Source organism: Olea europaea, unplaced genomic scaffold (genome assembly GCF_002742605.1).
Source record: "Olea europaea var. sylvestris unplaced genomic scaffold, O_europaea_v1 scaffold264, whole genome shotgun sequence".
NCBI lineage: Eukaryota > Viridiplantae > Streptophyta > Magnoliopsida > Lamiales > Oleaceae > Olea > Olea europaea.
This window is the reverse complement of record NW_019244748.1, coordinates 18,223-162,401: the sequence shown is the minus strand read 5'-3', so window position 1 is coordinate 162,401 and position 144,179 is coordinate 18,223. Positions and strand designations below refer to the sequence as shown.

The 144,179-nt window shown below is 38.9% G+C and overlaps 1 protein-coding gene across 1 annotated transcript; it reads right to left on the bottom strand.

Annotated features, from left to right (window-relative positions):
- Positions 1–43,357: 43,357 nt before the first annotated feature.
- On the bottom strand, positions 43,358–44,943 carry LOC111383245. Its single transcript, XM_023007325.1, has 2 exons — positions 44,562–44,943; positions 43,358–43,473 (listed from the first exon to the last, which is right to left on the bottom strand). The coding sequence occupies exons 1-2, from the start codon at positions 44,941–44,943 to the stop codon at positions 43,358–43,360; spliced, it is 498 nt and encodes a 165-aa protein (XP_022863093.1).
- Between the last annotated feature and the right edge of the window lie 99,236 nt (positions 44,944–144,179).

The following is a 144,179-nucleotide window of genomic DNA, read 5'->3' as shown; positions in this document are numbered from 1 at the left end:
TTTTGCTAATCATTTTTACCTCTAGGTGCAGCCCCGTTTTTGTTGTTGTCATCCCACTTTGATTTCCATGTTGGATTAGGAGTTGAAGTACCTAATGGTTGCCTAGACGTCCCCTTCATCTTCAATTGCCTCTCGACCTTCATTGCCACATGTAACATATCCTCGATTTCCACATAGTGTTGCAACTCTATAACATTTGCAATATCCCGATTTAACCCATTCAAGAATCGTGCCATGATAGCTTCCCGATCCTCCTCCACATTAGCCCGAATCATAAGAATTTCCGTTTCCTTATGATAATCCTCTACGCTTTTCGATCCTTGGTACAAAACCTTGCAATTTTTTATGGATTTTCCTATAATAGTGACTCAGAACAAACCTCCTCCTCATCTACACCTTCAATTCATTCCAAGTGCTAATTGGTCTTTCCCGACCCCTACGTCGTGATGTAAGTACTTGATCCCACCAAGATATCACGTAATCCACAAATTCAAGCACCGGCAATTTTACCTTTTTCTCCTCCGAATAATTATAGTACTCAAAAATCATCTCAACCTTCCTTTCCCACTCTAAATATGCTTCCGGATCGATTCTCTCCTTAAATTGCAGAATAGTCATTTTAATACTCCCCAAATTTCCATCTACTTCATCTCCCAAGTTATTTCTACCCTGTCTTTCCATCCTATCGCCCCTATGCCTCGTTCGACCCATATCAAAGTGATTTTCATCACTATGATACTCATCTCGTCTTCCTCTCCTAGATTCACGCCTACCCCACCCCCTAGCATTAGACATCTCCACTTGTCCGTGGCTAAGATTAGCAATTGTAGTACCTATTTGTAACATCCATTCCCCTTGCCTATCCACCTTCTCCCTAATATCACCAAGTACCCTTTCAAACCTCCTTATCATGTCCTCCGATGTATTGTTGTCATTATTGTTTCGACTTGAGTTGGAACCTTCTCTTTTCGACATCATATCACACAATTTTTTTATGCCACACAAAGATTTCACTCGAAAAACACTCACTATGGTTTTTTCCCTCTATTAAACTCACCACTCGACCTTTTACCACTCAATGTCTCCCTCCAAGCACTTCAAAGAACCGAGTGAACTAAATCAATTGTTTTTATCGAGAATTCAAACAAACCGAATATTAATCGAAGACCACGAGACTCAAAGAACTTGAATAAATGGAATAGATGAATGTTTTGACAAGAATATGTGAATAAACTCAATAGAAGATTGAAAAAAAAATCGAACCCAATTGAATATCCCAAAGTCAAACACAATGTAGAAAGTGCTATTGGTAGAAAAATAAAATCAAACAATAATACTATAAAAAAAATTATACTTTTTTTTTACTCCTTGACGAAAGACGATGATTAAACTACAACAACTCAACAAAATAACGAAAAGAAAAAAAAAGAACGAAGAAGAACTAAGAAAACAAAATTAACGACTTAAACAAATAAAGAAAAGATATAACCTTCAATTAATTTGGATCCAAAGCTCTAATACCAACTAATGCAAACCCCTTAGCAATTTTGACTACAAAACCCACAGCGGATTGACGAACCCAAGAAAGCCAAATTAATCCAAGAGTTTAGGATTAACCTAAAAGAAAGTCAAACCAAAAAATCTAACAAGAACGACGCTTAAAAGACCCCTTGATCAAGCAATCCAAGAATTAAATCTGGATGTTTGAACGCCACAAGTTAACACTTGATAAGTTCAAAGTTGTTCAATGAAGAACGACAAAGAGAAGACAATACGCCTCACTTTTTTCAATATCAATAATGTCAAAAGTTTTTAACAATTGAATGGAAACTCCTATTTATACTAAACCTAAAAACTAGGTAAAAATCATGCAAAAGTCGATCTAATCCCCAAAATATGGAAAAGAATCAAAAACTAAAAAAAATGGAAAATTGCCAAAATTAGGAGTTTCGCCAAAAAAAATGGTCTATGCGATCACATAGTGTATTTCCATGCAGTCGCATGGTTCAGTCCAATTGGCTCCTTTGAGTTTCGGTAAGCACCTATGTGATCGCATGATGTTTTACCCTATGCAGTAGCATAGGCTTATTTTTAGTCTCCGATTTCGTCGCTTGATAACAAATTGATCCAAGTTGATTCGGCCTTCAACCCGAACATAAAAGTTGCTCCATTTTGAGTCCCGAATATGGTTCCATCAACGGTTTCTTGAATGACCAATCCCATCTCTTGTTTCACTTGCTTTGCCCTTGATCGCATCATTGGTCCGCCATTGACTATCAACGGGTCTCGTCTCACACTTACCTTCATCAGGCTCGACTCCCGAGTCATATCAGAGGTTTTCATGGAAGAATAGGCACTTGTGTATACCGAATGCTGGGATTGTCAGTCTTCGAAAAAATTGGCATAACTTTCACATACGATGTCCGTTTTGGGCCCATAACCCCATTTTGGAAAGCTCGTAACGATTCAGAACAAGGTTCACGTGGAAGAATAGGCACTTGCATACATGGAATGCTTAGATTGTCAATTTTCAAAAAAATTGGCATGACTTTTGGATACGATGTTCGTTTTGGGCGCATAACCATATTTCGGGAAGCTCGAGAAAATTCGGAGCAAAATTTCAGGGAAAGAACAGGCGTTTGCATTCACTGAATGCGAGGATTGTCAGTTTTTGAAAAAAATGATGTAACTTTTGCATACGATGTCCGTTTTGGTCCGTTAACCACATTTCGAAAAGCGCGCGATGGTTTGGAATGAGGTTTGCATGGAAGAACAGGCACTTGCGTACACGGAATGCTCGATTGTCAAGTTTTAAAAAAATTGGCATAACTTTTGCATACAGTGTCTATTTTGAGCTAATAACTACATTTTGGAAAGCTTGTGACAATTCGGTACGAGATTCGCAAGGAGGAACAGGCACTTGCATACACGGAATGCTTAGATTTTCAATTTTTTAAAAAATTGGCATAACTTTCGCATACGGTGTCTGTTTGGTCCCATAACCACATTTCGGAAAGCTTGTGACAAAACATTGGCATAACTTTTACATACAGTGTCCGTTTTTGGTCCATAACCACATTTCAAAAAGCTCGCGATGATTTAGAACGAGGTTCCTAGGGAAGAATGGGCACTTGTGTACACCGAACATATGATTGTCAGTTTTCAAAAAAATTGGCATAACTTTTGCATACGGTGTCCATTTAGGTCCATAACCACATTTTGGAAAGCTCACGACGATTCGAAATAAAGTTTACGTGGATGAATAGGCACTTACATACACGAAATGCTGGGATTGTCAATTTTTGAAAAAATTAGCATAACTTTTGCATACAATGTCCATTTTGGACCCATGACCACATTTCAAAAAGCTCACATCAATTCAGAACGAGATTCTTGTGGAAGAACAGGCACTTGAGTACACGGAACAGTTGGATTGTCAGTTTTTGAAAAAATTGGTATAACTTTCGTATACAGTGTCAGTTTTGGGTGCATAACCACATTTCGAAAAGATCGCGACGATTCGGAATGACGTTCCTGGGAAAGAACAGGCGCTTGCGTATACAAAATTATTAGATTTTCAGTTTTGGAAAAAATTGGCATAACTTTCACATACGGTGTCCATTTGGGGCCATAACAACATTTCAAAAAGCTCGCGACGATTAGGATGAGATTCCAGGGGAAGAACAGAATTCGCGTACACGAAACAGGTGGATTGTCGATTTTCAAAAAAATTGGCATAACTTTTGCATAAGGTGTCCATTTTGGGCCCATAACCAAATTTCGAAAAGCGAGCGACGATTCAGAACAAGCTTTGTGTGGAAGAACAGGCACTTGCGTACACGGAACATTTGGATTGTCAGTTTTTGAAAAAATTGGTATAACTTTTGCATACGGTGTCAATTTTGGGCCCATAACCACATTTCGAAAAGCTCGTGATGATTCGAAACTATGTTTTCATGGAAGAATAGGCACTTACATACACGGAATGGTTGGATTGTTAGTTTTCGAAAAAATTAGCATAACTTGTGCATACGGTGTCCGTTTTGGGCCTATAAGGACATTTCGAAAAGCTCGCGATGATTCGAAGCTAGATTTTGGGGGAAGAATAGACACTTGCATACACAGAATGCTTGGATTGTCAATTTTCAAAAAAATTAGCGTAACTTTCACATACAGTATCCGTTTTGGTCCCATAACCACATTTTCTAAAGCTCGCGACGATTTGGATTGACGTTCGCATGAAAGAACAGGCACTTGCGTACACGGAATGCTTGGATTGTCAGTTTTTAAAAAGTTGGATAACTTTCACATACGGTGTTCGTTTTGGGCCCATAACCACATCTCAAAAATCTCGCGATGATTTGGAACCAGGTTCCTAGGGAAGAACAGGCACTTGCGTACATAGAACGCATGGATTGTTATTTTCAAAAAAATTGGCTTAACTTTCACATACGGTGTCCGATTTGGGCTAACAACCGCATTTGCGTACAAGGAACGTTGGGATTGTCAATTTTTGAAAATATTAGCATAACTTTTGCATACGGTGTCCGTTTCGGACCCAAAACCACATTTTGGAAAGCTCGCGACTATTCGAAATGAGGTTCGTGTGGAAGAATAGGCACTTGTGTACATGGGATGCTTGGATTGTTAGTTTTGAAAAAAATTGGCATAACTTTCACATACGTTGTCTGTTTTGGGCCCATAACCACAATTCAGAAAGCTCAGGACGATTCAAAACAAAGTTCGCATAGAAGAATAGGCATTTGCGTACATGGAATGCTTAGATTGTCGATTTTTGAAAAAATTGGCATAAATTTAGCAAACGGTGTCCATTTTAGGCCCAAAACCACATTTTCCAAAGCACAAGACAATTCAGAACGAGGTTTGCATGGAAAAATAGGCACTTGCATACACGAAATGCTTGGATTATTAGTTTTCAAAAATATTTGCATAAATTTTGCATACGGTGTCCGTTTTGGACCCACAACCACATTTCGAAATTCTCGCGACGATTTGGAACGAGGTTCCTAGGGAAGAACAGGTACTTACGAATACGAAACATAAGGATTGTCAGTTTTTAAAAAAATTGGCATAACTTTCGCATACGATGTCCGTTTTGGGCCCACAAACATATTTCAAAAAGCTAGCATTGATTCAAAATGAGGCTTGCATGGAAAAATAGGCACTGGCGCACACGAAATGCTGGGATTGTCAGTTTTCAAAGTTATTAGCATAACTTTTGCATACTGTGTCCGTTTTGGACCTATAACCACATTTCAAAAAGCTCGCGTTGATTCGAAATGACGTTCATGTGGAAGAATAGGTACTTGCGTACACAGGATGCTTAGATTGTCAGTTTTAAAAAAAAAATTAGCATAACTTTCGCATACGGTGTCCGTTTTGGGCCCATAACCACATTTCAGAAAGCTCGCGACAATGTAGAACGAAGTTCGCATAGTAGAATAGGCACTTGCATACACGGAACATTTGGATGGTCAGTTTTCAAAAAAATAGGCATAACTTTCACATACGATATCCGTTTTGGGCCCATAACTAAATTTTGTAAAGCACGAGAGGTATCAGAATGAGGTTTGCATGGAAAAACTGGCACTTGCATACACGAAATGCTTGGATTGTCAGTTTTCAAAAAAATTGGCGTAACTTCCGCATACTGTGTTTATTTTAGGCCCATAACCACATTTCGAAAAGTTTGAAATTGATTTGGAACTAGGTTCCTAGGGAAGAATAGGCACTTACGTACACAGAAAGCAAGGATTGTCAATTTTCAAAAAAATTGGCATAACTTTCATATACGGTGTTCATTTTGTGCCCATAACCACATTTCGGAAAGCTCGCGACAATTCGGAACCACACATATGGTGTCTGTTTTGATCACATAACCACATTTTGGAAAGCACGCGATGATTTGGAACAGGGATTGCATGGAAGAATAAGCACTTGCATACGCGGAACGTTTAGATTGTTTGTTTTTAAAAAAATTGGTGTAACTTTTGTATAGGGTGTCCATTTTGGTGCCATAACCACATTTTGGAGAGCTCGCGACGATTCAAAATGAAGTTCACGTGGAAAAATAGGCACTTACTTTCATGAGAATGCTTGGATTGTCCGTTTTCGAAAAAATTGGTGTAGCGTTCACATAGTGTGTTTGTGTTTATCCCATAACCACATTTCAAAAAGGTCGCGATGATTCAGAACGAGGTTCGCATGGAAACATAGGGACTTGTGTACAGAGAATGCTTGGAATGTCAATTTTCGAAAAAATTGGTGTAACTTTCGCATACGGTGTCCATTTTAGTCCATAATCACATTTCACAAAGCTCGCGACGATTGGGAACAAGGGTTGCATGGAAGAATCAGCACTTGTGTACACGGAATGCTTGGTTTATTAGTTTTCAAAAAAATTGGCATAAGTTTTACGTACGGTGTCCATTTTTGGCCCATAACAACATTTCGAAAACCTGGCAATGATTTGGAGTGAGATTTCTGGGGAAGAATAGGCATTTGCGTACACAGAACACTTGGATTGTTAGTTTTCGAAAAAAATTGGCATAACTTTCGCATACCGTGTCCGTTTTGATCCCATAACCACATTTAGGAAAGCTCGCGGTGATTTGGAATGAGGTTCGCATGGAAGAATAGGCACTTGCATACATAGAATGCTTGGATTGTCAGTTTCTCAAAAAAATTGGAATAACTTTCACAAAGGGTGTCCGTTTTAGGCCCATGACCACATTTCGAAAAGCTCGCGACAATTCAGAATGAGGTTCCTAGAAAGAATAGGCACTTGCATACACAGAATGCTTGGATTGTCAATTTTCGAAAAAAATTGGTGTAACTTTCTCATACGGTATCCATTTTGGGTCCATAATCACATTTCGGAAAGCTCGCGACGATTCAGAATGAGGTTTGCATAGAAGAACAGGCACTTGCGTATACGAAATGCTTGGATTGTCAATTTAAAAAAAATGGGCATAACTTTTGCATCCGATGTTCGTTTTGGGCACATGACCACATTTCGAAAAGCGCGCGATGATTCGAAACATGCTTCGCATGGAAGAACGTGCACTTGCGTACACAGAATGCTTGGATTGTCAGTTTTAAAAAAGAATTGGCATAACTTTTGTATACGGTGTCTGTTTTGGGCTCATAACCACATTTCGAAAAGCTCGCGATGATTCGAAACTAGGTTCACATGGAAGAACAGGCACTTGCGTACACAGAATGCTTGGATTGTCAATTTTCTAAAAAATTGGCGTAATTTTTGCATACGGTGCCCGTTTTGGGCCCATACCCACATTTCGAAGAGTAAGTGACAATTTGGAGCTAGATTTCAGGGGAAGAATCGACACTTGAGTACACAGAACGCTTGGATTGTTAGTTTTCAAAAAAATTGGTGTAACTTTCACATACGGTGTCCGTTTTGGTCCCATAACCATATTTCTAAAAGCTCGCGATGATTTGGAACGAGGTTTGCATGGAAGAATAGGCACTTGCGTACATGGAATGCATGGATTTTCAATTTTCAAAAAAATTAGTATAACTTTTGCATACGGTGTCCATTTTAGGCTCATAACCACATTTTGAAAAGCTCGCGACGATTTGGAACGAGGTTCCTAGGGAAGAATAGGCACTTACGTACACGGAACATATAGATTGTCAATTTTCGAAAACATTTGGTATAACTTTCGCATACGGTGTCCATTTTGAGCCCATAACCACATTTCGAAAAGGTCGCGACGATTTGGGACAAAGATCGCTTGGATGAACGGGTACTTACGTACACGAAATGTTGGGATTGTCAATTTTCAAAAAAATTAGCATAACTTTTGTATACGGTGTCCGTTTTGGATCCATAACCACATTTTGGAAAGCTCGCATCGATTTGAAATTAGATTCATGTGAAAGAATCGGCACTTACGTACACGAAATGGTTGGATTGTTAGTTTTCAAAAAAATTGGCATAGCTTTCGCACACGGTGTCCGTTTTGGGCACATAACCACATTTTGAAAAGCTCGTGACTATTCGAAATGAGGTTTGCATGGAAGAACCGGCACTTGCGTATAAGGAATTCTCGGATTGTCAGTTTTCAAAAAAATTGGCATAACTTTCACATACGTTGTCCGTTTTGGGCACATAACAACATTTGAAAAAGCTCACGACGATTCGAAAAGAGTTTCCTAGGAAAGAGTGGGCACTTGCGTGCACGGAACGCATGGATTGTCAGTTTTCAAGAAAATTGGCATAACTTTCGTATACGGTGTTTGTTTGGGACCCATAACCACATTTCGGAAAGCTCATGACAATTTGGTACAAGGTTCGCATGGATGAATAGACACTTGTGGACACGGAATGCTGGGATTGACAGTTTTCAAAAAAATTAGCATAACTTTTGCATACGGTGACCATTTTTGACCCACAACATCATTTCGGAAAGCTTGAGATGATTTGGAGCTAGATTTCAAAGGGAGAATAGCCATTTACGTATATGGAATGCTTGAATTGTCAATTTTCAAAAAAATTGGTGTAACTTTCGCATACGATGTTTGTTTTGGTCCCATAACCACATTTCGGAAAGCTCGCGACGATTTGGAAAGAGGTTCCCATGGAAGAACAGGCACTTGCGTATGCGGAATGCTTGGATTGTCAGTTTTTAAAAAAATTGGCATAACTTTCGCATACAGTGTTCGTTTTGAGCCCATAATCACATTTCGAAAAGCTCGCGATGATTTTGAATGAGGTTCCTAGGAAAGAACAGGCACTTGCGTACACGGAACACATGGATTGTCAGTTTTCAAAAAAATTGGCATAACTTTCGTATACGGTGTCCGTTTTGGGCCCACAACCACATTTCAAAAAGCCCGTGACAATTTGAAACTAGGTTCATGAGGAAGAACAGGTACTTGTGTACAAAAATGGCGTAACTTTTGCATGCGATGTCCATTTTGGATCCATAACCACATTTCAGAAATCTTGCAATGATTCGGAACTAAGTTCGTGTGGAAAAATAGGCACTTGCGTACACAGAATGCTTGGGTTGTCAGTTTTCAAAAAAATTTGCATAACTTTCGCATGCCATTTCCATTTTGGGCACATAACCACATTTTAGAAAGCTTGTGACGATTCGAAACAATGTTCACGTAAAAAAAGGGGCACCTGCGTACACAAAATGCTTGGATTGTCAGTTTTCAAAAAAATTGGCATAACGTTTGCATACGATGTCCGTTTTGGACCCATAACCATATTTCATAAAGTACCCGGCAATTCGAAATGAGGTTCGCGTGGAAGAGTAGACACTTGCATACATGAAATGCTTGGATTGTCAGTTTTTGAAAAAATTGGCGTGATATTCACATATGGTGTCTATTTTGATCATATAACCACATTTCAAAAAGTACGCAACGATTCAAAACAAGGTTCACGTGGAAGAATAGGCACTTACGTACACAGAATGCTTTGATTATCAGTTTTTGAAAAAATTGGCGTAGCTTTCGCATACGGTGTCCATTTTGGTGCCATAACAATATTTCGGAAAGCTCGCAATGATTTGAAACGAAGTTCGAGTGGAAAAACAAGCAGTTACTTTCACAGAAATGCTTAGATTGTCAATTTTTGAAAACATTGGCTTAACATTCGGATATGGTGTCCATTTTGGTCCCATAACCACATTTTGGAAAGCTCGCGACGATTTGGAATAAGGTTCGCATTAAAGAATAGGCACTTGCGTACATAGAACGCTTGGATTGTCAGTTTTCCAAAAAATTGGCACAACTTTTGCATATGGTGTTCGTTTTGGTCCCATAACCACATTTCAAAAAGCTCGCGATGATTTGAAATGGAGTTCACTTGGAAAAATAGGCACTTACGTTCACGAGAATGCTTAGATTGTCAGTTTTTGGAAAAATTGGCATAACTTTCGCATACGGTGTCCGTTTTGGTCCCATAACCACATTTTGGAAAGCTCGTGACGATTCGGAACTAGGTTCGCGTGGAAAAACAAGTACTTGTATACACGGGAAAGCTTGGATAGTCAGTTTTTAATAAAATTAGTATAACTTTCACATACGACGTCCATTTTAGGCCCATAACAACATTTTAGAAAGTTCTCGACGATTGGGAACAAGGGTCACGTAGAAGAATAGGTACTTGCGTACACGGAATGCTTCGATTGTTAGTTTTCAAAAAAGTTGGCATAACTTTTGCATACGGTGTTTGTTTTGGGTCCATAACAACATTTCAGAATGTTGGCGATGATTCAGAGTGAGATTTCTCGGGAAGAACAGGCATTTACGTATACAGAATGCTTGGATTGTCAGTTTTCAAAAAAAATTGGCGTAACTTACGCATACGGTGTCCGTTTTGATCCCATAATGACATTTTAGAAAGTTCGCGACAATTTGGAGTGAGGTTCTCATGGAAGAACAGGCACTTGCATACACGGAATGCTTGGATTGTCAGTTTTTCGAAAATATTTGTATAACTTTCGCATACGATGTCCGTTTTAGGCCTATAACCACATTTTGAAAAACTCACGACGATTCGGAATGAGGTTCCAGTGAAAGAACAGGCACTTGCATATTGTCAATTTTCGAAAAAATTGGTGTAACTTTCTCATACGGTACCATTTTGGGTCCATAATCACATTTTGGAAGGCTCACGATGATTCAGAATGAGGTTTGCATGGAAGAATAGGCACTTGCGTACTTGGAACGATTGGATTGTCAATTTAAAAAAAAATTGGCATAACTTTTGCATACGGTGTTCATTTTGGGCACATAACCACATTACGGAAAGCGCGCGACGATTCGAAACAAGCTTCGCATGGAAGAATAGATACTTGCTTAAACAGAATGCTTTGATTGTTAGTTTTCAAAAAAATTGGCATAACTTTCGCATGGGGTGTCCGTTTTGGGCCCATAACAACATTTCAAAAAGCTCACGACGATTTGGAATGAGGTTCCTAGGGAAGAACAGGCACTTACATACACGAAATGCATGGATTGTCAGTCTTCCAAAAAATTGGCATAACTTTCGCATACGATGTCTGTTTTGAGCCTACAACCACATTTTAGAAAGCTTGTGATGATTCGAAACAAGGTTCATGTGGAAGAATAGGCACTTGCATACACGAAATGTTGGGATTGTTAGTTTTTGAAAATATTAGCATAACTTTTGCGTACAATGTCCGTTTTGGACCCATAACCACATTTCAAAAAGCTCGCTACGATTCGAAATGAGGTTTGTGTGGAAGAACAAGCACTTGTGCACACAGGATGATTGAATTGTCTATTTTCAAAAAAATTGGCATAACTTTTGCATACGGTGTCCGTTTTGGGCCTCTAACCAATTTCAGAAAATTTACGACAATTCAAAATGAAATTCGGGTAGAAGAACAGGCACTTGCGTACACGGAATGCTTGGATTGTCATTTTTCAAAAAAATTGGAATAACTATCGCATACGATGTCCGTTTTGGGCCCATAACCACATATTTCAAAGCAAGAGATGATTCAGAATGAGGTTTACATGGAAAAATAGACACTTGCGTACATGAAATGCTTGGATTATCAGTTTTAGAAAAAATTGGCATAACTTTTGCATACGATGTCAATTTCGGTTCCACAACCACATTTCGGAAAGCTTGCGATGATTAGGAGCAATATTTCAGGGGAAGAGTAGGCATTCGAATACATGGAATGCTTGAATTGTTATTTTTCAAAAAAATTGCCAAAACTTTTGCTTACGGTATCTGTTTTGGTCCCATGACCACATTTCAAAAAGCTCACGACAATTTGGAACGAGGTTCCCATGGAAGAACAGGCACTCACGTACACGAAGTGCTGGGATTGTTAATTTTCGAGAAAATTGGTATAACTTTCGCCTACGGCATCTGTTTTGGGCCCATAATCACATTTTGGAAAGCTCACAACGATTCAAAACGAGGTTCGCATGGAAGAATAGGCACTTATGTACGTAGAACGGTTGGATTGTCAGTTTTCAAAAAAATTAGCAAAACTTTCGCATACAGTGTCTGTTTTGGGCCCAAAACCACATTTTGGAAAGCTTGCGATGATTCAGAGCAAGATTTCATGGGAAGAATAGGCATTTACATACACTAAATGTGTGGATTGTCAGTTTTCGAAAAAAATTGGTGTAACTTTCACATACAACATCCATTTTGGTCCCTTAACCACATTTTGGAAAGCTCGTGACGATTTAGAACGAGGTTTGCATGGAAGAATAGGCACTTGCATACACAGAATGCTTGGATTTTCAGGTTTTGAAATAATTGGCATAACTTTCACATATGGTGTCTATTTTGGCTCATAACCACATTTTGGAAAGCTCACGAAAATTTGGAACGAGGTCGCGAGGAAGAACAAGCACTTGCATACATGGAATGCTTGGATTGTTAATATTTGAAAAAATTGGCGTAACTTTCGCATATGGTGTCCATTTTTGTCCCATAACCACATTTTGAAAAGCTCGCGATGATTCAAAACGAGGTACGCATGGAAGAATAGAGATTTTCGTACATGGAATGCTTGGATTGTCAGTTTTTGATAAAATAGGCATAACTTTTGCACACGGTGTCTGATTTGGGCCCATAACCACATTTCAAAAAGCTCGCAATGGTTCAAAACGAGGTTCGCATGGAAGAATAAGCACTTGCGTACACGAAACGCTTGGATTGTCAGTTTTTAAAAAAATTGGCATAACGTTCACATACGGTGTCCGTTTTGGGCCCATAACCACATTTTGGAAAGCTCACAACAATTCGAAGCTAGGTTTTGGGAAAACTGACACTTGAGTACACAGAATAATTGGACTGTCAGTTTTCAAAAAAATTGGCATAACTTTCGCATACGGTGTCCGTTTTGGTCCCTTAAGCACATTTCGGAAACCTCGCGATGATTTGGAACAAGGTTTACTTGGAAGAATAGGCACTTGCATACACGGAAGGCTTGGATTGTCAGGTTACGAAAACATTTGCATAACCTTCGTATACGGTGTCTTTTTGGGCACATGACCGCATTTTGGAAAGCTCACGACAATTTGGAACCAGGTTCACGAGGAAGAACAGGCACTTGCGTACACGGAACGCTTGGATTGTCAATTTTCGAAGGAATTAGTGTAACTTTCGCATACGGTGTCCATTTTGGTCCCATAACCACATCTCGAAAAGCTCGCTATGATTCGAAACAAGGTTCGCATGGAAGAATAGGCACTTGCGTACACGGAATGCTTGAATTGTTAGTTTTCAAAAAAATAGGAAAAACTTTTGCATACGGTGTTCATTTTGGGCTCATCACCACATTTTGAAAAGCTCACGACGATTCGAAATGAGGTTCGCGTGGAAGAACAAGTACTTGCGTACCTAAGAATGCTTGGATTGTTAATTTTTAAAAATTAGCATAACTTTCGCATACGGTGTCCATTTTGGGCCCATAACCACATTTTGGAAAGCTCACGATGATTTGGGACGAGGTTCGTGTGGAAGAATAGGTACTTGTATACACGAAATGCTTTGATTGTCATGTTTCGAAAAAATTGGCATAACTTTCACATACGGGATCCGTTTTGGGCTCATAACCACATTTTGGAAAGCTCGCGATGATTCAGAATGAGGTTCACGAGGAAGAACAGGCACTTACGTACATGGAATGCTTAGATTGTCAATTTCAAAAGAATTGGCTCAACTTTCGCATACGGTATCCGTTTTGGTCCCATAACAACATTTCAGAAAGCTCGCAACGATTTGCAACTAGATTTGCATGGTAGAACATGCACTTGCCTACACAAAATGCTTGGATTTTCAGGTTTCGAAAAACTTGGCATAACTTTCGCATACGGTGTCCATTTTGGGCTCATCACCACATTTTGGAAAGCTCACGACGATTCGGAACGAGGTTCACAAGGAAGAAGAGTCACTTGCATACACGAAACACTTGGATTGTCAATTTTTGAAAAAGTTAGCATAACTTTTGATACAGTGTCCGTTTTGAGCTCATAACCACACTTCTAAAAGCTCATGATATTTCGGAACGAGGTTCCTAGGGAGGAATGGGCACTCACATACAAGAAACACATGGATTGTCAGTTATCAAAAAATAGGCATAACTTTCGCATGCGGTGTCCATTTTGGGCCCATAAATGCATTTCAGAAAGCTCACGACGATTCAGAACGAAGTTCATGTAGAAGAATAGGCAGTTGCCTTCACTGAACACTTGGATTTTTAGTTTTCAAAAAAGTTGGTATAACTTTTGCATACGGTATTCATTTTGGGCTCATAACCACATTTCAAAAAGCGTACAATGATTCGGATCAAGCTTTGCGTGGAAGAATAGGCACTTGCATACACGGAACACTTGGATTATCAATTTTCGAAAAAATTGGCATAACTTTTGCATACAATGTCTGTTTTAGGCCCATAAGCACATTTTGAAAAACTCGAGATGATTCAGAGTGAGATTTGAAGGAAAGAACCGGCACTTGCACACACAGAATGATTGGATTGTCAGTTTCAAAAACATTGGTGTAACTTTCACTTACGGTGTCCGTTTTTGTCCCATAACCACATTTCTAAAAGCTCGCGACGATTTGGAATGAGGTACACATGGAAGAACAGGAACTTGCATACACAGAATGCTTGGATTATCAGTTTTCAAAAAAAATTGGTATAACTTTCACATACGGTGTTCGTTTTGGGCCTATAACCACATTTCAAAAAGCTCGTGACGATTCAGAAATGCATGGATTGTCAGTTTTCAAAAATTGGCATAACTTTCACATACCGTGTCCGTTTTTGTCCCACAACCACATTTCGAAAAGCTCGTGATAATTCGAAACATGGTTCACATGGAAGGACATGCACTTGTGTACACATAATGCTTAGGTTGTTAGTTTTCAAAAAAATTAGCATAACTTTCACATACGGTGTCCGTTTTAGGTCCATAACTACATTTCAGAAAGCTTGCGACGATTCGAAACAAAGTTCTCGTAAAAGAATAGGCACTTGCATACACAGAATGCTTGGATTGTCAATTTTCAAAAAATTGGCATAACGTTCGCATACGGTGTCTGTTTTGGGCCAATAACCACATTTCACAAAGCATGCAGCGATTTGGAACGAGGTTCTCATGGAAGAACAGGCACTTGCGTACACGGAGCACTTGGATTGTCAATTTTTGAAAAAATTGGCATAACAGCCACATATGGTGTCCGTTTTGGTCACATAACCACATCTCGAAAAGCTCGCGATATTCGGAGTGAGATTTCAAGGGAAGAACAGGCATTTACATACACGAAATGCTTGGATTGGCAATTTTTAAAAAAAATTGGCGTAACTTTCACATATGATGTTCGTTTCGTCCCATAACCACATTTCGAAAAGTTCAAGACGATTCGAAATGAGGTTGGGGTGGAAGAACAGGCACTTGCGTAAACAGAATGTCGGGATTATCAATTTTCAAAATAATTAGCATAACTTCTACATACGATATCCGTTTTAGATCCATAACCTCATTTTAAAAGCTTGTGACAATTCGAAACGAGGTTCACATGGAAGAACAAGCACTTGCGTACTCGGGAACGCTTGGATTGTTAGTTTTCAAAAAAATTGGCACACCTTTCGCATACGATGTCTGTTTTAGGCCCATAACCACATTTCAGAAAGTTCTTGACGATTGGGAACAAGGTTCGCGTGAAAGAATAGGCTTTTACGTACATGGAAAGCTTAGATTGTCAGTTTTCGAAAAACTTGGCATAACTTTTGCATACAGTGTCCATTTTGGGCCCATAACAACATTTCGAAAATCTCACAATGATTCAAAGCAAGAGTTTTGGGGAAGAACAGTCATTTGCGTACACGGAATGCTTGGATTGTTAGTTTTCGAAAAAATTGGCGTAACTTTCACATACGGTGTCCATTTTGGTCCCATAACCACATTTCGAAAAGCTCATGATGATTTGGAATGAAGTTTACATAGAAGAACATGCACTTGCAGACACGGAATGCTTGGATTGTCGATTTTCAAAAAAATTGGCATAACTTTCGCATATGACTTTCGCATATGGTGTCCATTTTGGGCCCATAACCACATTTCAAAAAGCTCGCAATGATTCAAAATGAGATTCCTGGGAAAGAATAGGCACTTACGTACATAGAATGCTTGGATTGTCAGTTTTCAAAAAAATTGGTGTAACTTTCTCATACGGTATCTATTTTGGGTCCATAATCACATTTCAGAAAGCTCGCGACAATTCAAAATGAGGTTTGCATGGAAGAATAGGCACTTGCGTACATGGAATGCTTGGATTCTCAATTTTAAAAAAAAAATTTGGCATAACTTTTGCATACGGTGTCCATTTTGGGCCCATAACCACATTTCAAAAAGCACACAATGATTCGGAACAAGCTTCACGTGGAAGAATGGGCACTTGCATACACGGAATGCTTGGGTTGTCGGTTGTCAAAAAAATTGGCATAACTTTTGTATACGGTGTCTTTTTGGGCCCATAAATACAATTTGGAAAGCTCGTGATGATTTAAAACTAGGTTTGCATGGAAGAACAGGCACTTACGTACACAAAATGCTTGGATTGTCAGTTTTCGAAAAAATTGCCATAATTTTCGCATACGGTGTCCATTTTGGGCCCATAATCACATTTCGAAAAGTTCGCGATGATTCGGAGCTCGATTTTAGGAAAAGATCTGGCACTTGCGTACTCAGAATGCTTGGACTATCAATTTTCAAAAAAATTGGCGTAACTTTTACATACAATGTCCGTTTTGGTCCCATAACCACATTTCCAAAAGCTCGCGATGATTTGGAACAAGGTTCGCATGGAAGAACAAGCACTTGTGTACACGAAATGCTTGGATTGTCAGCTTTCGAAAAAATTGGCATGACTTTCACATATAGTGTTCGTTTTGGGCCCATAATCACATTTCAAAAAGCTCACGATGATTCGAAATGAGGTTCCTAGGGAAGAACAGGCACTTACGTACACGGAACACATGGATTGTCAGTTTTCAAAAAAATCAGCATAACTTTCGCATACAATGTACATTTTGAGACCACAACCACATTTCGGAAAGACCGCGATGATTTGAATTGAGGTTCGCTTGGAAGAACAAGCACTTGTGTACACAAAATTCTGGGATTGTCAGTTTTCGAAAAAAATTAGCATAACTTTTGTATACAATGTTCGTTTTGGACCTATGACCACATTTTGAAAAGCTTGTAATGATTCAGAATGAAGTTCGTGTGAAAAAACATGCACTTGCGTACACGGGATGCTTGAATTGTCAGTTTTCAAAAAAATTTGCATAACTTTCACGTACGGGGTCCGTTTTGGGCCCATAACCACATTTTAGAAAACTCGGGATGATTCAGAATGATGTTTGAGTAGAAGAATAGGTACTTGCATACAGAATGCTTGGATTGTCAGCTTTCAAAAAAATTGGCATAATTTTGCATACGGTGTCCATTTTGAGCCCATAACAACATTTTGCAAAGCACGCAACGATTCGGAATGAGGTTTCCTTGGAAGAACAGGCACTTGCATACAGGAAATGCTTGGATTGTCAGTTTTTGAAAAAAATTGGCGTAACTTTTGCATACGGTTAGTTTTGGTCCCGTAACCACATTTTGAAAAGCTTGCAATGATTCGGAGCGAGATTTCAGGGAAAGAATAGGCATTTATGTACATGGAATGCTAGGATTGTTAGTTTGGAAGAAATTGGTGTAACTTTCACTTATGGTGTTCATTTTGGTCCCATAACCATATTTTAGAAAGCTCACGATAATTCGGAATGAGATTCGCATGGAAGAACGGGCACTTGGGTACAAGGAATGCTTGGATTATCAGTTTTCGAAAAAATTGGTATAACTTTCACATACAGTGTCCATTTTGGGCGCATAACCACATTTCCAAAAGCTCGCGACAATTCGGAAAGAGGTTCCTAGGTAAGAATGGGCACTTGCGTACACGAAATGCATGGATTGCCAGTTTTCAAAAAAATTGGCATAACTTTCGCATACGGTGTCCGTTTTGGGCCCATAACCACGTTTCGAAAAGCTCGCGATGATTCGAAACAAGGTTCGCGTGGATGAACAGGCACTTGCGTACACGGAATGCTAAGATTGTCTATTTTTGAAAAAATTAGCAAAACTTTTGCATACGGTGTCCATTTTTGTCCCATAACCACATTTCGGAAAGATCGCGATGATTCAGAGCGAGATTTTAAAGGAAGAATAGGCACTTGCATAAACGGAATGCTTGAATTGTCAGTTTTCAAAAAAAATGGTGTCCGTTTTGGTCCCATAACCACATTACGGAAAGCTCGCAATGATTTGGAAAGAGGTTCGCAAGGAAAAACAGGTACTTGTGTACATGGAATGCTTGGATTGTCAATTTTTGAAAAAAATGGTGTAACTTTTGCATGCGGCATCCGTTTTGGACCTATAACCACATTTCAGAAAACTCGTGATGATTCAAAACTAGGTTCGTGTGGAGGAATAGGCACTTGGTGTACATGAAATGCTTGGGTTGTTAGTTTTCAAAAAAAAAAACTGGCATAACTTTCACATACGATGTCCATTTTGGGCACATAACCACATTTTAGAAAGCTCGTGACGATTCGAAACAATGTTCGTGTAAAAGAACAGGCATTTGCATACATGGGATTCTTGGATTGTTAGTTTTAGAAAAAATTGGCATAACATTTGCATAGGGTGTCCGTTTTGGGCCCATAACCATATTTCGTAAAGCACGCGGTGATTCAGAATGAGGTTTGTGTGGAAAAACAGGCACTTGCATACACCGAACACTTGGATTGTTAGTTTTTGAAAAAATTGGCGTAACTTTCGCATACGGTGTCCATTTTGGTGCCATAACCACATTTCGAAAAGCTCACGATGATTCAAATACGGTGTCCATTTTAGTCCCATAACCACATTTTGAAAAGCTTGCGATGATTTGGAATGAGGTTCGTATGGAAGAATAGGCACTTGTGTACATAGAATGCTTGGATTGCCAAGTTTTCAAAAAAATTGGCGTAACTTTCGCATACGGTGTTCGTTTTGGTCTCATAACCACATTGTGGAAAGCTCGTGACAATTCAAAATGAAGTTCGTGTGGAAAAATAGGCACTTACGTTCACGAGAATGCAAGGATTGTCAGTTTTAGGGAAAATTGGTGTAAATTTCACATACGGTGTCCATTTTGGTCCCATAACCACATTTCGGAAAGCTCGTGACGATTCAAAATGAGGTTCGCATGGAAAAAACAAGAACGTTCGTACATAGGAACACTTGGATAGTCGGTATTTAAAAAAATTGGCATAACTTTCACATACGATGTACATTTTAGGCCCATAACCACATTTTAGAAAGTTCCCGACGATTAGGAACAAGGGTCGCGTGGAAGAATAGGCACTTACCTTCATGAAATGCTTGGACTATCAGTTTTCAAAAAAAAATTGGCGTAACTTTTACATACGGTGTCCGTTTTGGGTCCATAACAACATTTTAGAAAGCTAGCGATGATTCAGAGTGAGATTTCTAGGGAAGAATAGGAATTTGCGTACACGGAACGCTTGGATTGTCAGTTTTCAAAAAAATTGGCATAACTTTCACATATGGTGTCCATCATAACCACATTTCAAAAAGCTTGTGATGATTTGGAATGAGGTTCACATGGAAGAACAGGCACTTGCATACACGGAGTGCTTGGATTGTCAGTTTTCCAAACAATTTGGCATAACTTTCTCATACGGTGTCCGTTTTAGGCCCATAACCACATTTCGAAAAGTTCACGATGATTCGGAACGAGGTTCCTAGGAAAGAACAGGTACTTGCATACACAAAATGCTTGGATTGTCAGTTTTCAAAAAAATTGGTGTAACATTCTCATACTGTATCCATTTTGGGTCCATAATCACATTTCGGAAGGCTCGCGACGATTCAAAATGAGGTTTGCATGGAAGAATAGGCACTTACGTACACGGAATGGTTGGATTGTCAATTTAAAAAAAACATTGGCATAACGTTTGCATACGGTGTCCATTTTAGGCATATAACCACATTTCGAAAAGTGCGCGATGATTCGGAACAAGCTCCGCATGGAAGAACAGGCACTTACACACAAGGAACGCTTAGATTGTCAGTTTTCGAAAAAATTGGGATAACTTTTGCATACTGTGTCTATTTTGGGCGCATAACCACATTTCGAAAAATTCGCGATGATTCGAAACTAGGTTCGCATGGAAGAATAGACACTTGCGTACAAAGAATGCTTGGATTGTTAGTTTTCAAAAAAATTGGCGTAACTTTCGCATTCGGTGCCTATTTTGGGCCCATAAACACATTTTGAAAACCTTGTGATGATTCAGAGCGAGATTTTGAGGGAAGAACTGGCACTTGAGTGCACAAAACGCTTGGATTGTCAGTTTTCAAAAAACTTGAACTTTCACATATGGTGTCCGTTTTGGTCCCATAACCACATTTCCAAAAGCTCACGACAAGTTGGAGTGAGGTTCGCAAGGAAGAATAGGCACTTGTATACACGGAATACTTAGATTGTCAGTTTTCCAAAAAATTGGCATAACTTTCACATATGGTGTTCGTTTTGGGCCCATAACCACATTTCGAAAAGCTCACGACGATTCGAAAAGAGGTTCCTAGGGAAGAACAATCACTTATGTACATGGAACGAATGGATTGTCAGTTTTCCAAAAAATCGGCATAACTTTCATATATGGTGTCCATTTTGGGCCTATAACCACATTTCAGAAAATTTGCGACGATTCGGAACAAAATTCACGTAGAAGAATAGGCACTTGCGTACACGGAACACTTGGATTGACAGTTTTCAAAAAAATTGTCATAACGATCGTATACGGTGTCCATTTTGGGCCCATAACCACATTTTGCAAAGCACGAGATGATTCAAAACGAGGTTTGCATGGAAGAACAGACACTTGCGTACACGAAATGCTTGGATTGTCAGTTTTCGAAAAAATTGGAGTAACTTTTGCATACGGTGTCGATTTTGATCCCATAACCTCATTTTGAAAAGCTCGCGATAATTCAGAGCGAGATTTCAGGGGAAGAATAGGCATTTACATACATGGAATGCTTGGATTGTTATTTTTCGAAAAAATTTGGAGAAACTTTTGCTTACGGTGTCCATTTTGGTCCCATGAACACATTTCGGAAAGCTCGCGACGATTTGGAACGAGGTTAGCATTGAAGAACAGGCACTCACGTACACGGAATGCTGGGATTGTCAATTTTCAAAACAGTTGGCATAACTTGATGTCCGTTTTGGGCTTATTACCACATTTTCGAAAGCTCGCAACTATTCAGAATGAGGTTCGTGTGGAAGAATAGGCACTTGTGTACACGGAATGCTTGGATTGTTAGTTTTCAAAAAAATTGGCGTAACTTTCGCATATAGTGTCCGTTTTGGGGCCATAACCACATTCGGAAAGCTCGTGATGATTCGGAGTGAGATTTCATGGGAAGAATAGGCATTTGCATACATCGAATGCATGGATTGTCAATTTTCAAAAAAAATTGGCGTAACTTTCACATGCAGTGTCCGTTTTGGTCCCTTAACCACATTTCGGAATGCTCACGACGATTTGGAATGAGGTTCACATAGAAAAATAGGCACTTGAATACACGAAATGCTTGGATTGTCAAGTTTCAAAATAATTGGCATAACTTTCACATACGATGTCTATTTTGGGCTCATAACCACATTTTGGAAAGTTCACGACAATTCGGAACGATGTTCATGAGGAAGAACAAGTAATTGCGTAAACAAAATGCTTGGATTATCAATATTTGAAAAAATTGGCGATACGATACCTATTTTTATCCCATATCCACATTTCAAAAATCTCACGATGATTCGGAACGAGGTACGCATGGAAGAACAGGGATTTACGTACACGGAACGCTTGGATAGTCAGTTTTCAAAAAAATTGGCATAACTTTCATATAAGGTGTCTGTTTTGGGCCCATAACCACATTTCGGAAAGCTCGTGATGATTCGAAGTGAGATTTCAGGGAAAGAATCGGTACTTGTGTACACAGAATGATTGGATTGTCAGTTTTAGAAAAAATTGGCACAACTTTCACATACGGTGTCCGTTTTGGTCCCTTAACCACATTTTGAAAAGCTCGTGACGATTTGGAATGAGATTCATATGGAAGAAGAGGCACTTGCGTGGAAGGGTTGGATTGTCAAGTTTTGAAAAAATTAACATAACATTCGTATATGATGTCTTTTTGGGCTCATAAACACATTTTGGAAAGCTCGCGACAATTCGGAACTAGGTTCGTGAGGAAAAATAGGCACTTGCGTACATGGAAGGCTTGGATTGTCAATTTTTGAAAAAATTTGCATTACTTTCGCATACGATGTCCGTTTTGGTCCCATAACCACATTTCTAAAAGCTAGCTATGATTCGAAACGAGGTTTGTATGGAAGAATAGGCACTTGCGTATACAGAATGCTTGGATTGTCAGTTTTTGAAAAAATTGGCATAACTTTCGCATACGGTATCTGTTTTGGGCCCATAACAACATTTCTAAAAGCTCACTATGATTCAGAATGAGATTCCTAGGGAAGAATGGGTACTTGCATGCACGAAACATATGGATTGTTAGATTTGAAAAAATTTGGCATAACTTTCACATAAGGTGTCCATTTTGGGATCATATCCACATTTCGGAAAACCTACGATGATTCGAAGCGAGATTTCGGGGGAAGAATCAGCACTTGCGTACATAGAAAGATTAGACAGTCAGTTTTCAAAAAAATTGGCGTAACTTTTGAATACGGTGTCCGTTTTGATCCCTTAACCACATTTCAGAAAGCTCAGGACGATTTGGAATGAGGTTCACATGGACGAATAGGCACTTGCATACCCGGAATGCTTGTATTGTCAGGTTTCAAAATAATTTGCATAATTTTCACATACAGTGTCTGTTTTGGGCTCATAATCACATTTTGGAAAGCTCATGACAATTCGGAACGAGGTTCGCAAGGAAGAACAAGCAATTATGTGCACGGAATGCTTGGATTGTTAATATTTGAAAAAATTAGCGTAACTTTTGTATACGGTGTCCGTTTTTGTTCCATAACCACATTTCGAAAACCTCGCGACGATTCGGAATGAGGTATGCATGGAAGAACAAGGACTTGCGTACACAGAATGTTTGGATTGTCAGTTTTCAAAAAAATTAGAATAACTTTCGCATACGGTGTTCGTTTTGGGCCCATAACCACATTTCGAAAAGCTCGCAATGATTTAGAATAAGGTTTGCGTGGAAGAATAAGCACTTGCGTACACGGAATGCTTGGATTGTCAGTTTTCAAAAAAATGGCATAACTTTCACATAAGGTGTCCATTTTGGGCCCATAACCACATTTTGGAAAGCTCGCGACGATTCGAAGCGAGATTTTGAGGGAAGAACCAGCACTTGTGTACACAGAATGATTGGACTGTTAGTTTTCAAAAAATTGGCGTAACTTTCAGATACGATGTCCGTTTTGGTCCCTTAACCACATTTCGAAAAGCTCGCGACGATTTGGAATGAGGTTCGCATGGAAAAACAAGTACTTGCGTACACAGAAGGGTTTGATTGTCAGGTTTCGAAAAATTTGGCATAACCTTCGCATACGGTATGTTTTTGGGCTCATAAACACATTTTGGAAAGCTCGTAACAATTCAAAACCAGGTTCGGGAGGAAGAACAGGTACTTGTGTACACTGAATGTTTGGATTGTCAATTTTTGAAAAGAATTAGCATAACTTTCACATACAATGTCCATTTTGGTCCCATAACCACATTTCAAAAACCTCGCTATGATTCGTAACGAGGTTCGCATGGAAGAATAGGCACTTACGTACACAGAACGCTTGGATTGTCAGTTTTCAAAAAAATTGGCATAACTTTCGCATACGGTATCCGTTTTGGGTCCAAAGCCACATTTCTAATAGCTCGCGATGATTCGGAATGAGGTTCCTAGGGAAGAATGGGCACTTGTGTACATGAAACGTCTGGATTGTCAATTTTTAAAAAAAATTCCATAACTTTTATATACGGTGTCCATTTTGAGCCCATAACCACATTTCTGAAAGCTTGCGATGATTCGGGTCAAGGTTCGCATGGATAATCAGGCACTTATGTACACGGAATGCTAGGATTGTCAATTTTTGAAAAAATTAGCACAACTTTTGCATACGGTGTCCGTTTTGGACCCATGATCACATTTTGAAAAGCTCGCATTGATTTGGAATGAGATTCATTTGGAGGAACTAGCCCTTGCGTAGACAGAACGGTTGGGTTGTTAGTTTTTGAAAAAATTGGCATACCTTTCACATACGGTGTCCGTTTTTGGCACATAACCACATTTCGGAAAGCTCGTGACGATTCGGAATGAGGTTTGCATGGAAGAATAAGCACTTGCATACAAGGAATGCTTGGATTGTCAGTTTTCGAAAAAATTGGCATAACTTTCGCATACAATGTCTGTTTTGGGTGCATAACCACATTTCTAAAAGCTCACGACGATTCAGAAAGAGGTTTCTAGGGAAGAAGGGCACTTGCGTGCACAAAAGACATGGATTGTCAATTTTTACAAAAATTGGCATAACTTTCACATATGGTGTCCGTTTTGGGTCTATAACCACATTTCGGAAAGCTCGCTACGATTCAAAACAAGGTTCGCATGGATGAATAGGCACTTGCACACACGAAATGCTGTGATTATCAATTTTCGAAAAAATTAGCATAACTTTTGCATATGGTGTCCTTTTTTGACCCATGACCACATTTCGAAAAGCTCACGATGATTCGAAGCAAGATTTCGAAGGAAGAATAGGCACTTGCATACACGAAATGCTTGAATTGTTAGTTTTCAAAAAATTGGCGTAACTTTCGCGTACGGTGTCCATTTTTGTCCCATAACCACATTTCGGAAAGCTCGTGGACGATTTGGAAAGTGGTTTGCATGGAAGAATGAGCATTTGCATATGCGAAATGCTTGGATTGTCAGTTTTTGAGAAAATTGGTATAACTTTCGTATACGATGTCCCTTTTTAGCCCATAACAACATTTCGAAAAGCTTGCGACGATTCAAAATGAGGTTCCTAGGAAAGAACTGGCACTTACGTACGCGAAATGCATGGATTGCCAGTTTTCAAAAAAAATTGGCATAACTTTCGAATACGGTGTCCATTTTGGATCCACAACCACATTTCAAAAAGTTCACAACGATTCAGAATGAGGTTGGTGCGGAAGAACAGGCACTTGCATACACAGAATGCTGGGATTATCAATTTTCAAAAAAATTAGCCAAACCATTACATACGGCATCCATTTTAGACCTATAACCACATTTTAGAAAGGTTGTAATGATTTAGAACGAGGTTCATGTGGTAGGACGGGCACTTGCGTACATGGAATGCTTGGGTTGTCAGTTTTCAAAAAAATTGGCATAACTTTCGTATACAGTGTCCTTTTTAGGCCAATAACTACATTGCAGAAAGTTCGCGATGATTCAAAATGAAGTTCACATAAAAGAATAGGCACTTATGTACACGGAACGTTTTGATTGTCAATTTTCGAAAAAATTGGCATAACATTCACATACGGTATCCATTTAGGCCCATAACCACATTTCGCAAAGCACGCGGCGATTTGGAACGAGGTTCTCATGGAAGAATAGGCAATTGCATACACGAAGCGCTTGGATTGTCAGTTTTTGAAAAAATTGGCATAACAGTCACATATGGTGTCCATTTTGGTCACATAACAACATTTCCGAAAATGCATGACGATTTGAAACAAGGTTCACGTGGAAGAACCGACACTTGAGTGCACGAAACGCTTGGATTGTGAGTTCTTGAAAAAATTGGCATAACTTTCACATTCAGGGTCCATTTCGGTCCCATAACCACATTTGGGAATGCTGGTGATGATTCGTAACAAAGTTCGGGGGAAAAACAAGCACTTACATTCACAAGAATGCTTGGATTGTTAGTTTTCAAAAGAATTGGCATAACTTTCGCATACAGTGTCCGTTTTGGTCCCACAACCAGATTTCAGAAAGCTCGCGACGATTCTGAACGAGGTTCGCATGGAAGAACAAGCACTTGCGTACCTAAGAATGCTTGGATTGTTAGTTTTCAAAAAAATTGGCATAACTTTCACATACCGTGTCCATTTTGGGCCCATAACAACATTTTGGAAAGCTAGCGATGATTTGGGACAAGGTTAGTGTGGAAGACTAGGCACTTGCATACACGAAATGCTTGGATTGTCATGTTTTGAAAAAATTGGCATAACTTTCACATACGGGGTTCCTTTTTGGCTCATAATCAAATTTTGGAAAGGTCGCAACGATTCGGAACAAGGTTCACTAGGAAAATAGGCACTTGCGTACACGGAACGCTTGGATTGTCAATTTTTGAAAAAATTGGCGTAACTTTCACATACGGTGTCTGTTTTGGTCCAATAACCACATTTCGAAAAGCTCGCAATGATTCGAAATGGGTTTGCATGGAAGAACAGGCACTTGCGCACACGAAATACTTGGATTTTCAGGTTTTGAAAAAATTGGCATAACTTTCACATACAGTGTCCGTTTTGGAATCATAACCTCATTTTGGAAAGCCCACAATTATTTGGAACGAGGTTCGCATGGAACAAAAGGCACTTGCATACACAAAATGCTTGGATTGTCAGTTTTTTAAAAAATTGGCATAACTTTCGATATGATGTTCGTTCTAGGCCCATAACCACATTTCTAAAAGCTCGAGATGATTCAGAACGAGTTTCCTAGGGAGGAATGGGCACTCACGTACATAGAACGCATGGATTGTTAGTTTTCAAAAAAATTGGCATAACTTTCGCATACGGTGTCCATTTTGGGCCCATAACCACATTTCAGAAAGCCTGCGACGATACGGAACGAAGTTCACGTAGAAAAATAGGCACTTGCATACACGGAATGCTTGGATTGTCAATTTTCAAAAAAATTGGTATAACTTTTGCATATGGTGCTCATTTTGGGCCTATAACAACATTTCAGAAAGCGCACAATGATTCGGATCAAGCTGGGCCCATAACCACATTTCGAAAGACTCAAGATGATTCAAAGAAAGATTTCAGGTGAAGAACTAGCACTTACATACACGAAATGATTGGATTGTCAGTTTTCAAAAAAAATTGGAGTAACTTTCACATACAGTGTCTGTTTTGGTCCTACAACCACATTTTCGAAAGCTCGCGACAATTTGGAATGAGGTTCGCATGGAAGAATAGGCACATGCATACAGGGAATGCTTGGATTGCTAGTTTTTCAAAAAAGTTGGTATAACTTTTGCATACGGTGTCCATTCCGGGCCCTTAACCACATTTTGAAAAGCTCAAGATGATTCGAAACGAGGTTCCTAGGGAAGAACAGACACTTGCGTACATGAAACATATGGATTGTCAGTTTTCAAAAAAGTTGGCATAACTTTCGCTTACGGTGTCCCTTTTTGGCCCACAACCACATTTTGGAAAGCTCACGATAATTCAAAGTGTGGTTCATGTGGAAGGACAGGCACTTGTGTACACAGAATGCTTGTGTTGTCAGTTTTCAAAAAAATTGGCATAACTTTCGCATACGGTGTCCGTTTTGGGCCCATAACTACATTTCACAAAGCACGCCGCAATTTCGAATGAGGTTCCCGTGGAAGAACAGGCACTTGCATATACGGAGTGCTTGGAATGTTAGTTTTTGAAAAAATTGGTGTAATAGTCACATATGGTGTCCGTTTTGATCACATAACCACATTTCGAAAAGCTTACGATGATTCGGAGCGAGATTTCAGGGGAAGAATAGGCATTTACGAACACAGAATGCTTGGATTGTCAATTTTCAAAAAAATTGGCGTAACTTTCACATACGATGTCTGTTTTCATCCCATAACCACATTTCGAAAAGCTCACGATGATTCGAAACGAGTTTGGCATGGACAAATAGGAACTTGCGTAAATGGAATGCAGGGATTGTTAATTTTCGAAAAAATTAGCATAACTTTTGTATACGGTGTCCATTTTGGACCCGTAACCACATTTTAGAAGGGTCACGACGATTCGGAATGAGGTTCATGTGGAAGAATAGGCACTTGCGTACACAGAATGCTTGGGTTATCAGTTTTCAAAGAAATTGGCATAACTTTCCCATACGGTGTCCATTTTGGGCCCATAACCACATTTTAGAACGCTCACAATGATTTGTAATGAAGTTCGCATGGAAAAATGGCCACTTACATTCACGAGAATGCTTGGATTATCAATTTTCGAAAAAATTGGTGTAACTTTTGCATACGATGTCCGTTTTGGTCCGACGTTTCGGAAAGCTCACGATGATTTGGAACAAGGTTTGCATGGAAGAACAGGCACTTAAGTACACAGAACGCTTAGATTATCATTTTTCAAAAAAATTGGCGTAACTTTTACATATGGTGTTCGTTTTGGCCACATAACCACATTTCGGAAAGCTCCCGACGATTCGAAGTAAGGTTCTCGTGGAAGAACAGGCACTTAAATTTACAGAATGATTGAATTGTCCATTTTTGAAAAAATAGGCATAACTTTTGAATACATTGTCTATTTTGGTTTGATAACCACATTTCAGAAAGTTCGCGATGATTCAAAATGAAGTTCGCGTGGAAAAATAGGTACTTATGTTCACGAGAATGCTTGGATTGTCGGTTTTCGGAAAAATTGGCGTAACTTTCATATACGGTGTCCGTTTTGGTCCCATAACTATATTTCGGAAAGCTCATGACGATTCGTAACGAGGTTCACGTAGAAGAACAAGCACTTGCATACCCGGGAATGCTTGGATTGTTAGTTTTTGAAAAAATTGGCATAACTTTTATATACAGTGTCTGTTTTAGGCCCATAACAACATTTTCGAAAGTTCCCAATGATTTGGAACAAGGTTCGCATGGAAGAATAGGCACTTGTGTACACGGAACTCTTGGATTATCAATTTTTGAAAAAATTGGCATAACTTTTACATACGGTGTCCGTTTTGGGGCCCATAACAAAATTTCGAAAAGGTTGCGGCGACTCGAAGTGACATTTTTGGGGAAGTACATGCATTTACATACACGGAACGCTTGGATTGTCAGTTTTCGAAAAAACTGGTGTAACTTTCACATACGGTGTCCGTTTTGGTCCCATAACCACATTTCAGAAAGCTCATGATGATTTGGAATGAGGTTCCCATGGAAGAACAGGCACATGCATACGCAGAATGCTTGGATTGTCAATTTTCGAAAAAATTGGCACAACTTTTGCATACGGTGTCCATTTTGGGCCCATAACCACATTTCAAAAAGCTCGTGATGATTTGAAACGAGGTTCCCATGGAAGAACAGGCACTTGCATATGCAGAATGCTTTGATTGTCAATTTTCAAAAAAATTGGCATAACTTTCGCATATGGTGTCCATTTTGGGCCCATAACCACATTTCGAAAAGCTCGTGATGATTTGAAACGAGGTTCCTGTGAAAGAACAAGCACTTATGTACACAGAATACTTGGATTGTCAATTTTTGAAAAAAATGGCGTATTTTTCTCATACAGTAACGAGTTTGGGTACATAATCACATTTCAAAAAGCTCGCGATGATTCAAAATGAGGTTTGTATGGAAGAACAGGCACTTACATACACGAAACGCTTGGATTCTCAATTTTAAAAAAAATTTGCATAACTTCTGCATACGGTGTCCATTTTGGGCCCATGACCACATTTCGAAAAGCACATGACGATTCGGTACAAGCTTCGTATGGTAGAATAGGCACTTACGTACACGAAACAGTTGGATTGTCAATTTTCGAAAAAATTAGCATAACTTTTGCATACGGTGCCTGTTTTGGGTCCATAAACACATTTCAGAAAGGTCGTGATGATTCGAAACTAGGTTCGCATGGAAGAATAGGCACTTACGTACACGGAATGCTTGGATTGTCAATTTTTGAAAAAATTAGCATCACTTTCGCATATGGTGTCCGTTTTGGGGGCCATAACCACATTTTGAAAAGCTCGCGATGATTCGAAATGAGGTTCCTAGGGAAGAATAGGCACTTGCGTACACGGAAAGCATGGATTGTTAGTTTTCAAAAAAATTGGCATAACTTTCGCATACGGTGTCCATTTTGGGCTATAACCACATTTCGAAAAGCTCGTGATGATTCGGAGCTAAATCTCAGGGAAAGAACAGACACTTATGTACACAGAATGCTTGGACTATCAGTTTTCAAAAAAATTGGTGCAACTTTCACATACGGTGTTTGTTTTGGTCCCATAACCACATTTTCGAAAGCTCGTGACAATTTCGAATGGGGTTCACATGGAAGAACAGGCACTTGCATACATGGAATGCTTGGATTGTCAGTTCTCAAAAAACTTGGCATAACTTTTGCAGACGATGTCTGTTTTGGGCCCATAACCACATTTGAAAAAGCTCCCGACGATTCAAAACGAGGGTCCTAGGGAAGAACAGGCACTTGTGTACATGGAACGTATGGATTGTCAATTTTCAAAAAAATTGGCATAACTATCGCATACGGTGTCCGTTTTAGGCCCACACCACACTTCGAAAAGCTCACGATGATTCAAAATGAGGTTCGCTTGGAAGAACAGGTATTTGCGTACACGAAACGCTAGGATTGTCAGTTTTCGAAAAAAATTAGCATAACTTTTACATACGGTGTCCATTTTGGACCCATAACCACATTTTGAAAAGCTCACAATGATTCGAAACGAAGTTCGTGTGGAATAACATACACTTGTGTGCACGGGATGCTTGGATTGTCAGTTTTCAAAAAATTTGGCATAACTTTCACATACGATGTCCATTTTGGGCCCATAACCACATTTCAGAAAGCTCACGACGATTTGAAATGAAGTTCGCATAGAAAAATAGGCACTTGCGTACATGGAATGCTTGGATTGTCAGTTTTCAAACAAATTGGCATAACTTTCACATACGATGTCCGTTTTAGGCCCATAACCACATTTTACAAAGCACGCGACGATTCAGAATGAGGTTTGCGTGGAAGAACAGACACTTGCGTACACGAAATGCTTGGATTGTCAATTTTTGAAAAAATTGGCGTAACTTTTGTATACGGTGTCAGTTTTGGTCCCATGACCACATTTCGAAAAGCTCGCAATGATTCAGAGCGAAATTTTAGGGAAAGAACAGGCATTTGCATACATGGAATGCTTGGATCGTTAGTTTTCGAAAAAATTGGCGTAACCTTCGGTTACGGTGTTCATTTTGGTACCATAATTACATTTTTGAAAGCTCACGATGATTTGGAACGAGGTTCACATGGAAGAACAGGCACTTGCATACACGAAATGCTGGGATTGTCAGGTTTCGAAAAAATTGGCTTAACTTTTGCATACGGTGTCCGTTTTTGACCTATAACCACATTTCAAAAAGGTCACGACGATTTGGAACGACATTCATGTGGAAGAACAGGCACTTGCGTACATGAAATGCTTGGGTTGTCAGTTTTCAAAGAAATTGGCATGACTTTCGCATACGGTGTTTTCTTGTGCCCATAACCACATTTCTAAAAGCTCGTGAGGACTTGGAACGAGGTTCACGTGGAAGAATAGGCACTTGCGTAGATGGAACACTTGGATTGTCAGTTTTCAAAAAATTTGGCATAACTTTCGCATACGGTGTCCAATTTGGGCCCATAACCACATTTTAGAAAGCTCACGATGATTCAGAGTGAGATTTTAGGGGAAGAATAGGCATTGGTGTACACTGAATGTGTGGCAATCCAAAAATATTAGCGTCACTTTCACATACGATATCCGTTTTGGTCCCTTAACCACATTTCGGAAAGTTCGCGATGATTTGGAATGAGGTTTACATGGAAGAATAGGCACTTGCGTACACGGAATGCATAGATTGTCAAGTTTTGAAAAAATTGGCATAACTTTCGCATACGATGTCTATTTTGGGCTCATAACCACATTTTGGAAAGCTCGTGACAATTCGAAATGAGGTTCGCGAGGAAGAATAGGCACTTGTGTACATGGAACCCTTGGATTGTTAATTTTTGAAAAAATTGGCATAACTTTCGCATACGGTATCCATTTTGGTCCCATAACCACATTTCAGAAAGCTCATGACGATTCGGAACGAGATTCCCATGGAAGAACAAGCACTTTCATACACGGAATGCTTAGATTGTTAGTTTTCAAAAACATTGGCATAACTTTCGCATACGATGTCCGTTTTGGGCCTATAACCACATTTCTAAAAGCTCGCAAGGATTCGAAACGATGTTCCTAGGGAAGAATGGGCACTTGTGTACACGGAATGCATGGATTGTCAGTTTTCAAAAAAATTGGGATAACTTTCACATACGGTGTCCAATTTGAGCCCATAAATACATTTCAAAAAGCTCACGACGATTCGGAACAAGGTTCCCACGGATGAAGAGGCACTTGCGTACACAGAATGTTGGGATTGTCAATTTTTGAAAAAATTTGCATAACTTTTGCATATGATGTTCGTTTTGGACCCATAACCACATTTCGAAAAGCTCGCATCGATTTGAAATGAGATTCATGTGGAAGAATAGGCACTTCCGTACACGAAATGATTGGATTGTCAGTTTTCAAAAAAATGGCATAACTTTCGCATACGGTGTCCGTTTTGGGTACATAACCACATTTCGGAAAGATCGCGACGATTTGGAACGAGGTTCTTGGATAAGAGCACGCATTTGAATACATAGAATGCTTAGATTGTTAGTTTTGGAAAAAATTGGCATAACTTTCGCATACAGTGTCCATTTTAGGCCCATAACCACATTTTCGAAAGCTCGCATCAATTCGAAATGAGGTTCGTGAGGAAGAACAGACACTTGCATACACGGAACACTTGGATTGTCAATTTTTGAAAAAAAATGGAGTAACTTTCTCATAAGGTGTCTGTTTTGGTCCCATAACCACGTTTCGAAACGAGATTCACATAGAAGAATAGACACTTGCGTACACGAAATGTTTAGATTGTCAGTTATTGAAAAATTTGGCATAACTTTCGCATACGGTGCCTATTTTGGGCCCATAACCACTTTCCTAAAGGCTCCCAACGATTCGGAACGAGGTTCCTTGGGAAGAATGGGCACTTGCATACACGGAACGCATGGATTGTCAGTTTTCAAAAAAATTGGCATAACTTTAGCATATGATGTCCATTTTGGGCCCATAACCACATTTCGAAAAGCTCACAATGATTTGAAACAAAGTTCACATGGATGAACAGGCACTTACGTACACGCTAGGATTGTTACTTTTCAAAAAAATTAGCATAACTTTTGCATACGGTGTTCGTTTTGGACCCATAACCACATTTCAGAAAGCTTACGTCGATTCGAAATGAGATTCGTGTGGAAGAACATGCACTTGCGTACATGAAATGGTTGGATTGTGAGTTTTCAAAAAAAATTGCATTACTTTTGCATATGATGTCCGTTTTGGGCACATAACCACATTTCGAAAAGCTCACGATGATTCGAAACGAGGTTCCAGGGAAAGAACAGGCACTTGCATACATGGAACTCTTAGATTGTCAGTTTTGGAAAAAAATGGTATAACTTTCACATACAATGTCCGTGATATGATCCAGGAGTGGAGCCCGACAAAGGAAAGTGCGAGACGAGACCCATTGATAGTCGACGGCGGACCAATGACACGATCAAGGGCAAAGCAAGTGAAGCAAGTGATGGGATTGCTCGTTCAAGAAACCATTGATGGAACCATGTTCGAGATTCAAAATGGAGCAACTTTCATGTTCAGGTCGAAGGCCGAATCAACTTGGATCAATTTGTTATCAAGCGATGAAACCGGAGGCTGAAAATAAGCCTGTGCGACCGCACAGCAAAAACACCATGCAGCTGCACGGTGGCATACCGAAAATCAAGATGACATTTCTTGTTGAACCATGCGACCGCATGGAAATACACCATGCGGCCGCACAAGCCAAAAATTTGGCAAATTTCCAATTTTGGCAATTTTTCATATTTTGTTAGATTTTAATTCTTTTCCATATTTTGGAGATTGTGCTCGATTTTTGCACGATTTTTACCTAGTTTTTAGGTTTAGTATAAATAGGAGTTTCCATTCAATTGTTAAAAAACTTTTAACATTATTGATATTGAATTAAAGTGAGGCGTATTGTCTTCTCTTCATCGTTCTTCATTGAACAACTTTGAACTTATCAAGTATTAACTTGTGGTGTTCAAACAACCAGATTTAAATCTTGGATTGCGTGATCAAGGGGTCTTTCAAGCGTCGTTCTTGTTGGGTTTTTTGGTTCGACTTTCTTTTGGGTTAATCCTAAACTCTTGCATTAATTTGGCTTTCTTGGGTTCATCAATCTCATTGTGGGTTTCATAGTCAACGTTGCTACGGGGTTTGCATCAGTTGGTATTAGAGCCTTGGCTCCAAGTTAATTGAAGGTTATATCTTTTCTTTATTTGTTGAGTCGTTAATTTTGTTTTCTTAGTTTCTTCTTCTACTTTAATTGTTCTTTCTTAGTTCTTCTTCGTCCTTGTTTTTCTTTTCCTCATTTCATTTACTTGTTGGTAGTTTAATTATCTTCTTTCATTAAGGAGTAAAAAAAAAGAGTACAAATAAAAAAGGTTACTGTACATTCGAGGTACTGTTCATCTCGAAGTATTGTTCACAAATCATCTCGAAGTATTGTTTACAAAAATATATATATATATATATATATCATTGTTTGATTTTGTGTTTTTTTCTACCAACAACAATTCCTACATTGTGTTTATTTTTGGGATATTCAATTGGGTTCAAGTCTTTCATTCTTCTTTTGAGTCTATTCACATATCCGTGTCAAAACATTAATCTATTCCACTTATTCAAGTCCTTTGAGTCTCGTGGTCTTTGATTAATATTCGATTTGTTTGAATTGCTGGTAAAATAATTGATTTAGTTACTTGGTTCTTTGAAATGCTTGGAGGGAGACTTTGAGTAGTAAAAGGCCGAGTGGCGAGTTTAATAGAGGGAAAAAGTCATAGTGAGTGTTTTTCGAGTGAAATCTTTGTGAGGCATAAAAAAATTATGTGATATGATGTCGGAAAGAGAAGGTTCTAATTCAAGCTAAAACGATAATGACAACAATATAGCGGAGGACATGATAAGGAGGTTTGAAAGGGTACTTGGTGATGTTAGGGAGAAGGTGGATAGGCAAGGGGAATGGATGGCACAAATGGGTACTACTATTGCTAATCTTAGCTGGGGACAAGTGGAGATGTCTAATGCTAAGGGGTCGGGTAAGCGTGAATCTAGGGGAGGAAGGCTGGACGAGTATCATAGTGATGAGGATGATTTTGATGAAAATGAAATTGATATGGGTCGAGCGAGGCATAGGGGCGATAGGATGGAAAGACGGGGTAGGAATAAGTTGGGAGATGAAGTAGATGGAAATTTAGGGAGTATTCAAATGACTATTCCGCAATTTAAGGGAAGAAGCGATCCGGAAGCATGTTTAGAGTGGGAAAGGAAGGTTGAGATGATTTTTGAGTGCTATAATTATTCGGAGGAGAAAAAGGTAAAATTCGCGATGCTTGAATTCGTGGATTACGCGATATTTTGGTGGGATCAAGTACTTACATCACGACGTAGGGGTCGGAAAAGGCCAATTAGCGCTTGGGATGAGTTGAAGATATTGATGAGGAGGAGGTTTGTTCCGAGTCACTATTATAGGAAAATCCATCAAAAATTGCAAGGTTTGTATTAAGGATTGAAAAGCGTAGAGGATTATCACAAGGAGATGGAAATTCTTATGATTCGGGCTAATGTGGAGGAAGATCGGGAAGCTACCATGGCACGGTTCTTGAATGGGTTAAATCGGGGTATTGCAAAGGTTGTAGAGTTGCAACATTATGTGGAAATCGAGGACATGTTACATGTGGCAATGAAGGTCGAGAGGCAATTGAAGAGGAAGGGGACGTCTAGGCAACCGTTAGGTACTTCGACTCCTAATCCAACATGGAAATCGAAGTGGGACGACAATAACAAAAATGGGACTACACGTAGAGGTAAAAATGATTGGCAAAAGGGCAAGGATGAAAATCTAGCAAACCAATATCAAAATCAAAGGCACAACCGTCGTGCAATCGGGACATCAAATGTTTTAGATGTTTCGAAACGGGGCATATTGCTTCTCAATGCCCAAATAAACGGACGATGGTGTTGCAGGGTAATGGATAGTGATGGCGCGTTTAATGACATGCCGGCATTGGAGGATGTTAGTGAAGAAGAAAAAGTTGAAGGGCCGGTTGGGGATCTACTAGTCACAAGGCGAGCTCTCACTACTCATGTCAAAGCGAATGACTTGGAGTTGCAACAGGAGAACATTTTTCACACTCGATGCCACGTCAACAATATGGTATGTAGTGTTATAATTGATGGTGGTAGTTGCACTAATGTAGCTAGCGTATTTCTTGTAGAAAAACTGGGTTTAACATTGTTGAGATAACCGAGACCTTATAAATTGCAATGGTTGAACTAGAGTGGCGAGGTGAGGGTGAATCGAAGGATGTTACTTAATTTGTCACTTGGGAGTTATAAGGACGAGTTAGTGTGTGATGTGGTGCTAATGCAAGCGGGACATATTTTATTGGGGCGACCATGGTAATACGATAAGAAGGCTATGCATGATGGGTACAAAAATCGATATAGTTTCATTAAGGATTGAAGGACCATTACTCTTGTGCCATTAACACCGGCGCAAGTCTATGAGGAACAATTAAAATTGAGAAGTGAGGAAGAGAGGAGAGCAAAAGGGTTAGAAAAAATGAAAGCAAATAGTGAGTTGGAGAAAAAGAGAGAAAATGTTGAGATAGCCATTAGAGAGAAAAAGAGAGAGCAATCACAAGAGAGAAAAGAAAGAGAGTGCCCCGAGAGAAGAGAGAAAACACGAGCGAATTTCTTTGCAAAAGAGAGTGATTTGAGGAGGGCTGTAGCTGAGAAAAAAGAGATGATCTTGTTCGTTTATAAGGAATCACTCCTAAATTTTGAGGAAACTAACCCACCCCTCGCTAGTTTGGCTAAGTCTTTGTTGCAGGAATTCGACGATGTATTTTCGGAGGATGCACCAAGTGGATTGCCGCCTATTTGAGGCATTGAACATCAAACTGACTTCGTACCCAGAGTTGTCATTCCAAATCAGCCGGCTTATCGAAGTAATCTCGAGGAGACTAAGGAGCTTCAAAGGTAAGTGGAGGAATTGATGAGCAAAGGATACGTGAGGGAAAGCATGAGTTCTTGTGCGGTACCGGTTTTGCTTGTACTAAAAAAGGATGGAACATGGTGAATGTACGTGGATTTTAGGGCTATCAACAACATAACGGTAAAGTATCGTCACCCTATACCTAGGTTAGATGACATGCTTGATGAATTACATGGTGCTTGCATATTTTCTAAAATTGATTTAAAAAGCGGGTATCATCAAATTCGTATGCGGAATGAATGGAAAAAGGCTTTTAAAACTAAATATGGCTTATATGAATGGTTGGTTATGCCATTTGGACTCACAAAAGCACCTAGCACTTTTATGCATTTAATGAATCATGTTTTACGTGCTTTTATAGGAAAATTTGTTGTGGTTTATTTTGACGACATCTTAATCTATAGCAAAAACCTAGGAGAGCATTTGGAACATTTAAAATGTGTGCTAATTGTTTTAAGGAAAGAATAACTCTATGCTAATCTTAAGAAATGCATGTTTTGTATGAATAGAGTTATTTTTCTTGGTTTTGTGGTTAGTGCTAATAGGTTAGAAGTAGACGATGAAAAGATAAAAGCTATTAGAGATTGGCCGACACCTAAAAGCATAACGGAAGTTAGGAGTTTTCATGGTTTGGCTAGTTTTTATAGGCGATTTGTGAAGGATTTTAGCACTATCACTGCACCACTCACGGAAGTAGTTAAAAAGAGTGTAGGCTTTCATTAGGGTGATGAACAGGAACTTGCATTTAATACTATTAAAGGTAGATTGTGTGAAGCACCTGTTTTGGCATTACCTAACTTTGATAAAACATTCGAGATTGAGTGTGATGCATCAGGAATAGGGATTGGAGCAGTTTTAATGTAGGATCGAAGGCCTATTGCATACTTCAGCGAGAAATTGAGTGGAGCTGCTTTAAATTATCCTACATATGACAAAGAACTTTATGCACTTGTTCGAGCTTTGGAGACTTGGCAACATTATCTATGGCCGAAGGAGTTCGTAACACACACCGATCATGAGTCATTAAAGCACTTGCGGGGACAAGGTAAATTGAACAAGAGGCATGCATGGCGGATGGAATTCATTGAGACCTTCCCATACGTCATTCGGTATAAGCAAGGTAAGGAAAATGTGGTGGCGGATGCGTTGTCGTGAAGGTACGTATTGCTAACTAAGTTACTTGGTTTGAACATATTATGGAATTGTATGAAAAAGATGTTGAATTTTCGAATATTTATTTGTCATGCATAAAAGGGGCAGTTGATAGGTTCTTTAGGCATGAGGGGTATTTATTTCGGGAAAATAGTTTATGCGTTCCTAATTGTTCTTTCGGGAGTTGTTAGTAAGGGAGGCACATAGTGGTGGATTGATGGGACACTTTGGGGTTCAAAAGACTTTAGATGCATTGAAGGAGCATTTTTATTGGCCTATTTTTATTGGCCTAAGATGAAAAGTGATGTTGAGCGAATTTGTAGTCGATGCATAGGTTGTAAAAAGGCTAAATCTAAGGTTTTACAACAAGGTTTGTGCACACCTTTACCTACACCTAGTGAGCCTTGGGTTGATATCTCGATGGACTTTGTTTTAGGTTTACCTAGGACTAAGAGAGGTCGGGATTCTATTTTTGTGGTTGTAGATAGGTTCAGCAAAATGGCACATTTTATACCACGTCACAAAACTGATGATGCCACGAACATTGTTGACTTATTCTTTAGAGAGATTGTGCGTTTACATGGGGTTCCAAGAAGCATAGTGTCGGATCGGGATGTCAAATTTTTTAGTCACTTTTGGAGAGTTTTTTAGGGTAAGTTAGGCACTAAGTTACTATTTTCCACAACTTGTCACCCATAAACGGATGGGCAAACCGAGGTAGTGAATAAGACTATGACACAATTGTTACGCACAGTAATCAATAAAAATTTGAAGAATTGGGAGGAGTGTCTACCATTTGTTGAATTTGCATACAATCGAGCTGTTCACTCTACTATGTCATATTCTCCATTTGAAATTGTATATGGTTTTAATCCACTAACTTCTTTAGATTTAATTTCCTTACCTATGAATGAACGTTGTAGTTTAGATGACAAAAAGAAGGCGGAATTGGTTAAGTCACTCCATGAAAAGGTAAAAGCGCAAATTGAAAACAAAAGTAAGTTGGTTGCGTCGCAGGCGACTAAAGCTAGGACGCGTGTGACATTCGAGCTAGGAGATTGGATTTGGGTGCACCTTAGGAAAGAGCTGTTTCCGGAGCAAAAGAAGTCCAAGTTGCAACCGAGGGGCGATGGTCCATTTCAAGTGATTGAAAAGATAAACGACAATGCTTACAAGTTGGACCTTTCAGGTGAGTACAATGTTTCGGCTACTTTTAATGTATCTAATCTCTATTTGTTTGATGCAGGTTTAGATTCGAGGACGAATCCTTTTGAAGAGGGAGGAGATGATATGATCCAGGAGTCGAGCTCGACGAAGGCAAGTGCGAGACGAGACCCGTTGATAGTCGATGGCGGACCAATGACGTGATCAAGGGCAAAGTAAGTGAAAAAAGCGATGGGATTGCTCGTTCAAGAAACCATTGATGGAACCATGTTCGGGACTCAAAATGGAGCGACTTTCATGTTCGGGTCGAAGGCCGAATCAACTTGGATCAATTTGTTATCAAACGACGAAACCGGAGGCTGAAAATAAGCCTGTGCGACCGCACAGCAAAATCACCATGCGGCCGCACGGTGGCATACCGAAAATCAAGATGGCATTTCTTGTTGAACCATGAGACTACATCGAAATACACCATGCGGCCGCACAACCCAAAAATTTGGCGAATTTTCCAATTTTGGCAATTTTTCATATTTTGTTAGATTTTAATTCTTTTCCAAATATTGGAGATTATGCTCGACTTTTGCATGATTTTTACCTAGTTTTCAGGTTTAGTATAAATAGGAGTTTCCATTCAATTGTTAAAAAACTTTTGACATTATTGATATTGAATTAAAGTGAGGCGTATTGTTTTCTCTTCATCGTTCTTCATTGAACAACTTCGTACTTATCAAGTATTAACTTGTGGCGTTCAAACAATCGGATTTAATTCTTGGATTGCGTGATCAAGGGATCTTTCAAGCGTCGTTCTTGTTGGGTTTTTTGGTTCGACTTTCTTTTGGATTAATCCTAAACTCTGGGATTAATTTGACTTTCTTGGGTTTGTCAATCTCGTTGTGGGTTTCGTAGCCAACGTTGCTACGGGGTTCTCATCAGTTTTGGCCCACAACCACATTTCAGAAAGCTCGCGTGGAAGGACAGGCACTTGCATACACATAATGCTTGGGTTATCAATTTTCAAAAAAATTTGTATAACTCTCTATACGGTATTTGTTTTAGGCCCATAATCACATTTCAAAAAGCTCGTGACGATTCAGAAAGCGGTTCACGTGGAAGAACAAGCACTTGCATACATGGAATGCTTGGATTGTCAGTTTTTGAAAAAATTGGCATAACTTTTGCATACGATATCCGTTTTGGGCCCATAACCACATTTCAGAAAGCTCACGATGATTTGGAACTAGTTTCACATGGAAGAACGGGCACATGCATCTACAAAATTCTTGGATTGTCAGTTTTCGAAAAAATGGCATAACTTTCGTATACAGTGTCCATTTTGGGCCCATAACCACATTTCGAAAGGCTCACGACAATTCAAAGAGAGATTTCAGGGAAAGAACCGGCAATTACTGTCACACCCCTGCTCATATACATAACTATCCATTAACCTATGTGGAAATAAAATTGATAACTCGACCTATACATAGAATTTCTCACTTTTTTCCCCCAGATAAAATGACATAAGCTATGTCTCTAAACCAAAATCATGTCGCCATAATCAAACATATATATTCTAAGATTGTAAACAAGTCTACATGCCATGTCAAAAGATATACAACACATGATAACCAACATACAACACAATAGGCCATAAGCGCAAAATAGCAGCCCACAAAATAACGCTACAGGTCATCATCCATGTACACCGAACTCTGGAATACCATAAGAGCTCCACAACTAGCCATGCTCTCTATGTAGTTCCAGGCTCACCTACAATGTAAGAACTACATAAGCCAATGCTTAGTAAGAAAATCATGCTCGTCATGAACATGAATGATAACGATATATGCAACTATGCCATTTACTTTAAACATTACGATAAAGAAGCATCATATTCCAATATTTATCAAAGTCGACTCGAAATCATTTCATTTGAAACCCTTCATTTCATTGGGTCCTTGACCCACCTACTATGCACCGAATAGAGCTCTGCATAATATCAATATCAATAATCAAATGGCCTACATGAAATTGACACCGACGAGTGGACCATCTTCTCGTGACCACTAGAGGCCCATCCCCTAACTACCCCTATGATCACCTAAGAAGTCTCCCACTTGGCAGCTCCAACAATCATAATATCACAAGGGCACAGTCGAGTGGTCCATCCTCCCATGATCACCAAAGGCCCATCCCCTATCTACCTTTGCAATCACCTAGGAAGTATCACTCGTGATGCCAAACATATCACATAAGCATGCCTCACATGCATCGGTGCACTAGTAGTGGTCAATAAAATATTTATAAAGAAAACTCACTTTGAAATCATGTTTCACATGCAGGATTTTCAACCATCAAAACATGTCCTGCATGCATATGAAAATGCCCATGAATGACATATTTAATGCAAATCGCTGTCCATAGGTATCGCAACCGCATACTCAACGACCATAACCATCATATGATGTACAATGAACTTCTTATCGAAGCTATGTGAATCTTCTGATATTACCACTTCACAATTACTAGGTTCTTTCATCGTAGTTGCAAATGGATTTTTACTTACCTTTCACCTTTGTGTGAGCAAGCTTCTACGGAGATTAGATCAATTTCCTTTTTCACTCGAAGTCAGAAAATCACATCTATTACCATTTAATATTAAAGAAAATCCTTAATTTAATAATCTTAACACAAAAAATCCCAAAATACACCCATTCTCACCAAAATAATTTAGACGAAATCATCATTTCAAGTTACCGATGGCTTTACAAACTAATCCCACAAATCTCGCTATTTCTCGAGTCAAATTATGAACATCAGTGTCATCCAATTGTTTTCGAAAACCTAGTACTCCTTAGAATCTATTTTCTAGGCCCAAGAGATGATTAATGGATATGTAGAGGTTGAAACCCCATTTAACAAGAAAATTGACAGAATCTATTTTTCAGGTTTCATCACCGTCCAACTACTTTTCCGAATCCAATGACTCCCAAATTTTTACTAAATTTCTATAACATGTATGTGAAGGTAATAATGTTCTAAATTCATGACAAGTAAAGTATTCTCAGCATCAAAATAGTCCATTTCCACGACACCAAAATCAGGCAGTTTTCATTATGATAGTTTTCGGTTTCCATTTTATTAGCATGTCACCAATCAGATTCCAGGCTATTAGAAGACCATTTATATCCTTCTAACTCCCATATAGAAACATTCATTTGCATAGATACAAGTTATATCTTAAGTATTATCTAAAATCAAAGTTTAAACCATCCAAATTCATCAATCAACACATCTCTATTCCTATTGGTTTCTTTCAGGTTCTTGTACTTGATTACCCCTCTCTTTTGCCATCATAAAATCATAAAAAACCCTTCTACTTAACCTCAAGTAAATTTATAGTTTTAAAATATTATAAAACACCAAAAAGAACTAAAGAAAAACTTCAAAACCGTGACTTAAACTAACCTTTACAAATTGCAATCCCAGCCTCTTATTTTTCTATCTCTCTTTGCTTCCTTTGTTCTCTCTTTCAGTTGGGGTCACTTGGGTACATATTTGGAGGTTTAAATGTCTTATCTAAGAGATATATAAGTATCCTCAAGGATTGGAGTTGTGAATGATGCTTAAGGATGAAGGAAAGTGTAATTAAAAGACAAGTATCCTCAAGCATGAGCTGTCCAAGCAGGAGGTGGATTTATGCAGCCAACTTTGACCTTTTCCTTCCCTTAAACGGTTCCATATGTGTCTTAGAAGATGTGTATCTATTATATAACAAGATATAATGGTTTAGAAGACGTGCTGGAGGCTTAAGGTTGAAGGAATTGAATGTTAGATTGACAAGTCCTCACAACTTACAAGTTAAGTAAGAGGTGTCTTCCTTGCAGCAACACTTGACTTTTCTCCTATTATATTTGGGTCTATTTATAACTTATAAGATATATATACATCCTATATTAAGTACTTAAGGAGTATGACACGAAATTGATGCCTTAATTCTATTGGAATTGGGCGTTAATATGGTAACTACCCCAAGCATGAGGTGTCCAAGCATGACAAGTCTTCATTGCAGCCATACTTGACTTTCAACCATTATATTTGGATGCATTTGTTATTTTTAAGATTTATATCCATCCTATATTAAGTCCTTAGGGAGTAGACACGAGATTGATGCCTTAAGGTTGAAGGAATTGATTGTTAAAATGACAAACACCTCTAGCACGAAGTGTTCAAGCATGAGGTGGTCACTTGTAGTAAAAATCTGATTTTATATCTACCTTTGTAGGTGCAATTCAAGTATCCTTGAATTATTTTAATGTGTTGAAAATCCAATTTACTTACCCTAAGATCCCAAAATATATTTTAGAACTAATTCCTCAATCGTTCATTTAATTACTTACCCAATTGATGCACGATTCTCGATTAATTTCCACAATTCGCACCTCAATATTTATAACGTTATATGAGACATATATTATTGCATCATGATCATGTTCCTTTATGTCTCGTTTCCCAAACATGTCAATTGCCTATCTAGAGTTTAAGGTGACCTCGATCAACCGAATGGAAGCTTGAACCTTTGTCAATGCTAATTTCGTACCTTCTCGATTTTTCATTGCTTACCAAACCAATTTCCAACATTTAGTTAACCTAATTTTCTATCATAGCTCAATATAAAATTCACCACCTTGGTCGAGGCACCATTTTAAGAGAAAGCAATTAGGAAATCAATGCAAATGACAATGTAATTAGCATGAAAATGCAGGAATCATATTGGCCATATGTATAACGTAAAGCTCGGGGTATTACATCCTTACTCACTATAAAAATTTCGTCCTCAAAATTTGCTTACCAAAAAGTTCAGGATATTTAACCCGCATTTCATCTTCTCTTTTCCAAGTAGCCTCTTCAGTTGATTGATTTTGCCACAATACCTTAACCAATGGAATTTTCTTGCTTCTCAGTTGCTTTATCTCTCGTTGAAGGATCTCTATCGGTTTTTCTTCATAAGTCAAATCTGGTTTTATCTCTACCGGTTCATTCCTCAGTACATGAGAAGGATTTCCAATGTACTCTCTTAGCATGGACACATGAAACACATTGTGCACTTGAGACACTGATGAAGGAAGATCAAGCTTGTAGGCAACATTTTCAATTCTCTCGATAATAGAAAATGGATCAATGTATCTTGGGCTTAATTTTCCTTTCTTTCCAAATCGCATAACCCCTTTCATCGGCACTACCTTCAAAAATACTTGGTCTCCGACTATGAATTCTAGTATTCTTCTTCTTTGATCTGCATAGCTTTTCTATCGGTCTTGAGCAGTTTGCATTCGCTGACATATTTGTATCACAACTTCAGCCATTTCACGAACCATCTCTGGTCCTAGCAATTTTCTTTCTCCAACATCATCCCAATAAACTGGAGATCTATATTTTCTACCATATAGTGCTTCATATGGAGCCATTCCAATTTTAGCATGATAACTATTATTGTATATGAATTCCACCGAAGGTAAAAATTTACTCCATTGGCCTTGGAAGTCTAATACACAAGCCCTCAACATATCTTCCAATATTTGTATTGTTCTTTCTGATTGTCCATCAGTCTGAGGATGATAACCTATGCTAAAAGATAACTGCATTCCCAAAGCCTTATGTAAGCTTCTCCAAAAGAGAGATAGAAACTTGAAATCCCTGTTTGAGATAATAGATAGTGGCACTCCATGAAGTCTGACTATTTCTTGAACATAAAGCTGAGCATATCGGTCCATGGAATAAGTGGAACAAACTGGAATGAAATGGGATGATTTTGTTAACCTATCCACAATAACCCAAATACTATCATATCCCTTAGTTGCTTTTGGTAATTTCACCACAAGGTCCATTGTGATTCTTTCCCATTTCCATTCTGGGATAGGTAATGGTTGTAAGGCTCTTGCTGGTCTTTGATGTTCAGCTTTTATCTGTTGACAGGTTAAACATTGTCCCACATATTCGGCTATCTCACCTTTCGTGTTCGGCCACCAATATTGCAACTTCAAATCTATATACATTTTAGTAGCTCCTAAATGAACAGAATATGGTGTCGTGTGAGCTTCAGATAAAATGTCCTCTCGGATATTTTCTACATCAGGTACATATAATCGTGCTCTAAATAGCAAGATAGCATCTACTGATATATGAAAATCTGAAGCCTTTCCATCATGTATATCATTCTTTATCTTGGAACAATAATCATCTTCCTGTTGCCCTTGCTGAATTTTATTCAATAAAGTTGGCTGAAGTGTCAACTCTGCAAGTTTGGCCTCTACAAATCCTTGTGACACAACTTCAATACCCATTTTCTGTAAATATATCAATTCTAATTTTTGAGTTACAATCACACTCGTAGCACTGGATGTGGACTTCCTACTCAATGCATAAGCTACAACATTAGCCTTACCAAGATGATAGCTTATAACACAATCATAATCTTTTACCAATTCTAGCCATCTTCTTTGTCTCATGTTCAATTCCTTTTGTGTAAATAGATATTTCAAACTTTTACGATCAGTGTAAATCTCACACCGCTCTCCATACAAATAATGCCTCCATATCTTAAGTGCAAATACAACTACGGCGAGTTCTGAGTCATGTGTAGGATAATTCTTTTCGTATTCTTTAAGTTGTCTAGAGGTATATGCAATGACTTTACCATTTTACATCAATACACATCCCAAACCATTCTTTAAAACATCACTATAAACCACAAAATTTCCAATACCAGATGGGATTGAAAGGATAGGGGCTGAAGTCAGTCTTTTCTTCAATTCCTAAAAACTTTGCTCACAAGCATCTATCCATTCAAACTTAGTACACTTCCTTGTTAATTTCATTAAAGAAGAAGCTATTTTTGAAAATCCTTTCACAAATCTACGATAATATCCAGCTAAATCCATAAAACTTCTGACCTCTGAAGGGTTTGTAGGTCATGGCCAATTATTAATAGCCTCTATTTTACTTGGATCCACTGATATGCCCTCACCTGATGCTACATGTCCCAAAAATACAACTCTATCGAACCAAAATTCACATTTCTTAAACTTAGCATATAACTACTTGTCCTTTAAGACCTGCAAAACTATTCTCAAGTGTTTAGTACGTTCTTCTTTAGTATGAGAATAAATAAGGATATCATCAATAAATACAATTACGAACTTATCGAGAAAGTTTCCAAATACCCTATTCATCAGATCCATAAAAGCTGTTGTGGCATTTGTTAACCCAAATGACATTACCAAAAACTCTTAATGACTGTATCTCGTACTAAATGCTATCTTAGAAATGTCATCTTCCTTTATTTTAAGTTGATGGTATCTAAATCGCAAATCAATTTTTGAAAATACAGATGCACTTTGAAGTTGATCAAACAAATCATCAATCCTCAGCTATGGGTATTTATTTTAATTGTCATCTTATTCAACTCTCGATAATCGATGCACAATCTCATTGTACCATCCTTCTTACGAACAAATAATACTAGTGTACCCCATGGGGGAAAAGCTAGGTCTAATAAAACCTTTATCTAAGAACTCTTGTAATTGTAACTTTAACTCTTTCAATTCAGTAGGGGCCATTCTATATGGAGCCTTGGAAATTGGAGATATTCCTGGAATTAAATCGATTACAAACTCTATCTAGTGGTACCCCAGGTAAATCATCAGGAAATACCTGTGGAAATTCTTGTACCATGAGCACATCACTAAGATTCGAATTGTGTTGTGCTTCATTAGCCATAACACTCATCAAATACCCTACACGCCCACTATCTAGTAACCTTTTTCTTTCAATACCGATATGTTTGGAACTCTAAAACCTTTTTCAATCCCAATGAATGTAAATGGCTCATTCTCCAAAGGTTGAAAGGTCAGTAACTTCCTCTTACAATCTATAATAGCTCGATATTTTGACAGCCAATCCACACCCAAAATTATATCATAATCTTCCACATCTAACACAATTAAATCTGCATAGAGCTCTCGATTCTCTATAAGGATCACACATGCTCTTACAATCAAACTGGTTTATTGTACATCTCTAGATGGAATAGTTACACTATAACTGACCTCTTGCATATCAGGTGTCCTACCCGACCTCCTCACATACTCAGTGGAAACAAATGAAAGCGTAGCTCCTGAATCAAATAATACAAGTACTGGGATACCAAAAATAGAGAATTTACCTATTACAACTGATGGATTTGCCTCGGCATCTGATCTTGTGATAGTAAACACCCTGGATAGTACCTTTTTCTGCTCCGTAGGATTTGGATTACCTGGGTATGCTCTAGCAAGATGTCCCACCTTTCCACAAACTTAACATGTCCTAGTCTCTGTAGGGCATGTTCCAGTATGCTGTCCACCACATATGGGACAAGATGGTTGTGCTGTTGAGGCTTTTCCTTAATCTATCCTTGGACGTTTGCCCTGATCCCAATGTTGTTGTCCTTGTCTCGATTGAAACTAAGGCTTCTGACTCTCCTTGGAAAACTCTTTTCTTATCATTTCTAGGCCACCGCTGTCCTTGACCTTGCCTAAATTGTCATCGAGTCTCTTGAGCATGACTAATTCTTTGTTCAGCTTGTTCTGCAACTAATGCTTTCTCCACAATTTGAGAATATGAAACATCTTAGATTCCTACCATGCTTACGTCTCTATATAGTTCTAGTCTTAGCCCTTCAAGAAATCTTTCTACCTTTAGTGTATTAGTATTAATCATGTGGGTAGCAAACCTTGATAGTTGTTTAAATTTATGAATAAACTCTCCCACCGTCATCTCTCCTTGTCTTAGCTGTATAAATTCATTCATCTTCATGGCTCGAACTAGGTAAAATATTTATTACAGAATAACTCTTTAAATCTCCCCCAAGTCATGGCACTAACTTCTTCAATGCTACTCATCATATCCCACTAGTGTCCACCTCATAGCATAAAAGATGTGCAAACCATTTTTTCTACTTCTGAAACTCTCGAATAACTAAACATATTCTCTAAAGTTCTCAACCGATCCCCTGCTGCTGTTGGATCTAATGTATCCTCAAATGTTGGAGGATTTAGTTTTCTAAATCATTTCCCAACTGTCTCAATATGTTCAGCCCTTTGTTGTGGTTGTAAGAATTCAACCCTTTAATGTTCTCCCCTTTCTCTTTGTTGTATTAATTACTGAATTTTTGAGATTGTCGTTCAACTAATTTCGTAAGTCTATCAATAACAACGTCCCGATTGTCATCTTGAATGGACATCTCTTGCCCTGGAGTTCTAGCTCTACTACTACTAGCATCCCTAGTTCTCACCATGGTTGCAAGCAAAGATTAGCCGATATCATTCATGAAGTATGTAAAAAATAATGCAACAAAATAGAACTTACTGGCTTAGCTATGCTCTTTCGTACTTCGAGGTCATGTACATGGACAGTCTACAAAATTATAACCCCGCTCTAATACCATGCTCTGTCACACCCCCACTCATACACATAACTATCCATTAACTTGTGTGGGAAAATTGATGACTCGACCTAAACATAGAATTTCTCACTTTTTTTCACCTGATAAAATGACATAAGCTATGTCTCTAAACTAAAATCATGTCGCCATAATCAAACATATATATTCTAAGATTTTAAACAAGTCTACATGTCATGTCAAAAGATATACAACACATGATCCCCAACATACAACATAATAGGCCATAAGCACAAAATAGCAGCCCACAAAATAACCCTACAGGTCGTCATCCATGTACATCGAACTCTGGAATACTGTAAGAACTCCACAGCTAGCCATGCTCTCTATGTAGTTCCAGGCTCACCTACAATGCAAGAACTAATAAGACAATGCTTAAAAAGCAAAAATCATACATGTCATGAACATGAATGATAACGATATATGCTACTATGCCATTTACTTTAAACATTATGATAAGGAAGCATCATATTCCTATATTCATCAAAGTTTACTCGAAATTATTTCATTTGAAACCCTTCATTTCATTGGGCCCTTGACCCATCTACTATGCACCAGATAGAGCTCTGCATAATATCAATATCAATAACCAAATGGCCAATATGAAACCGACACCAATGAGTGGACCATCCTCTCGTGACAACTAGATGCCCATCCTTTAACTATCCCTATGATCACCCAAGAAGTCTCCCACCCGACAGTGCCAATAATCATAATATCACAAAGGCAGAGTCGAGTGGTCCATCCTCCCGTGATCACCAAAGGCCCATCCCCTATCTAACTTTGCAATCACCCAGGAAGTATCACTCACGATGCCAAACATATCACATAAGCATGTCTCACATGCCTCGGGGCCCTAGTAGTGATCAATAAAACATTTATAAAGAAAACTCACTTTAAAATCATGTTTCGCATGCAGGATTTTCAACTATAATCACATGTCCTGCATGCATATGAAAATGCTCATGAATGATATATTTAATGTAAATCGCTGTCAATAGGTATCACAACCGCATACTCAATGACCATAACCATCATATGATGTACAATGAACTTCTTATTGAAGCTATGTGAATCTTCAGATATTAGCACTTCAAAATTACTAGGTTCTTGCATCGTAGTTGCAAATGGATTTTTACTTACCTTTCACCTTTGTGTGAGCAAGCTTCTACGGAGATTAGATCAATTTTCTTTTTCACTCAAAGTCAGAAAATCACATGTATTACCATTTAATATTAAATAAAATCCTTAATTTAATAATCTTAACACACAAAATCCCAAAATACATCCATTCTCACCAAAATAATTTAGACGAAATCATCATTTCAAGTTACCGATGGCATTACAAACTAATCCCATAAATCTCGCTATTTCTCGAGTCAAATTATGAACATCAGTGTCATCCAATTGTTGTCGACAACCTAGTACTCCTTAGAATATATTTTCTAGGCCCAAGAGATGACTAATGGATATGTAAAGGTTGAAAACCCATTTAACAAGAAAATTGACAGAATCTGTTTTTCAGTTTTCATCACCACCAACTGCTTTTCCAATCCTTTTTCACCCCCTTATCTATATCCAATGACTCCCAAATTTTTACCACATTTCTATAGCATGTATGTGTAGGTAATAATGTTCTAAACTTGTGACAAGTAAAGTTTTCTCAGCATCAAAATATTCCATTTCCACGACACCAAAATCAGGCAGTTTTCATTGTGACAGTTTTCGATTTCCATTTTATTAGCATGTCACCAATCAGATTCCAGGCTATTAGAAGACCATTTCTATCCTTCTAACTCCCATATAAAAACATTCAGTTACATAGATACAAGTTATACCTTAAGTATTATCAAAAATCAGAGTTTAAACCATCCAAATTCATCAATCAACACATCTCTATTCCTGTTGGTTTTTTTAGGTTCTTGTACTTGATTACCCCTCTCTTTTTCCATCATAAAATCATCAAAAACCCTTCTACTTAACCTCAAGTAAGTTTATAGTTTTAACATATTATAAAACACCCAAAAGGACTAAAGAGAAACTTCAAAACCGTGACTTAAACTAACCTTTACAAACTGCAATCCCAGCCTCTTATTTTTCTATCTCTCTTTGCTTCCTTTGTTCTCTCTTTCAGTTGGAGTCACTTGGGGATATATTTGGAGGTTTAAATGTCTTATCTAAGAGATATATAAGTAGCCTCAAGGATTGGAGTCGTGAATGATTCTTAAGAATGAAGGAAAGTGTAATTAAAAGACAAGTATCCTCAAGCATGAGCTGTCCAAACAGGAGGTGGATTTATGCAGCCAACTTTGACCTTTTCCTTCCCTTAAACGGTTCCATATGTGTCTTATAAGATGTGTATCTATTCTATAACAAGATATAATGGTTTAGAAGATGTGCTGGAGGCTTAAGGTTGAAGGAATTGAATGTTAGATTGACAAGTCCTCACAACTTACAAGTTAAGTAGGAGGTGTCTTCCTTGCAGCAACACTGGACTTTTCTCCTATTATATTTGGGTCTATTTACAATTTATAAGATATATATACATCCTATACTAAGTACTTAAGGAGTATGACACGAAATTGATTCCTTAAGTGTAAAGGAATTGGGCGTTAATATGGTAACTATCCCAAGCATGAGGTGTCCAAGCACTATGTGTCTTCATTGTAGCCATACTTGACTTTCAACCATTATATTTGGATGCATTTGTGATTCTTAAGATTTATATACATCCTATATTAAGTTCTTAGGGAGAAGACACAAGTTGATTCCTTAAGGTTGAAGGAATTGATTGTTAAAATGACAAACACCCTAGCACGAAGTGTTCAAGCATAAGGTGGTCACTTGTAGTAAAAATCTGATTTTATATCTATCCTTGTAGGTACAATTCAAGTATCCTTGACTTAATTTAATGTGTTGACAATCTAATATACTTTCCCTAAGATCCCACAATATATTATAGAACTAATTCCTCAACCGTTCATTTAATTAGTTACCCGATTCTCGATTAATTTCTACAATTCGCACCTCAATATTTATAACATCATATGAGACATATTACCTATCTAGGATTTAAGGTGACCTCGATCAATCGAATGGAAGCTTGAACCTTTGTCGATACTAATTTTTGACCTTCTCGATTTTTCATTGCTTACCAAACCAATTTCCAACATCTAGTTGACCTAATTTTCTATAATAGCTCAATATAAAATTCACCACCTTGGTCGAGGCACCATTTTAAGAGAAAGCAATTAGAAAATCGATGCAAATGACAATAATTAGCATGAAAATGCATAAATCATATTGGCCATATGTATAACGTAAAGCTCGGGGTATTACACTTACATACACGGAATACTTGGACTGTCAGTTCTCAAAAAAATTGACATAACTTTTACATACTGTGTCTGTTTTGGACCCATAACCACATTTTGAAAAACTCACGACGATTTGGAATGAGGCTTATGTGGAAGAACAGGCACTTGTGTACACGGGATGCTTGGATTGTCAGTTTTCAAAAAAATGGCATAACTTTCACATACGGCGTCTGTTTTGGGCCCATAACCACATTTTAGAAAGCTCACGACGATTCGGATCAAGGTTCACTTGGATGAATAGGCACTTGCAACATGGAATGCTGGGATTGTCAGTTTTCGAAAAAATTAGCATAATTTTTATATACGACGTCTGTTTTTGACCCATAACCACATTTCAAAAAGCTCGTGACAATTTGGAGAAAGATTTCAAAGGAAGAACAGGCACTTGCGTACATGGAATGCTTGAATTGTCAGTTTTAAAAAAAAATGGCATAACTTTCACATACGGTGTCCGTTTTGGTCCCATAACCACATTTCGGAAAGCTCACGATGATTTGGAAAGAGGTTTGCATGGAAGAATAGCCACTTGCATGCGCGTAATGCTTGGATTGTCAGTTTTTGAAAAAATTGGTATAACTTTCGCATATGGTGTCCATTTTTGGCCCATAACCACATTTTGCAAATCACGCGACGATTCGAAACGAGGTTTACATGGAAGAACAGGCACTTGCATACACAAAATGCTTGGATTGTTAATTTTTGAAAAAATTGGCATAAACTTTCACATACGGTGCCCGTTTTGGTCCCACAACAACATTTCAGAAAGCTCATGATGATTCGAAGCGAGATTTAGGGAAAGAACAGGCATTTCCGTACATATAATGCTTAGATTATCAGTTTTCGAAAAAATTGGCGTAACTTTCTTATGCGGTGTTCGTTTTGGTCCCATAACCACATTTCGAAAAGCTCGTAATGATTTAGAACAAGGTTGGCATTGAAGAATAGGCACTTGTGTACACGAAATGCTGGGATTGTCATTTATCGAAAAAAATTTGCATAACTTTTGCATACAGTGTCCATTTTAGACCCATAACCACATTTCGAAAAGCTAGCGATGATTCGAAACAAGGTTCATGTGGAAGAATAGGTACTTGCAAACATGGAATGCTTGGGTTGTCAATTTTCAAAATATTTGGCATAACTTTTGCATACGCTGTCCGTTTTGGGCCCAGAACCACATTTCAGATAGGTTACGATGATTCAAAATGAAGTTCTTGTAAAAGAATAGGTACTTGCGTAACGGAATGGCTGGCTTGTCAGTTTTTGAAAAAATTGGCATAACATTCACATACGGTGTCCATTTTGAGCCCATAACCACATTTCACAAAGCACGTGGCGATTCAAAATGAGGTTCATGTGGAAGAATGGGTACTTGCGTACACGGAACTCTTGGAATGTTAGTTTTCAAAAAAATTGGCGTAACATTCACATATGGTGTTCGTTTTCATCACATAACCACATTTCGGGAAGTTGTGACGATTTGAAACAAGGTTCGTGTGGAAGAACAGGCACTTGCGTACACAGAACACTTGAATTTTCAATTTTCGAAAAAATTGGCGTAACTCTCGTATACGGTGTCCATTTTGGTCCCATAACAATATTTTGGAAAGCTCGCGATGATTTGTAATGACGTTCGCGTCGAAAAATAGGCACTTACGTTCACGGGAATGCTTGGATTGTCAGTTGTCAAAAAAATTGGTGTAACTTTCACATACGGTGTCTGTTTTGGTCCCATAACCACATTTCAGAAAGTTCACGACGATTTGGAATGAGGTTCGCATGGAAAAATAGGCACTTGCATACACGGAACGCTTGAATTGTCAATTTTCAAAAAAATTAGCGTAACTTTCACATATGGCATTCGTTTTGGTCACATAACCACATTTCAGAAAGATCGTGACAATTCAGAACAAGGTTCACATGGAAGAATTGGCATTTGCATACACGGAACGCTTGGATTGTCCGTTTTTGAAAAAATTGGCGTAATTTTCGCATACGGTGACCGTTTTGGACCCATAACCACATTTTGAAAAGCTTACAATGATTCAGAACGATGTTTGTGTGGAAAAATTAGCACTTACATTAACTAGAATGCTTGGATTGTCAGTTTTCTAAAAAATTGGCGTAACTTTCACATACGATGTCCATTTTGGTCCCATAACCACATTTCAAAAAGCTCGTGACGACTTGGAACGAGGTTCGCGTGAAAGAAAAGGCACTTAAATTGCCAATTTTTGAAAAAATTGGCATAACTTTTGCATACGATATCCATTTTGGGCCCATAATCACATTTGAGAAAGTTCCTGACGATTCTGAATAAGGTGCAGGTGGAAGAATGGGCACTTGCACACACGGAACACTTGGATCGTTAATTTTCAAAAATATGGACGTAAATTTTGCATACAATGTCTGTTTTGGGCCCATAACAACATTTTGGAAAGCTTGCAATGATTCAGAGCAAAATTTTTGGGGAAGAACAGGCATTTGTGTACATGGAATGCTTGGATTATCAGTTTTCAAAAAAATTGGCGTAACTTTCGCATATGGTGTTCGTTTTTGTCCCATAAACACATTTCGAAAGGCTCACGATGATTTGGAATGAGGTTCACATGGAAGAACAGACACTTACATACATAGAATGCATGGATTGTCAGTTTTTGAAAAATTTGGCATAACTTTCGCATACAGTGTCCGCTTTGGGCCCATAACGACGTTTCCAAAAACTTGCGACTATTCCGAACAAGGTTCTTGGGAAAAAATAGGTACTTGCATACACGGAATGCTTGGATTGTCAGTTTTTGAAAAAATTGGCGAAACGGTATCTATTTTGGGTGCGTAATCACATTTCGTAACGCTCGCGATGATTAAGAATGAGGTTTGCGTCGAATGCTTGGATTGTCAATTTTAAAAGAAATTGGCATAACTTTTGCATACGGTGTCCATTTTGGGCCCATAACCATATTTCAAAAAGCGCATGACGATTCAGAACAAGCTTCGCATGGAAGAATATGCACTTACGTACACGGAACGCTTGGATTGTCAATGTTCGAAAAAATTGGCATAACTTTTGCATATGGTGTCCGTTTTGGGCCCATAATGACTTTTCGGAAAGCTCGGGATGATTTGAAACTGGGTTTGCATGGAAGAATAGGCACTTGCATACACAGAATGCTTGGATTGTCAATTTTTGAAAAAATGGTATAACATTCGGATACGGTGTCCGTTTTGGGCCCATTACTACATTTCGGAAAGGTTGCATCGATTCAGAGCGAGATTTAAGGAGATGAACCGGCACTTACATATACGGAATGCTTGGATTTTCAATTTTTGAAAAAATTGGCACAACTTTCACATACGGTGTCCGTTTTGGGCGCATAACCACATTTTGAAAAGCTCGTGACGATTCGGAATGAGGTTCCTAGGGAAGAACAGGCACTTGCGTACACGAAATGCACGGATTGTCAGTTTTCAAAAAAATTGGCATGACTTTTGCATACGGTGTTCATTTTGGGCCCACAACCACATTTCGAAAAGGTTGCGAGGGATTGAAACGAGGTTCGTATGGAATAATAGGCACTTGTGTACACGGAACGCTGGGCTTGTCAGTTTTCGATAAAATTAGCATAACTTTTGTATACGGTGTCCGTTTTGGACCTATAACCACATTTCAGTAAGCTTGCGACGATTCGGAATGAGGTTCATTTGGAAGAATAGGTACTTATGTACACGGAATGCTTGAATTGTCCTTTTTTGAAAAAATTGGCGTTACTTTCGCATACGATGTCCATTTTGGTCCCATAACCACATTTTGGAAAGCTCGCGACGGTTTGGAATGAGGATCGTATAGAAGAACAGGTACTTGCATACACGGAATGCTTGGATTGTTAGTTTTCAAAAAAAATTGCATAACTTTTGCATACGGTGTCCTTTTGGGCCCATTAACACATTTCAAAAAGTTCACGACGATTCGAAATGAGGTTCTTGGGAAAGAATGGGCACTTGTATACACGAAACACTTGGATTGTCAGTTTTCGAAAAAATTGGCATTACTTTCTCATACGGTATCCATTTTAGGTCCATAATCACATTTCGAAAAGCTCGCGATGATTCAAAATGAGGTTGTCATGGAAGAATAGGCACTTGCGCACATGGAACGCATGGATTGTCAATTTAAAAAAAAATTGACATAAATTTTTCATATGTTGTCCGTTTCGGGCCCATAACCACATTTCAAAAAGCGCGCGGCGATTCGGAACAACCTTCACATGGAAGAACAAGCACTTGCGTACACAAAATGCATAGATTGTCAGTTTTCAAAAAAATTGGCATAACTTTAGCATATGGTGCCAGGCCCATAACGTATTTTGAGAAGTTCACGGCGATTCATAACTAGGTTCGCATGGAAGAACAGGCACTTGCGTACACGGAATGCATGGATTGTAAGTTTTGGAAAAAATTGGCATAACTTTGCATTCGGTGTTCGTTTTGGGCCCATAACCACATTTTGGAAAGGTCGTGATGATTTGGAGTGTGATTTCAGGAGAACAACCGGCACTTTCCATACACCGAATGCTTGGATTGTCAATTTTCAAAAAAATGGGCATAACTTTCACATACGGTGTCCGTTTTGGTCCTATAACCACATTTTTGAAAGCTCGCGACGATTTGGAACGAGGTTCGCATGGAAGAACAGGCACTTGCGCACACGTATTGCTTGGATCGTCAGTTTTCAAAAAAAAGGTATAACTTTCACATACGGTGTTCGTTTTGGGCCCATAACCACATTTCGAAAAGCTCGCAACGATTCAAAATGAGTTTCCTGGGGAAAATAGGCATTGCTTACACGAAATGCATGGATTGTCAATTTTTGAAAAAATTGGTGTAACTTTCGTATACGGTATCCGTTTTGGGCCCACAACCACATTTCGAAAAGTTCGGAAGATTTGAAATGAGGTTCATATGGAAGAATAGGCACTTGCGTACATGGAACGTTGGGACTGTCAGTTTTTGATAAAATTAGCATAACTTTTGCATACGGTGTTCGATTTGGACCCATAACCACATTTCAAAAAGCTCACGACGATACGAAACGAGGTTCTTGGGAAAGAATGGGCACTTGCGTATACGAAATGCTTGGATTATTAGTTTTTGAAAAAATTGGCGTAACTTTTTCATACGGCATCCATTTTGGGTCCATAATTAAATTTTAGAAAGCTCGCAACGATTCAGAATGAGGTTGGCGTGGAAGAACCGGCACTTGAGTATACGGAACGCTTGGATTGTCAATTTTCGAAAAAATTGGCTTAACTTTTGCATATGGTGTCCATTTTGGGCCCATAACCACATTTCGAAAAGCTCGCGACAATTCAGAACTAGGTTCGCACGGAAGAACAGGCACTTGCATACATGGAATGCTTGAATTATCAGTTTTGGAAAAAATTGGCGTAACTTTCACAAACGGTGTCCATTCTGGGCCCATAACTACATTTCGAAAAGCTCGCAATGATTCAGAGTGAGATTTCTGGGGAAGAGTTGGCATTTGCATACACGAAATGCTTGGATTGTCAATTTTTGGAAAAATTGGCCTAACTTTCGTATACGATGTCTATTTTGGTCCCATAACCACATTTCAAATAGCTCGCGATGATTTGGAACGAGGTTGGCGTGTAAGAACTGCACTTGTGTACATGGAATGCTGGGATTGTCAATTTTCGAAAAAATTAGCACAACTTTTGTGCACGGTGTTTGTTTTGGGTCCATAACCACATTTCGAAAAGCTCGCAATGATTCGGAGCGAGGTTCATGCGGAAGAACGGGCACTTGCGTACACAGAATGCTTGGGTTGTCAGTTTTCAAAAAAATTGACATAACTTTCGCATATGTTCTCCATTTTGGGTCCATAACCACATTTCAGATAGCTTGCGACCATTCGAAATGAAGTTCACGTAAAAGAACAGGCACTGCGTATACGGAAAGCTTGGATTGTCAGTTTTCAAAAAAGTTGGCATAACATTCGCATACGGTGTTCATTTTTGGCCCATAACCACTTTCACAAATTATGCGGCGGTCCGGAATGAGGTTCGTGTGGAAGAATAGGCACTTGTGTACACGGAATGCATGAATTGTCAGTTTTCGAAAAAATTGGCATAACTGTCGTATATGATGTCAGTTTTGGTCCCATAACCACATTTAGAAAAGTTCGTGACGATTCGAAACGAGGTTGGCGTGGAAGAACTGGTACTTACGTACACGGAATGCTATGATTGTCAATTTTTGAAAAAAATTAGCATAAATTTTGTGTACGGTGTCCATTTTGGACCCATAACCACATTTCGAAAAGCTCGCACTGATTCGGAACGAGGTTCGTGTGGAAGAATAAGCACTTGCATACACGGAATGCTTGGGTTGTCAATTTTCAAAAAAATTGGCATAGCTTTTGCATACATTGTCCATTTTGGGCCCATAACAAAGTTTCAGAAAGCTCGTGATGATTTAAAACAAAGTTCGCGTAAAAGAACAAGCACTTGCGTACACGAAACGCTTGGATTGTCAGTTTTCGAAAAAATTGGCATAACTTTTGCATACGGTTTCCATTTTGGACCCATAACCACATTTCAGAAAGTTCGCGATGATTCAGAACTAGGTTCATATGGAAGAACAGGCACTTGCATATGTGGAATGTAATGCCTCGAAAACTTTATAATAAAAGGGTATATTATATTTTTTTATATACTTTGGAAAATTGAGGAATAAAATGAAATATATTTTAAATTCATATTTTAGTTGGGCCAAATAAGTAAGTATCGATAGAATGAGATTTTATTTATCAATATTTGGCTCGTTGGATAGCCCATAATTAATTACATGTGTTAGGCTTGAGGAAAAGTTGATATGAATAAGTTAAACCCAAGATATCGAAGTTTAAAGAAGTTGTAGTTTATTATAAATTAGTATGGATTCTATTTGAATTTAAATTGTTGGCCACTTCCCGTAGGTGTGTGTGTGTGTATATATATATATATAATTAATTAATTTTGGAAAACGTGTGAATATAGGAATTTTCCTTTTTGTTGCCTCACTTTTATAACGTGTACTTTTGATGAGATTTGGTGTGAAGGACAAATATGGGAAATTGGTGTGTGAAATGCTGAATTCTTGTCAGCACACAGTTTGGAAAATTGACAACTTTCATCAATTAAAAGAGCAAATAATGGTACACGGCAATCATGGTCCTATACTATCAATGTTTCAACCATCATTGGCTTGAAATTAGGCAAATCGCCATGTTTGACTGTGAAACGACTTTCAAACGTGCAAAATTTAAAGACACGCATTGAGCCATTTTATGGAAAATACCTGATTTTAGAATATAATATAAATATTATGGATAAAAAATTATGTTTTATTTATTCAAAAACGCACATACACACGGGACATCAGAGAAAGATTGTGGAACATGGGAATTATTTCTTTTCTACCAGAAAACTCTTTTCATCAATCAAGGTAGGATATTGAGGTGCAAAGTTTTTTTTGTCCTGTTTAATTATTATTCTTACATGTTGATGAATTTTATACTCATGAAAATTAATGCTATGATATGATGTTCTATAATATGAACGATATGGCCATTCCGGTATAATGATATGATATGATACAATATGCTATGAGCTCTTACCAGATTTTAAAGATATAAGACGGTATGATATTCTGATACATGTGTTTAAAATTATTATTCGGGATTGCACCATTAAAATTTTTATATCCTACTGAGTATTCCCATGTACTCACCCTTTTTTCCTACACATCATAGGGTAGATCGGGTTATGTCGGAGCATGGTGGTTCGTTGGTGTGTTGGTGCCTTGTTTCGCTGGTTAAAGATCTAAGTTAGCACGTAATTTAGTTTATTTTAAATTTATTGCAATGAACATTTATTTATAAATAAATTTTCGTATATGTTTATATGCAGATGAATATATGTAGTTTGCATTTTGAAATAAAATTTCAAATTAAACATTATTTTTTTCGATTTCACTGTTAGTATTCTTGTAAAAATGACTGGGTATGCTTTTACTATTTGGTTCATGTTAAAGATTATCTTTATGTATATTCTGTGACATTCCCAAAATTAATGAAAATGTATTGTCTAAGCAATGTCACATCACACTTTTTTTTATATGACTACTTAGGTATTATAATACGTCAGGAATGGAGACTTAAATGTTGGTTGGTGAATGGCAGTCACTAAATATGCTGTGAGTACCTATTTATTTTGAATTAGTTTGTGGCTTCCCTTTTTCCATGCATACCAAATTTGAATTGAACGTACAATAATTGTAAAGGCAATTTATCACGTTACTTGTGTTGAAATTTAGTGATAATTATTAGGCGTTCCTAAGAAATTAAAGGATTTAAAAATAAAGATAAAAAAATTTGTAGCGAATTAAATTATGATGATTTGGATCGTTACATGGAATGCTTGGATTGTTAGTTTTGGAAAAAATTGGCGTAACTTTCACAAACGGTGTCCGTTTTGGGCCCATAATAACATTTCAGAAAGCTTGCGATGATTCGGAGTGAGATTTCTGGGGAAGAATAGGTATTGCATACACGAAATGCTTGGATTGTCAATTTTCAAAAAAATTGGCCTAACGTTCATATACGATGTCCGTTTTGGTCCCATAACCACATTTCGAATAGCTTGCGACGATTTGAAACGAGGTTAGCATGGAAGAACTGGCATTTGCGTACATGGAATGCTGGGATTGTCAATTTTCGAAAAAATTAGCCTAACTTTTGTGTACGGTGATCATTTTGGGCCCATAACCACATTTCGAAAAGCTCGCAATGATTCGGAACGAGGTTCGTGTGCAAGAACAGACACTTGCATACACGGAATGCTTGGGTTGTCAGTTTTCAAAAAAATTGACATAACTTTTGCATACGTTGTCTGTGTTGGGCCCATAACCACATTTTAGAAAGCTCGTGACCATTCGAAATGAAGTTCACGTAAAAGAATAGGCACTGTGTATAGGGAAAGCTTGGATTGTCAGTTTTAAAAAAATTGGCATAACATTCGCATACGGCGTTCGTTTTTGGCCCATAACCACATTTCCCAAAGCACGTGACGATTCGGAATGAGGCTCGAGTGGAAAAATTGGCACTTGTGTACACGGAATGCATGGATTGTCAGTTTTTGAAAAAATTGGCATAACTTTCGAATACGATGTCAGTTTTGGGACCATAACCACATTTCAAAAAGCTCGCGATGATTCGAAACGAGGTTGGTGTGGAAGAACTGGCACTTGCGTACACGGAATGCTGCGATTGTCAATTTTCGAAAAAATTAGGATAAATTTTGTATACGGTGTCCATTTTGGACCCATAACCACATTTCGAAAAGCTCGCACTGATTCGGAACGAGGTTCATGTGGAAGAATAGGCACTTGCATACACGGAATGCATGGGTTGTCAATTTTAAAAAAAATTGGCATAGACTTTGCATACATTGTTCGTTTTGGGCCCATAACAAAATTTCAGAAAGCTCGCGATGATTTGAAACGAAGTTTGCGTAAAAGAATAGGCACTTGCGTAGACGAAATGCTTGAAAACGGACAATCCAAGCATTTCGTGTACACAAAAGTTACGCCAATTTTTTTGAAAACTGACAATCTATGCATTCCGTGTACACAAATGCTTGTTTTTCCACATGAACCTCATTTTACGAGCTTTTCGAAATGTGGTTATGGGCCCAAAATGAACACCGTACACAAAAGTTTTTTGAAATATGGTTATTGTCAGTTTTTGAAAAAATTGGCATAACTTTTGCATATAGAGTCCCTTTTGGGCCCATAACCACATTTCGGAATGCTCACGACAATTTGGAACTAGGCTCACGTGGAAGAACTAGCACTTGCATACGCGGAATGCTTGGATTGTCAGTTTTCAAAAAAATTGGTGTAACTTTTGCATACGATGTTTGTTTGGGGTCCATAACCACATTTCGAAAAGGTCGCAACTATTTGGAGTGAGGTTTCAGGAGGAGAACTAGCGTTTGCGTACATATTTCTTAGATTGTTAGTTTTCGAAAAAGTTGGCGTAACATTCATACAGCGTCCGTTTTGGTCTCATAACCACATTTCTGAAAGCTCGCAATGATTTAGAATGATGTTCGCATGGAAGGTCAATCATTTTCGTACACGGAATGCTTGGATTGTCAGTTTTTGAAAAAATTGGTATAACTTTCACATACGATGTCCGTTTTGGGCCCATAACCACATTTCAAAAAGCTCGCATTGATTCGGAACGAGGTTCGTGTGGAAGAACAGGCACTTGCATACACGGAATGCTTGGGTTGTCAGTTTTCAAAAAAATTGACATAACTTTCGCATACGTTGTCCATTTTGCACCCATAAACACATTTTAGAAAGCTCGCGACCATTCAAAATGAAGTTCACGTAAAAGAACAGGCACCGCATATACGAAACGCTTGGATTATCACTTTTCAAAAAAATTGGCATAACATTGCATACGGTGTCCATTTTGGGCCCATAACCACATTTTGCAAAGCACGCGATGATTCAGAACGAGGTTTGTGTGGAAGAACAGGCACTTGCGTACACAGAACGCTTGGATTGTCAATTTTTGAAAAAAATTGGCGTAACCTTCGTATACCATGTCCGGTTTGGTCGCACAACACATTTTGAAAATCTTGCGATGATTCAAAGTGAGATTTCAGAAGAATCGGCATTTATGTACACGAAACGCTTGAATTGTCAGTTTTCAAAAAAATTGGCATAACTTTTGCATACGTTGTCCGTTTTGGTCTCTTAACCACATTTCAGAAAGCTCGCGAGGATTCGGAATGAGGTTGGCATGGAAGAACAGGCACTTTCATAAACTGAATGTTGGGATTGTCAATTTTCGAAAAAATTAGCGCAACTTTTGTGTACGGTGATCGTTTTTGAACTATAACCACATTTCGAAAAGCTCACAATGATTCAGAACAAGGTTCGTTTGGAAGAATAGGCACTTGCTTATAGGGAATGCTTGGGTTGTCAATTTTCAAAAAAATTGGTATAACTTTCGCATACTTTGTTCGTTCTGAGCCCATAACCACATTTCAAAAAGCTCGCGACGATTCAAAACGAAGTTCGTGTAAATAAACTGGCACTTACGTACACGGAATGCTTGGATTGTCAGTTTTCAAAAAAATTGGCATAACATTCGGATACGGTGTCAGTTTTGGTCCCATAACCACATTTCGCAAAGCACGTAGTGATTCGGACTGAGGTGCATGTGGAAGAACAGGCAATTGCCAATACGGATGCTTAGATTGTCAGTTTTTGGAAAAATTGGCGTAACGTTCACATATGGTGTCCGTTTTGGTCACATAATAACATTTTGAAAAGCTCGCGACGATTCGAAAGAAGGTTTGCTTGGAAGAATAGGCACTTGTGTACACGAAATGCATGGATTGTCGATTTTCAAAAAAATTGGCCTAACCCATTTTAGGCATATATCCACATTTTAAAAAGCTCACGATGATTCGTAACGAAGTTTGCATGGAAAAATGGGAACTTACGTTCACGGGAATGCTTGGATTATCAGTTTTCGAAAAAATTGACATAACTTTTGCATATGGTGTCCATTTTTGGCACATAACCACATTTCAGAAGGCTCGCGACGATTCAGAACTAGGCCCTCATGAAAGAAGAGGTGCTTGCTTACATGGAATGTTTGGATTGTCAGTTTTTGAAACAAAATTGGCATAACTTTCACATACGGTGTCCATTTTGGGCCCATCACCGTATTTCAGAAAGCTCGCAATGATTCGGAGTGAGATTTCAGGAGAAGAACCGGCACTTGCATACACGAAATGCTTGGATTGTCAGTTTTCAAAAAAATTGGAATAACTTTCACATATGGTGTCCGTTTTGGTCCCATAACCGCATTTCTGAAAGCTCGCGATGATTTGGAACGAGGTTCACATGGATGAACAGACACTTGCGTACATGGAATGCTTGGATTGTCAGTTTTTGAAAAAATTAGAATAACTCTCGTATACGGTGTTCGTTTTGGGCCCATAACCACATTTCAAAAAGCTCACGACGATTTGGAATGAGGTTCCTAGGGAAGAACAGGCACTTGTGTACAAGGGATACTTGGATTGTCAGTTTTCAAAAAAATTAGCATAACTTTCTCATGCGATGGTAGTTTTGGGCCCATAACCACATTACAGAATGCTCGCGACGATTCGGAGCGAGATTTTTGGGGAAGAACAGGCATTTGCATACACGAAATGCATGGATTGTAAGTTTTTGAAAAAATTGACATAACTTTCATGTACAGTGTTCATTTTAGTTCGATAACCACATATCGGAAAGCTCGCGAGAATTCGGAACGAGTTTCACATATGGTGTATGTGAAATAATTGGCATAACTTTCGCATATGGTGTCCATTTTGGGCCCATAACCACATTTCAAAAAGCTCGCAATGATTCAAAATGAGGTTCCTAGGGAAGAACAGGCACTTGCATCCACGGAATGTATGGATTGTCAGTTTTCAAAAAAATTAGCATAACTTTCGTATATGGTGTCCATTTTGGGCCCACAACCACATTTTGGGAAGCTCGTGACTATTTGGAACAAGATTCACGTGGATGAACAGGCACTTACGTACATGAAATTTTGGCATTGTCAATTTTTAAAAACATTAGCATAACTTTTGCATACGGTGTTCATTTTGGACCCATAAGCACATCTCAGAAAGCTCGCGTCGATTTGGAACGATATAAGTGTGGAAGAACATGCACTTCCCTACACGGAATGGTTGGATTGTCAATTTTTGAAAAAATTCGCGTAATTTTCACATATGGTATTTGTTTTGGGCCCATAACCACATATCAGAAAAGCGCGCAATGATTCAGAACAAGCTTTGTGTACTAGAACTCGTAATTGCGTACACGAAATGCTTGGATTGTCAATTTTTGAAAAAATTGACATAACTTTTGCAAATGGTGTCCGTTTTGGGCCTATAACCACATTTCGGAAAGCTCGCAACGATTCGAAACTAGGTTTGCATGGAAGAACAGGCACTTGCATCTAGGGAATGCTTGAATTGTCAGTTTTCAAAAAAATTGGTGTGACTTTCACATACAGTGTCCGTTCTGGTCCCATAACCACATTTTCGAAAGCTCATGATGATTTTGAACGAGGTTCACATGGAACAATAGGTACTTGCGTATACGGAATGCTTGGATTGTCAGTTTTCAAAAAAAATGGCATAACTTTCACATATGGTGTCCATTTTGGGCCCATAACCACATTTCAAAGAGCTCACGACGATTCAGAATGGGGTTCCTCTGGAAGAACAGGTACTTGTGTACACCGGTATATGGAATGCATGGATTGTCAATTTTCAAAAAAATTGGCATAACTTTCGCATACGACGTCGATTTTGGGTCGACAACCACATTTTGGAAAGCTCGTGAAGATTCGAAATGAGATTCACATGGAAGAATAGGCACTTGCGTACACGGAACGCTGGGATTGTCATTTTTCGAAAAAATTAGTGTAACTTTCACATACGGTATCCATTTTGGTCCCATAACCATATTTTGAAATGGTCGCGAAGATTCATAACGAAGTTCATGTGGAAAAATAGGCACTTATGTTCATGGGAATGCTTGGATCGTCAGTTTTCCAAAAAATTAGCGTAACTTTTGCATACGGTGTCTATTTTCGTTCCATAACTTCATTTCGCAAAGCACACGAGAATTTGAAATGAGTTTGCGTGGAAGAACGGGCACTTTTGTACAAGAAAGCATGGACAGTCAGTTTTCGAAAAAATTGGCATAACTTTCGAATATGGTGTCCATTTTGGGCCCACAACCACATTTCAGAAAGCTCGCGAAGATTTGAAACGAGATTCTTATGGAAGAATAGGCACTTGCAAACATGAAATGCTGAGATTGTCAGTTTTTGATAAAATTAGCATAACTTTTGCATACGGTGTCCGTTTTGGACCCATAACCACATTTTGAAAAGCTCGCGAAGATTCGGAACAAGGTTTATGTGGAAGAATAGGCACTTGTGTACACAGAATGCTTGGATTTTTTGTTTTCGAAAAAATTGGCATAACTTTCACATACGGTGTCCTTTTTGGTCCCATAACCGCATTTTGAAAAGCTCACGACAATTTGGAATGAGGTTCGTATGGAAGAATAGGCACTTGCATACACGGAATGCTTGGATTGTCAATTTTTGAAAAAAATTGGCATAACTTTCGCATACGGTGTTCGTTTTGGTCCCATAACAACGTTTCAAAAAGTTTGCGACGATTCACAATAAGGTTTGCATGGAAAAATAGGTACTTATGTTCCCAAGAATGCTTAAGTTGTCAGTTTTTGGAAAAATTGGCGTAACTTTCGCACACGGTGTCTGTTTTGGTCCCATATCCACATTTTGAAAAGCTCGTAATGATTCGGAACGAGGTTCGCAAGGAAGAAAAAGCACTTGCGTACACAAGAATGCTTGGATTGTCAGTTTTTGAAAAAAATTGGAATAACTTTCGCATACAGTGTCCTTTTTAGGCCCATAACCACATTTCAGAAAGTTCCCGATCATTCGAAACAAGGTTCACGTGGAATAATAGGCACTTGCGTACACGGAACGCTTAGATTGTTAGTTTTCAAAAAAAAATTGGCATAACTTTTGCATACGATGTCCATTTTTGGCCCTTAACAATATTTCAAAAAGTCTATGATGATTCAGAGCAATATTTCGGGGGAGAAATAGGCATTTGCTTACACGGAATGCTAGGATTGTCAGATTTTGAAAAAATTGGCGTAATTTTCGCATACAGTGTCCATTTTGTTCCCATAACCACGTTTCGGAAAGGTCACGATGATTCAGAACGAAGTTCCCAGGAAAGATCTAATACTTGTATACACGGAATGCTTGGATTGCCAGTTTTTGAAAAAATTGGCGTAACTTTCTCATACGGTATCCGTTTTGGTCCGTAATCACATTTCAAAAAGCTCGCGACGATTTAGAATGAGGTTTACATGGAAGAGTAGGCACTTGCTTACATGAAACGCTTGGATTGTCAATTTTAAAAACAATTGGCATAACTTTTGCATACGTTGTATGTTTTGGGCCCATAACCACATTTCAAAAAGTGCGCGACGATTCGCTTTCGCGTGGAATAACAAGCGCTTACATACACGGATGGTTGGATTGTTAGTTTTCAAAAAAATTAGCATAACCTTTGCATATGGTGTTCGTTTTGGTCCCATAACCACATTTCGAAAAGCTCACGACGATTCAGACTGAATTTCATGTAGAAGAATAGGAACTTGCGTACACGAAAAGCTTGGACTGCCAGTTTTAAAAAAATTGGAGTAACTTTCGCGTACGGTGTCCATTTTTGTCCCATAACCACATTTTGAAAAGCTCGTGATGATTCGGATTGAATTTCACGTAGAAGAACAGGAACTTGCGTACACGTAACGATTGGATTGTTAGTTTTCAAAAAAATTGGCATAACTTTCACATACAATGTCCGTTTTGGGCCCATAACCGCATTTTTGCATAGCACGCAATGATTTAGAATGAGGTTTGCACGGAAGAATAGGTACTTGCATACACGGAATGCTTGGATTGTCAGTTTTCAAAAAAATTGGCGTAACTTTCTCATACCGTGTCTGGTTTGGTCCCATAGCACATTTCGAAAAGCTCACAATGATTCTGAGTGAGATTTCAGGAGAAGAACAGGCATTTGCGTACATGAAATGCTTGGACTGTCAGTTTTTAAAAAAATTGGCGTAACTTTCACATACAGTGTCCGTCTTGGTCCCTTAACCACATTTCAGAAAGCTCGCGATGATTCAGAATGAGGTTGGCGTGGAAGAATAGGCACTTGCATACACAAAATGCTGGGATTGTCAAGTTTTGAAAAAATTAGCATAACTTTTGCATACGGTGATCATTTTTGACCCATAACCACATTTTGAAAAGCTCACGACGATTCAGAATGAGGTTCATGTGGAAGAATAGGCACTTGCTTACAGGGAATGCTTGGGTTATCAGTTTTGAAAAAAATTGGCATAACTTTCGTATACGTTGTCCGTTTCGAGCCCATAACGACATTTCAGAAAGCTCGCGATGATTCGAAATGAAGTTCGCGAAAAAGAACAGGCACTTGCATACACGAAATGGTTGGATTGTCTGTTTTCGAAAAAATTGGCATAACATTCACATACGGTGTCAGTTTTGGTCCCATAACCACATTTCATAAAGCACGCAGTGATTCGGAATGAGGTGCACGTGGAAGAACAGGCAATTGCCAATACAGACGCTTGGATTGTTAGTTTTTAGAAAAATTTGTGTAACATTCACATATGGTGTCCGTTTTGTTCACATAATAACATTTCGAAAAGCTCGCGACGATTTGAAACAAGGTTCCCATGGAAGAACATGCACTTGCGTACACGAAATGCATGGATTGTCGATTTTCAAAAAAAATTAGCGTAACTTTCCCATACGGTGTCCATTTTGGGCCTATAACCACATTTCGAAAAGCTCACGACGATTTGTAACGAAGTTCGCATGGAAAAATAGGAACTTACGTTCACGGGAATGCTTGGATTGTCAATTTTCGAAAAAATTGACATAACTTTTACATACGATGTACGTTTTGAGCCCATAACCACATTTCGAAAAGCTCGCGACAATTTAGATTGAGATTTCAAGGAAAAAACTGGCACTTGTGTACACGGAATGCTTAGATCATGAGTTTTTGAAAAAATTGGCATAACTTTCATATATAGTGTTCGTTTTGGTCCCATAACCACATTTTTGAAAGTTCACGACGATTTGGAACGAGGTTCGTATGGAAGAACAGGCACTTGCATACACGGAAAGCTTGGATTGTCCATTTTCGAAAAAATTGACTTTCACATATAGTGTCCATTTTGATAACCACATTTTGAAAAGCTCGCGATGATTCGAAACGAAGTTCCGTGGAAAAATAGGCACTTACATTCACAAGATTACTTGGATTGTCAGTTTTTGGAAAAATTAGCGTAACTTTCACATATGATGTCCATTTTGGTCCCATAACCACATTTTGAAAAGTTCGCGACGATTAGGAATGAGGATCGCATGGAAGAACAGGCACTTGCATACACGGGAATTCTTTGATTGTTAGTTTTCGAAAAAATTGGTGTAACTTTCTCATGCGGTATCCATTTTGGGTCCATATTCACATTTTGGAAAGCTTACGATGATTCAGAATGAGGTTTGCGTGGAAGAACAGGCAATTGCTTTGAAGGAATGCCTGGATTGTCAATTTTAAAGAAATTGGCATAACTTTTGCATACGGTGTCCGTTGTGGGCACATAACCACATTTTGGAAAGCCTACGACGATTTGGAACAAGCTTCGCGTGGAAGTACAGGTACTTTCGTACACGGAACACTTGGATTGTCAGTTTTCAAAAATATTGGCATAACGTTTGCATATGGTGTTCATTTTAGGCACATAACCACATTTCAGAAGGCTTGCGAAGATTCGGAACAAGGTTCTTATGAAAGAACAGCCGCTTGCTTACACGAAATGTTTGGATTGTCAGTTTTTGATAAAAATTGGCATAACTTTCGCATACGGTGTCTGTTTTGGGCCCATAACGGTATTTCAAAAAGCTCACAATGATTTGGAGCGAGATTTTAAGAGAAGAACCGGTACTTCCATACACGGAATGCTTGGATTGTCAGTTTTCAAAAAAATTGGCGTAACTTTCACATATGGTGTCCGTTTTGGGGCCATAACTACATTTTGAAATGCTCGCGACGATTCGGAGTGAGATTTTCAGGGAAGAACAGGCATTTGCATACAAGAAAAGCATGGATTATTAGTTTCCAAAAACAAATTCGTAACTTTCATTTACAGTGTTTGTTTTGGTCCGATAACCACATATTTGAAAGCTCGCAACAATTCGTAACGAGTTTCACATGGAAGAATAGGCACTTGTGTACACGAAATGCATGGATTGTCAGTTTTCAAAATAATTGGCATAACTTTCACATACGGTGTCTATTTTGGGCCCATAACCACATTTCAAAAAGCTCTTGATGATTCAGAATGAGGTTCCTAGGGAAGAACAGACACTTGCATACACGGAATGCATGGATTGTCAGTTTTCAAAAAAATTGGCATAACTTTTGCATACGATGTCCGTTTTGGGCCCACAACAACATTTCAAGAAGCTCATGATGATTTGGAACAAGATTCATGTGGATGAATAGGCACTTGCATACATGAAATGCTGGGATTGTCAGTTTTCAAAAAAATTGGCATAACTTTCGCATACGGTGTCCGTTTTGGGCCCACAACCACATTTCAAGAAGCTCATGATGATTTGGATCAAGATTCACGTGGATGAATAGGCAGTTGCATACATGAAATGCTGGGATTGTCATTTTTCAAAAAAATTAGCATAACTTTTGCATACAGTGTTCGTTTTGGACCCATAACCACATTTCTGAAAGCTCGCGTCGATTTGAAATGAGATTAGTGTGAAAGAACATTCACTTCCCTACATGGAATGGTTGGATTGTCAGTTTTCAAAAAAATTGGAATAATTCTCACATATGGTATTCGTTTTGGGCCCATAACCACATTTCAGAAAGCGCGCGATGATTCGGAACAAACTTCGTGTGCTAGAATTGGCACTTGTGTACACAGAATGCTTGGATTGTCAATTTTTGAAAAAATTGGCATAACTTTTACATATGGTGTTGGTTTTGGGCCTATAACCACATTTCGAAAAGCTCGCGACAATTCAAAACTAGGTTCGCATGGAAGAACAGGCACTTGCATCCAGGGAATGCTTGGATTGTCAGTTTTCAAAAAATTAGCATAACTTTTGCATACGGTGTCCAATTTGGGCACATAACCACATTTTGAAAAGCTCAAGACCATTCAGAACTAGGTTCGCATGGAAGAACAAGCACTTGCGTGCATGAAATGCTTAGATAATCAGTTTTCGAAAAAATTGACATAACTTTCGCATACGGTGTCTGTTTTGAGCCCATAACCACATTTTGGAAAGCTCGCGATGATTTGGAGCGAGATTTTAGGGGATGAATTGGCACTTGCGTACATGAAATGCTTGGATTGTGAGTTTTTTTAAAAATTGGCATAACTTTCACATACAGGGTCCATTTTGGTCCCATAACCACATTTTCGAAAGCTCGCGATGATTTGGAATGAGGATTGCATGGAAGAATAAGTGCTTGAGTACATGGAATGCTTAGATTATCAGTTTTTGTAAAAATTGGCATAACTTTCGCATACGGTGTTCATTTTCGAAAAGCTCACGACGATTCAGAATGAGGTTCCTAGGGAAGAACGAGCACTTGTGTATACAGAATGCATGGATTGTCAATTTTCAAAAAAAATGGCATTACTTTTATATACAGAGTCCGTTTTGGACCCACAACCAAATTTCGGAGGCTCACGATGATTCGAAATGAGGTTCGCGTGGAAAAATAGGCGATTGCGTACACGGAACGCTGGGATTGTCAAATTTCAAAAAAATTATCATAACTTTTGCATACAGTGTTTGTTTTGGACACATAACCACATTTCGAAAAGCTCACGACGATTCGAACGAGGCTCATGTGTAAGAATAGGCACTTGTGTACATGAAATGCTTGAATTGTCAATTTTCAAAAAAATTGGCATAACTTTCACATACGGTGTCTGTTTTGGGCCCATAACCACATTTTGTAAAGCACGCGACGATTTGGAACGAGGTTTGCATGGAAGAATAGGCACTTGCATTCACGGAACGCTTAGATTGTCAATTTTAAAAAATTGGCATAACTTTTGCATACGGTGTCCATTTTGGGCCCATAACCACATTTCGAAAAGCGATCGACGATTTGGAACAAGCTTTACATGGAAGATTAGGCACTTGTGTACATGGAACACTTAGATTGTAAGTTTTCGAAAATATTAGCATAACTTTTGCATATGGTGTCCGTTTGGGCTCATAATCACATTTCGGAAAGCTTACGACGATTCGGAACTAGGTTCGCATAGAAGACAGACACTTACATACACGGAATGCTTGGATTGTCAGTTTTCAAAAAAAATTTTACAACTTTCGTATACGGTGTTTGTTTTGGGCCCATAACCACATTTCGAAAAGCTCATACGATTCGAAGTGGGATTTCGAAGGAAGAACCGGCACTTGCATACACGTAATGCTTAGATTGTGAGTTTTCAAAAAAATTGGCATAACTTTGTCATATGGTATCCATTTTGGGTCCTTAATCACATTTCGAAAAGGTCGTGACGATTCAAAATGAGGTTTGCATGGAAGAACAGGCACTTGCGTACAAAGAATGCTTGGATTGTCAATTATGAAAAAATTGGCATATATTTTGCATACGGTGTCCGTTTTGAGAACATAACCACATTTCTAAAAGCGCGCAATGATTTTGAACAAGCTTCACATGGAAGAATAGGCACTTGCATACACAGAACACTTGGATTGTCAGTTTTCGAAAAAATTGGCATAACTTTTGCATACGGTGTCCATTTTAGGCCCATAACCACATTTCAGAAAGCTCGCGATGATTCAGAGTGAGATTTCGAGGGAAGGACTGGCACTTGCGTACACGGAATGCTTGGATTGTGAGTTTTCAAAAAAATTAGCATAACTTTCTCATACATTATCCGTTTGGGTCCTTAATCACATCTTGAAAAGCTCGCGACGATTCGGAATGAGGTTTGCATGGAAGAATAGGCACTTGCGTACACGGAATGCTTGAATTGTCAATTTTAAAAAAATTGGTATAAATTTTGCATACGGTGTTTTCATTTTGGGCATATAACCACATTTTGGAAAGCGTGCGATGATAGGGAACAAGCTTCCTGTGGAAGAACAGACACTTGCGTACAAGGAAAGCTTAGATTGTCAGTTTTCAAAAAAATTGGCGTAACTTTTGCATACTGTGTCCATTTTGGGCACATAACCACATTTCAAAAAGCTCAAGACCATTTAGAACTAGGTTCGCATGGAAGAACAAGCACTTGCTTGCACGAAATGCTTGGATAATCAGTTTTCAGAAAAATTGACATAACTTTTGCATATGGTGTCCATTTTGAGCCCATAACCACGTTTTGAAAAGCTTGCGATGATTCAGAGTGAGATTTTAGGAGATGAACCAGCACTTACGTAAACGGAATGCTTGGATTGTGAGTTTTTAAAAAATTGGCATAACTTTCACATACAGTATTTGTTTTGGTCCCATAACCACATTTTCGAAAGCTCGCGATGATTTGGAATGATATTTGCATGGAAGAATAGGCACTTGAGTACACGAAATGATTGGATTGTCAATTTTCGTAAAAATTGGCATAACTTTTGCATTCGGTGTTCATTTTGGGCCTATAACCACATTTTGAAAAGCTCACGGCAATTCGGAATGAGGTTCGTAGGGAAGAACAAGCACTTCCATATACAGAATGCATGGATTGCCAGTTTTCATAAAAATTGGCATAACTTTTATGTACGGAGTCCATTTTGGGCCCACAACCAAATTTCGGGGACTCGCGATGATTCGAAATGAGGTTCGCATGGAAAAATTGGCACTCGCGTACACGGAATGCTGGGATTATCAAATTTCAAAAAAATTAGCATAAGTTTTGCATACATTGTTCGTTTTGGACACATAATCACATTTTGAAAAGCTCGCGACGATTCGAAACGAGGCTCGTGTGGAAGAACATGCACTTGTGTACACGAAATGCTTGGATTGTCAATTCTCAAAAAAATGGGCATAACTTTTGCATACGGTATCTGTTTTAGGCCCATAACCACATTTTGCAAAGCACACGACAATTCGGAACTAAGTTTGTGTGGAAGAATAAGCACTTGTGTTCACGGAACGCTTAGATTGTCAATTTTAAAAAATTGGCGTAACTTTTGCATACGGTGTCCGTTTTGGGCCCATAACCACATTTCGGAAAGCTTACTATGATTCGAAAGTACGTTCGCATGGAAGATAGCCACTTGCGTACACGGAATGCTTGGATTGTCAGTTTTCGAAAAATTTGTACAACATTCGTATGCGGTGTCCGTTTTGGACCCATAACCACATTTCGGAAAGCTTACTATGATTCGAAAGTAGGTTCGCATGGAAGACAGCCAATTACGTACACGAAATGCTTGGATTGTCAGTTTTCGAAAAATTTGTACAACATTCGTATGCGGCGTTCGTTTTGGACCAATAACCACATTTCGAAAAGCTCATGACGATTCGAAATGAGATTTTGAGGGAAGAACTGGCACTTGCGTACACAGAATGCTTAGATTGTGAGTTTTCGAAAAAATTGGAGTAACTTTCTCATACGGTATTCGTTTTGGGTCCTTAATCACATTTTAAAAAGCTCGCAATGATTCAAATTGAGGTTTGGGTGGAAGAACAGGCACTTGCGTACACAGAACGTTTGGATTGTCAGTTATAAAAAAATTGGCATGAATTTTGTATACAGTGTCTGTTTTGAGCACATAACCACATTTCGGAAAGTGTGTGATGATTTGGAATAAGTTTCGTGTGGAAGAACAAGCACTAGTATACACAGAATGCTTGGATTGTCAGTTTTTGAAAAAATTGGCATAACTTTTGCATACGGTGTCCGTTTTGGGCCCATAACCGCATTTCGAAAAGCTCGCGATGATTCGAAACTAGGTTCTCATGGACGAACATGCACTTATGTGCATGAAATGCTTTGATAACCAATTTTCAAAAAAATTGGCGTAATTTTGGTATTCGACGTCCGTTTTAGGCCCATAATCTTGGAAAGCTCACGGCGATTCGGAGCGAGATTTCAGGGGAAGAACCAGTACTTTCGTACACATAATGCTTGGATTGTGAGTTTTCAAAAAAATTGGCGTAACTTTCACATACAGTGTCTGTTTTGATCCCATAACTACATTTTCGAAAACTCACAACAATTTGGAATGTGGTTCGCATGGAAGAACAAGCATTTGTGTACACAGAATACTTGGATTGTCAGTTTTTGAAAAAATTGGCATAAATTTCACATACAGTATCCATTTTGGGCCCATAACCATATTTTGAAAAGCTCACGACGATTCAAAACGAGGTTCCTAGGGAAGAACAGACACTCGCATACACTGAGTACATAGATTGTCAGTTTTCAAAAAAAATTGACATAACTTTCACATACAGTATCCATTTTGGGCCCACAACCACATTTTGGAAAGCTCGCGATGATTCGAAATGAGGTTCAAGTGGAAGAATAGGCACTTGCATACATGAAACGGTGGGATTGTCAGTTTCTGAAAAACTTAGCATAACTTTTGCGTACAATGTTCGTTTTGGACCCATGACCACATTTCAAAAAGCTCGCAACGATTCGGAAAGAGGCTCGTGTGGGAGAACAGGCACTTACGTACACGAAATGCTGGGATTGTCAATTTTCAAAAAAATTGTAATAACTTTCGCATACGGTGTCCGTTTTGGGCCCATAACCACATTTCAGAAAGCTTGCGACAATTTAAAATGATGTTCGTGTAAAGGAACATGCGATTTTCAAAAAAATTAGCATAACATTCGCATACGGTGTCCGTTTAGGGCCCATAATGACATTTCGCAAAGCACGTTGCGATTCGTAACAAGGTTCGCGTGGAAGAACAGGCACTTGCGTACACGGAATGCTTGGATTGTCAATTTTTGAAAAAATTGGCATAACATTCACATATGGTGTCCGTTTTGGTCACATAACCACATTTCGAAAAGCTCACGACGATTTGGAACAAGGTTCGCATGGAAGAATGGGCATTTGAATACACGGAATGCTTGGATCGATCATTTTCGAAAACATTGGCATAAATTTCACATACGATGTCCATTTTGGTCCCATAACCACGTTTCGGAAAGCTTGCGATGATTTGGAACGAAGTTCGCGTGGAGAAATAGGCATGTACGTTCACGCGAAAGCTTAGATTGTTAGTTTTCAAAAAAATTGGCGTAACTTTCACATATGCTGTTCCTTTTAGTCCCATAACCACATTTTGAAAAGCTCGCGACGATTTAGAATGAGGTTCGCGTGGAAAAATAGGCACTTGCATACAAGTGGATGCTTGGATTATTAGTTTTCAAAAAAATTGGCACTATTTTTGCATTCGATGTTCATTTTGGGCTCATAACTACATTTCAGAAAGTTAGGGACGATTCAGAACGAGGTTCGCATGGAAGAATAGGCACTTGCATATACGGAATGCTTGGACTATCTATTCTCGAAAAAATTGGCATAACTTTAGCACACGGTATCTATTTTTGGCCCATAACAACATTTCGGAAAGCTCGTGACGATTCGAAGCGAGATATCTGGGGAAGAACAGGCATTTGCATACAGGCAGCGCTTGGATTGTCAGTTTTCAAAAAAACTGGAGTAACTTTTGGATACGACATTCATTCTGGTCTCATAACCACATTTTGGAAAGCTCGCGATGATTTGGAATGAGGTTCGCATGGAAGAATAGGCACTTGCATACAAGAAATGCTTGGATTGTCAGTTTTTGAAAGAATTGGCAAAACTTTTGCATACGGTGTCCGTTTTGGGCCCATAACCATATTTCAAAAAGTTCACGACGATTCGGAACGAGGTTCCTGGGAAAGAATACGCAATTGCATACACAGAAAGCTTGGATTGTCAGTTTTCAAACAAATTGCCGTAACTTTCTCATACATTATTCGTTTTGGGTCCATAATCACATTTTGAAAAGGTCGCGATGATTCCAAATGACCTTTGCATGGAAGAATAGGCACTTGCGTACACGAAATGCTTTGATTGTAAAGTTTAAAAAAAGTTGGAATAAATTTTCCATACGATGTTCTTTTTAGGCCCATAACCACATTTTGAAAAGTGTACGATAATTCGGAACAAGCTTCGCATCGAAGAACAGGCACTTGCATACATCGAACGCTTGGATTGTCAGTTTTTAAAAAAATTGGCATTACTTTTGTATACGTTGTTAGTTTTGGGCCCATAACCATATTTCGAAAAGCTCACGATGATTGGGAACTAGGTTCGCATTGAAAAATAGGCACTTGAGTGTACGGAATGCTTAGATAATCTGTTTTCGAATAAATTGGCATAACTTTCACATACGATGTCTGTTTAGAAAGTTCGTGACAATTCAGAGCGAGATTTCAACGAAAGAATTGACACATGCGTACATGGAATGCTTGGATTGTGAGTTTTCGAAAAAATTGGCGTTACTTTAACTTACAGTGTTCGTTTTGTTCCCATACCCTCATTTTCGAAAGCTCGTGACGATTTGGAATGAGGTTCACATGGAAGAACAGGCACTTGTGTTCACGGAATGCTTAGATTGTCTTTTTTCAAAAAAATTTGCATAACTTTCGCATACGGTGTTCGTTTTGGGCCCATAACAACATTTTGAAAAGCTCGCGATGATTCAGAACAAGGTTCCAAGGGAAGAATAGGCACTTGCAAAAGTCGAGTGCATGGATTGTCAGTTTTCAAAAAATTGGCATAACTTTCGCATATGGTGTCTGTTTTGGGCCCACAACCACATTTCAAAAAGCTCACGTTGATTCGAAATGAGGTTCAAGTGGAAGAACAGACACTTGCATACACGAAATGCTGGGATTGTCAGTTTTCGAAAAACTTAGCATAACTTTTGCATATGGTGTTCGTTTTGGCCCCATAACCACATTTCGAAAAGTTCGCAACGATTCGGAATGAGGCTCATGTGGAAGAATGGGCTGTTGTGTACGTGGGATGCTTGGATTGTCAATTTTCAAAAAAATAGCATAACTTTTGCCTACGGTGTCCGTTCTGGGCCAATAACCACATTTTAGAAACGTCGTGACGATTTCGAATGAAGTTCACGTAGAAGAACAGGCACTTACATACACAAAACACTTGGATTGTCAGTTTTTAAAAAAATTGGCATAACTTTCACATACGGTGTCCGTTTTGGGCCCATAACCACATTTTGCAAAGCAAGTGATGATTCAGAACAAGGTTTACATGGAAGAACAGGCACTTGCGTACATGAAATGCTGGGATTGTCAGTTTTCGATAAAATCGCATAACTTTTGCATACGGTGACCATTTTGGACCTATAACCACATTTCGAAAAGCTTGCGACGATTCGTAACAAGATTTTTGTGGAAGAATAGGTAGTTGCGTACACGAAATGCTTGGGTTGTCAGTTTTCAAAAAATTGGCATAACTTTCGTATACGGTATCTGATTTGATCCCATAACCAAATTTTAGAAAGCTATTGATGATTCGAAATGAAGTTTACGTAAAGGAACAGGCACTTACATACAAGAAATGCTTTGATTGTCAATTTTCAAAAAAACTGGCATAACATTCACATACGGTGTCCGTTTTCGGCCCATAACCACATTTCGCAAAGCATGCAACGATTTAGAATGAGGTTCATGTGGAAGAATGGGAACTTGCGTACACGGAACGCTTAGATTGTCAGTTTCCAAAAAAATTGGCTTAACCTTCACATATGATGTCCATTTTGGTCACATAACCACATTTCGAAAAGCTCACGACGATTCGATACAAGGTTCGTGTGAAAGAACAGGCACTTGTATACACATAACGCTTGGACTATTAGTTTTCATAAAAATTGGCGTAACTTTCACATACAGTTTCCATTTTTGGCCCATAACCAAATTTTGAGAAGCTCGCGACGAATGCGTAACGAAGTTCACATGGAAAAATAGGTACTTACGTTCACGGGAATGCTTGGATTGTCAGTTTTTGAAAAAATTGGCGTAATTTTAACATACGGTGTTCGTTTTGGTCCCATAACCACATTTCGAAAAGCTCGCAATGATTTGGAATGAGGTTCACATGGAAGAACTGGTGCTTAAGTACACAGAATGCTTGGATAGTCAGTTTTCGAAAAAATTGGCGTAACTTTCACATATGGTGCCCGTTTTGGTCCCATAACCACATTTCGAAAAGCTCGCGATGATTTGGAATGAGGTTCGCATACAAGAACAGGTGCTTGAATACACGGAACACTTGGCTTGTCAATTTTCAAAAAAATTGGCATAACTTTCACATATGGTGTCCGTTTTGGTCCCATAACAACGTTTTGGAAAGCTTGCGACGATTCGAAACGAAGTTCGTGTGGAAGAATAGGCACTTACGTTCACACGAATGCTTAGATTGTCAATTTTCAAAAAAATTGGCGTAACTTTCGTGTACGCTGTTCCTTTTGGTCCCATAACCGCATTTCGAAAAGCTCGCGAAGATTCGGAATGTGGTTCGTGTGGAAGAACTAGCACTTGCATACATGGGATGCTTGGATTGTCAATTTTCAAAAAAATTGGCATAACTTTTGCATACGATATTTGTTTTGGGCCCATAACTACATTTCAAAAAGTTCGCGACGATTCGGAACGAGGTTCGCGTGGAAGAATAGGCACTTGCCTACACGGAATGCTTGGATTGTCAGTTCTCGAAAAAATTGGCATAACTTTGGCATACGGTGTCTATTTTTGGCCCAAAAAAACATTTCAGAAAGCTCGCGACAATTCAGAACGAGATATCTGGGGAAGAACAGGCATTTGCATATAGCGAACGCATGGATTGTCAGTTTTCAAAAAAATTGGCGTAACTTTCGCATACGGTGTTCATTTTGGTTTGATAACCACATTTTGAAAAGATCGTGACGATTTGGAACGAGGTTCGCATGGAAGAACATGCACTTGCATACACGAAATGCTTGGATTGTCAATTTTCGAAAAAATTGGAAAACCTTTTGCATACGGTGTCCGTTTTGGGTCCATAACCACATTTCAAAAAGCTCACGACGATTCAGAACGAGGTTTCTGAGAAAGAATAGGCAATTGCATACACGAAAAGCTTGGATTGTCAGTTTTCAAAAAAATTGGCGTAACTTTCTCATACGGTATCCGTTTTGGTTCCGTAATCACATTTCAGAAGGCTCGCGACGATTTAGAATGAGCTTTGTGTGGAAGAACAGGCACTTGCGTACATAGAATGCTTGGATTGTAAATTTTAAAAAAAATTGGAAATTTTTTTCCATAAGATGTTCTTTTTGGGCCCATAACCACATTTCGAAAAGTACTCGACGATTCGAAACGAGCTTCGTGTGGAAGAAACAAGCACTTGCATACACGGAATGCTTGGATTGTTAGTTTTCAAAAAAATTGGTATAACTTTTGTATACGGTGTCGATTTTGGGCCCATAACCACATTTGGAAAAGCTCACGACGATTGGGAACTAGGTTCGCATGAAAAAATAGGCACCTGCGAGCACAGAATGCTTGGATAATCAGTTTTCGAAAAAATTGGGATAACTTTCACATATGATGTCCGTTTTGGGCCCATGATCACATATTAGAAAGCTCATGACGATTCAGAACGAGATTTTAGGGGAAGAACTGGCACTTCTATTCACGGAATGCTTGGATTGTCAGTTTTCAAAACAATTGGCGTAACTTTCGCATACGGTGTTCATTTTGGTCTCATAGCCACATTTTGGAAAGATTGCGATGATTTGGAACGAGTTTCGCATGGAAGAACATGCACTTCCATACACGAAATGCTTGGATTATCAGTTTTTGAAAAAATTGGAAAACCTTTTGCATACGGTGTTTGTTTTAGGCCCATAACCACATTTTGAAAAGCTCACAACGATTTAGAGCGAGGTTCCGAGGGAAGAACAGGCAGTTGTGTACATGAAATGCATGGATTGTCAGTTTTCAAAAAAATTGGCATAGCTTTCGCATACGGTATCCGTTTTGGGCCCAGAACTACATTTCGGAAAGCTCACGATGATTTGAAATGAGGTTCAAGTGGACGAACAAGTACTTACATACACAGAACGCTGGGATTGTCAGTTTACGAAAAACTTAACATAACTTTTGCATACGGTGTTCATTTTGGACCCATAACCACATTTCAAAAGGCTCCCGACGATTCGAAACGAGGCTCGTGTGGAAGAATGGGCTGTTGTGTACACGGGATGCTTGGATTGTCAATTTTCAAAAAAAATTAGCATAACTTTTGCATACGGTGTCCGTTTTAGGGCAATAACCACATTTCAGAAATGTCGGGATGATTTGGAACGAATTTCACGTAGAAGACCAGGCACTTGTGTACACAGAAAGCTTGGATTGTCAATTTCTATAAACATTGGCATAACTTTTGCATACGGTATCCGTTTTGGGCCCATAACCACATTTTGCAAATCAAGCGACGATTCAGAACGGGGTTTGCATGGAAGAACAGGCACTTGCGTACACGAAACGCTGGAATTGTCAATTTTCGAAAAAATTACCAAAAATTTTGCATAAGGTGTCCATTTTGGATCCATAACCAAATTTCAGAAAGCTCGCGATGATTCGGAACAAGGTTTGTGTGGAAGAACAGGTAGTTGCGCATACGGAATGCTTGGGTTGTCAATTTTCAAAAAATTGGCATAACTTTCGCATACGGTGTCCGTTTTGGACCCATAATCACATTTCAGAAAGCTTGCGACGATTCAAAATGAAGTTCGCATAAACAAATAGGAACCTACATACACGAAATGCTTGGATTGTCAGTTTTCAAACAAATTGGCATAACATTCGCATACGGTGTCCGTTTTGGCCCATAACCACGTTTCATAAAGCATGCGGCGATTCAGAACGAGGTTTGCGTGGAAGAATAGGCTCTTGCATAGACTGAATGCTTAGATTCTTAGTTTTCAAAAAAATTGGCATAACATTCACATATGGTGTCCATTTTGGTTACATAACCACATTTCGAAAAGTTCGTGATGATTCGGAACAAGGTTCGTGTGAAAGAATAGGCACTTGTGTACATGTGAAGCTTGATTGTCAATTTTCGAAAAAATTAGCGTAACTTTCGCATACAGTTTCCATTTTGGTCCCATAACCACATTTCGAAAAGCTCGCGATGTTCCATAACGAAGTTCGCAAGGAACATGCGCTTAAGTTCACGGGAATGCTTAGATTGTCAGTTTTCAAAAAAATTGGCATAACATTTGCATACATTGTCCATTTTGGTCCCAAAACCACATTTCAGAAAGCTCGCGATGATTTGGAATGAGGTTCGCATGCAAGAACAGGTGCTTGAGTACACAGAATGCTTGGATTGTCAATTTTAGAAAAAATTGGTGTAACTTTCACATATAGTGTCCATTTTGGTCCCATAACCACGTTTTGGAAAGCTTGTGATGATTCGAAATGAACTTCGCGTGGAAAAATAGAAACTTACGTTCACATGAACGCTTAGATTGTCAATTTTCAAAAAAATTGGCATAACTTTCACATACGCTATTCCTTTTCGTCCCATAACCACATTTCGAAAAGGTCGTGACGATTCGGAACGTGGTTCGCATGGAAGAACTAGCACTTGTGTACATGGGGACACTTGGATTGTCAGCTTTCAAAACAATTGGCATAACTTTTGCATACGATGTTTGTTTTGGGCCCATAACTACATTTCAAAAAATTCGCGATGATTCGAAACGAGGTTCACGTGGAAGAGTAGGCACTTGCATACACGGAATGCTTGGATTGTCAGTTCTCGAAAAACTTGGCATAACTTTCACATATGGTGTCTGTTTTTGGCCCATAACAACATTTTGAAAAGCTCGCGATGATTCAGAATGGTTATCTGGGGAAGAATAGGCATTTGCATACAGGGAATGCTTGGATTGTTAGTTTTCAAAAAAATGGGCGTAACTTTCACATACAGTGTCCATTTTGGTCTTCTAACCACATTTTGGAAAGATCGTGACGATTTGGAATGAGGTTCACATGGAAGAACATGCACTTACATACACGAAATGCTTGGATTGTCAGTTTTTGAAAAAATTGGCAAACTTTTGCATATGGTGTCCATTTTGGGCCCATAACCACATTTCGAAAAGCTCATGATGATTCGAAGCGAGGTTCCAAGGGAAGAACAGGCAGTTGCATACATGAAATGCATGGATTGTCAGTTTTCAAAAAAATTGGCATAACTTTTGTATACAGTATCCATTTTGGTCCCACAACCACATTTTGGAAAGCTCACGATGATTTGAAATAAGGTTCAAGTGGAAGAACAAGTACTTTTATACACAGAACGCTGGGATTGTCAATTTTTGAAAAACTTAGCATAACTTTTGCATACTGTGTTCGGTTTGGACCCATAACCACATTTCGAAAAGCTTGCGACGATTTGGAATGAGGCTCCTGTGGAAGAATGGGCTCTTGTGTACACGGGATGCATAGATTGTCAATTTTCAAAAAAATTGGCATAACTTTAGCATACGGTGACCATTTTGGGGCAATAACCACATTTCAGAAAAGTTGGGATGATTTGAAACAAAGTTCGCGCAGAAAAATAGGCACTTACGTACACAGAATGCTTGGATTGTCAATTTCTAAAAAAAATGGCATAACTTTCACATACGGTGTCCATTTTGGGCCCATAACCACATTTTGCAAAGCAAGCGACGATTCAGAATAAGGTTTGCATGGAAGAACTGGCACTTGCATAAACGAAATGTTGGAATTGTCAATTTTCGAAAAAATTGGCATAACTTTTGCATACGGTTTTCATTTTGGATCCATAACCACATTTCAGAAAGCTTGGGTTGTCAATTTTCAAGAACAGGTAGTTGCGCACACGGAATGCTTGGGTTGTCAATTTTCAAGATAATTGGCATAACTTTCGCATAGGATGTCCGTTTTGGGCCCATAACCACATTTCAAGAAGCTTGCGGTGATTTGAAACGAAGTTCACATAAACAAACAGGCACCTGCGTACACGAAATGCTTGGATTGTCAGTTTTCAAAAAAATTGGCATAACATTCGCATATGGTGTCCATTTTGGGCCCATAACCACATTTCACAAACCATGCCGCGATTCGAAATGAGGTTTGCGTGGAAGAATAGGCACTTGCATAGACTGAATGCTTAGATCACTAGTTCTCAAAAAAATTGGCGTAACATTCACATCTGGTGTCTATTTGGGTCACAAAACCACATTTCAAAAAACTCGCGACGATTCGGAACTAGGTTCGTGTGAAAGAACAGGCACTTGCGTACATGTAACGCTTGGATTGTCAGTTTTCAAAAAAATTGGCATAACTTTTGCATATAGTTTCCAATTTGGTCCCATAACCACATTTTGAAAAGCTCGCAAAGATCCGTAACGAGGTTCGCATGAAAAAATATGTACTTACGTTCACGGGAATGCTTGGATTGTCAGTTTTTGAAAAAATTGGTGTGACTTTCGCATACATTGTTCATTTTGGTCCCATAACCACATTTCGAAAAACTCGCGATGATTTGGAATGAGGTTCGCATGCAAGAACAGGTGCTTACGTACACGGAAAACTTAGCTTGTCAATTTTCGAAAAAATTGGCGTAACTTTCACATATGGTGTCCGTTTTGGTCCCACAACTACGTTTTGGAAAGCTTGCGACGATTCAAAATGAAGTTCGCATGGGAGAATAGGCACTTATGTTCACGCGAACGCTTAGATTGTCAGTTTTTGAAAAAATTGGCGTAACTTTCACGTACACTGTTCCTTTTGGTCCCATAACCATATTTTGAAAAGCTCGCGACGATTAGGAACGTAGTTCGTGTGGAAGAACCAGCACTTGCGTACATGGGACGCTTGGATTGTCAGTTTTCAAAAAAATTGGCATAACTTTTGCATACGATGTTCATTTTGGGCCCATAACTACATTTCAAAAAGTTCGCGACGATTCGAAACTAGGTTCGCATGGAAGAATAAGCTCTTGCATACACGGAATGCTTGGATTGTCAGTTCTCAAAAAAATTGGCATAACTTTCGCATACGATGTCTATTTTTGGCCCATAAAAACATTTCAGAAAGCTTACGACGATTCAGAACGAGATATCTGGGGAAGAACAGGCATTTACATACAGCGAACGCATGGATTATTAGTTTTCGAAAAAATTAGCGTAACTTTCGCATACGGTGTTCATTTTGGTCTGATAACCACATTTTGGAAAGATCACGATGATTTGGAACGAGGTTCCTGTGGAAGAACATGCACTTACATACACGAAATGGTTGGATTGTCAGTTTTCGAAAAAATTGGCAAACCTTTTGCATACGGTGTCCGTTTTGGGCCCATAACCACATTTCGAAAAGCTCGCGACGATTTGGAACAAGGTTTCTGGGAAAGAATAGGCAATTGTATACACGGAAAGCTTGGATTGTCAGTTTTCAAAAAAATTGGCATAGCTTTCTCATACGGTATCCATTTTGGGTCCATAATCACATTTCGGAAAGCTCACAACGATTCAGAATGAGCTTTCTATGGAAGAACAGGCACTTGCGTACACGGAATGCTTGGATTGTAAATTTTAAAAAAATTGGGATAAATTTTCCATATGATGTTCTTTTTGGGCCCATAACTACATTTCGAAAAGTGCGCTATGATTTGAAGCAAGCTTCAAGTGGAAAAATAGGCACTTGCATACACGAAACGATTGGATTGTCAGTTTTCAAAAAAATTGGCATAACTTTTGTATACAGTGTTGATTTTGGGCCCATAACCACATTTTGGAAAGCTCGCCATGATAGGAAACTAAGTTCACGTGGAAAAATAGGCACTTGCATGCACGGAATGCTTGGATAATCAGTTTTCAAAAAAATTGGCATACCTTTCGCATATGGTGTCTGATTTGGGCCCATGACCACATTTCATAAAGCTCACGACGATTCAAAGCGAGATTTCAGGGGAAGAACTGGTACTTGCGTATACGGAATGCTTGGATTGAGAGTTTTCAAAAAATTGGCATAACTTTCACTTACAGTGTCCGTTTTTTCCCATAACCACATTTTTGAAAGCTCACGACGATTTGGAACGAGGTTCACATGGAAGAACAGGTACTTATGTTCATGAAATGCTTGGATTGTAAGTTTTCAAAAAATTTGCATAACTTTCGTATACGATGTCCGTTTTGGGTCCATAACCACATTTCAAAAAGCTCACGACGATTCGAAATGAGGTTCCTAGGGAAGAACAGGCAGTTGCATACATGGAATGCATGGATTGTCAATTTTCAAAAAAATTAGCATAACTTTCGCTTACGGTGTCCGTTTTGGGCCCACAACCACATTTCAAAAAGCTCGCGATGATTCGAAATGAAGTTCGAGTGAAAGAATAGGCACTTGTGTACACGAAATGCTAGGATTGTCAGTTTTAGAAAAACATAGCAAATCTTTTGCATACGATATTCGTTTTGGACCCATAACCACATTTCGAAAAGCTTGTGGCGATTTGAAATGAGGCTCGTGTGGAAGAACGGGCTGTTGTGTACACGGGATGCTTGGATCGTCAATTTTCAAAAAAATTGCACAACTTTCGCATACGGTGTCTATTTTGGGGCAATAACCACATTTCAGAAATGTCGGATGATTTGGAACGAAGTTCGCGTAGAAGAACAGGCACTTGCATACGCAGAATGCTTGGATTGTCAGTTTTTTTTAAAAAAATGGCATAACTTTTGCATACAGTGTCCGTTTTGGGCCCATAACCATACTTTGCAAAGCAACCGACGATTCAGAACGAGGTTTGCGTGGAAGAACAGGAACTTGCGTACACGAAATGCTGGGATTGTCAATTTTCGAAAAAAAATTCATAACTTTTGCATACGATGTCCATTTTGGACCATAACCACATTTCGAAAAGCTCGCGACGATTCGAAATGAGGTTTGTCTGGAAGAACAGGCAGTTGCCTACATGAAATGCTCAGGTTGTCAGTTTTCAAAAAAATTGGCATAACTTTTGCATACGGTGTCCGTTTTGGGCCCATAACCACATTTCAGAAAGCTTGCGACGATTTGAAATGAAGTTCGTGTCAAGGAACAAGCACTTGCATACACAAAATGCTTGGATTGTCAGTTTTTGAAAAAATTGGCATAACATTTGCATACGGCGTCCATTTTGGACCCATAACCACATTTTACAAAGTACGTGGTGATTTGGAACGAGGTTCGCTTGGAAGAACCAGCACTTGCGTACACGGAATGGTTGGATGTTAGTTTTCGAAAATAATTGGCCTAACATTCACATATGGTGTCCATTTTGGTCACATAACCACATTTTGAAAAGCTCACGACGATTCGGAACAAGGTTTACGTGAAAGAATAGGTACTTACATACACGTAATGCTTGGATTGTCAATTTTCGAAAAAATTTCCGTAACTTTCACATACAGTTTCCATTTTGGTCCCATAACCACATTTTGAAAAGCTCGCGGCGATCTGTAATGAAGTTTGCTTGGAAAAATAGGTACTTACATTCACTGGAATGCTTGGATTGTTAGTTTTCGAAAACATTGGCATAACTTTCATATACAGTGTTCGTTTTGGTCCCATAACCACATTTCAGGAAGGTCAAGATGATTTGGAATGACGTTCGAATGGAAGAATAGGTGTTTGCGTACACGGAATGCTTAGGTTGTTAGTTTTCGAAAAAATTGGTATAACTTTCACATATGGTGCCCGTTTTGGTCATATAACCACATTTTGGAAAGCTCGCGATGATTCGAAACAAGGTTCAAATGGAAGAACAGGCACTTATGTACACGAAACGCTTGGATCGACCATTTTTGAAAAAATTGGCGTAACTTTAACATATGGTGTTCGTTTTGGGTCCCATAACCACGTCTCGAAAAGCTTGCGACGATTCGGAACGAAGCTCGCGTGTAAAAATAGGCACTTATGTTCACGCGAATGCTTGGATTGTCAGTTTTCAAAAAAATTGTGTAACTTTCGTATACGCTGTTCCTCTTGGTCCCATAACCACATTTTGAAAAGCTCGCAACGATTCGGAACGTGGTTCAAGTGGAAGAACAGGCACTAGCATACATGGGGACGCTTGGATTGTCAGTTGTCAAAAAAATTGGCATAACTTTTGCATACGATGTTTGTTTTGGGCCCATAACTACATTTCAAAAAGTTCGCGATGATTCAAAATGAGGTTCGCATGGAAGAATAGGCACTTGCATACACGAAATGCTTGGATTGTCAATTCTCAAAAAATTGGCATAACTTTAGCATACGGTGTTTGTTTTTGGCCCATAACAATATTTTGGAAAGTTCGTGACGATTTGAAGCGAGATATCTGGGGAAGAACAGGCATTTGCACACAGGGAACGCTTGGATTGTCAATTTTCAAAAAAATTGTCGTGACTTTCACATACGGTGCTCATTTTGGTCTCATAACCACATTTTGGAAAGCTCGTGATGATTTGGAACGAGGTTCGCATGGAAGAACAGGCACTTGCATGCATGAAATGCTTGGATTGTCAGTTTTCAAAAAAATTGGCAAAACTTTTGCATATGGTGTCCATTTTGGGCCCATAACCAGATTTCGAAAAGCTCACGACGATTCGTAACGAGGTTCTTGGAAAAGAATAGGCAATTTCATACACCAAAAGCTTCAATTGTCAGTTTTCATAAAAATTGGCATAACTTTCTCATACGTTATTCGTTTTGGGTCCATAATCACATTTCAGAAAGCTCGTGACGATTCAGAATGAGCTTTGCATGGAAGAACAGGCACTTGCATACACGAAATGCTTGGATTGTAAATTTTAAAAAAAATGGAATAAATTTTCCACACGATGTTCTTTTTGGGCCTATAACCACATTTTGAAAAGTGCGCGACCATTCGGAACAAGTTTCGCGTGGAAGAATAGGCACTTGCATACACGAACGCTTGGATTGTGAGTTTTCAAAAAAATTGGCATAACTTTTGTATACGGTGTCCGTTTTGGGTCCATGACCACATTTCGGAAAGCTCGTGACAATTGGGAACTAGGTTCGCATGGAAAAACAGGCACTTGAATGCATGAAATGCTTGGACAATCAGTTTTCAAAAAAATTGGCATAACTTTCACATACGGTGTCAGTTTTGGGCCCATGACCTCATTTCAGAAAGTTCGCAATGATTAAGAGTGAGATTTTAGGGAAAGAATTGGCACTTGCGTACACGGAATGCTTGGATTGTGAGTTTTCGAAAAAATTGACTTAACTTTCACTTACAGTGTCCGTTTTGTTCCCATAACCACATTTTCGAAAGCTCGCGATGATTTGGAACAAGGTTCACATGGAAGAACATGCACTTGTGTTCACAAAATACTTGGATTGTCAGTTTTCAAAAAAGTTCGCATAACTTTAGCATACGGTGTCCGTTTTGGGCTCATAACCACATTTTGAAAAGCTCACGATGATTCGAAATGAGGTTCCTGAGGAAGAACAGGCAGTTGTGTACACAAAATACATGGATTGTCAACTTTCAGAAAAATTGGCATAACTTTTGCATACGGTGTCCATTTTGGGCCCACAACCACATTTCGAAAAGCTCGTGGTGATTCAAAATGAGATTCGAGCGGAAGAATAGGCACTTGCATACATGAAACGCTGGGATTGTCAGTTTTTGAAAAACTTAGCATAGCTTTTGCATACGGTGTTTGTTTTGGACCTATAACCTCATTTCGAAAAGCTCTCGACGATTTGAAATGAGCCTCATGTGGAAGAATGGGCTATTGTGTACATGAGATGCTTGGATTGTCAGTTTCAAAAAAAATTGGCGTAACTTTCTCATACAGTGTCCATTTTGGGGTAATCACCACATTTTGGAAACGTATGGACGATTTGGAACGAAGTTCATGTAAAGAACAGGAACTTGCGTACACAGAACGCTTGGATTGTCAGTTTTTAAAAAAATTGGCATAACTTTCATATATGGTGTTCATTTTGGGCCCATAACCACATTTTGCAAAGCAAGCGACGATTCAGAACAAGGTTTCCGTGGAAGAATAGGCACTTGCGTACAAGAAATGCTGGGATTGTCAATTTTCGAAAAAATTAGCATAACTTTTGCATACGGTGTCCATTTTGGACCCATAACCACATTTCAAAAAGCTTGCGATGATTTGGAACGAGGTTTGTGTGGAAGAATAGGCAGTTGCCTACACGGAATGCTTGGGTTGTCAGTTTTAAAAAAAATGGCATAACTTTCGCATACGGTGTCCGTTTTGGGCCCATAACCACATTTCAAAAAGCTTGCGAAGATTCGAAATGAAGCTCACGTAAAGGAACAAGTACTTGCATACACAAAATGCTTGGATTGTCAGTTTTCGAAAAAATTGTCATAACATTTGCATACGCCGTCCGTTTTGGGCCCATAACCACATTTCGCAAAGCACATGGTGATTTGGAACAAGGTTCACGTGGAAGAATAGGTACTGTGTATACGGAATGCTTGGATTGTCAGTTTTCAAAAAAATTGGCATAACAGTCACATATGGTGTCTGTTTTGGTCACATAACCACATTTCAAAAAGCTCGCGACGATTCGAAGCAAGGTTTGCATGAAAGAACAGGCAGTTACGTACACGTGACGCTCGAATTGTCAATTTTCAAAAAAATTGGCGTAACTTTCATATACAGTTTCCATTTTGGTCCCATAACCACATTTCAAAAAGCTCGCGATGATCCGTAACTAGTTTGCAAGGAAAAAAGGCAATTACGTTCACGAGAATGCTTGGATTGTCAGTTTTCGAAAAAAATTGGCGTAACGTTCACATACGGTGTCCATTTTGGTCCCATAACCACATTTCGAAAAGCTCGCAATGATTTGGAATGAGGTTCGCATGCAAGAACAGGTTCTTGCGTACACAGAACGCTTGGATATTCAGTTTTCGAAAAAATTGGCGTAACTTTCACATATCGGGCCCGTTTTGGTCACATAACCACATTTCGAAAAGCTCGTGATGATTCAGAACAAGGTTCACATGGAAGAACAGGTACTTACGTACACAGAATGCTTGGATCGATCGTTTTCAAAAAAATTGGCGTAACTTTCACATACGGTGTCTGTTTTAGTCCCATGACCACGTTTCGGAAAGCTCGTGACGATTCAGAATGAGGCTCATGTGGAAGAACAGGCACTTGTGTATATGAATGCTTGGATTATTAGTTTTCAAAAAAATTGGCATAACTTTTGCATACGGTGTCCATTTTGGGGTAATAACTTAAATTCAGAAAGCTCATGATGATGTGGAACGAAGTTCGCATAGAAGAATAGGCACGGAATGCTTGGATTGTTAGTTTTCAAAAAAATTGGCATAACTTTTGTATACGGTGTCCATTTTGGGCCCATAACCACATTTTGCAAAGCACGCGACGATTCAGAGCGAGGTTTGTGTGGACGAACAGGCACTTGCATACACAGAATGGTTGGATTGACAATTTTAAAAAATTTGGAATAATATTTGCATACGATGTCCGTTTTAGGCCCATAACCACATTTTGGAAAGCGTGTGACGATTTGAAACAAGCTTCACGTGGACGAATGGGCACTTTCCTACAAGAAGTGCTTGGATTGTCAATTTTTGAAAATATTAACATAACTTTCGCATACGGTGTCTGTTTTGGACCCATGCCACATTTCGAAAAGGTCACGACGATTCGAAACTAGGTTCGCATGGAAGAATGGGTACTTGCGTACATAGGATCCTTAGATTGTCAGTTTTCGAAAAAATTGGCATAGCTTTTGCGTATGGTGTCCATTTTTGTCCCATAACCACATTTCAAAAAGCTCGCGACGATTCAGAGCAAGATTTCGAGGGAAGAACCGGCACTTGCATACACGAAATGCTTGGATTGTGAGTTTTCGAAAAAATTGTAGTAACTTTCTCATACGGTATCCGTTTTGGATCCGTAATCACATTTCAAAACGCTCACGACGATTCAGAATGAGGTTTGTGTGGAAAAACAGGTGCTTGCGAGTGCATGGAATGCTTGGATTGTCAATTTAAAAAAAGAAATTGGCATAAATTTTACATATGGTGTCCTTTTTGGGTACATAACCACATTTCGAAAAGCGTGCTATGATTCGGAACAAGCTTCACATGGAAAAATAGGCACTTGCATCCGCGGAATGCTTGGATTGTCAGTTTTTGAAAAATTTTGCATAACTTTTGCATACGGTGTCCATTTTGGGCCCATAACCACATTTCAGAAAGCTCGCGACAATTCGAAACTAGGTTCACATGGAAGAACAGGCACTTGCGTGCACGAAATGCTTGGATAATTAGTTTTTGAAAAAAATGGCATAACTTTCACACACGATGTCTGTTTTGAGCCCATAACCACATTTCGAAAAGCTCACGATGATTCAGAGTGAGATTTCAGGGAAAGAACCAACACTTGCGTACACGAAATGCTTCGATTGTGAGTTTTCGGGAAAATTGGCTTAACTTTCACATATAGTGTCCGTTTCGATCCCTTAACAACATTTATGAAAACTCGCGATGATTTGGAATGAGGATCGCATGGAAGAATAGGCACTTGAGTACACGAAATGCTTGGATTGTCAGTTTTCGTAAAAATTGGCGTAACTTTCACAAACAGTGTCCGTTTTGGGCCCATAACCACATTTGGAAAAGCTCGCGATGATTCAGAACGAGGTTCATAGGGATGAACATGCACTTGTGTACATGGAATGCATGGTTTATCAGTTTTTAAAAAAACTGGCATAACTTTTATATACGGAGTACATTTTGGGCCCAAAACCATATTTCGGAAGCGCGCGATGATTCGAAATGAGATTCGCATGGAAGAACAGGAATTTGGGCACACGAAACATTGGGATTGTCAAATTTCAAAAAAATTACATAACTTTTGCGTATGGTGTTCGTTTTGGACACATAACCACATTTCGAAAAGCTCGCGATGATTCGGAACGAGGCTCGTGTGGAAGAACAGGCACTTGTGTACACAGAATGCTTGAACTCTCAGTTTTCAAAAAAATTGGCATAACTTTTGCATACGGTGTCTGTTTTGGGGCAATGACCACATTTGAAAAAGCTCACGACGATTTGGAACGAAGTTCGCATAGAAGAATAGGCACTTGCATACACGGAATGGTTGGATTGTTAGTTTTCAAAAAAATTAGCATAACTTTTGCATACGGTGTCTGTTTTGTGCCCATAACCACATTTTGCAAAGCATGTGACGATTTGGAACGAGGTTTGGGTGGAAGAATAGGCACTTGCGTACACGGAATGCTTAGATTATCAATTTTAAAAAATTGGCATAACTTTTACATACAGTGTTCGTTTTGGGCCCATAACAGCATTTTGGAAAGCGCACGGCAATTTGAAACAAGCTTCGCGTGGAAGATCAAGCACTTGCGTACATGGAATGCTTGGATTGTCAGTTTTCAAAAATATTAGTATAACTTTTGTATACAGTGTCCGTTTTGGGTCCATAACCATATTTCGGAGAGCTTGCAATGATTCGGAACTAGGTTCGCATGGAAGAACAAGCACTTGCGTACACGAAATGCTTGGATTGTCAATTTTCGAAAAAAATTGTCTAACTTTCGCATACGGTGTCCATTTCGGGCCCATAACCACATTTTGAAAAGCTCATGACGATTCGGAGTGAGATTTTGAGGGACGAACCAGCACTTACGTACATGGAATGCTTGGATTGGGAGTTTTTGAAAAAAATTGCATAACTTTCTTATTCGATATCCATTTTGGGTCCTTAATCACATTTCAGAAAGCTCGCGACAATTCAAAATGAGGTTTCCGTGGAAGAATAGGCACTATGTACACGGAATGCTTGGATTGTCAATTTTAAAAATATTTGGCATAAATTTTGTATACGGTGTCCGTTTTGGGCACATATCCTCATTTCAAAAAGCGCAAGATGATTTGGAACAAACTTCGCGTGGATGACCAAGCACTTGCATACACAAAACGCTTAGATTGACAATTTTTGAAAAAATTGGCATAACTTTGGCATACGGTGTTCGTTTTGGGCCCATAACCACATTTTGAAAAGCTCACGACGATTCAAAACTAGGTTTGCATGGAAGAACATGCACTTGTATGCACGAAATGCTTAGATAATCAGTTTTCATAAAAATTGGCGCAACTTTCGCATTCGTTTTGGGCCTATAACCACATTTAGAAAAGCTTACGATGATTCGGAGCGAGATTTCAGGGGAAGAACCAGCACTTCCATACTTAGAATGCTTGGATTGTGAGTTTTCAAAAAATTGGCTTAACTTTCACATACAGTGTCCATTTTGGTCCCATAACCACGTTTTGCAAAACTCGCGACGATTTGGAATGTGGTTCGCATGGAAGGACAGGCACTTCCATACACGGAACGCTTGGATTGTCAGTTTTTGAAAAAAATTGGCATAATTTTCTCATACAGTCTCCATTTTTGGCCCATAACCACATTTCAACAAGTTCCCGACGATTCAGAACGAGGTTCCTAGGGAAGAACAGGCACTTCCATACACAGAGTGCATGGATTGTCAGTTTTCAAAAAAATTGGCATAACTTTCGCAATGATTCGGAACTAGGTTTGCATGGAAGAACAGGCACTTACATACACAAAATACTTGGATTGTTAGTTTTCAAAAAAATTGGTATAATTTTCGCATATCGTGTCCGTTTTGGGCCCATAACCACATTTTACAAAGCACATGATGATTCGAAACGAGGTTTACGTGGAAGAATAGACACTTGCATACACGGAATGCTTGGATTGTCAATTTTTCAAAAATTGGCATAACTTTTGCATACGGTGTCTGTTTTGGGCCCAAGCGCATTAGGATTTGGAACAAGCGTTACGTGGAAGAACAAGCACTTGCATATACAGAATGCTTGAATTATCAGTTTTCGAAAAATATTAGCTTAATTTTTGTATACGGTATCCGTTTTGGGCCTATAAGGACATTACAAAAAGCTCCTGATGATTCGGAACTAGCTTCGCATGCAAGAATAGGCAGCTGCATACACGAAATGCTTGGATTGTCAGATTTCAAGAAAATTAGCATAACTTTCACATACGGTGTCCATTTTGGTCCCATAACCACATTTCTGAAAGCTCGCGATGATTTGGAACGATGTTCGCATGAAAGAATAGGCACTTGCATACATTCAATGCTTGGATTGTCAGTTTTCGAAGAAATTGGCATAACTTTCATGTACAGTGTCCATTATGGGCCCGTAACCACATTTCAAAAAGCTCGCGACGATTCAGAATGAGGTTCCTAGGGAAGAATAGGCACTTACATACATGGAATGTATGGATTGTCAATTTTAAAAAAATTGGCATAACTTTCATATACGATGTCCATTTTTGGGCCCACAACCACATTTTGAAAAGCTCGCGATGATTCGAAATGAGGTTCACGAGGAAGAACAGGCACTTGTGTACACGAAACACTGGGATTGTCAGTTTTTGAAGAAATTAGCTTAACTTTTGCATACGATGTTCGTTTTGGACCTATAACCACATTTTGGAAAGCTCATGTGGAAAAAGGGCACTTGTGTACACGGAATGCTTGGATTGTTAATATTCAAAAAAATTGGCATAACTTTCGCATACGGTGTCTGTTTTGGGGCAATAACCACATTTCAGAAAGTTTGCGATGATTTGGATAGAAGTTCACTTAGAAGAATAGGCACTTGCGTACACGGAATGCTTGGATTTTCAGTTTTCAAAAATATTGGCATAAGTTTGATATATAGTGTCCGTTTTGGGCTCTGAACCAGATTTTGTGAAGCACATGATGATTCTGAATGAGGTTTTAGTGGAAGAATAGGCACTTGCGTACTCAGAACGCTTGGATTGTCAATTTTCAAAAAATTGGCATAACTTTTGCATACGGTGTTTGTTTTGGGCCCATAACCATATTTCAAAAAGCATGGGATGATTCTGAACAATCTTCGTGTGGAAGAACAGGCACTTGCGTACACAGAATGCTTGGATTGTCAGTTTTTGAAAATATTAGCATAACTTTTGCATATGGTGTTCGTTTTGGGCCCATAACCATATTTTAGAAAGCTCGCGATGATACGGAACTAGGTTTGTATGGAAGAACAGGCACTTACGTACACGGAATGCTTGGATTGTCAGTTTTAAAAAATTGGCATAACTTTCACATACGGTATCCATTTTGGGCCCATAACTACATTTCGAAAAGCTCGCGATGATTCAAAGCGAGATTTCAGGGGAAAAACTGGCACTAGCATGCACGGAATGCTAGGATTGTGAATTCTCGAAAAAATTGGCGTAACATTCACATATGGTGTCCATTTTGGTCACATAACCACATTTCGAAAAGCTCGTGACGATTCGAAACATGGTTCGCGTGAAAGAACAGGCACTCACGTACACGTAATGCTTGGATTGTCAGTTTTCGAAAAAATTAGCATAACTTTTGCATACAGTTTCCATTTTGGTCCTATAACAACATTTCAGAAAGCTTACGATGATTCGTAACAAAGTTCTAATGGAAAAATAGGCACTTAGGTTCATGGGAATGCTTGGATTGTCAGTTTTCGAAAAAATTGGCGTAACTTTTGCATACGGTGTCCGTTTTGGTCCCATAACGACATTTCAAAAAGTTCGCGATGATTTGGAATGAGGTTCGCATGGAAGAATAGGTAATTGTGTACACAGAATGCTTGGATTGTAAGTTTTCAAAAAAATTGGCGTAACTTTCACATATGGTGCCCGTTTTGGTCACATAACCACATTTCGGAGAGCTCGCGATGATTCGGAGTGAGATTTAAGGAGAAGAACCAGCACTTGTATACACAGAATGCTTGGCTTGTGAGTTTTCAAAAAAATTGGTGTAACTTTCACATACAGTGTTTGTTTTGGTCCCATAACTACATTTTTGAAAACTCGCGTCGATTTGGAACGAGGTTCGCATGGAAGAACAGGCACTTAAGTACACGAAACGTTTAGATTGTCAATTTTCATAAAAATTGGCATAATTTTCACATACGGTGTCCATTTTGGGTCCATAACCACATTTCGAAAAGCTCGCGATGATTTGGAACGAGGTTCCTAAGGAAGAATAGGCACTTGCGTATACGGAATGCATGGATTGTCAATTTTCAAAAAAATTGGCATAACTTTCGCATACAGAGTCCGTTTTGGGCCCACAACCACATTTCGAAAAGTTTGCGATGATTTGGAATGAGGTTCACATGGAAGAATAGGTAATTGCGTACACGAAATGCTTGAATTATCAGTTTTCAAAAAAATTGGCGTAACTTTCACTTATGGTGCCTATTTTGGTCACATAACCACATTTCGGAAAGCTCGCGACGATTCAGAACAAGGTTCACGTGGAAGAACAGGACTTGTGTACATAAAATGCTTGGATCGATCATTTTCAAAAAAATTAGCTTAACTTTCACATACGGTGTCCGTTTTGGTACCATAACCACGTTTCGGAAAGCTTGCGACGATTTGTAACGAGGTTTGAGTGGAAAAATAGGCACTTATGTTCACACGAATGCTTGGATTGTCAATTTTCAAAAAAATTGTTGTAACTTTCGCATACGGTGTTCATTGTTGTCCCATAACCACATTTCGAAAAGCTCACAACAAATCGGAACGAGGTTCGCATGGAAGAAGAGGGGTACATGGGGATGCTTGGATTGTCAATTTTCAAAAAAATGGCATAACTTTTGTATACGGTGTCCATTTTGGCCCATAACTACATTTCACAAAGTTCGCGATGATACAAAATGAGATCCGTGTGGAAGAAAATGCACTAGCGTACACGGAATCCTTAGATTGTCGATTCTCGAAAAAATTGGAATAACTCATGCATACGGTGTCTGTTTTTGGCCCATGACAACATTTCGAAAAGCTCGCACGATTCAGAGCGAGATATTGGGGGAAGCACAGGCATTTGTGTACACGAAATGCTTAGATTGTCAATTTTTGAAAAAATTGGCATTACTTTTGCATACATTGTCATTTTGGTCCCATAACCACATTTCGGAAAGCTCGCGACGATATGGAACGAGGTTCGCATGAAAGAATAGGCACTTCCATACACGAAATGCTTGGATTGTCAGTTTTTGAAAAAAATTGACATAACTTTCGCATACGGTGTCCGTTTTGAGCGCATAACCACATTTCAAAAGGCTTACGACGATTCGCAATGTGGTTTCTGGGAAAGAACAGGCACTTGCATACACGAAATGTTTGGATTGTCAATTTTTGAAAAAATTGGCGTAACTTTCTCATACGGTATCCGTTTTGGGTGCATAATCACATTTCGAAAAGCTCGCGATGATTCAGAATAAGGTTTGAGTGGAAGAACAGGCACTTGCGTACACAGAATGGTTGGATTGTCAATTTTAAAAAAAATTGGCATAAATTTTCCATACGATGTCCTTTTTGGGCCCATAACCACATTTCGGAAAGTGCGTGACGATTCGAAACAAGCTTCACGTGGAAGAACAGGCACTTGCATGAACGCTTGGAATGTCAGTTTTCAAAAAAATTTGGTATAACGTTTGTATACAATGTCGATTTTGGGCCCATAACCACATTTCGAAAATTTCGAGACAATTCTGAACTAGTTTCGCATGGAAGAATGAGCACTTCCATACATAGAATGCTTGAATTGTCAATTTTTGGAAAAATTGGCATAACTTTTGTATACGGTGTCTGTTTTAGGCCTATTACCACATTTTAGAAAGTTCGCAACGATTTAGAGCAAGATTTCGAGGGAAGAACTGGCACTTGCATACACGGAATGCTTGGATTAAGATTTTCAAAAAAATTGGCGTAACTTTCTCATACGGTATCCATTTTGGGTCCTTAATCACATTTCGAAAAGCTCAAGATGATTCAGAATGAGGTTTGCACAGAAGAATTGGCATTTCCGTACGCGAAACGCTTGGATTGTCAATTTTAAGGAAAATTGGCATAAATTTTGCAAACGGTGTCCGTTTTGGGCCCATAACCACATTTCGAAAAGCGTGTGATAATTTGGAACAAGCTTCGCGTGGAAGAACAGGCACTTGCATAGGAACGCTTTGATTGTCAATTTTTGAAAAAATTAGCATAACTTTTGCATACGATATCCATTTTTGGCCTATAACCACATTTCGAAAAGCTCGTGACGATTCGGAATTAGGTTCGCATGGAAGAACAGGTTTTTGCGTGCATGGAATGCTTGGATAATTAGTTTTTGAAAAAATTGGCATAACTTTTGCAAACGGTGTCCGTTTTGGGCCCATAACCACATTTCGGAAAGCTCGCGACGATTCGAAGTGAGATTTCAGGAGAAGAACTAGCACTGGTGTTCACGGAATGCTTGGATTGTGAGTTTTCAAAAAAATTGGCGTATCTTTCACATACAGTGTCCGTTTTGGTCCTATAACCACATTTCCGAAAGCTCGCGACGATTCGGAATGAGGTTCACATGGAAGAATAGGCATTTACGTACACGGAATGCTTATATTGTAAGTTTTCGTAAAAATTGGCATAACTTTCACATATGGTGTTCGTTTTGGGCCCATAACCACATTTTGAAAAGCTCGCAATGATTCGAAACAAGGTTCCGTGGGAAGAACAAGCACTTGCATACACGAAATGCATGAATTGTCAGTTTTCAAAAAAATTGGCATAACTTTCGCATGCAGAGTTCGTTTTGGGCACACAACCACATTTCTAAAGCTTGTGATGATTCGAAACAAGCTTCTAGTAGAAGAATAGGCGCTCACGTACACGAAATGCTTGGATTGTCAGTTTTCAAAAATATTAGCATAACTTTTGCATACGGTGTCCGTTTTGGGCCCATAACCACATTTTGAAAAGCTTGCGGTGATTCGAAACGAGGTTTCGAGGGAAGAACCGGCACTTACATACACAGAATGGTTAGACTGTGAGTTTTCAAAAAAATTGGCATAACTTTCTCATACGGAATCCGTTTTGGGTCCTTAATCACATTTCAAAAAGCTCGCGACGATTCAGAATGAGGCTTGCGTGGAAGAATAGGCACTTGCGTACACGGAACACTTGGATTGTCAATTTAAAAAAAATTGGCATAAATTTTGCATACGGTGTCCATTTTGGGCACATAACCACATTTCGAAAAGCGTGCGATGATTCGGAACAAGCTTCACGTGGAAGAGCAGGCACTTATGTCCACGAAATGCTTGGATTGTCAGTTTTCGAAAAAATTGGCATAACTTTTGCATACGGTGTTTATTTTGGGCCCATAACCACATTTCAGAAAGCTCATGACGATTCGGAACTAGGTTCACATGGACGAATAGGCACTTACATGCACAGAATGCTTAGAGTATCAGTTTTAGAAAAAATTGGCATAACTTTCGTATACGGTATCTATTTTGAGCCCATAACCACATTTCGAAAAGTCGGACGATTCAGAGCGAGATTTCAGGGAAAGAACTAGCACTTATGTACATGGAATGCTTGGATTGTGAGTTTTTGAAAAAATTAGTGTAACTTTCACATACAGTGCCCGTTTTGGTCCCATAGCTACATTTTTGAAAGCTTGCGACGAGTTGGAATGAGGTTCGCATGGAAGAAGAAGTACTTCAGTACACGGAATGCTTGGATTGTCAGTTTTCATAAAAATTCGCATAACTTTCGTAGAGGGTGTCCGTTTTAGGCCCATAACCACATTTCAAAAAGCTCGCGATGATTCGGAATGAGGTTCCTAGGGAAGAATGGGCACTTGCGTACACAGAATGTATGGTTTGTCAGTTTTCAAAAAAATTGGCATAACTTTTATATACGGAGTCTGTTTTGGGCCCACAACCACATCTCAGAAGCTCATGATGATTCGAAATGAGAATCGTGTGGAAGAACAGGCACTTGCGTACACGGAACACTAGGATTGTCAAATTTCAAAAAAATTAGCATAACTTTTGCATACGGTGTTTTTTTTGGGCACATAACCACATTTTGAAAAGCTTGCGACGATTCAGAACAAAGCTCATGTAGAAAAACAGGCACTTGCGTACACGGAATGGCTGGATTGTTAGTTTTCAAAAAAAAAATGGCATAACTTTCGAATACGGTGTCTATTTTGGGCCCATAACCACATTTTCCAAAGCACGCGATGATTTGGAATGAGGTTTATGTGGAAGAATAGGTACTTCCGTACATGGAATGCTTAGATTGTCAATTTGAAAAAATTGGCATAACTTTCACATACGGTGTCCGTTTTAGGCCCATAACGACATTTCGAAAAGCTCGCAACGATTCGGAACGAGGTAATTGCGTACACGGAATGCATGGATTGTTAGTTTTCAAAAAAATTGGCATAACTTTCGCATACGGAGTCCGTTTTGGGCCCACAACAACATTTCAAAAATCTTACAGTGATTTGGAATGAGGTTCGCATGGAAGAATAGGTAATTGCGTACACGGAATGCTTGGATTGTCAGTTTTTGAAAAAATTTGCGTAACTTTCACATATGGTCTCATCATATAACCACATTTCGAAAAGCTCGCGATGATTCGGAGCAAGGTTTACGTGGAAGAACAGGCCCTTACGTCACAAAATACTTGGATCGATCATTTTCGAAAAAATTGGCGTAACTTTCACATATGGTGTCCGTTTTGTTCCCATAACCACATTTTGGAAAGCTTGGGATGATTTGAAACGAAGTTTGCATGGAAAAATAGGCACTTACACTCACGTGAATGCTTGGATTGTCAGTTTTTGAAAAAATTTGCGTAACTTTCACATATGGTCTCATCATATAACCACATTTCGAAAAAATTGGCGTAACTTTCTCATACGGTATCCGTTTTGGGTGCATAATCACATTTCAGAAAGCTCATGATGATTCAGAATGAGGTTTGAGTGGAAGAATAGGAACTTGCATACGCGGAATGATTGGATTGTCAATTTTATACGATGTCCTTTTTGAGCCCACAACCACATTTCGAAAAGTGCGCGATGATTCGGAACAAGCTTCGTATGGAAGAATAGGCACTTGCGTACATGGAATGCTTGGATTGTTAGTTTTTAAAAAAATTAGCATAACATTTGTATACGGTGTCGGTTTTGGGTCCATAACCACATTTCAGAAAGTTTGCGATGACTCGAAATTAGGTTCGCATGGAAGAACCGGCATTGCGTACATAGAATGCTTGGATTGTCAATTTTCGAAAAAATTACATAACTTTTGCATACGTTGTCCGTTTTGGGGCCATAACCACATTTTTGAAAGCTCGCGACGATTCGGAGAGAGATTTCGAGGGAAAAACCGGCACTTGCATAAAATGAATGCTTGGATTGTGAGTTTTTGAAAAAATTAGCGTAACTTTCTCATACGGTATCCATTTTGGGTCCTTAATCACATTTCGAAAAGCTCAAGACGATTCAGAATGAGGCTTACATGGAAGAACGAGCATTTGTGTACAAAGAATGTTTGGATTGTCAATTTTAATAAAAATTGGCATAAATTTTGCATACGGTGCCCGTTTTGGGCCCATAACTACATTTCAAAAATCGTGCAACGATTTGGAACAAGCTTCACGTGGAAGAACAGGCACTTGCGTAGACAGAATGCTTGGATTGTCAGTTTTTGAAAAAAAGGCATAACTTTTACATACGGTGTCCATTTTGGGTCCATAATAACATTTTGGAAAGCTCTCGACGATTCGGAACTAGGTTCACGTCGAAGAACAGGCACTTGCATGCACAGAATGCTTGGATAATCGGTTCTCGAAAAAATTGGCATAAGTTTTGCATATGGTGTTCATTTTGGGCCCATAACAGCATTTCGGAAAGCTCGCGATGATTCGAAGTGAGATTTCAAGAGAAGAACCGGTACTTGTGTACACGGAATGCTTGGATTGTGAGTTTTCAAAAAAATTGGCGTAACTTTCACATATAGTGTTCGTTTTGGTCCCATAACCACATTTTCGAAAGCTCGCGACGATTTGGAACGAGTTCGCATGGAAGAACAGGCACTTGCGTACACGGAATGCTACGATTGTTAGTTTTTGTAAAAATTGGCATAACTTTCACATACGGTGTCCGTTTTGGGCCCATAACCACATTTCGAAAAGCTCGCGACGATTCGAAACAAGGTTCCGAGGGAAGAACAAGCACTTGCGTACACGGAATGCATGGATTGTCAATTTTCAAAAAAATTGGCTTAACTTTCGCATATGGAGTCCGTTTTGGGCCCACAACCACATTTTGAAAGCTCGAGATGATTCGAAACAAGCGTCACCTAGAAGAACAGGCACTTACATACACGAAACGCTTGGATTGTCAATTTTCAAAAATATTAGCATAACTTTTGCATACGGTGTCCGTTTTGAGCCCATAACCACATTTCGAAAAGGTCACGACGATTCAAAACTAGGTTTGAATGGAAAAATGGGAACTTGCATACATAGAATGCTTGGATTGTCAATTTTGGAAAAAATTGACATAACTTTTGCATACGGTGTTTGTTTTGGGCCCATAACCACATTTCGAAAAGCTCACAACAATTCGAAACAAGGTTTCGAGGGAAGAACCGACACTTGCCTACACGGAATGCTTAGACTGTGAGTTTTCAAAAAAATTGGAATAGCTTTCTCATACGGTATCCGGTTTGGGTCCTTAATCACATTTCAAAAAGCTTGTGACAATTCAGAATGAGGTTTACGTGGAAGAAGAGGCACTTGCGTACACAGAACGCTTGGATTGTCAATTTAAAAAAGATTGGCATAAATTTTGCATACGGTGCCTGTTTTGGGCACATAATCACATTTTGAAAAGCATGTGATGATTCGGAACAAGCTTCATGTGGAAGAACAGGCACTTGCATCCACGGAAAGCTTGGATTGTCAGTTTTCAAAAAAATTGGCATAACTTCTGCATACGATGTCCATTTTGGGCCAATAACCGCATTTTAGAAAGCTCGCAATGATTAGGAACGAGATTTCCAGGGAAGAATCGGCACTTTCGTACATGGAATGCTTGGATTGTGAGTTTTCGAAAACATTGGCGTAACTTTCACATACAGTGTCCGTTTTGGTCCCATAACCACATTTCTGAAAGCTCGCGATGATTAGGATCGAGGTTTGCATGGAAGAAGAGGCACTTGAGTACACGGAATGCTTGGATAGTTAGTTTACGTAAAAATTAGCATAACTTTCACATACGGTGTCGGTTTTGGGCCCATAACCACATTTTGAAAAGCTCACGATGATTCAGAATGAGTTTCCTAGGGAAGAACAGGCACTTGCGTACACGAAATGCATGGTTTGTCAATTTTCAAAAAAATTGGCATAACTTTTATATACGGAGTCCATTTTGGGCCCACAACCACATTTTGGAAGCTCGCGATGATTCGAATTGAGGTTCGCGTGAAAGAACGGGTACTTGCATACACGGGACAGTGGCATTGTCAAACTTCAAAAAAATTAGCATAACTTTTGTATACGGTTTTTGTTTTGGACACATAACCATATTTCGAAAAGCTCGCGACGATTCGGAACGAGGCTCGTGTGGAAGAACGGGCACTTGTGTACACGAAAAGCTTGGATTCTCAATTTAAAAAAAAATTGGCATAACTTTTGCATATGGTGTCCGTTTTGGAGCAATAACCACATTTCAGAAAGCTCACAACGATTTGGAATGAAGTTTGCGTAGAAGAACAGACACTTGCGCACACGGAACGGTTGGATTGTTAGTTTTCAAAAAAAGTGGCATAACTTTCACATACGGCGTCTATTTTAGGCCCATAACCACATTTTGCAAAGGACATGACGATTTGGAACGAGGTTTGCATGGAAGAACAGGCACTTGTGTACCTGGAACGCTTAGATTGTCAATTTTAAAAAAATTGGCATAACTTTTGCATATGGTGTCCATTTTGGGCCCATAACCACATTTCAGCAAGCGCAAAACTATTCGGAACAATCTTTGTGTGGAAGATCAATCACTTTCGTACACAGAACGCTTGGATTGTCAGTTTTTGAAAATATCAGCATAACTTTTGCATACGGTGTTTTGGACCCATAACCACATTTTGAAAACCTTGCAACGATTCGGAACTAGGTTCGCATGGAAAAATAGGCACTTGCATACACAGAATGCTTGGATTGTCAGTTTTCGAAATAATTTATCTAATATGGTGTCCATTTTGGGCGCATAACCACATTTCGAAAAGCTCATGATGATTCGGATTGAGATTTCGAGGGAAGAATCGGCACTTACGTCCACGGCATGCTTGGATTGGGATTTTTTTTAAAAATTGGCATAACTTTCGCATACAGTGTCCGTTTTGGGCCCACAACCACATTTTAGAAAGCTCACAATGATTCGAAACGAGGTTCGCGTGGAAGAATAGGCACTTGAGTACACGGAATGCTGGGATTGTCAGTTTTCGAAAAAATTAGTGTAACTTTTTCATACGCTGTCCGTTTTAGGAAAATAACCACATTTCAAAAATGTCGCGATGATTTGGAAAGAAGGTCACGTAGAAGAACAGGCACTTGCATACACAGAATGCTTAGATTGCCAATTTTCAAAAAAAATTGGCATAACTTTCACATACGGTGTTCGTTTTGGGTCCATAATCACATTTTGGAAAACATGCGACAATTTGGAATGAGATTTGTGTGGAAGAACAGATGCTTGCATACACAGAACACTTGGATTGTCAGTTTTTCAAAAATTGGCATAACTTTTTGTATACGGTGCCCATTTTGGGCCTATAACCACATTTCAGAAAGTGCGCGATGATTCGGAACAAGCCTCGCATGAAAGAACGGGCACTTGCATATATGGAATGCTTGGATTGTCATTTTTCGAAAATATTAGCACAACTTTTGCATACAGTGTCTGTTTTGGGCCTATAAGGACATTTTGAAAAGCTCGCGACGATTCGAAACTAGGTTCGCATGCAAGAATAGGCACTTAAATACACCGAATGCTTGGATTGTCATTTCTCAAAAAAATTGGCATAACTTTTGCATACGGTGTCCGTTTTGGTCCCATAACTACATTTTGAAAAACTATTTCTCAAAACAAAAAATAAGAAAATGTGTTTGTTTTACAAAATTTAGAAAACATTTTCACACACTCTCTCTCAATACCGCCACCCATGGAGCATCATCTCCACTTTTCGGCCACCATGGTCATTGGATCATAGTACCACCTTGAAGCTTGCAATGCCATCTATAAATCCCACCCAACAGTTGACCCTAACTCCGGCCGAACTGGCTGGAATTTCTGCTCAAAATCAACAAGTCGCGAGGCCAAAAACCCCCATTTCGACGACGATTTCTGCATGAATTAATGAAATTAAAGCGTTACCTATGGTTGTAGTGTAATACCCCGAACTTCATGTTCTACATTTGGCCAATATGATTCATGCATTCCATGCTAACTACATTGTCATTTGCATCAATTTCCTAATTGCTTTCTCTTAAAAACGTGTGTTTGATCATCGAGGCTTTAAAATATTTATATAGTGATGATCTTTGACTCCTTGACCTAAGTAGTGAATTTCACATTGAGCTATGATAGAAAATTAGGTTAACTAAATGTTGAAGATTAGCTTGGTAAGTAATGGAAATGAAAAGATCGAAAATTAGTATCGACAAAGGTTCAAGCTTCCCATTCGGTGGATTGAGGTCATCTTAAACCCTAGATAGGTAGTTGACACATTTGGAATGTGAGGCATGATCAGAACATAATAATATATGTCTCATATGACATTATAAATATTGAGTTGCGAATTGTTGAAATCGGTTGAGAATCGGGTGTCAATCGGGTAAGAAATTAAATGAACGGTTGAGAAATTAACTCTATAAAATACTTTGGGATCTTAGGACAAGTGAAAGGGATTGTAAGCATGTCAAAATAAGCCAAGGATACTTGATTTGTACCTGCAATGATAGATATAAAATCAGATTTTTGCTACAAGTGACCACCACCTCTTGCTTGTACACCTCGTGATTGGGATGTTTATCATTTTAACACTCAATTTCTTCAACCTTCAGGCATCTATCTCATGTATACTCCCTAAACACTTAATATAGGATAAATATATATCTTAAAAGACACAAATGAATCCAAATATAGTGGTTGAAAGTCAAGTATTGCTGCCATGAAGACACCTCATGCTAAGAAACCTCATGCTTGGGATATTTTGACATTTTAACACTCAATTTATTTGACCTTAAGGCATGATCTCGTGTAGGAGGGATATATATATATATCTTATAAGGCTTAAACAAATCCAAATATAGTCATAGAAAGGTCAAATATTGCAGCAAGAAGCCACCACCTACTTAGTGACTCACCTTGATGGCTTGATGCCACAAATTCCTTAATCCTTAAGGAATAAGCATGACCTTAACTATTTAAAGACCACTTATCTATCTCCTAGATAATATTTTAACTCCATTAGCTCGTATCTAAGTGATTCCAAGTGAAAAAGAGAGTGAAAAAACCAAAGAGAAATAGAAACAGCAAGTTCGAATTTCTGGACAGCCAAGTTACTTCACAGTTTCGAGGTTTGTATCCATTATTTCTTGAGGGGTTTATAATTTTTTGAACATATGACCTTGCTTGTGATTAGGTTAAAGTGTTTTTAATGATTTCATGATGCCAAAAGTAGGGGTAATTAGTTACAAGAATTTGAAAGAAAACAATCTGTGTAGTGATGTGGAATTGCTAGAGTTAAGTGGTTTAAACTTTGATTTTGGATAATACTTAAGATATAACTTGTATCTATGTAAATGAATGTTTTTACATGATATTTACAAGGATATGAATGGCCTTCTAATAGCCTGAAATCCGATTGGTGACATGCTAATAAAATGGAAACCGAAAACTGTCACAATGGAAACTATTTGATTTTAGTGTTGAGGAAATGGACTATTTTGAGGCTGAGAACACTTTACTTGTCATGACTTTAGAGAATGATTACCTTCACATACATGTTATAGAAATGTGGTAAAAATTTCGGAGTCATTCAATATAGATAAGGGCTTGAAAAGGGATTGGAAAAATAATTGGACAGTAAGGGTAATCTGAAAATAGATTGTGTCCAATTTTGTGTTTAATATGATTTCAGCCTTTACATGTACATTAATCATCTCATGGGCCTAGAAAATAGATTCTAAGGGTACTAGGTTGTCAACAACAATTGGGTGGCATTGACGTTCATAATTTGACTCGAGAAATAGCGATATTTATGGGATAAGTTTGTAATGCCATCTATAACTTGAAATGATGATTCTGCCTAAATTATTTTGGTGAGAATGGATGTATTTTGGGATTTTGTGCATTAAGGTTATTAAATTGAGGACTCTCTTTAATATTAAATGGTAATACAGGTGATTTTCCGACTTCGAGTGAAAAAGGATATTGATCTAATCTCCATAGAAGCTTGCACACACAAAGGTGAAAGATAATTGAAAATTCATTTGCAACTATGATGCAAGAACCTAGTATGCGTGACATAGTAATGTTGAGATATCTACATAACTTTGATAAGAGGCTTATAGCGCATCATATGGTTGTTACGATCAATGAGTATGAGGTTGCGTAACCTATTGACATCGATTTTTATTAAATACATTATTTATGAGCATTTTCATATGCATGCACGACATGTGACATGGTTGAAAATCCTGCATGCAAAACATGATTTCAAACTGAGTTTCATTATAAATGTTTTATTGACCACTACTAGGGCACCGAGGCATGTGAGGCACGCTTATGTGATATGTTTGGCATTGCGGGTGTTACTTCCTAGGTGATTACAAAGGTAGACAGGGGATGGACCTTTGGTGATCACGGGAGGGCAGACTACTTGACCGTGCCCTTGTGATATTATGATTATTGGCGCTGCTGAGTGGGAGACTTCATGGGTGATCATAGGGGTAGTCAAGAGATGGGCCTCTAGTGGTCACGAGAGGATGGTCCACTCGTCGTTGTCGATTTCATATTGGCCATTTGATTATTGATATTGATATTATGCAGAGCTCTATCCGGTGCATAGTAGGTGGATCAAGGGCCCAATGAAATAAAAGATTTCAAGTGAAATGATTTCTAGTTGACTTTGACGAATATTAAAATATGATACTTTTTATCGTGATATTTAAAGTAAATGGCATGGTGTCATATGTCGTTATTACTCATGTTCAAGACATGCATGATTTTGCTTTCTAAGCATTGGCTTATGTAGTTCTTGTATTGTAGGTAAGCATGGAACTACATGAGAGCATGGCTAGCTATGGAGCTCCTACAGGATTCCAGAGTTCGATGTACATGAATGATGATTTGTAGGCTGCTATCTGTTGGGTTATATTTTGGAATCCTATATAGTATACTTTTGAAATGGCCTGTAGACATGTTTATAAGCTCAGAATATATATGTTAGATCATGGCGATATGATTTTAGGTTTTGATATGTTATATGATCGTGTCACAAGAGATTAGAAGTTAACAAACTTAAAAATATATACATATATATATATATATATATATATATTGTATTATCATTTAATCTTTTATAATTAATTACCATTCTACTTTTTCCTCTAATAATTTTTGAGTGTTTTATATATATATATATATATATGTGTATGTATGTATGTATGTATGTATGTATGTATGTAAAAGTAAAATTCTATATCTAGGTTCTGTATAGATATCAATGTTAATTTGGGGGCATGACACTTGCGTACACGGAATGCTTGGATTCTCAGTTTTTGAAAAAATTGGCATAACTTTTGCATACGGTGTCCATTTTGGGCCCATAACCACATTTTGGAAGGCTCACGATGATTCAGAACTAGGTTCACATGGAAGAATAGGTACTTGTGTGCATGGAATGCTTGGATAATCAGTTTTCAGAAAAATTGGCATAACTTTTGCATACGGTGTCCGTTTTGGGCCCAAAACAACATTTTGAAAAGTTCACAATGATTTAGAATAAGATTTCAGGAGAAGAACCGGCACTTGCATCCACGGAATGCTTAGATTGTGAGTTTTCAAAAAAATTGGCAAAAATTTCATATACAGGGTCCGTTTTGGTCCCATAACCACATTTTCGAAAGCTCACGATGATTTGGAATGAGGTTCGCATGGAAGAACAGGCACTTGCATTCACGGAATGATTAGATTGTTAGTTTTTGTAAAAATTGGCATAACTTTCACATACGGTGTCCATTTTAAGCCCATAACCACATTTCGAAAAGCTCACGACGATTCGAAATGAGGTTCCGAGGGAAGAATAGGCACCTGCGTACATGGAATGCATGGATTGTTAGTTATCAAAAAAATTGGCATAACATTCACATACGGAGTCCGTTTTGGGCCCACACCCACATTTCGAAAGCTCGTGATGATTCAAAATGAGGTTCGCATGGTAGAATAGGTACTTGCGTACACGAAACATTGGGATTGTCAAATTTCAAAAAAATTAGCATAATTTTTGCATACGGTGTTCGTTGACACATAACCACATTTCGGAAAGCTTGCGATGATTCGGAATGAGGCTCATGTGAAAGAACAGGCACTTGTGTACACGGAATGCTTGGATTGTCAATTTTCAAAAAAATGGCATAACTTTAGCATACGGTGTGCATTTTGGGCCCATAACCATATTTTACAATGCACGCGATGATTTGGAACAAGGTTTGCGTGAAAGAATAGGCACTTGCATACACGGAACACTTAGATTGTCAATTTTTAAAAATTGGCATAACTTTTGCATACAGTGTCCATTTTGGGCCCATAACTACATTTCAAAAAGCACGTGACGATTCAAAGCAAACTTCATTTGGAAGATCAGGCACTTGTGTACACGGAACACTTGGATTGTCTGTTTTTGAAAATATTAGCATAACTTTTGCATACGGTGCACGTTTTGGGCCCATAACCATATTTTGAAAAGCTTACGACGATTCGAAACTAGGTTCGAATGGAAGAGCTGGTACTTGCGTACACGAAATGCTTGAATTGTCAGTTTTCGAAAAAAATTGTATTACGTTCACATACGGTGTCCATTTTGGGCCCATAACCACATTTTGAAAATCTCACGATGATTCGAAGTGAGATTTCAAAGGAAGAACCGACACTTGCGTACACAGAATGCTTGGATTGTGAGTTTTCAAAAAATTGGTGTAACTTTCTCATATAGTATCCATTTTGGGTCCTTAATCACATTTCGAAAAGCTCGCTACGATTCAAAATTAGGTTTGCGTGGAAGAATAGGTACATGCATACACAGAATGCTTAGATTGTCAATTTTAAAAAAATTGGCATAAATTTTGCATACGGTGTCCGTTTTGGACACATGACCACATTTTGAAAAGTACGAGACGATTTAGAACAAGCTTTGCATGGATGAACAGGCACTTGCGTACACAGAACGCTTGGATTGTCAGTTTTCAAAAAAATTGGTATAACTTTCACATACAGTGTCCGTTTTGGTCCCATAACCACATTTCTGAAAACTAGCGACGATTTGGAACGTGGGTCATATGGAAGAACATGCACTTGCGTACACGGAATGCTTGGATTGTCAGTTTTCAAAAAAATTTGCATAACTTTCGCATACAGTGTCCATTTTGGGCCCATAACCACATTTTGAAAAGCTCGCGATGATTTGAAATGAGGTTCCTTGGGAAGAACAACACTTGCATACACCGAGTGCATGGATTGTCAGTTTTCAAAAAAATTGGCATAACTTTTGCATAAGGTATCCATTTTGGGCCCACAACCACATTTCAGAAAGCTCGTGATGATTCGAAATGAGGTTCGTGTGGAAGAACAGGCACTTGTGGACACGGATCGCTGGGATTGTCAATTTTCAAAAAAATTAGCATAACTTTTGCATACGGTGTTCATTTTGGACCCATAACCACATTTCGAAATGCTCACGACGATTTGGAACGAGGCTCGTGTGGAAGAACGGGCACTTGTATACACGGGATACCTGAATTGTGAATTTTCAGAGAAATTTGCATAACTTTCGCATACGGTATCCGTTTTAGGGCAATAACCACATTTAAGAAACCTCGTGACGATTTTGAACGAATTCTGTGTAGAAGAACAAGCACTTGCGTACACAGAATGCCTGGATTGTCAGTTTTCAAAAAAATTGGCATAAATTTTGCATACGGTGTCCATTTTGGGCCCATAACCACATTTTGCAAAGCATGGGACCATTCGGAATGAAGGTTGCGTGGAAGAACAGGCACTCACGTACACAGAACGCTTGGATTGTCAATTTTTAAAAAATTGGCATAACTTTTGCATACGGTGTCCATTTTGGTCCCATAACCACATTTCTGAAAGCTCTCAATGATTTGGAACGAGCTCCGCATGAAAGAATAGGCACTTGCATACACTGAATGCTTGGATTGTCGATTTTTGATAAAATTGGCATAACTTTCGCATACGGTGTCTGTTTTGGTCCCATAACCATATTTCAAAAAGCTCGCGATGATTCAAAATGAGGTTCTAAGGGAAGAATAGGCACTTGTATACACGGACTGTATGGATTGTCAGTTTTTAAAAAAATTGGCATAACTTTCGCATACGATGTTCGTTTCAGGCCCACAACCACATTTTGGAAAGGTTACAATGATTCGAAATGAGGTTCACATGGAAGAACAGGCATTTGCGTACACAAAATGCTGGGATTGTTAGTTTTCGAAAAAATTAGCATAACTTTTGCATACTGTGTTCGTTTTGGACCCATAACCACATTTTGGAAAGCTCGCGATGATTCGAAATGAGGCTTGTGTGGAAGATCAAGCACTTGTGTACATGGGATGCTTGGATTGTCAATTTTCAAAAAACTTGAAAAACTTTTGCATACACTATCCGTTTTGGGGCAATAACCGCATTTTAGAAAGTTTACGACGATTTGGAATGAAGTTTGCTTAAAAAACAGGCACTTGTGTACATGGGTTACTTGGATTGTCAATTTTCAAAAAAAAAATTCATAACTTTTGCATGCAGTATCCATTTTGGGGCAATACCACATTTTAGAAAGTTCGTGAAGATTTGGAACGAAGTTCGCTTAGAAAAATAGGCACTTGCGTACACAGAATGCTTGTATTGTCAGTTTTCAAAAATATTGGCACAACTTTCATATACGTTGTCCATTTTGGACCCAGAACCACATTTTGCAAAGCACTCGATGATTCGAAATGAGGTTTGCATAGAAGAACAGGCACTTGCATACTCGGAATGCTTGGATTGTCAATTTTAAAAAAAAAAATTGGCATAACTTTTACATACGGTGTTCGTTTTGGGCCCATAACCACATTTCAAAAAGTGCACGACGATTCGAAACAAGCTTCACATGGAAGAACAGGCACTTGCATACATGGAATGCTTGGATTGTCAGTTTTAGAAAAATATTAGCATAACTTTTGCATACGATGTCCATTTTGGGCCCATAACCACATTTCGAAAAGTCCGCGATGATACGGAACTAGGTTCGCATGGAAAATTGGCACTTGCAAACACGGAATGCTTGGATTGTAAATTTTTAAAAAATTGGTATAAATTTTGCATACAGTGTTCGTTTTGGGCCCATAACCACATTTTGAAAAGCTCGCGATGATTCGGAGCGAGATTTCAGGGGAAGAACTGGCACTTGCATACATGGAATGCTTGGATTGTGAGTTCTCGAAAAAATTGGCATGACATTCACATATGGTGTCCGTTTTGGTCACATAACCACAATTTGAAAAGGTCGGGATGATTCGGAACAAGGTTCGCGTGAAAGAATAGGCACATACGTACACGTAATGCTTGGATTGTTAGTTTTCGAAAAAATTGGCATAACTTTCTAATACAGTTTCCATTTTGGTCCCATAACCACATTTCAGAAAGCCCGTGACGATCTATAACAAAGTTTGTGTGGAAAAATAGGCACTTATGTTCATGGGTATGCTTGGATTGTCAGTTTTTGAAAAAATTGGCGTAACTTTTAGATACGATGTTCGTTTTGGTCCCATAACCACATTTCAAAAAGCTTGCGACGATTTGGAATGAGCTTAATATGGAAGACCAGGTACATGCGTACACGGAACGCTTGGATTGTCAGTTTTCGAAAAAATTGGCGTAACTTTCTCATATGGTGCTCGTTTTGGTCACATAATGACGCTTTGGAAAGCTCGTGACGATTCGGAACAAGGTTCACGTGGAAGAACAGGCGTACATGGGGACGCTTGGACCGTCAATTTTTGAAAAAAAATGGCATAACTTTTACATATGGTGTCCGTTTTGGGCCCATAACTACATTTCAGAAAGTTAACGATGATTCGGAGCGAGGTTCACGTGGAAGAATAAGCACTAGCGTACACGGAATGCTTGGATTGTCAGTTCTCAAAAAATTGGCATAACTCTTGCATACGGTGTCCGTCTTTGGCCCATGACAACATTTTGAAAGGCTCGCGATGATTTGGAGCGAGATATCTGGGGAAGAACAGGCATTTGTGTACACGAAATGCTTGGATTGTCAGTTTTCAAAAAAATTGTTGTAACTTTTGCATACGATGTTCATTTTGGTCCCATAACCACATTTTGGAAAGCTCGCGACAACTTGGAATGAGGTTCGCATGGAAGAATAGACACTTGCATACTTGAAATGCTTGGATTGTCAGTTTTCAAAAAAATTAGCATAACTTCCGTATATGGTGTCCATTTTGGACCCATAACCACATTTCGAAAAGCTCGCGACGATTCGAAACAAGGTTTCTGGGGAAGAATAGGCACTTGCATACATGGAATGCTTGCATTGTCAATTTTTGAAAAAATTGGCATAACTTTCTTATGCGGTGTTCGTTTTGGGTGCATAATCACATTTCAGAAGGCTTGCGACGATTCAGAATGAGGTTTGCGTGGAAGAATAGGCATTTACGTACACAAAACACTTGTATTGTCAATTTATTAAAAAAAATTGGCATAAATTTTCCATATGATGTCCATTTTGGGCCCATAACCACATTTCGAAAAGTACGCGATGATTTAGAACATGCTTCGTGTGGAAGAATAGGCACTTGCGTACACGGAACGCTTGGATTGTCAGTTTTCAAAAAAATTGGAATAACTTTTGCATACGATGTCGGTTTTGGGCTCATAACCACATTTCGAAAAGTTCGCGACGATTCAAAACTAGGTTCGCATGGAAAAATAGGTACTTGTGTGCACGCAATGCTTGGATAATCATTTTTTCTAAAAAATTGGCGTAACTTTCACATATGGTGCTAGTTTTGGTCACATAACCACATTTCAGAAAGCTCGCGACGATTTGGAACAAGGTTCACATGGAAGAACAGGCACCTGTGTACATGGAACGCTTGGATTGACCATTTTCAAAAAAATTGGCATAACTTTCACATACGATGTCCGTGTTGGTCCCATAACCACGTTTTGGAAAGCTTGCGACAATTCTAAATGAAGTTCGCGTGGAAAAATAGGTACTTACATTTACGCAAATGCTTGGATTGTCAGTTTTCAAAAAAATTGGCCTAACTTTGACATACGGTGTTCGTTTTGGTCCCATAACTACATTTTGAAAAGCTCATGACGAATCGAAATGAGGTTCGCATAGAAGAACATGCATACATGGGGACGCTTGGATTGTCAGTTTTTGAAATAAAATGGCATAACTTTTGTATACGGTGTCTGTTTTGGGTCCATAACTACATTTCAGAAAGTTCACGATGATTCTGAATAAAGTTCGCATGGAAGAATAGGTACTAGCATACACAGAATGCTTGGATTGTTAGTTCTCGAAAAAATTGGCATAACTCTTGCACACGGTGTCCATTTTTGGCCCATGACAACATTTCAGAAAGCTCGCAACGATTTGGAGCGAGATATATGGGAAGGAGCAGGCATTTGCATACACGGAAAGCTTGGATTGTGAGTTTTCAAAATAATTGGCATAACTTTCACTTACAGTGTCTGTTTTGGTCCCATAACCACATTTTCGAAAGCTCGTGATGATTTGGAACAAGGTTTGCATGGAAGAACAGGCACTTGTGTACACGGAATGCTCGGATTATTAGTTTTGAAAAAAATTGGCATAACTTTCGCATACAGTGTTTGTTTTGGGCCCATAACCACATTTTGAAAAGGTCGCGATAATTCAGAACGAGGTTCCTAGGGAAGAATAGGTAGTTGTGTACACAGAATGCATAGATTGTCAATTTTCAAAAAAAATGGCATAACTTTCACATACAGTGCCCATTTTGGGCCCACAACCAAATTTAGGAAAGCTCGCGATGATTCAAATTAAGGATCGCATGGACAAACGGGTACTAACATATGCAGAATGCTGGGATCATCAGTTTTAAAAAAAATTAGCATAACTTTTGCATACAATGTTCATTTTGGACCCATAACCACATTTCAGAAAACTCACAATGATTCGAAACGAGGCTTGTGTGGAAGAATAGGCACTTGTATACACAGGATGCTTGGATTGTTAGTTTTCAAAAAAATTGACATAACTTTCGCATACGGTGTCCACTTTGGGGCAATAACCGCAATTCAGAAAGCTCGCGATGATTTGGAATGAAGTTCGCATAAAAGAACAGGCACTTGCGTACACGGAATGCTTGGATTGCCAGTTTCAAAAAAAGTGGCATAACTTTTGCATATGGTGTCTGTTTTGGGCCCATAACCATATTTTGCAAAGCACGCGACGATTCAGAACAAGGTTTGCATGGAAGAACAGGCACTTGCGTACACGAAATGCTTGGATAGTCAGTTTTCAAAAATATTAGCATAACTTTTGCATACGGTGTCCATTTTGGGCCCAAAACCACATTTCAGGAAGGACGCGACGATTTGGAACAAGGTTTGCATCGAAGAACAGGCACTTGCATACACAGAATGCTTGGATTATCATTTTTCAAAAAAAAAATTGACATAACTTTTGCATACGGTGTCCGTTTTGGGCCCATAACCCTATTTCAGAAAGATCGCGATGATTCGGAGTGAGATTTCGAGGGAAGAACTGGCACTTGCAAACATGAAATGCTTGGATTGTGAGTTTTCAAAAAAATTGGCGTAACTTTCTCATACGGTATCCATTTTGGTTAATCACATTTCGGAAAGCTTGCTACAATTCAAAATGAGGTTTACATGGAAGAACAGGCACTTCCGTTCACAAAACGCTTAGATTGTCAATTTTAAAAAAATTGGCATAAATTTTGCATAGGGTGTCCGTTTTGGGTCCATAACGACATTTCGAAAAGCCTACGACGATTTGAAACAATCTTTGAGAGAAAGAACAGGTACTTGAGTACACCAAACGCTTGAATTGTCAGTTTTCAAAAAAATTGGCATAACTTTTGCATATGGTGTCCATTTTGGGTCCATAACGACATTTCAGAAAGCTCGCGATGATTCAGAACAAGGTTCGCATGGAAGAATAGGCACTTGCATATACAGAATGCTTAAGATTGTCAATTTTCGAAAAAATTGGCATAACTTTCGCATACGGTGTCCATTTTTTGCCCATAACCACATTTCAGAATGATCACAACGATTCGAAGTGAGATTTCGAGGGAAGAACTGGCACTTGCATATACGGAATGCTTGGATTATGAGTTTTCAAAAAAAAATTGGCTTAACTTTCTCATACGGTATCCATTTTAGGTCCTTAATCACATTTTAGAAAGCTCGCGACGATTCAGAATGAGGTTTGCATGGAAGAACAGGCACTTGTGTACACAAAATGCTTGGATTGTCAGTTTTCAAAAAAATTCGTATAACTTTTCCATCTGGTGTCTATTTTGGGTCCATAACCACATTTCGGAAAGCTCGCGATGATTCGAAATGAGGTTCGCGTGGAAGAACAGGCACTTGCATACGCGGAACACTGGGATTGTTAGTTTTAGAAAAAATTAGCATAACTTTTGCATACGGTGTTCGTTTTGGACCCATAACCACATTTTGAAAAGCTCGCGATGTTCGAAATGAGGCTCCTATGGAAGAATAGGCATTTGTATACACGGGATGCCTGGATTGTCAATTTTCAAAAAAATTGGCATAACTTTCGCATACGCTATCCGTTTTGGGGCAATAACCACATTTCAGAAACCTCATGATGATTTGGAACGAAGTTCGCATTGAAGAACAAGCACTTGTGTTCACAGAAAGCTTGGATTGTCAGTTTTCAAAAAAATTGGCATAACTTTCATATACAGTGTCTGTTTTGGGCCCATAACCACATTTTCCAAAGCACGCGATGATTCGATGCAAGCTTCGCTTGGAAAGAACAAGCACTTACATACACGTAACGATTGGATTGCCAGTTTTTGAAAAAATTGGCATAACTTTCGCATACAGTTTCCATTTTGGTCCCATAACCACATTTCAAAAAGCACGTGACGATCCATAACGAAGTTCGCATGGAAAAATAGGCACTTATGTTCATGGGAATGCTTGGATTGTCAGTTTTCAAAAACTTGCCATAACTTTCACATACGGTGTTTGTTTTGGGCTTATAACCACATTTCGAAAAGCTTGCGATGATTTGGAATGAGGTTCACATGGACGAACAATTACTTGAGTACACAGAATGCTTGGATTGCTAATTTTTGAAAAAATTGGCATAACTGTCACATATGGTGCCTGTTTTGGTCACATAACAACATTTTGGAAAGCTCGCAACGATTCAGAACAAGGTTCACGTGGAAGAACAGGCAGTTGCGTACATGGAATGCTTGGATCGAACATTTTCGAAAAAATTGATGTAACTTTCACATACGATGTCCATTTTTGATCCCATAACCATATTTTGGAAAGCTTGCGATGATTTAGAATGAAGTACACATGGAAAAATAGGTACTTACGTTCACGTGAATGCTTGGATTGTCAGTTTTCAAAAAAATTGGCGTAACTTTCGCATAGGTGTTCATTTTGGTCCCCTAACCACATTTCAAAAAGCTCGTGATGAATCGAAATGAGGTTCGTGTGGAAGAATAGGCATAGACGGGGATGCTTAGGTTGTCAATTTTTGAAAAAAGGCATAACTTTTGCATACGTTGTCCATTTTGGGCCCATAACTACATTTCAGAAAGTTCGCGACGATTCGGAACGAGGTTCGCATGGACGAATAGGCACTAGCATACACGGAATGCTTAGATTGTTAGTTATCAAAAAAATTGGAATAACTCTTACATATGGTGTCCGTTTTTGGCCCATGACAACATTTCAGAAAACTCGCGACGATTCGGAGTGAGATATCTGGCGAAGAATAGACATTTGCGTACACGAAACACTTAGATTGTCAGTTTTCAAAAAAATTGGCTTAACTTTCACATAAAGTGTTCATTTTGGTCCCATAACCACATTTTGGATAGCTCGCAACAATTTGGAATGAGGTTCACTTGGAAGAATAGGCACTTGCATACTCGAAACGCTTGGATTGTCAATTTTTGAAAAAATTGGCATAACTTTCACATACGATGTCCATTTTAGGCCCATAACCACATTTTGAAAAGCTTGCGACAATTCGGAATGAGGTTTCTGGGAAAGAATAGGCACTTGCATACACAGAATGCTTGGATTGTCAGTTTTTGAAAAAATTGGCATAACTTTCTCATACGGTATCCATTTTGGGTGCATAATCACATTTCGAAAAGCTCGCGACAATTCAGAATGAGGTTTGCGTGGAAGAATAGGCCCTTATGTACACGAAACGCTTGGATTGTCAATTTTAAAACAAAATTGCTAAATTCTCCATATGATGTCCTTTTTGGGCCCATAACCACATTTCAGAAAGTGCACAACGATTCAGAACAAGCTTCGGATGGAAGAACAGGCACTAGCATACACGGAACACTTGGATTGTCAGTCTTCAAAAAAATTGGCATAACTTTTGTATACGATATCGATTTTGCACCCATAACCACATTTCAGAAAGCTCGCAACTATTTGGAACTAGATTCGAATGGAAAAATAGGCATTTGCATGCATGGAATGTTTGGATAATCAATTTTCCAAAAAATTGGCATAACTTTCACATATGGTGCCCATTTTGGTCACATAACCACAATTTAGAAAGCTCGTAACAATTCGGAACAAGGTTCACGTGGAAGAATAGACACTTGCGTACACAGAACACTTGGATCGATCGTTTTCAAAAAAATTTACATAACTTTCACATACGGTGTCTGTTTTGGTCCCATAACCACGTTTCAAAAAGCTTGCGACGATTCGGAATGAAGTTCGTGTGGAAAAATAGGCACTTACGTTTATGCGAATGCTTGGATTGTCAGTTTTCGAAAAAATTGACGTAACTTTTGAATACGGTGTTCGTTTTGATCCCATAACCACATTTCGAAAAGCTCGCGATGAATTGAAATGAGGTTCGTGTGGAAGAACAGGCATACACGGGGGTGCTTAGATTGTTAGTTTTTGAAAAAAATGGCATAACTTTTGCATACGGTGTCCATTTTGGGCCCATAACTACATTTCAAAAAGTTCGTGATGAATTGGAATGAAGTTCGCTTGGAAGAATAGGTACTAGCGTACATGAAATACTTGGATTGTCAGTTCTTGAAAAAATTGGCATAACTCTTGCATACGGTGTCCATTTTTGGCCCATGATAACATTTTAGAAAGTTCGTAACGATTCGGAGCGAGATATACGGGGACTTGGATTGTGAGTTTTCAAAAAAATTGGCATAACTTTCACTTACAGTGTCCATTTTGGTCCCAAAACCACATTTTCGAAAGCTCGTGACGATTTGGAACAAGGTTTGCATGGAAGAACATGCACTTGTGTACATAGAATGCTTGGATTGTTAGTTTTAAAAAAATTAGCATAACTTTCGCATACGGTGTCCATTTTGGGACAATAACCACAATTCAGAAAGCTCGCGATGATTTGGAATGAAATTCATGTAGAAGAACAGGCAGTTGTGTGCATGGAGTGCATGGATTGTCAATTTAAAAAAAATGGCATAACTTTCGCATATGGTGTCCATTTTGGGCCCACAACTACATTTCAAAAAGCTCAAGATGATTCAAATTGAGGATCACATGGACGAATAGGTACTAACGTACACAGAACATTGGGATCGTCAGTTTTCAAAAAAATTAGCATAACTTTTGCATACAGTGTTTATTTTAGACCCATAACCACATTTCGGAAAGCTTATGACGATTCGAAATGAGGCTCGTGTGGAAGAACAGGAACTTGTGTACGCGGGATGCTTGGATTATTAGTTTTCAAAAAACAAATTGGCATAACTTTCACATACGGTGTCCATTTTGGGGCAATAACCATAATTCAGAAAGCTTACGATGATTTGGAACGAAGTTTACGTAGAAAAACAGGCACTTGTGTACACGGAATGCTTGGATTGTCAGTTTCAAAAAAATTGGCATAACTCTAGCATAAGGTGTCCATTTTGGGCCCATAACCACATTTTGCAAAGCACATAACAATTCAGAATGAGGATTGCGTGGAAGAACATACAGTTGCATACACGGAACGCTTGGATTGTCAATTTTAAAAAAATTGGAATAACTTTTGCATACGATGTTCGTTTTGGGCCCATAACCACATTTCAAAAAATGCGTGATGATTCGAAACAAGCTTCGCGTGGAAGAACAGGCACTTGCGTACACGGAAAGCTTGGGTTGTCAGTTTTCGAAAATATTAGCACAACTTTTGCATACGGTGTCCGTTTTGGGCCCATAACCACATTTCGGGAAGGTCGCGATGATTCGAAACAAGGTTCGTATGGAAGAATAGGCACTTGCATACACAGAATGTTTGAATTGTCAGTTTTCGAAAAAATTAGCATAACTTTCGCATTCGGTGTCCGTTCTGAGCCCATAACCACATTTCAGAAAGATCGCGACGATTCGAAGCGAGATTTCAAGGAAAGAACTGGCACTTGCATACAAGGAATGCTTGGATTGTGAGTTTTTGAAAAAAAATGGCGTAATTTTCTCATACGTTATCCATTTTGGGTCCTTAATCATATTTCAGAAAGCTCGCGACAATTTAGAATGAGGTTTGCATGGAAGAAAAACGCTTGGATTGTCAATTTTAAAAAAAATTGGCATAAATTTTGCATGGGGTGTCCGTTTTGGGCCCATACCCACATTTTGAAAAGTGTACGACGATTCGGAACGAGTTTCGCGTGGAAGAACAGGTACCTGCGTACATGAAATGCTTGGATTGTCAGTTTTCGAAAAAATTAGCACAACTTTTGCATATGGTGTCCATTTTGGGCCCATAACCACATTTCGGAAAGCTAGCGATGATTCGGAACAAGGTTCGCATGGAGAAATAAGCACTTACGTACACAGAATGGTTGGATTGTCAATTTTCGAAAAAATTGGTATAACTTTCATGCACGGTGTCCGTTTTGGGCCCATAACCACATTTCAAAATGATCGTAATGATTCGAAGTGAGATTTCAAGGGAAGAATCGACACTTACATACATGGAATGCTTGGATTGTGACTTTTTGAAAAAAATTGGGTAAATTTCTAATACGATATCCATTTTGGGTCCTTAATCACATTTCGAAAAGCTCGCGACGATTCAGAATGAGGTTTGCGTGGAAGAACAGGCACTTGCGTACACGGAATGGTTGGATTGTCAATTTAAAAAAAAGTGGCATAAATTTTATATACGGTGTTCGTTTTAGTCCCATAACCACATTTCGAAAAGCGTACGACGATTTAGAGCAAGCTTCGCGTGGAAAAACTGGCACTTGCGTACACAAAATGCTTGGATTGTCAGTTTTTGAAAAAATTGGCATAACTTTTGCATACGGTGTCCATTTTGGGCCCATAACCACATTTCGAAAACCTTGTGACGATTCGAAATGAGGTTCGTGTGGAAGAACAGGCACTTGCGTACACGGGACGCTGGGATTGTCAGTTTTCAAAAAAAGTAGCATAACTTTTGCATACAGTGTTCGTTTTGGACCTATAACCACATTTTGGAAAGTTCGCGATGTTCGAAATGAGGCTCGTGTGGAAGAACGAGCACTTGTGCACACAGTATGCTTTGTTTGTCAATTTTCAAAAAAATTGGCATAACTTTTGCATACGGTGTCCGTTTTGGGGCAATAACCACATTTTAGAAACCTCGCGATGATTTGGAATGAAGTTCGCATTGAAGAACAGGCACTTGCATACAAAGAATGCTTGGATTGCTAGTTTTCAAAAAAATTGGCATAACTTTTGCATACGGTATCTGTTTTGGGCCCATAACCACATTTTAAAAAGCACGCGACGATTCTGAACAAGCTTCGCATGGAAAAATAGGCACTTGCATACATGGAAAGCTTGGATTGTCAGTTTTCAAAAATATTAGCATAACTTTTGCATACAGTGTCCATTTTGGGCCCACAACCACATTTCGAAAAGCTTGAGACTATTCAAAACTAGGTTCGCAGGGAAGAATAGGCACTTGCATACATGGAATGCTTGGATTGTCAGTTTTCGAAAAAATTAGCATAACATTTGCATACGGTGTCCGTTTTGGGCCCATAACCACATTTCGAAAAGCTCGCGACGATTAGGAGCAAGGTTGTAGGGGAAGAATCGGCACTTGCATATACGGATAGTGAGGAATATGAGTTTTCGAAATAATTGGTGTAACTTTCATAAACAGTGTTCGTTTTCGTCCCATAACCACATTTTCGAAAGCTCGCAACGATTTAGATCGAGGTTCGCATGGAAGAACAGGCACTTGCGTACACTGAATGCTTGGATCGTCGATTTTCAAAAACATTGGCTTAACTTTGGCACACGGTGTTTGTTTTGGGCCCATAACCGCATTTCAAAAAGCTCGCGACGATTTGGAACAAAGTTAGCTTAGAAGAACAGGCACTTGCGTATACGAAACGGTTGGATTGTAAGTTTTCAAAAATATTGGCATAACTTTCGCATATGGTGTCCATTTTAGGCCAAAACCACATTTTGCGAAGCACGCGACGATTCAGAACGAGGTTTGCGTGGAAGAATAGGCACTTGCGTACACAGAATGCTTGGATTGTCAATTTAAAAAAAAAATAGGCATAACTTTTGCATACGGTGTTCTTTTTGAGCCCATAACCACATTTCAAAAAGCCGTGATGATTCAGAACAAGCTTCATGTGGAAGAACAGGCACTTGCGTGCACGAAACACTTGGATTGTCAGTTTCCAAAAATATTAGCATAACTTTTGTATACGGTGTCCGTTTTGGGCCCGTAACCATATTTCGAAAAGCTTACGATGATACGAAATTAAGTTTGTATGTAAGAATAGGCACTTGCATACACGACATGCTTAGATTATCAGTTTTAAAAAAAATGGCATAATACAGTGTCTGTTTTGGGCCCATAACCACGTTTCGAAAGGCTCGCGACGATTCGGAGCGAGATTTTAGGGAAAGAACTAGCACTTGCGTACAAGGAATGCTTGGATTGTGTGTTTTTGAAAAAAATGGTGTAACTTTCACATACGGTGTTCGTTTTGGTCACATAACCACATTTCAAAAATCTCACGACAATTCGAAACAAGGTTCGTGCTGAAGAATAGGAACTTATGTTCGAGCAATGCTTGGATTGTCAGTTTACGAAAAAATTAGAGTAACTTTCTCATACAATATCCATTTTGGATCCATAATCACATTTTAAAAAGCTCATGACGATTCAGAATGAGGTTCACGTGGAAGAACAAGCACTTGTGTACACGGAATGCTTGGATTGTTAGTTTTAAAAAAAAATAGGCGTAACTTTCTCATACAGCATCTGTTTTGGGTTGACGATTCAAAATGAGGTTTGCAGGGAAGAACATGCACTTGTGTACACGAAACATTGGTATTGTCAATTTAAAAAAAAATTGGCATAACTTTCGCATACGGTGACCGTTTTGGGCCCATAAGCACATTTTCAAAAAGCGCGTGATGATTCGGAGCAAGCTTCGCGCGGAAGAACATGCACTTTCGTACACGGAATGCCTGGATTGTCAGTTTTCGAAAAAATTGGTATAACTTTTACATACGGTGTCCGTTTTGGGCCCATAACCACATTTCAGAGAGCTCGTGATGATTCAGAACTAGGTTTGTGTACAAGAATAGGCACGTGCCGGCACGGAATGTTTGGATTGTCAGTTTTTGAAAGTTTGGCAGAACTTTCGCGTACAGTGTCCGTTTTGGGCCCATAACCACATTTCGAAAAGCTCGCAACGATTCAGAGTGAGATTTTGGGGAAGAACAGGCACTTGTGTACACGAAATGCTTGAATTGTTAGTTTTTAAAAAATTGATGTAACTTTCGCATACGGTGTTTGTTTTGGTCCCATAACCACATTTCGAAAAGCTCGCGGTGATTTGGAACGAGGTTCGCATGGAAGAACAGGCCCTTCCATAAACAGAATGCTTGGATTGTTAGTTTTTGAAAAAATTGGCATAGCTTTCAAACACGGTGCCCATTTTAGGCCCATAAACACATTTCGAGAAGCTTGCGACGATTCAGAACGAGGTTCCTAGGAAAGATCATACACTTGCGTACACGGAATACTTGGATTGTTAGTTTTCGAAAATATTTGCGTAACTTTCCCATACTGTATCCTTTTTGGGTCCATAATCACATTTCAGAAAGCTCGCGACGATTCAGAATGAGGTTTGCATGGAAGAACAGGCACTTGTGTACAAGGAATGCTTGGATTGTCAATTTTCAAAAAAAATTGGCATAACTTTCGCATATGGTGTCCGTTTCGGGCCCATAACCACATTTCAAAAATCTCGTGATGATTTGAAGTGAGATTTCAGATGAAGAACAAGTACTTGTGTACACGGAACTCTAGGATTGTCAATTTTTGAAAAAATTGGCATAACTTTCGCATACGGTGTCCGTTTTGGGCCCATAATCACATTTTAGATTGATCGCAACGATTCGAAGTGAGATTTCGAGGAAAGAACCGACACTTGCATATACAAAATGCTTGGATTGTGAGTTTTTGAAAAAATTAGCGTAACTTTCTAATACGATATCCATTTTGGGTCCTTAATCACATTTTGAAAAGCTCGAGACGATTCGGAATGAGGTTTGCGTGGAAAAACAGGCACTTGCGTACACGAAACGCTTGGATTGTCAATTTAAAAAAAAAATTGGCATAAATTTTACATACGGTGTCCATTTTAGTCCCATAACCACATTTTGTAAAGCGTGCGATAATTCAGAGGATGCTTCACATGGAAGAATAAGCACTTGCGTACACGGAATGCTTGGATTGTCAATTTTCGAAAAAATTGGCACAACTTTTGCATACGGTGTCCATTTTGGGCCCATAACCACATTTTGGAAACCTCGTGATGATTTGAAATGAGGTTCGCGTGGAAGAACAGGCACTTGCATACACAGAATGCTGGGATTGTCTATTTTCAAAAAAATTAGCATAACTTTTGCATATGGTGTTCGTTTTGGACCCATAACCAGATTTAGGAAAGCTCGTGACATTCGGAATGAGGCTCGTGTGGAAGAACGAGCACTAGTGTACATGGGATGCTTGGTTTGTCAATTTAAAAAAAAATTGGAAAAACTTTTGCATACAATGTCCATTTTGGGGTAATAACAAGATTTCAGAAACCTCGCGACGATTTGGAACGAAGTTCGCGTTGAAGAATAGGCATTTACGTACACAGAATGCTTAAATTGTCAGTTTTCGAAAAAATTGGCATAACTTTCGCATACGGCGTCCGTTTTGGGCCCATAACCACATTTCGAAAAATTCGTGACGATTCGGAGCGAGATTGTAGGGGAAGAACTGGCACTTGCGTACACGGATAGCTTGTATCATGAGTTTTCGAAAAAATTAGCGTAACTTTCATATACAGTGTTCGTTTTGGTCCCATAACTACATTTCTGAAGGCTCACGACGATTTAGATCAAGGTTCGCATGGAAGAACAAGCACTTCCGTACACTGAATGGTTGGATTGTCAATTTTCGAAAAAATTGGCATAACTTTGAATACGGTGTCCATTTTAGGCCTATAACCACATTTCAAAATGTTTGCGATGATTCAGAACGAGGTTCCTAGGGAAGAATAGGCACTTGCGTACACGGAATGCATGGATTGTCAGTTTTCAAAAAAATTGGCATAACTTTCGCATACAGTGTCCATTTTGTGCCCACAACCACATTTTCGAAAGCTCGTAATGATTCGAAATGAGGTATGTGTGGAAGAACAGGCCCTTGCGTACATGAAATGCTTAGATTTTTTGTTTTCGAAAAAATTAGTATAACTTTTGCATACGATGTTCATTTTGGACCAATAACCACATTTTGAAAAGCTCGTGATGATTCACAATGAGGCCCGTGTGGAAGAATGGCACATGTGTACATGGGATGCTTGGATTGTCATTTTTCAAAAAAGTTGGCATAACTTTGGCATACGGTGTCCGTTTTGGGTTAGAAACCACATTTTAGAAAGTTCGCGACGATTTGGAACGAAGTTCGCTTAGAAGAACAAGCACTTGCATACACAGAGAGGTTGGATTGTCATTTTTCAAAAATATGGGTTTAACTTTACATACGGTGTCCGTTTTGGGCCCATAACCACATTTCAGAAAGCTCGTGATGATTTGGAACTAGGTTCATGTGGAAGAATAGGCACTTACGGACACGGAACGCTTGGATTGTCAGTTTTCAAAAAATTTGGTAGAACTTTCGCATACAGTGTCCATTTTGGGCATATAACCACATTTCGAAAATCTTGCGAATTTTCAAAGCGAGATTTCAGGGGAAGAACAGGCACTTGTGTACACGAAATGCTTGGATTGTCAGTTTTTAAAAAAATTAGGGCATACGGTGTTTGTTTTTGTCCCATAACCACATTTCAAAAAGCTCGCGACGATTTGGAATGAGGTTCACATAGAAGAACAGGCCTTTGCATAAACAAAATGCTTGGATCGTCAGTTTTTGAAAAAATTGGCATAGCTTTTGAATACAGTGTCTGTTTTGGGCCTATAAACACATTTCGAGAAGCTCGCGACGATTCGGAATGAGGTTCTTGGGAAAGATCAAACACTTACGTACACGAAAGGCTTGGATTGTCAGTTTTCAAAAGTATTAGCGTAACTTTCCCGTACGGTATTTGTTTTGGGTCCATAATCATATTTCGAAAAGCTCGCGACGATTCAAAATGAGGTTTTCATGGAAGAACAGGCACTTGCGTACACGGAACACTTGGATTGTCAATTTTAAAATGAATTGGCATAACTTTTGCATACGATGTCCCTTTTTGGCCCATAACCACATTTTAGAAAGGGCGCGACGATTAGGAACAAGCTTTATGTGGAAGAACATGCACTTACATACACGAAACGCTTGGATTGTCAGTTTTCGAAAAAATTGGCATAACTTTTGTATGCGGTGTCCATTTGGGGCCCATAACCAAATTTTGGAAAGCTCGCTACGATTTAGAACTAGGTTCGAATGGAAGAGCAGGCACATGCGTACATGAAATGCTTGGATTGTTAATTTTCAAAAAATTGGCATAACTTTTGCATACAGTGTTTGTTTTGGGCCCATTACCACATTTCGAAAAGCTCATGATGATTTGGAACGAGATTTCAGGGGAAGAACCATCACTTGCATACACGAAATGCTTGGATTGTGAGTTTTCGAAAAAATTGGCGTAACTTTCACATACGGTGTCTATTTTGGTCCCATATCCAAAAAAATTTTAAAACCTCGTGACGATTTGGAACGAGGTTCGCAAGGAAGATTAGGTAGTTGTGTACAAGGAACGCTTGGATTGTCAATTTTCAAAAAAATTGGCATAACTTTCACATATGGTGTCCATTTTGGGCCCATAACCACATTTCAAAAAGCTCGCAACGATTCAAACGGGATTCCTAGGGAAAAATAGGCACTTACGTACATGGACTGCTTAGATTGTCAGTTTTCAAAAATATTGGTGTAACTTTTGCATATGATACCCGTTTTGGACCCATAACCACATTTAAGAAAGCTCGTGACGATTCAAAGCCAGATTTCAGGGGAAGAATAGGTACTTGTGTACACAGAACTCTTGGACTGTCAGTTTTCGAAAAAATTGGCATAACTTTCGCATACAGTTTTCATTTTAGGCGCATAACCACATTTCAGATTGATTGTAACGATTCGAAGTGAGATTTCGTGGGAAGATCCGACACTTGCATACACAAAATGCTTGGATTGTGAATTTTAAAAAAAATTAGTGTAACTTTCTCATACAATATCTATTTTGGGTCCTTAATCACATTTTAGAAAGGTCGCGTAATTCAGAATGAGGTTTGAGTGGAAGAACGGGCACTTGCGTACACAGGACTCTTGGATTGTCAATTTTAAAAAAAAAATTGGCATAAATTTTACATACGGTGTCCATTTTAGTCCCATAACCACATTTTCGAAAGCGTGCGATGATTTAGAGGAAGCTTCATGTGGAAGAATAGGCACTTGCGTACACGGAACACTTGGATTGTCAGTTTTTGAAAAAATTGGCACAACTTTTGCATACAGTGTCCATTTGGGGCCCATAACCACATTTTGGAAACCTCGCGACGATTCGAAATGAGGTTAACATGGAAGAACAGGGACTTGCATACACAGAACGCTGGGATTGTCAGCTTTTGAAAAAATTAGCATAACTTTTGCATATGGTGTTCGTTTTGGACCCATAACCACATTTCGGAAAGCTCGCGACGTTTGGAATGAGGCTCATGTGGAAGAATGAGCACTTGTGTACACGGGATGCTTGGATTGTCAATTTTCAAAAAACATTGGCATAACTTTTGCATACGGTGTCCATTTTAGGGTAATAACCACATTTTAGAAACCTCGCGACGATTTGGAACGAAGTTCACATTGAAGAATGGGCACTTACATACAGAGAATGCTTGGATTAATAGTTTCCAAAAAAATTGGCATAACTTTTGCATACGATGTCCGTTTTGGGCCCATAACCACATTTTACAAAGCATGCGACGATTCGAAACAAGTTTCACATGGAAGAACAGGCACTTGCATATACAGAATGCTTGAATTGTCAGTTTTCAAAAATATTAGCATAACTTTTGCAAACGGTGTTCGTTTTGGGCCCATTCCACATTTCGGAAAGCTCACGACGATTCGAAACGACATTCCTAGGGAAGAACAGGCACTTGCGTACACAGAATGCATGGATTATCAGTTTTCAAAAAAAATGGCATAACTTTCGCATATGGCATCCTTTTGGGCCCAAAACGAACGCCGTATGCGAAATGAGGTACGCGTGGAAGAACAGGCACTTGCGTACACGAAATGCTGGGAATTTTTGTTTTCAAAAAAATTCGTATAACTTTTGCATATGGTGTTCATTTTGGACCCATAATCACATTTTGAAAAGCTCGCGAAGATTCGTAATGAGGCTCGTGTGGAAGAATGGGCACTTGTGTACATGGGATGCTTGGATTGTTAATTTTCAAAAAATGTGGCATAACTTTGGCATACGGTGTCCGTTTTGGATCAATAACCACATTTCAAAAAGTTCATGACGATTTGGAATGAAGCTCGCTTAGAAGAACAGGCACTTGCATACACGGAGCACTTGGATTGTTAGTTTTCAAAAATATTGGCATAACTTTCGCATACAGTGTCCATTTTGGGCCATAACCACATTTTGAGTAGCACGCGACGATTCGGAACGAGGTTTGCATGGAAGAACAAGCACTTGCGTACATGGAACGTTTGGATTGTCAATTTTAAAAAAAAAATTGGCATAACTTTTACATACGGTGTTCATTTTGAGTCCATAACCACATTTCAAGAAGCGCGCGATGATTTGGAACTACGTTCGTGTGGAAGAATAGGCACTTGCGGACACGGAACTCTTGGATTGTCAGTTTTCAAAAAATTTGGCAGAACTTTCGCATATTGTGTCCGTTTTGGGCCCATAACCACATTTCAGAAATCTCACGACGATTCAGAGCGAGATTTCAGGAGAAGAACAAGCACTTGTGTACACAGAATGCTTGGATTGTTAGTTTTTAAAAAAATTGGCATAACTTTTGCATACTGTGTTCGTTTTTGTCCTATAACCACATTTCAAAATGCTTGCAACGATTTAGAATGAGGTTTCTTATAGAAGAACGGGCCCTTGCATAAACGAAATGCTTGGATTGTTAGTTTTTAAAAAAATTGGCATAATTTTTCACATACTGTGTTCGTTTTGTCCCATAAACACATTTTAAAAAGCTTGCAACGATTTGGAACGAGGTTTGTATAGAAGAACAGGCCCTTGTATAAAAGAAATGCTTGGATTGTCATTTTTTGAAAAAAATTGGATAGCTTTCGAATACGGTGCCCATTTTGGGCCCATAAACACATTTCGAGAAGCTAGCGATGATTCGGGACGAGGTCCCTGGGAAAGATCAAACACTTGCGTACACGGAATGCTTGGATTGTCAGTTTTCGAAAATATTAGCATAACTTTCCCATACGGTATCCATTTTAGGTCCATAATCACATTTTGAAAAGCTCGCGATGATTCAGAATGAGGTTTGCATGGAAGAACAGGTACTTACATACACGGAACACTTGGATTGTCAATTTTAAAACAAATTGGCATAAATTTTGCATAGGGTGTCCGTTTTGGACCCATAACCACATTTCAGAAAGCGCGCGATGAATAGGAACAAGCTTCACGTGGAAGAACAGGCACTTGCATACACAGAACGTTTGGATTGTCAGTTTTCGAAAGAATTGGCATAACTTTTGTATACGGTGTCCATTTTGGGCCCATAACCAAATTTCGAAAAGCTCACGATGATTCAGATTTAGGTTCGCATGGAAGAACAGGCACTTACGTACATGAACCACTTGGATTGTTAATTTTCAAAAAATTGGCATAACTTTTGCATACAGTGTTCGTTTTGGGCCCATTACCACATTTCGAAAAGCTCACGACGATTTGGAACAAGATTTTAGGGGAAGAACCGGCACTTGAGTACATGAAATGCTTAGATTGTGAGTTTTCAAAAAAATTGGCCTAAATTTATCACACGATGTCCGTTTTGGTCCCATATCCAAATTTCCAAAACCTCGCGACGATTTGGAATGAGGTTCACAAGGAAGATCTGGCACTTGCGTACAAGGAATGCTTGGATTGTCAATTTTCAAAAAAAAAAATTGGCATAACTTTCACATATGGTGTTCGTTTTGGGCCTAAAACCACATTTCAAAAATCTCGCGACGATTCGAACGAGGTTCCTAGGGAAAAATATGCACTTAGATACATGGAATGCTTGGATTGTCAGTTTTCAAGATGCCTATTTTGGGCCCATAACTACATTTCGAAAAGCTCGCGATAATTCGAAGCGAGATTTCAGGGGAAGAATAGGTACTTGTGTACACAGAACTCTTAGATTGTCAGTTTTCAAAAAAATTGGCATAACTTTCCCATACGGTGTCCATTTTGGGCCCATAACCACATTTCAGATTGGTCGCAATGATTCGAAGTGAAATTTCGAGGGAAGAATTGACACTTGCATACACGAAATGCTTGGATTGTGGCTTTTTGCAAAAATTAGGCTAACTTTCTCATACAATATCCGTTTTGGGTCCTTAATCACATTTCGGAAAGCTCACAACGATTCAGAATGAGGTTTGCGTGGAAGAACAGGCACTTGTATACACGGAATGCTTGGATTGTCAATTTTTTAAAAAAAATTGGCATAAATTTTACATACGGTGTCCATTTTAGCCCCATAACCACATGTTAAAAAGCGTGCAACGATTCAGAGCAAGCTTCGCGTGGAAGAATAAGCACTTGCGTACATGGAACGCTTGCATTGTCAATTTTCAAAAAAATTGGCACAACTTTTGCATACGGTGTCCATTTAGGGGTAATAACCACATTTCAAAAACCTCGCGACGATTTGGAACGAAGTTCACATTGAAGAACAGGCACTTGCGTACACAGAACTCTTGAATTGTTAGTTTTCAAAAAAATTGGCATAACTTTCGCATACGGTGTCCGTTTTGGACCCATAACCATATTTTACAAAGCACGCGACAATTCGGAACAAGCTTTGCATGGAAGAATAGGTACTTATGTACATAGAACGCTTGGATTGTGATATGATCCAGGAGTCGAGCTCGATGAAGGCAAGTGCGAGACGAGACCCGTTGACAGTTGATAGCGGACCAATGACGCGATCAAGGGCAAAGTAAGTGAAACAAGCGATGGGATTTCTCGTCCAAGAAACTATGGATGGAGCCATGTTCGGGACTCAAAATGGAGCAACTTTCATGTTCGGGTCGAAGGCCGAATCGACTTGGATCAATTTGTTATCAAGCGACGAAAGCGGAGGCAGAAATCAAGACCATGCGGCCGCACAGGCAAAATTACATGCGGCCGAACACATGGTTCCCGAAAACCAAAAGACCAACTCAAGTTAAACCATGCGGCCGCATGGGCCAAAAAAATGGCAATTTTTCTATTTTTGGCCGAATTTCCTAGTTTCGATAGAATTCTTATGGAATCAAATTATTACCATAATTTGATGGTTTTGGACGTTTTTATTCATTAGTATAAATAGGAGAATATCTTTTCATTGTAAAAACCTTTGAACTTTTGACTTTGAATTAATATTATAGAGAGAGAAATTTCTTCTTTCAAATTAATTGTTCTTCTTGAACAATCTTGGAACTTATCAAGAATTCAACTTCTTGTGGTGTTCTATCAATCGGATTGTGGGTTCTTTCAATTGTAATCAAGGGGTTTTAGGTTCTTCGCTAATCTGGGGTTTCTTGGTTCAATTCTTGGGGTTCAAGATCCAAAATCGGGTTAGTATTGGCGTTCTTGGGTTCTGTATCAATCTCGTTGTGGGTTTCGTAGTTTCCATTGCTACGGGGTTCGCATCAGTTGGTATCAAAGCTTTGGCTCCAATTTAACTAGGTTATATCCTTTGTTTTCTAATTTTTTTTCAATTTCTTGTGTTCTTGTGTCCAGAAGGTTTTTCTTGATCCTTGATCCAAAAGTTTCATAAAAAATTTTCAAATTTCGTTTTTGGCCTCAATTTTCGCCCTAATCAGTTTTCATTTTCTTTGTTGGTTTTATTATTGATTTCTAGATCTAAAAAAAAAAGAAATACTGTTCATCCGTACGGTACTGTTCATCCGTACAGTAAAAAAACTTGTTAAATATTATTGATCCATCAAATGCCAACTTTTATTATTCATTATCGTTTCTAAATTACTTGGACACATTGAATCCTTCCATTCCTTCGATTTAAATCAAGTTTTAAAAGTTTTCTTTGAGTCCTTTGTTACAATTATTGAGTCACATCCGGTTTGGGGAATTCTACACGAATTGATTGATTGATTGAGTTCATTATTTGTTCCTAGAAGCAATTGTTGAAAGAATTAAGTGGTAAAAGGCAGAGAGGTGAGCTTAATAGAGGGTAAAAGCCTTGTGTGTGTGTTTCCGAGTGACTTTTGGTGAGGCAATAAAATAAAATTTTAGTGTTAGGATGTCAGAAAGGGCAGAATTAAACTCAAGCCGACAAGGCAATAATAACAATGCAATGGAGGATTTAGTGCAAAGGTTTGAGAGGGCGTTTGGAGATGTGAGAGATAGGTTGGAGAAGTAGGAGGCTTGGATGAATAGATTAGATACATCGGTGGCTAATCTTAGTCGGGGACATCGAGTGGATGTATCCAATGCCAGAGGACCAGATAGATGGGAGCCTAGGAGGGAAAGGCGAGAGGAGTATGGATATTGGAGTGACATGGGCAAAGATGAATTTCACAGTGTTGAGATGGGAAGGATGAGGAATAGAGGCGATAGGTTCGACAGACGGGGTCGGAATGATCGCGGGGAGGAGTTGGATGGAAACTTGGGAAATATAAAAATGACAGTTCCTTCATTCAAAGGAAGGAGTGATCCCAAGGCATACCTAGATTGGGAAAGGAAGGTTGAAATGATCTTTGAGTGTTATAACTATTTGGAGTAGAAAAAGGTGAAGTTAGCAATTTTGGAATTCAGTGACTATGCAATTTCATGGTGGGATCAAGTGATTACTTCACAACGTAGGAGTGGGAGAAGACCAATCAGCATTTGGGAGGAATTGAAGTCATTGATGAGAAAGAGGTTTGTTCCTAGCCATTATTATCGAGAGATCCATCAAAAACTGCAAGGTCTATATCAAGGGTCGAAAAGTGTAGAGGACTATCATAAGGAGATGGAAATACTCATGATTAGGGCCAATGTGGTGGAGGATCGGGAGGCTACCATGGCACGATTCTTGAATGGGTTGAATAGGGAAATTGCCAATGTAGTGGAGTTGCAACATTATGTGGAGTTGGAAGACATGTTGCATGTGGCTATGAAGGTAGAGAGACAGCTGAAGAGGAAAGGGGCAGCTAGGCAACCATTAGGAACTTCGAGTGTTAATCCATCTTGGAAGCCATGGTGGAACAACAACAACAAAGGTGATAAAGCAATACCTAAAGGTAGGAATGAGTGGCAGAAAGGGAAAGAAGAAAGTGCTAGCAAAACAGCACCCAAAACAGATTCATAGCCATCAAGGAATCGAGACATCAAGTGTTTCAGATGCTTGGGTTCAGGGCACATTACTTCTCAATGCCCAAATAAACGGCTAATGATTTTGTTGGATAATGGAGAAGTGGTGAGTGAAAGTGAAGGAGAGTTTGAGGACATGCCTGCATTGGAGGACGTTGAAGAAGAAGAAAAATTGGAGTTTGCTGTTGGGGAATCGTTGGTGTCAAGGGGAGCTCTTAACACTCAAGTCACGGTGGATGATTCGGAGCAGCAGCGAGAAAATATATTCCACACATGTTGTTACATCAACGATAAGGTATGTAGTATGATTATTGATGGTGGGAGTTGCACGAATGTAGCTAGTACAACTTTAGTTGAGAAATTAGGACTAGTATTGTTAAGACACCCTAGGCCTTATAAGTTGCAATGGTTTAATGAAAGTGGGGAAGTTAAGGTGAATAAAAGAGTTTTAATTAATTTCTCAATTGGGAGTTATAGTGACAAAGAAGTATGTGATGTGGTGCCTATGCATGTGGTCATATCTTATTAGGAAGGCCATGGCAATATGATAGAAGGGTCAACCATGATGGTTATAGGAATCGTTATAGCTTTGTCAAGGATGGGAAGAGTATTACTCTTGCACCATTAACACCAGCACAAGTGTATGGAGATCAAATCAAGCTGAAAAGTGAGGAAGACGAGAGAATAAGAGAGTCAGGAAAAAGGAGAGGCAATAGTGAAACCATCACTAAGAGAGAAAATAGTGAGGTGGCTGAGAGTGGAGAAAAGAGAGAGAAGCCACATGAGCGGAGAGAAAAAGAGTTAGTTGAGAGGAGAGAAAAAGAGTCAGCTGAGCGGAGAGAAAAGCCAAAGGTCAACTTTTATGCAAAAGAGAGTGAGTTAAAAAAGGCTATGAGTGATAATAGGCAAATGATATTGTTAGTGTACAAGGAGTCCCTCCTCAATTTCAAGGATTCTAACACATCCCTCCCTAGTTTGGTTAAGTCTTTATTGCAGGAGTTCGACGATGTGTTTCTTGAGGAGATGCCAACTGGATTGCCACCAATTAGAGGCATCGAGCACCAGATTGACGTTGTACCCGGAGCTGTCATACCGAATCGACCAGCTTACCAAAGCAATCCCGAGGAGACGAAGGAGCTTCAAAAGCAAGTGGAGGAGTTGATGAGCAAAGGTTATGTCAGGGAGAGCATGAGTCCATGTCCTATACCTGTTTTGTTGGTGCCTAAGAAGGACGGGACTTGGAGAATGTGCGTGGATTGTCGAGCTATCAACAATATCACGATAAAGTATCGTCACCCAATACCTAGGCTAGATGATATGCTTGATGAGTTGCATGGTGCTTGCATTTTTAGTAAGGCTGATCTTGAAAGTGGGTATCATCAAATTCGTATGCGGGAGGGTGATGAATGGAAAACAGTGTTTAAGACTAAGTATGGATTGTATGAATGGTTAGTTATGCCGTTTGGACTCACTAATGCACCGAGCACTTTTATGCATTTACTGAACCATGTTTTGCGTGCTTTTATTGGGAAATTTGTTGTAGTTTATTTTGATGACATCTTAATCTATAGCAAAAACCTAGATGAGCATTTAGGACATTTAAATTGTGTGCTTGTTGCATTGCGAAAGGAACAACTATATGCTAATTTCAAAAAGTGCACATTTTGCATGGATAGAGTTGTTTTCCTAGAATTTGTGGTTAGTGCTAACGGGGTAGAAGTCGATGAAGAAAAGATAAAAGCTATTAAAGAATGGCCAACACCTATGTCTATTTCTGAAGTTAGGAGTTTTCATGGATTGGCTAGTTTTTATAGGCGATTTGTAAAAGATTTTAGCACCATCACCACACCGTTGACTGAAATAGTGAAGAAAAGTGTAGGTTTTCATTGGGGAGAATCTCAAGAAATTGCATTTAACACAATTAAGGATAAGCTATGTAAAGCACCTGTTTTGGCATTACCAAGTTTTGATAAAACATTCGAGGTTGAGTATGATGCATCAGGAATAGGTATAGGAACAGTGTTAATACAGGAAAGGAGACCTATTGCTTGCTTTAGCGAAAAGTTGAGTGGGGCAGCATTGAATTATCCGACATATGACAAGGAGCTCTATTCACTTGTTCGAGCATTGGAGACTTAGCAGCACTACTTATGGCCAAAGGAATTTGTGATACACACCGATCATGAATCTTTAAAGTATTTGCGAGGTCAAGGTAAGTTGAACAAAAGACATGCGAGATGGGTGGAGTTCATCGAGACATTTCCCTATGTCATCAAGTACAAACAAGGTAACAAAAATATAGTTGCTGATGCGTTGTCTCGATGGTACGTGCTTTTAAATTCATTAAGTACTAAATTACTTGGTTTTGAACATATTAAGGGCATGTATGAATCATATTGTGATTTTTCTAGTATTTATGCTTCATGTGACAAAGGTGCATTTGATAAATTCTTTAGGCATGAAGGATATTTGTTTAGGGAAAATAAGTTGTGCATTCCTAATTGTTCTTTGCGTGAATTATTGGTAAGGGAAGCACGTGGGGGTGGTTTAATGGGACACTTCAGGGTTCAAAAGACTTTAGACATGTTAGGGGAACATTTTTATTGGCCTAAAATGCCACATGACGTAGAACAAATATGTGGAAAGTGCATAACTTGTAAAAAGGCTAAGTCTAAGGTTCAACCCCATGGTTTTTATACTCCTTTGCCTGTACCTAGTGAACCTTGGGTAGACATATCTATGGACTTTGTGTCAGGTTTGCCTAGGACAAAAGGGGGTCGGGATTCAATATTTGTAGTGGTCGATAGGTTTAGTAAGATGGTACACTTCATACCATGTCATGAAACTGATGATGCTACTAATATTACAGACTTATTCTTTAGGGAAATAGTACGTTTACATGGAGTACCTAATAGTATAGTGTCTGATAGGGACGTGAAGTTTTTGAGTCATTTTTGGCGTGTTCTGTGGAGTAAGTTAGTAACTAAGTTATTATTTTCTACAACTTGTCACCCACAAAGAGATGGACAAACTGAGGTAGTTAATCGAACTATGACTCAACTACTTAGGACAGTGATCAATAAAAATCTGAAATCATGGGAAGAGTGTTTACCATTTATAGAGTTTGCATATAATCGAGCTACACATTCTACTACTTCGTTTTCTCCTTTTGAAATTGTTTATTGTTTTAATCCACTAACACCTATGGATTTAATACCTTTGCCTGTGCATGAACGAGGTAGCTTGGATGGGAAACGAAAAGCCGAGATGGTGAAAACACTCCATGAAAAGGTCAGGATGCAGATCGAAGAGAAAGGAAAGCTGATTGCATCAAAAGCAAATAAAGGAAGAAGACGCGTTACATTTGAGCCTGGAGATTGGGTCTGGGTGCATTTCAGAAAAGAGCGTTTTCCAGAACAGAGGAAGTCAAAATTGCAACCACGAGGCGATGGACAGTTTCAAGTCATCGAGAGGATCAATGACAATGCATACAAAGTGGATTTACCTAGTGAGTACAAAGTTTCGGCTACTTTTAATGTATCTGATCTCTCTCTGTTTGATGTAGGTTCAGATTCGAGGACGAATCCTTTTGAAGAGGGAGGGGATGATATGATCCACGAGTCGAGCCCAACGAAGGCAAGTGCGAGACAAGACCCGTTGATAGTTGATGGCGGACTAATGACGTGATCAAGGGCAAAGCAAGTGAAACAAATGATGGGATTGCTCGTTCAAGAAACCATGGATGGAACCATGTTTGGGACTCAAAATGGAGCAACTTTCATGTTCGGGTCGAAGGATGAATCGACTTGGATCAATTTGTTATCAAGCGACGAAAGGGGAGGCAGAAATCAAGACCATGCGGCCGCACAGGAAAAACTACATGCGGCCGCACACATGGTTCCCGAAAACCAAAAGACCAACTCAAGTTAAACCATGCGACCGCATGGATTTACACCATGCGGCCGCATGGGCCAAAAAAATGGCGATTTTTCTATTTTTGGCCGAATCTTCTAGTTTCGATAGAATTCTTATGGAATCAAATTAATACCATAATTTGATGGTTTTGGATGTTTTTATTCATTAGTATAAAAAGGAGAATATCTTTTCATTGTAAAAACCTTTGAACTTTTGACTTTGAATTAATATTATAGAGAGAGAAATTTCTTCTTTCAAATTAATTGTTCTTCTTGAACAATCTTGGAACTTATCAAGAATTCAACTTCTTGTGGCGTTCTATCAATCGAATTGTAGGTTCTTTCAATTGTAATCAAGGGGTTTTAGGTTCTTCGCTAATCTAGGGTTTCTTGGTTCAATTCTTGGGGTTCAAGATCCAAAACCGGGTTCGTATTGGCGTTCTTGGGTTCCGCATCAATCTCGTTGTGGGTTTCGTAGTTTCCATTGCTACAAGGTTCGCATCAGATTGTCAGTTTTCGAAAATATTAGCATGACTTTTGCATACGGTGTCCATTTTAAGCCCATGACCACATTTTGGAAAGCTCATGATGATTCGGAACGAGGTTCCTAGGGAAGAACAGGCACTTTACATACACGGAATGCATGGATTGTCAGTTTTCAAAAAAATGGCATAACTTTCGCATACGGTGTCCGTTTTGGGCCCACAACCACATTTCGAAAAGCTCGCGATGATTCAAAATGAGGTATGCATGGAAGAACAGGCACTTGCGTACATGAAATGTTAGGAATTTTTGTTTTCGAAAAAATTAGTATAACTTTTTGCATGCGATGTTCATTTTGGACCCATAACCACATTTCGGAAAGCTCACGATGATTCGCAATGAGCCTCATGTGGAAGAACGGGCACTAGTGTATACGGGATGCTTGGATTGTCAATTTTCAAAAAAGTTGGCATTACTTTAGCATACGGTGTCCGTTTTGGGTCATTAACCACATTTCAGAAAATTTGCGATGATTTGGAACGAAGTTCGCTTAGAAGAACAGGCACTTGCGTACACGAAACACTTGGATTGTCCGTTTTCAAAAATATTGGTATAACATTTACATACGGTGTCCGTTTTGAGCCCATAACCACATTTCAGAAAGCTCATGATGATTCAAAACTAGGTTCGTGTGGAAGAATAGGCACTTGCAGACACAGAACACTTGGATTGTCAGTTTTCAAAAACTTTGGCAGAACTTTCGCATACAGTGTCCGTTTTGGGCCCACAACCACATTTCAAAAAGCTCGCAATGATTCAGAATGAGATTTCAGGGGAAGAATAGGCACTTGTGTACATGGAATGCTTGGATTGTCAGTTTCTAAAAAAATTGGCGTAACTTTCGTATATGGTGTTCGTTTTGGTCCCATAACCACATTTCGAAAAGCTCATGATGATTTGGAACGAAGTTCGCATGGAAGAACAGGCCCTTGCATAAACGAAATGCATAGATTGTCAGTTTTTGAAAAAATTGGCATAGCTTTCTAATACGGTGTCCGTTTTGGGCCCATAAACACATTTCGAGAAGCTCGCAACGATTCGGAACGAGGGTCGTGGGAAAGATCATACACTTGCATAAACGGAATGCTTGGATTGTTAGTTTTCAAAAATATTGGTGTAACTTTCCCATACAGTATCCGTTTTGGGCCCATAATCACATTTCAAAAAACTTGCTACGATTCAGAATGAGGTTGGCATGGAGGAATAGGCACTTGTGTGCACGAAACACTTGGATTGTCAATTTTAAAACAAATTGGCATAACTTTTGCATACGATGTCCGTTTTGGGCCCATAACCACATTTTCGAAAGCACGCAACGATTATGAACAAGTTTCACGTGGAAGAATAGGCCCTTGCATTTATGGAACGCTTGGATTGTCAGTTTTCGAAAAAATTGGCATAACTTTTGTATATGGTGTCCATTTTGGGCCCATAACCAAATTTCGGAAAGCTCGCGATGATTCAAATCTAAGTTCGCATGGAAGAATAGGCACCTGCATACATGAAAAGCTTGGATTGTTAATTTTCAAAAAATTAGCATAACTTTTACATATAGTGTTCGTTTTGGGCCCGTTGCCACATTTCAAAAAGCTCATGACGATTTGGAATGAGATTTCAGGGGTAGAATCGGCACTTGCGTACACAAAATGCTTGGATGGTGAGTTTTCAAAAAAATTGGTTTAACTTTCACATGCGATGTCTGTTTTGGTCCCATATCCAAATTTCCAAAACCTCGTAACAATTTGGAATGAGGTTCACAAGGACGATCACACACTTGCATACAAGGAATGCTTGGATTGTCAATTTTCGAAAAAATTGGCATAACTTTTGCATATGGTGTCCGTTTTGGGCCCATAACCACATTTCAAAAAGCTCATGACGATTCGAATGAGGTTCCTAGGGAAAAATAGGCACTTGCATACATGGAACACTTGGATTGTCAGTTTTCAAAAATATTGGCGTAACTTTCGCATATGATGCCCATTTTGGACCCATAACCACATTTCGGAAAGCTCGCGACAATTCAAAGCAAGATTTCAGGGGAAGAATAGGTACTTGTGTACACGGAACTCTTGGATGGTCAATTTTTGAAAAAATTGGCATAACTTTCGCATACAGTTTTCGTTTTAGGCTCATAACCACATTTCAGATTGATCACAATGATTCGAAGTGAGATTTCGAGGGAAGAGCTGACACTTGCATACATGAAATGCTTGGATTGTGACTTTTTGAAAAAATTGGCATAACTTTCTCATATGATATCCGTTTTGGGTCCTTAATCACATTTCAGAAAGCTCGCGACTATTCAGAATGTGGTTTGCGTGGAAGAACAGGCACTTGCGTACACGGAATGCTTGGATTGTCAATTTTAAAGAAAAAATGGCATAAATTTTACAAACAGTGTCCGTTTTAGTCCCATGACCACATTTCAGAAAGCGTGCGATGATTCAAAGCAAGCTTCGTCTGGAAAAATAGGCACTTGTATACACGGAACGCTTGGATTGTCAGTTTTCAAAAAAATTGGCACAACTTTTCATACGGTGTCCATTTGGGGCCCATAACCACATTTAGAAAACCTCACGACGATTCGAAATGAGGTTCACGTGGAAGAACAGGCACTTGGGTACACGGAATGCTGGGTTTGTTAGTTTTTAAAAAAAATTAGCATAACTTTTGCATATGGTGTTTGTTTAGGAACCATAACCACATTTTGAAAAGCTCGCGACGTTTGAAATGAGGCTTGTGTGGAAGAACGAGCACTTGTGTACGCGGGATGCTTGGATTGTCAATTTTTAAAAAAATTGGCATAACTTTTCCATACAGTGTACTTTTTGGGGTAATAACCACATTTCAGAAACCTCGCGATGATTTGGAACGAAGTTCACATTAAAGAACAGGCACTTGCGTACATAGAACGCTTGGATTAATAGTTTCCAAAAAAATTGGCATAACTTTCGCATACGGTGTCCATTTTGGTCCCATAACCACATTTTGCAAAGCACGCGACAATTCGGAACAAGCTTCGCATCGAAGAACAAGTACTTGCATACACAGATCACTTGGATTGTCAGTTTTCAAAAATATTAGCATAAGTTTTGCATATGGTGTCCGTCTTGGGCCCATAACCATATTTCGAAAAGCTCACGACGATTCGGATCAATGTTCCTAGGGAAGAACAGGCACTTGCGTACACAGAATGCATGGATTGTCAGTTTTCAAAAAAAATTGGCATAACTTTCACCTACAGTGTCCGTTTTGGGAAGAATATGCATTTCCGTACACGGAATGCTTGGATTGTCAGTTTTTGAAAAAATTGGCGTACTTTCGCATACGATGTGTGTTTTGATCCCATAACCACATTTCTAGAAGCTTGTGATCATTTGGAACGAGGTTTGAATGGAAGAACAGGCACTTGCGTACATAGAATGCTGGGATTGTCCGTTATTGAAAAAATTGGCGTAACTTTAACATACAGTGTCCATTTTTGTTCCGTAACCGCATTTCAAAAAGTTCGCGATGATTTAGAACGAGGTTCCTTGGGAAGAACAGGCACTTGCGTACATGAAACGCATGGATTGTCAGTTTTCAAAAAAATTGGCATAACTTTTGTATACGCCGTCCA

Coding starts and splice junctions, on each gene's coding strand:
- LOC111383245 (XM_023007325.1), bottom strand. CDS start 44,943: ATGAAAGGGGTTATGCGATTTGGAAAGAAAGGAAAATTAAGCCCAAGA. Junction 43,474..44,561: donor TAAATATCCTGAACTTTTTG/GTAAGCAAATTT, acceptor GTTATATAATAG/ATACACATCTTCTAAGACAC.